The sequence below is a fragment of the Archocentrus centrarchus genome, chromosome 2 (assembly GCF_007364275.1).
Source record: "Archocentrus centrarchus isolate MPI-CPG fArcCen1 chromosome 2, fArcCen1, whole genome shotgun sequence".
Classification (NCBI taxonomy): domain Eukaryota; kingdom Metazoa; phylum Chordata; class Actinopteri; order Cichliformes; family Cichlidae; genus Archocentrus; species Archocentrus centrarchus.
The window spans coordinates 9,634,954-9,755,114 of NC_044347.1; the positions used below are offsets into that span (position 1 = coordinate 9,634,954).

Consider the following 120,161-nt stretch of genomic DNA (forward strand, 5'->3'; position numbering starts at 1 on the left):
CTCTGTGTCGGCTTAAATGTTGAGATTAATCTGTAATTAATCCAATTTCACCATGGAAACAGATCAGACTGATTGACTGACAGGACAGATGATCAGAGGTGCAGAGTTTTTACCATCATCATTACCACCAGGATAGAAGAATGGGTGGAGTTTCTCAGTGAAGGACCAATCAGTAAAGGAGTAGATAAGAGCTGCATCACCTACATCATAAAAGGAGACCAGACCCTCCTCATAATCCACAAACACCCCCACCTTCTCAGATCCAAATGGCTGAGGGAGGAGGACCTGAGGGTCATCAAAAGCTACATGAACATTTTCATATAGTGCTAAAGTGCAGAGTCCATTCTCAGGACTTGGTGTGATGTCGTCCTTCCTGTTGACTGACTCTGCGGCCACTCCTAAAAGCCAGCTGGACTTTTCTTTAACCTGAACCTCAAAGTAAAATCTGCCTGAAGAGAAACTCTGATTTCCTAAAACACCAAGACGTTTAGAAAATCTCTCTGGTTTGTCTGGAAGTTTCTTCAACTCATCACCACAGTGAACTTGTTTTCCATCATCAGACAGGATGAGTTGAGGATTTGCTGTATCAGGATCAAGAGTCACATCCACTGCATACTGCTGGACCCTCTTCAGCTCAGCCTCAAACAGCTTCTTCATGTCTTTCCTGAGTGTCTCCTTCAGCTGATCCACAGCTTTCACCACAGTCCCCTCATATGATGGTGGGTGGATGCTGACCTCTGTCCAGTCCTTGGTGGGTGGAGCATCTTTCAGGGATGAGAAGCTCTGGAGGAGGTGGAGGTGGTCTTTAGAACGTGAGAGCTGCTCCACCTCAGAGCTTCTCTTCATCAGCTCAGAGATTTCCTGTTCCAGATCTTTGATGAAACCTTCAGCCTGTTTCTCTGTTGTTTCCTGTTTGTCTTCAATCTGCTTTATGAGCTCGTTCAGGCCTCTGTCAACAGACTTCTTCAGAGCAGTGAAGACCTGAACACCTTCTGCTTTCTCTTTGTCTGCAGCATCTTTACTCATCTTCACCGACTCTTTGATCTCCTCAAGCTTCAGTCGTCTCTTCTGGATCATCTGTTGAATTTCAGCCTCAGTCTTCCCCAGTTCTGCCTTCTTTCCTTCATATTCTTCTCTCAGAGGAACAAACTCATGAGTCTTGTGGTCTTTAACAGAGCAGAGCATGCAGATAAATGTCTGGTCGGTCTTACAGAACAGCTCTAGATGTTTATCGTGCTTCATACACGTCCTGCCTTCCAGGTTCTCCTCAGGATCAATCAGCTGATGTCTTTTCAGACGTGAAGCTGACAGATGAGGCTCCAGGTGAGTGTGACAGTAGGAGGTCAGACACACCAGGCAGGACTTCAGGGCCTTCAGTTTGGTTCCAGTGCAGACGTCACAGGGAACTTCTCCTAGTTTGGCAGCTTGTTGCTCTGAGCTGCTGCTGCTGGCTTTCTGCTGAGCGTCACGTCTGAACTGAGCAACCATCTCAGAGATGAAAGTGTTGATGTGCAGCTCAGGTCTGGTCTCAAACAGCTTCTTACACAGAGGACACTGGTATGGGAAATTATCCTCCCAGTACTGAGTGATGCATGTTTTGCAGAAGTTGTGTCCACATGGTATGGTGACTGGATCAGTGAACACATCCAGACAGATGGAGCACAGAAACTGATCTTCAGATAGAAGACAGCTGGCAGCAGACATGTCTGCACTCTGAGTGAGAAAGAAAAGAAACTGATTTGAGTTCAGATTCAGTTTGAATTCTATTTAAAGTGGACCTATTCTGCTTTCCCTTCTTTCCTGTCACATATCTCCTGTTCCAGTGGTGGATGTTCATGTTAAACATGACCAAAAGCTCAAACTGCTCTAAACACTCAGTTTCACTGATATAGGCACGGAGATAAAGAAAGCAGTACTGAGAGGTTAGGAATTCAACAGAGAGGTGGGATAGGCAAAGGAAAAGGCTTATAGTGAGTTGTATGTGAGGCTGGACAGTAAGGAAGGAGAAAAGGAATTGCTTTTATTGTCTAGGCAGGAAGATAGAAGTAGAAAGGATTTGCATCAGCTTAGGGTGGTTCAATTCAATTCAATTCAATTCAATTTTATTTATATAGCGCCAAATCACAACAAACAGTCGCCTCAAGGCGCTTTGTATTGTGGGTAAAAACCCTACAATAATACAGAGAAAACCCAACAGTCAAAACGACCCCCTATGAGCAGCACTTGGTGACAGTGGAAAGGAAAAACTCCCTTTTAACAGGAAGAAACCTCCAACAGAGCCAGGCTCAGGGAGGGGCAGTCATCTGCTGTGACCTGTTGGCCTGAGGGGAGAGAAAAAAAGACATGCTGTGGAAGAGAGCCAGAGATTAATAAAAACTAATGATTAAATGCAGAGTGGAGTATAAACAAAGTAAGTAAGGTGAATGAAAAGAAACAGTCTATTGTGGGAACCCCCCAGCAGCCTAACTAAGGGCTGGTTCAGGGTCACCTGATCCAACCCTAACTATAAGCTTGATCAAAAAGTAAAGTTTAAAGCCTAATCTTAAAAATAGAGAGGGTGTCTGTCTCCCGAATCCAAGCTGGAAGCTGGTTCCACAGAAGAGGGGCCTGAAAGCTGAAGACTCTGCCTCCCATTCTACTCTTAAGTATCCTAGGAACCACAAGTAAGCCAGCAGTCTGAGAGCGAAGTGCTCTGTTGGGGTGATATGGGACTATGAGGTCTTTGAGATAAGATGGGGCCTGATTATTCAAGACCTTGTAGGTGAGGAGAAGGATTTTAAATTCTATTCTAGATTTAACAGGGAGCCAATGAAGAGAAGCCAGTATGGGAGAAATCTGCTCTCTCTTTCTAGTCCCTGTCAGTACTCTAGCTGCAGCATTTTGGATCAGCTGAAGGCTTTTCAGGGAGCTTTTAGGACAGCCTGATAATAATGAATTACAATAGTCCAGCCTAGAAGTAATAAATGCATGAATTAGCTTTTCAGCATCACTCTGAGAAAGGATGTTTCTAATTTTAGAAATATTGCACAAATGCAATATGCCATATATGGTTAAGGATAGAGACTGAAATGTACTAACTTTTGAAGAGAATATACTAAGAAGATGAAAGGAGTAATTTGAGGAGCTCATGAATGAGGAAAATGAGAGAGAAAGGAGAACATAGGAAGGTTACTGAATCCGGAATTGCAGCAGTTTAGTAAGTGGAGGAAGTGAGGGAAAGAGGATGAAGAAGAAGGATCTCTGTGATGATAGAGAGAGGGCATATACCTAATATGGCCATCTCTCTCACAAAAGCCCCACCCTCTGTTTGAGTTGAGTCTTGAAGGTGGAGGAGCTCAAACAGCTTGTTTCAGACAGACGATGAACTGAGCAGCTGCACCAAGGCCGAATATCAAATAAAGAAGGATCATTTTAAACTGTGACTCATGCAAAGCCACTCTAGGAGAGGCCACTAATAAAAATATTGAGCTGGCAATGAGAAGAAAAGGTCAACCTTAAAAAGAAAAAACCTTGCTTTTAATCTCCTCTGAACTGTGACTATCAGTCACTTTGAATCCTACATGCTCTCCTTACTGTATGATACAGAGAGACCTGAAGATTTGTGTTGAAACAGTGAATGTGATCAGCTGCACTCACCTCTGTTTGTAGAGACTCGGCTGTGCTGTTGAGGAAAACCTGATGGACTCAGCTGAATTCCTGCCTCTCCCAGCAGGTGTGTCACTCACCAAGTCGTGAGCTTTTCAGGTCCTGAGATTAAAGATTTGACTGTAAACTTCTTTGTCTCTGGAGGAGGATCCACATGTGTGCTCACCAGTGCTGGACAGAAGCTCTGCTGTGTCTTTGTGAAAGGCTCGATGAAACCACTTTCATGTTCCTTTGAAAAGAAACTGATTCCTCAAAAGTAAAAATCGGCTCTGTCACAAAGAGTTACTCTCATTTTATAAATGTTGGAATGTTGTCCGTCCAGATTTTTGTGCCGCCTCTTCCTGCACCCTGGTGTTCCGGTTCAGTTTCTCCTTAGACACAGTTGCAGTGCTCAAGTCAGTGTATTTAAATGAGAATCAGACACTCAGTTCAACATTTTGCATGTAGACTGGACAAAAAGGGCCTGTATCCGGAAAGATCCGGAACACTCCAGAATGATCCGTAGCACATCCAACTTGATGGATCTGCCATGTGTCCGTAATGTTTCCGGAGAGAATGTGGGAAGATCTGATCTGTCACATATGTTCAGAGGTGGGAAGTAACAAAGTACGAATACTTCATTACTGTACTTAAGTAGATTTTTCAGGTATCTATACATTACTTGAGTATTTATTTTTCTGCTTACTTTTTACTTTTTCTCCCTACATTTTTACACAAATATCTGTACTTTCTACTTCTTACATTTTTAAAACAAGCTCGTTACTTTAGGCTTGACTGAGAAACATTTTCATTTCCGGTCAGTACAGGAGCCGACTCCTGATTGTGAGCATTTTTTTGTTGGAAGCCGTACCAACAGGGCGGGGACGCACCACACGGTAGACGGAGAGGCTCCTGCAAATTCAAAATTTCAACCTTAGAGTGTTATTGGAGGACATAAGACTTAATTACTGTCATTATGTAGCTGGGAGAGCTGGACCCAAAACGCAGGACTCCAGACAGAAATTAATGAGCTTCAGCTTTATTGCTGGAATATAAAAAAGCAGAGCTGGATGAGGCCAGCAGCACAAAACAGAAAAACTTACTGTGACTGACTGACTGACTGACTGACAGCTGGAGGAAAGCCAACAAGGCAACAAAGGGCAAGGGAAAACACAGACATTATATACACAAACGTGAGGTAATGAGATGAGACAAGGGGAAGTAATACTAAACACAGCACACACAGAACAGGGGACTGGCAAAATAAAACAGGAAGTGACACAACAACACAAAACACCTGACAAAGGAGGCTGACACACAGAGGGAATCTAAATATGTGACTAAACTGGGATGACAGACACCAGAAACACAAACACCGAAGACGAGGCACAGAAGGGATAACACAGACACGGAACACAAGAACAAAGGCATCAGGAACCAAACACCAATAACTAATAACTGCAACCAAAAACAGAAAACAAAACTACAACAAACTGAGAAGTTAAACTGGAAGAAAAACCAATTAACACAACCAGAGATGTAACAGAACACAGAACGTCACCAAAAGAACTCAAAACACTCGGCCACAGGCCCAGGACCATGACAATTACTTACAACCCCAGACCACAAGAGCATCCACCCAGGCTGCTAAGCAGTAACTAACTGATTAACTGATCGGGTCAGACAGCATGATATAAAAGTATTGAATTCAATTAAATTCAATTTTATTTATATAGCACCAAATCACAACAAACAGTCACCTCAAGGCACTTTATATTGCAAGGTACAGTTTCTGTGGGAGAAAATGAGTGTGAGCTCCACAGCGGCCTCACAAACACACAAACACTGATTTGATTTAAAGAGTAAGAAAAGAGGAGCAGAGAAAATAAGGACAAAATAAAGCCAACATGTGCTGAAAGTGAAGCTGGAATAAAGAGAAACTCTCAGAGTGACACACTGAAGCAGCTCTGATGAGTTCAATAATCATTAATCAAAAACACACACACGCCAGATTAGATGGTTTCAATAAAGCACAGCAGCAGAGGCTGAGCTGGCCTGGCTCAGAGCGCCCTCTGCTGGATGTTCACTCAAAGTGCTGCATTTACATTTCCAGCTGTCATCTTAATGCAGGCTGAACATCAGAGAGGAAACATAATGATAATAAATAAACAAATTATACTCTTGAAACCACAGAATTCTGGCCCCCGTAGGGGTGGCCATACAATAGTAGTTGAGTCATACTACTGAATATAGCATAACTGAAATTAAAACATTGAAATCAATTGCTTTCTGCCTGGGAGTTCTTTGACCTTTGACCCTCTAATGTGCTCTGGTTCTTCACTGAGACCCTGTGACTGAGCGTGCATAAGGCCTAACGCTCCTCACGTCAAAGAGATCTCCTGTTGATGACCCCCCTCCTGGGCTCAGCCTTGTGCACAAAGGTCATCGGTCAAGAACTCTCAGGTCAGCTGTTTGTGAGATGGTTGGGCTCCTCCTTCTTGAGCACCAGGAGCTTTTTTTATATGATTTTATGGAGCTGTCGGTCTGTTCAGGAGATCTTAGGATGAGCTTGAACACCTCGATCTGCACCAGTTTCTTTACTGGTAGCTGATCCAGTCTCCTGCAGCGCCGGTGTTGTTATTCAGGTTCCTGTTAGAATAAAACTGAGAGATTTTCATTAGTTAAATCTTTACTCTTCTCCCTCCTTTGAGACATAAACTCTATTTTTTTGTCTCAATAATTTACCTTAATTTAGGTTATTTATCTAAAGGGCATACTGATGTTTGTATTATTAGCTTCTGAGATTTTTCCTTTAATGCTTGATTTAATATCAAATTGTTCAGACATTCAAAATTCAAATGTTCTCTGCTTTTCTCCTATAATCTTAGCTTTAAACAAGTCTACCAAATAATGAAATATGAATGCACAAAAGAATAAATCGGTAACTTGTATTTTATCCTACGTGGGCAAACAAATAAGTTTTTAGTTCTCTATGTTTTGCTTTGTAACAGAGCAGCAGCTCAAAGTTTGGCTCTTTGTTTTGGGTCTCAGATTCGGCTGTTTCACAAAGTGTTTGCATGAACTGTTTTTTTTTTTTTCTAACCTTTCTTTTGAGGTTTTACTAAAACTGAGTTTCTCATGTAGATTTTTCTTAAAGTTTAACAACAATCTTCTGGAAAAATGACCTCTAACAATTTGCAAAAAATACTTCAACCTGAGATTTTCAAGGCATCTATTTTAGTGGCTTTTTTTTCTTCATTATTTATTTTTAAAGCAATAAACTCCTGACTCCTTTTTTTTTTTGTCTTTTTATCCATCTGTGGTTGGCTTATCTCTCATATGTATCAGAAGCAAAACCTTCCTTCCGAGAATTTTTGACCAGCATACGCTTATACAACCATATCAGTCCAAATTAAAGAAAAGAAAAGAAGAGAAAAAACTTAGAGCTACAACTCTCATCCACACGCACGACGTCCTTGAGATAGAAATGCACACACACACACACACACACACACACACACACACACACACACACACACACACACACACACACAGCAATGCTAAAACCTTGGCACCGTTCTCTTTTCCTTTTTTCCCTTTTCTTTCCTACACACACAGCTATGACAAAACAGCTAATATTGACCAGTGGAAAATTGTCCCATTCCTCTCAACTCGATTCCTTTTTAAACAACAAATAACACCCTACTTTGCAAAGAAATTCACCTCAAAATATTTTGTCCTTATTTCCTATTTCTCTCTGAAACACACATGACAATACAAATACACAGCAGCACTCAGTCACACACATGGAGGCCTCCTCACACACACACAGACACACATTCAAGCATCCATCAGTTTTTTTCAATATTCATTATTGTTAGACTTTTCTTTCCCAAGTGACCTAATTTTGGGATTGCTTAGTGAATTTGCTGACCTTCTGTTGTCAGGTGGGTGAGTCAAAGTTTCTGACCCAAAGATCAACTTTTACCTGATTAAGATGGAGAGATTTCTCCTTTAAACTTAGCTTTCAGCTTAATATCTGTGGTTGGAAGTTTACTCTAAAATAATTTTACATTACCGGTTATTTTGAAGTTTCACCTTCTTTTTAATCGGAGCCCCTTTTCTGCACCCAGTGTCGTCAGTCAGTCAGTCAACAACAAAAACAATGTTAACAAGGTACCATTTATATTTTTTCTTTTTTTAGGGTTTTTATTTTTTATTACAAAAACTCTTTTTTCTCTTTATTCTTTTTTTCTTCATTTCTCTGTATTCTTTTACTTTTCTTTATTCTCTTTATTCTTTTTTTTTTTTTTTTTTTTTTTTTTTTTTTTTTTAAGCCTGTCATGTCTGGTAGATCTTGCAAGCAGAACTGTGATCTGAATGCGTTGTTGTGCCAAACATATTTGCTATTTCAAGATGAGCTCTATAGGTTCTCAATAGGCTCTTCTTGTTGATGTTTTAACCCTTTATTTTATTTATCTGAGTTATTTTTCCACATACTATGTAACAGCCAGAGCTGACAGGCTGAAGAAGAGGAAAATAAAGAGAAGAAAAAGGGAGAGAGAAAGGGAGCAAAAAAAAAAAAAAGGGGGAAAGAGCACAAGTCTATTAATCAGATACTTCATCACTTTAACATATAAAAAAATACTATCAATACTTGCAAAAATAAATTTGTGTGTGAAAAACAAAACTAACAAAGCATGTTACGCACACCAACAATTTTGTTGAGTTGTGATTGAGTGGGCGTTTGTGTCTGTGTCATGTTTGTGTCTGTGTCATGGAACGTACTTACCAATGAGGGCAAAACGCTGCAGCTCCACCCATCAGAAGCCAGAGGCAGGTACGGAAAGCCCCCGGAACCCCCGGCCACCAGCAGCCCACTAAGAGCCAGGAAGACCCCCGGCCACTCAGTCCAAAGACAACCGCACACCTACCCCAGCAGACGGGAGAGGGTGGTCTCAGACGGCGCCCCCCCAGTCGAGGAGCGAGGGCTCCAGGGAACCCAAGGCGATGAGAAGCCAGCCCCCCCCCAGCGGCCAGCCCCCTGCACTGGCCGGCGGCAGGGCTCCCGGGCCCACGGCACCCAAGGACCGCCCGACCCTCCACAGAGCCCCCCCCCACGCCGAAGAAGCCAACGCAGCCCCGCACCGCCCCCCTTGGGGGGGCAGGCCAGCACCCACGCCAGAACACCCAGCCCCACCCAGGAACCCCGAGGCACCCCCATCCCAGGGGGGTAGGGGGGAGGAGGCAACCAGCAAGGAGCGGCCAGGAGGCAAGGCACAAGGCCCAGACCCAGGTCCAGCCATACATACAAACACACCCAGACACCCGTGTACACATTTATACACAGATACTCATACATGCCCATACATACTTACCCACACACAGATATGCCATACATACACATTCACTCACCCACCCATACTCACGGAGACGGTGACAAATACACAAAGACACACATTCATCCATAGCTACCCACCCTCTGAAGGCGGGGCAAGTGGAAACCACCCCAGGGCCAACAGCGACCCCAGGACGCCACCAGCCCGGTCCCCAAGGAACCACCCGACCCCTACCCCGGGCGAGACGCAAGAAATCGGGGTGTAAGATGACCCATCCACCCCTCCTCCTCCCCAACTTGTAGGTCTATGTGTTAATGTTTGTGAGTGAATGAGGTGTATAGGGTGCAGTTAAAATTGAGGGGACAGTTATGCCACAAGCGCCAACTGTTGGTCGTCAGCACTTGCCCACACTGCCCCCCCAAAACCCTCCATGTCTAAAGTGCAAATAAAATTTGGAGACAGACAGTGACGAGGATCCGAGTGGGGCCACCTCAGCGGCCCATCTCATCAACCTCTGAGTAACATGCCTGCCCCAAAGGTCCTATGTGTATCAGGTTGTAAGTGTGTATGTGTTGTGAGTTATAATGACTAAAGTGCAATTAAAACGGAGAGGCAAGTGGTGGTGCAGCTCTCCACGTGGCCTCTCCATCCTACATCTGTGAGTGATGTGTATTCTGTGTGTGTGTGTGTTTGTGTATGGGGAGGGGGAGGGGGGGGGGGGGGGGGGGGGCATATGACCAGGAAGAATCCTGGAAGAAGAGAGCCAGCTGTCCGCTGGCTCAATAGGCACCCCGACCTCCCACACCCCAGCACAGGGCAGGGGGAGGTGAGCCCGGGGCCGCGGTGACAGCATCCCGGAGCACTGCAGCACCCGAGGTTGGCGCCCTCGCCCCCACTGCAGAGGGCGGCCCGCTCCTCCTAGATGCCCATTCACTCAACAATAGACACAAACAGGCGACAGGACATACTGGCCTGGGCATGGAAATGCAGTGCCCAGTCCCCCCCAACCACCCCACCGCGGCCCCATCCCCCACCCCACCCCCCTGCAATGCAGGCACCCCAGGGCCCCAAAAGCGTAGACCGGACATCCCGACGTCAGGCCAACCCACCCCACCCGGCGGCGCGGCCGGGACAGCAGAGGCCCCCCCCGCGCCAGGGGGGGCCCACCGGGAGCCGGCGCGGCCCCAGTGCCGGGGCCCCAGACCCCAGCCCCCAAGCCATACAGGGAAGACCAGCCAACCGACCGAGGGCCGGCACCACCCCCCCAAGCACCCCGCCCACACCCCAGGACCGAAGGCAGCACCATCCAAGCCCCCACCACCATCAACCAGGACAGGCACACAGACATCACCAGAAGGTCGCCCCAGGACCCCAGCCTCAGGAGGCTACCAGCTACCCAGGCCCCCGGAGTCCCCCCCCACCCCCCCACAAAGCACATCAGGAGCAGAGCCCGCAGCCCACCACCCCCACTAAGTAATGGAACTGAGCAGTGGGAACCAAAGAGAGTCAAATTCCTCCAATTTGTTTTTAGAAGAAGCAGACATTCTCTCTAAACTAACATGATCTACTAATAAATTTCTGTACTGAGTAATACATAGTTTATTTTTTGTCTTCCAGTTCATGAGGATCATCTTCTTAGCGATGCACAAGGCAGTAAGAACTATGTGTGATATATTTAACTCCATAATTAATTCACTGACATCACCTAAGATGCATAGTCTGGGGGAAGTTGGGATATGACAGCTAAACCATGTGGATAGATCTTCACAAATCCTCTGCCAAAATCTCTGAACTGGTACACAAGACCACAGAGCGTGTAGATGATTATCCTCTGAATTGCTTGTACAGTGGGTGCATATGTTTGAGTGTGTAAGGCCCATTTGGAACATCCTTTGTCCAGTGTAGTATGTTCTATGGAGAATCTTATATTGTACAAGTTGTATTTGGGGTCTTTTAGTCATTTTGAAGATATTTAAACATATTTCTGTCCATAAATTTTGATCCAGGTTGACAGAAAGATCACGCTCCCATTTTGTAATTGGGAGGGAAACTGAATCATCAGTTTTTATTAATAATTTATATAATTTTGATAACAATTTTGGGGTACAGAGGTTAAGAAATTCTGTTACCCAAGTAGGCATTTCTAGATTCAATTGATTAAGGTTAAATCTTCCCTGTAGGACGGACTTAACTTGTTGATATTCCAGAAATCTACCGTTGCCAATTCTATATTTTGATATAAGTTCTTGGAACGTGATAAAATTTCCATCTTGGATAATATGTTCTAAGTTATTTATACCCTTATCACGCCATAACGGAAAATTCAGCATTTTCTTTTTCTGACAAATATCTGGATTGTTCCAAATGGGTGTTAGTTTACAGGGGATGAGTGAAGACTTAGTTATTTTTAAAAATTCCCACCAGGCTGTCAGAGAGGTATTTATACTAAGGACTTTATAGCAGTTATGATGTTTAATACTGGAACTAATGAAAGGTAAATCTGAGATTTTTATTTTTCCACAAAACGCCTGTTCTAGATCCAGCCATGGGTTGTCTAATGAATTGGATTTGATCCACTTTGAAATATACTGCAATCTACTGCTTAAGAAATAGTAATAAAAGTTTGGTAATTCTAGACCTCCACTGTGTTTTGGCTTTTGTAAAGTTTTTAAGCTTATTCTTGACGGTTTGTTTTTCCATAAAAACTTTGAGATGTTTGAATCTAGTGACTTAAACCAAGGAATTCTTTATCTCTATCTTTTGAAGCTTTTAAAGGGTTTTAGTTGCTTTTATGGATTTCTGAAGTGAAGATTCTTTTCAAAGAACCATATAACCATAAGCTGTTACTCTCGTCAACTTCTACCAGGAGTGCTATGTCTTTACGCGCTAGACCAACCTCTCTATACCGGGAGGACATTGGTAAAAAGCAGATGGCCAGTTCGCTTCAGAAAAACCAAAGGCCCTCTAAACCTAAAAACCCCCTGAAAAGGGTATTAATTGGGACCACTGATCAGACGCTCCTTGGACTCATCACCATCACTATTTGTTTTGCCTATATTTTCTTTACTCTTTTAAATCTTTTATTCCTTTCAACTCTTTTTCCTTAACTCTTTTAAACACTTTTTTTTCTTAAACTTTTTCACCTGTGTGAAATGGCTCGAATTACACCTTCCTCCTGTCTTACCACAAGTGACCATTATAATTTGATACAATTCAATATGCAGATATTTAGAAAAGGTCTCTGCCAACCTTTAGGTGGAGATCTCCTGGTCACTGATAGAGTCTGGAAGTCAGTACTGTCACGTGGAACCTCGAAGAGGCGATTATCGGTGGCCAAATTCACTCCTTATTCCCAAGAAACTCAAAAAACTAATACAAACATCTAAAAATGAAAAACATTCCTGTTTAATCACGTCGGGGTTCACCATCTGAAGGAACCTGAAAAACCAGCCTATCCCCCAGGTTCCTGCATGTTCGTTTATTAAACAGGAATTGACACCAAACAACAGAATAAGGAGTCCAATTATTACATTTAATAAAGCCATTTCAAACAGTTCAGATATCTGGGTCAGAACTGCATGCCATGAGATGGCATGAAGTACTGGCACTTTCTAATTCAACTTACAGTTTCATATAGTCACAGCTTATCAGTCGTGATTACATCATTTACAAAACAGAGAAATTCAGCAACAGGGTGACCTCGAAGTCTCCATTTCTATCATTGTTTAGTCTTCATCAGTGTACAGTCAGAATACAAAGTTCATGATGACATGAAACATTATAAGTTTCTGTATTTTTAATCAGTTCTGTTATTTTCCAGACAAATTTCTCAGGGAAGTGAATGTATGTAAGATATATAGGTGGCATATATCATGAATATTTCTTCAAAAGGCAGAGTTACAAAGGAAACCTGGACTAAATCCATATGCTGACCAGTTTGAAGCATCTCAAAGCTGATCTAAACCTCCACCAGACTGTCAAGCTGTCACCGTCGAGCCAAAACGCCCTGAAATGTCACAACTACCAGTTACAGATGCTCTGCAAGGCCAACAACAACAACACAAACAGCATATTTATTTTTGCACAAATCCGGCCAATTCTTCCAAATCTGTGTGGTTTTTCCTTCTGACCAGACGCAGCTTTCTGCACCATCTCTTCAGCGTCCTTATACCTATCACTGCATCGTGTTTATGTGCTAAAAGAGAAATAATTTCCTTTTTACTAAAACCAATTATGAAGTATAGTTTCACCAACTCATCTACACAAGACATGAAACGCCTTTAATCTTGCATATTTCAACTTTATTCTCAAAGTAGTATTTTTTACTTTATTCTGGAAATTTTGACTTTATTCTCAAAATGCACAATTTATTTTTTGTCTCAATGTGGCCCTAATATTCTGTCATGTTAATCCCATGTAAAGTAGGATGAAGTTTTAATGATCATACAATCAACCTGCCACAGACTGCAGATAAAATTTAGCCTATAACACTAAATCTGGAACATTTGACTAATAAATGAAAATGTTAATCAGTTTTCTGAAAAGTAAATTGCATAAAGTAGAAAAGCAGCAAAGATCCTGTCAATGTGATTCTTTCTGAAAGTCTTTTTACTCAAAGTTTTACTCAAATGAAATAATTTATCTGAAAATGTAAAGAATAATGAATAAATCATTTTTGTGGGCTCGTGTGTGTTCAAAAAAATAATCAAGAGAAAATGAAGTGCAGCAGGATAAAACAATGAGAGCCGAGAGACACTCGGAAACATTGATACGTCAACATTTAACAACTGTCCAAAAATCTGCTTCTGGAAGGGCTTTATTATTTATTTATTTAACTGATCCCTCCAAAACACCAAAAGATGAATATGTAGCTCTACAAGCCAGAGGAAAAATATGATATTTGATTGTGAAGTGTTTCCTTAAGAGGTGGATGGAAGTACAGAGACAGAGAGTCTCTGGGGATTGAAAAAAGGCAACTGGACTTCTTTAAGTGTCATGAAGACTTTTTGAGAACTGAAGAAGCCTTTGGGGTGAGAGGTGAAACATCTTCAAGAACCTTAAAGAAATCCAGTCGCTTTTCTTTGAGCTCCTGAAACTATACAGACCCGATAACAGAGAACCTACAAACACAGAGACAGAGAGCCTTTTGGAAGGAGCTCAGCAAGAAAAATGATCTCTGACTCTTTTCATTGAGTCCTTTCACCAACATGAAGCAGCTCCATTTTTATCTCTTATCTGAAGCTTGTGAATGATGACTAAGGACATTTTCCTAGAAATAGATCAAACACAGTCTTTACTCTTTGTTTGTTTGCCTGATGAAATGTATTTCTCAAATGAGAGAGACAAGATTCCTTTACATGGTTTATTGCTCGTACGAGGAGAAGTCACAGGCGCACACAAAGGAATGTAAGTGCGTTCTGAATCTTACACAGAAACACGGTGTACTTAAAACACACACACCCCTGTTCTCCCCCTCATTAACCCAACCATAAAGAAGAGGAGATCCTCTCCCAGTCACATGTTCCTGCATAATGGGAAGATTCCACTAAACCTAAAGAATGGGACCCCATTAACGCAGAGGGTCCTAAGAGAGGACGGGTGTGTGTAAGTTACAGATAAGGGAATGGTCAGCTGGAGAGTTTTTACAACCTCCAGGTCACTTCATGGTCACACACTCCATAGTTGAACAACACAGAAGAGGTTAGAGTAAAATTTTCCATCACACTGACATAAATAACTTAGTGCCAAATCTCCTGACAAAAAGATATTTGTAAAAAAGAAAAGAAACTATTGCAGCATGTGCACTGAATTCAACTTACAAATCTATCTCACAAAGGAAACTCTGACAGTTACTGTGAAACTGCCTAAATAAGGAGGAGGTGGAGGAAGAAGGGTTACCTTCATGAGTCAGCTCACAGCAGTGCCTGGAGGGAGGAGTGGGCAGTGGGTGGAGGAAGAGGGGAGGAGAAGGTTGGAGGAGAGAACTTGGACAGGTCGTCTGCACTACAACCCCAAGACTTCTGCACAGAACTGTACTGTTGGTCACTGTGGCCCAAATTCAACTTGACTTGATTCCAAAATCAAACTGTCTGATTCAGTCAGTCGAGTTGTTCACTATAGCAGGTGGTGGAAAGATCAGTGCTGGCAGTATCAAAAAATACTTGTGTGATAGGCTGATTATTAATATTATTGATGGAAATTTCCCTCATCTGACACCTCAGAGGTACAAAGACTGAAGTTCACCAGCTGATGATCATCAAAGAGAAACCATCAGAGGAGACAATAAAAGTTCATATTTTTATTCATGTCATTGTGAGCAAGCGTGTTGTACATGTTAAAACAGCAGAACAGTTTCTCCATCCTGTTTCTGATCTTTAACACCAGCTGAATGAAAAGAATCAAATATTAACAGTACATTTGTACTCATATCCGTATACAGTATCTGCTTTAATGTCTGTGCCTTTAAACACTGAAAGAAAAGAAAAGGAGAGTTTCTACTTTCTCACACTGGACTTCCTCAAATGGATCATTTTCTTCAACTTGAAAACACTTTAACAAAACATCAACTAAAGCTCAGCTTACTGGCTTGTTCTGCAGCTTCTGACCGTATCTCATGGTCTTCATCAGCAGCTGCAGTTTGCTCGCTTCTGTTTTTAGGACTTCTTCTCTGTGTCGGCTTAAATGTTGAGATTAATCTGTAATTAATCCAATTTCACCATGGAAACACATCAGACTGATTGATTGACAGGACAGATGATCAGAGGAGCAGAGTTTTTACCACCATCATTACTACAGGGACAGAAGAATGGGTGGAGTTTCTCAGTGAAGGAGCAGCCAGTAAAGGAGTAGATAAGAGCTGCATCACCTACATCATAAAAGGAGACCAGACCCTCCTCATAATCCACAAACACCCCCACCTTCTCAGGACGAGACTTAAGAAAGACACGGATTGGAGGATCATCAGAAACTAAACAAATATTTTTGTTTAGTAATAGAGTCCAGTAACCATTCTGATGACTTCGTGTGATGTATTTCTTCCTGTTGACTGACTCTCTGACCACTCCTAAAAACCATTTAGTCTTTTCTTTAACCTGAACCTCAAAGTAAAATCTGCCTGAAGAGAAACTCTGATTTCCTAAAACACAAACACCTTTAGAAAATCTCTCTGGTTTGTCTGGAAGTTTCTTCAACTCAGCACCAAAGTGAACTTGTTTTCCATCATCAGACAGGATGAGTTGAGGATTTGCTGTATCAGGATCAAGAGTCACATCCACTGCATACTGCTGGACCTTCTTCAGCTCAGCCTCAAACAGCTTCTTCATGTTTTTCTTGAGTGTCTTCTTCAGCTGATCCACAGCTTTCACCACAGTCCCCTCATATGATGGTGGGTGGATTCTGACCTTTGTCCAGTCCTTGGTGGGTGGAGCATCTTTCAGGGATGAGAAGCTCTGGAGGAGGTGGAGGTGGTCTTTAGAGCGTGAGAGCTGCTCCACCTCAGAGCTTCTCTTCATCAGCTCAGAGATTTCCTGTTCCAGATCTTTGATGAAACCTTCAGCCTGTTTCTTTGTTGTTTCCTGTTTGTCTTCAATCTGCTTTATGAGCTCGTTCAGGCCTCTGTCAACAGACTTCTTCAGAGCAGTGAAGACCTGAACACCTTCTGCTTTCTCTCTGTCTGCAGCATCTTTACTCATCTTCACTGACTCTTTGATCTCCTCAAGCTTCAGTCGTCTCTTCTGGATCATCTGTTGAATTTCAGCCTCAGTCTTCCCCAGTTCTGCCTTCTTTCCTTCATATTCTTCTGTCAGAGGAACAAACTCATGAGTCTTGTGGTCTACAACAGAGCAGAGCATGCAGACACATGTCTGGTCGGTCTTACAGAACAGCTCCAGAGGTTTATCGTGCTTCATGCACATCCTGCATTCCAGGTTCTCCTCAGGATCAATCAGCTGATGTCTTTTCAGACCTTTCATTGTCAGATGAGGCTCCAGATGAGTGTGACAGTAGGAGGTCAGACACACCAGGCAGGACTTCAGGGCCTTCAGTTTGGTTCCAGTGCAGACGTCACAGGGAACTTCTCCTGGTTTGGCAGCTTGTTGCTCTGAGCTGCTGCTGCTGGCTTTCTGCTGAGCTTCACGTCTGAACTGAGCAACCATCTCAGAGATGAAAGTGTTGATGTGCAGCTCAGGTCTGGTCTCAAACAGCTTCCTACACGCAGGACACTGATACCTCTCATTAACCTCCCAGTACTGAGTGATGCATGCTTTGCAGACGTTGTGTGCACATGGTGTGGTGACTGGAGCAGTGAACACATCCAGACAGATGGAGCACAGAAACTGATCTTCAGATAGAAGACAGCTGGCAGCAGACATGTCTGCACTCTGAGTGAGAAAGAAAAGAAACTGATTTGAGTTCAGATTCAGTTTGAATTCTATTTAAAGTGGACCTATTCTGCTTTCCCTTCTTTCCTGTCACATATCTCCTGTTCCAGTGGTGGATGTTCATGTTAAACATGACCAAAGCTCAGACTGCTCTAAACACTCAGTGTCACACTGAATATGACTCTTTCTCTCAGTGACATCATTGTGAGCAGGATTGTCAGTCTCATGTTTTCCTCCTCAGACTCAGGGATCCAATCAAACTAACAATGAAAACCATTTGCCAGAATTAAATCCTCCTTCCTCTCTCAGCTGTTTGGTCAGCTGTGCCATTAACTTCAATATTTAATGTGGTCGCCCACTTTGACCCACATGGAGCAGGATCTGGATCATTAGGTCACAGATCAGGACTGCTAGAAGTTAAAGTTCCTGATTTTAATGTTTGTGCAGCGCTAAAAATCAGAGGGAGGATGGATGTTATATTTTTATAAAACATTTAGCAGAAGTGCAGACCAGAGGTGGGGAAATCTCTGGGTCATTCTCTGAATTCGGTGCACTTTGGGTTCTCAGGTTACTGAAAAATAAACCTCAAAATATAGTGTTTCTGAACATTGCAACTACTGAAGAACTATTTGAACCTCTGAGAAAAAATGTTTTCCCACCTTACAAATGAAATCCCAAAAATTATTAGTTAGTTATTTGTTGCTTAGGTTGTTTTAAATTCCACCCCATAACGGGGCAGATTCATTCTTGTGTGAGTATGACTCTATAACATAATCAAACTAATTCTTACAGTTCCTTTGTCGTCAACTGTCCCTTGTGTAAACTAACTTATTGTAAGTATATTTTATTTGATTCTAAATAATAATAATAATTTGACTGTCAAGCAGAATATGGCAACTTAATGTACAAGCAGTCTTCATAAATCATGAAAATACACTTTAGCATAAACATTAGATCAGACTTTTTTACGTTTTCTACTTGTCCTCTAAACTTTGCATACAGTTAAACAAACATTAGTCTAATATTTGTTATTACTATCAAAAAATGTATAACAACATATCAAGTAACGGGGTTGAACACACTGTAACGGGGTTGAATAAATGACATTTAATCAAGTTGAAATTGACTTTAATTCATTAAAACAAACAAGAGGAAAGAAACATAACAGTAGATATATAATATTTATCATTCTTTTAAAATAACATCACATTTAGATTGAAGAGATCTGTCTTGTGAGAAGGAAAAAATGAAGGACAGCAAAGACTGAATGCTGTATGCACTCTTAACTATCAATGTTAATATTAAAATAATTTTATATGTGCTTGAATCTACCATCTGTGCTATCTGCAGTAAAAAAAAAAAGTGCATTGTTGTCAGCTCTTAAAAATGGCAATTGAGCATTAACTAAACTCTGAACTGAAAATTGGTACTTGGATACATTTTGAAAGTTGTCAGTTTGATTTAAATTCTAAGCTAAATTGACAGAACTGTTCACACAGATTACAGAACAGTTTAGTTTTTGAAAACTGGACCAGGGGTTCACATTCTAAAGGGATTTGAATACAGCAAATTTGGGGGCAAGTCGTTAATTCATTTTAATGGTAAAACAATGAAAAAACTGATTTTATTCTGTGACTTTGAATTAAAATGTAGTACATCTTCAAATAGGCTTTCAGCACTTAATGTTGTCCTTTAACCTTCGAGGTCACGCGGTCATGATTTAGATCAAAATTTAGTCATGTCTGAAACATAGCAAGTAGTATATCAAAATGAAGGGAATTTGACAAAGATTATGAATCTGCAAAGGAAAAAGGCTGATGGGGCCATATTAGCCAGCAATTACTTGTAAAACCTCCTCCTAGTACAAGTCAAAACTTGATTACCATAATTATCAATAAGAACATGAAAATCCACCTTTCTCTCTGCATTTGATTTAGCCATCTGATAGTCACAATCTGAAAATAATAATCATGAAATAACATTTAGAGAAAAGGGGCTGCCTGACTTAAGGACAGTCCAACCCTCAACCCCGTAACAATGATTCAACCCCGTAACAGTGGGGTTTGTTATGGGGTTGAATGTTACAGGGTTGAAGATTTTAGCTAAAAGTAGCCATAAATCCACATTAGATAGGGTATGAAGCAGCATATGGCATGAGGAAAACAAGAAATTAATATATTTTCCCAAAAAATAGTAAATATCATTTATGCATGTAACAGTGTTGAAAGGTTGAGTTTGACAATGTTAGTCTGTGGATAAAAACAATGAAATATAGGTAAGAAAGTATGCTAACACTTACCAGTCTTTACAGTGTGAGCGGGAAAATACTTGAGTGATGTCACTTCCTGGGTGCTGAGGAAGTTGAGCTGAACCATTTTTTTTAAAAAGGGGGGAAATGGTATGCTGTTACAGGGTTGAAAAAAACTGGGGGACATGATTAAAAAGTACTATTTTATGAATAAGTCATATATTTTTCTCATTTTTCTTTTTTTTAGGTTAAAGAATACTGGCAAATTTTTATATTAGTAGAAATAATTTGTGGTTAGTGGCTATTTTTATTTGTTTTATATTCAGTGAAAGAATAATGTTGATCAGTGGGGACATGCTCATTTGGCTGACCTTAATATCTCGGCAATCCATAAAAAATTTTAAAACACAATTTTTAAAAAAAATATTTGTGTGTTATATTGTAAAGACACATGGATATTTCCATTTCTTGTTTTTAAAGAAATGTTGTTGTTTACTTTATATGAAAATCTTTGAGGTAAACCTGGGAGACACAAAGTGCACCGAATTCAGAGAATGACCCTTCTACCACCCCCACCCACAGTGAATCCCAGCGTGTTTACAGCTTATAAAGAGAGGAGGATCTGGGGCCTATTCCAGGAAGCAGGTTTAGCTACAACTCTGACGTTTATGTTTCTACCAGCACTGAAATCCCAGTTATACGTTAGTTGGTTATTTTTGTCTATAACATGAAGCTTTTACAGTCGTTCGCTCGTCAACAGGCTGTAAGGACGGAGACGGCGATGGTGTCACGGATTTATAATGAGGCAGCTGCAGCTGTCAGACTGTCAGTCAGTTCCTCTGAAACATTTACTGTAGTTACTGTAGCATCACTGTTACATCACACTGATCTGGATGAAGCTGCTGACACAGAACACACTGTGGATGGAAAAATGTCCGGATCCTGGAGATGATGTGAATGTTTGAGTGAAGATGTCTGTAATTCAGAGTATGAATCTCCACATATATGTTCCATTGAAAATCACCTAAATCTGTGATGCTCTGTAACGGACCCGCAAACCGTGTCCGAGTCCACCTGAATTCTGCATTAAAAGAATGAATAAAGTGAGGGTGCTATTCCATCATTCCATTTTTACTGTATGATTATTTAAACAATTAAATGGTCATAAACTGAGCTGCCATAAACTGCAGCAAAAATAGTTTTATTAAATAAAAACTGACTGGAGGTCAGCTCTGCCCCGGGGTCTGCTGCTGTCTCAGTCTCTAACACACAGATCGGTCAGTAAACTCAGTCTGTTTCTCCACAGTTTTATCTTCTTTCTGTCGCCTGCAGTTTGTCCGTCAGGCTGCAGCTGAATAATTAGATTTCATAAATCAAATCAAATTCATCTGATGGAGACTAAAGTTGTGTGAATAATGACAGCAGACATTATAAAAGAAATGATATATTTTATTACAAACTTTTATTCTGTCTATGATGATGTCAGAGTGGGTCAGACGAGAACCGTTCACTGCTGAGCCACCGGCTCTCAGAGGCGGAGCAACACCTGAAATACGAGTTTCAGCGTCAGAGTCCAGAAGTGAAACTTCAAGTGAGAGCTGCAAACTGTGTTTGACTTCAAAGGAGCATCAAACTGAGCTCATCCAGCCTTTCTCAACAGCACAGCAGAGCTTCTGTCCAACACTGGTGAGTACAGATGATCACGATCAGCTGTTTTAGAGTCCAGATGTGGATCCTCCTCTTTATAAGCTGTAAACAGGCTCACTGAGAGAGGAAGGAGGATTTAATCCTGGCACGTTAAACGTTTTAGAGTCCAGGGGCCTACTCCAGGAAGCATGTTCAACAATTCTGAGTCTAAAAACCCACTCAAAGTTGATCAACTCAGAGATCGGCAACTCTGAGTTTCCAGAACAGCTGATAGTTCAATCAACTCTGAGTATGATCACCCTGATTTAGCGCGTGCGTGAGTAAGGAAAGCAAGCCATCACCAATGGAGCGCTTATCTCGCTCTCTAACCTTTATTTAACCAGATAATTCTGAAACCAATTGACAGCCTTAGGACCAAATCGAGTGTTAATAAGTTTTTTCAGCAGCAAGTTATGGTCCACTGAGTCAAATGCATTAGACAGATCCACAAATAAAGCAATGCAATGCTGTTTACTGTCTAGGACACATATCAAATCATTTATCATAGCTGTAGCAATAGTAATGGTACTGTGCCCAGTTCTAAACCCAGGCTTAGACCAGAAAGTCACTTAGAATATTCTTATCAGATAAAAACTGCTTGAACTGCAAATTTACCTGAGATTCAAGGATTGTTGCCAGCACTGAAAGTTTAGAGATTGGACGATAATTGTTCAACACAGATGGATCTCCATCTTTAAGTAGTGGGAGAACATAGGTAGCTTTCCAAATTTTAGGCATGAAGATGGACTGAAGACTCAGGTTTAAAAGGTAAGTGGCCGGTTCTGCAATAATATCTGTCATTAAGTTTTTGAGGTGACTTGAGGATAAAAATGTAAAATACCACAAAAATAATTGACACCTGTTTTTTTTTTATTCCTGATTTGAAGTGTTTATGTGTTATTATGCAAATATGTTGAAATATAGTGTGTTCACAATCATTTTTACACACAAACAGTAGTAGAAACATGCTGCGGCTGTTATGGGGTACACTCTAAATGTATTAATCCCTCTTGGATGACTAAAATGTGTTTGTCTTACAGCGGCCATGGTAGCTATGATTATGCACTTGACTTGGGTGGGGTAAGAGAATAGAATTCAGTTGACGCCAATCTGCTGACATCTAGTGGTGAGATTTACACACTGTACCTTTGAGTAGTTTGAGTAATACAAAAAGCTTCTTTAAAGCCCACCTGGTCAGAATATGGCCTGAAAAACATCTCAGTCCAACTAACTAGAGTTCTAAAATTGGCATAGGACCAACACAGCTTCCAGATTTGCTGCATCCTCTGTTGCTGCATGACTGGCTCACAGTTCAGTCATACAGTGTCCTATAAGTTCTGCAGGTCTGACGAAATTAAAGGGCTTAATGAAAAAGTTTGACCTGTTAAAACTGATCTGTTCAGCTGTTTGTGGAACAACTGACTTGCAAAAGCTTCACTGCCTGAAGCTGAAACCGATTTACTCAAATACTCTGAATTAGAACTGTTTTACCGTACTTCAGAATCAGAATTACACAGTTGTACTACAGTAGCAGTACAGTTATAGAAAACTGGACCTGGATTAAAAATACAAATTATTGCTGAATAAAGACAAGAGAGAGAAGAAGTTTGATAGTTTATTTCAAGTTCTGCGAAGTCTATCACAGGTGAAAGAGAACCAAACATGTAAATATATACAGTCATACACAGGGAAATAAAACTGAATATAAATATTGTGTAGCATGAAAGGAAACTAACCAACTAAAACCAATCTGGAGCCATGCACTGTAAGTGGTTTGAATGGAAAAAAAGCTTGAAGCGTATGTACAGCATCATTAAAAGGTTTTGTTCTCGCCTCAGAAGCAGTGAATCGTAGTGTTAGTAAAGGTTAGTACTGGACAGGACAACCAGGTGTATTGTCACGAATCTTCCCTCAAAGGCACACAATCAGGAAATCAGAAGGATCTTCTCACATCTTAATTTGGAGTCGACTACATTTGATGATTCCTGTGATGCACACGTGCAGACGCAGTTTCAAGTCATGCTGTACATGAAGAAGGTAAAGGGAAATGAGTCTTAGTTGCCTAACCTGCAGCAGGCTAACACTGGATCACCGCCACCGGACTCGACGCACCGTGGAGGACGTCGACATTCAGTCCAGAGAGAAGTGCCGATCAGATTCTCACAGCTGAGAAGAGTGGCAACGGCCACCGGTACAGTACATTTAACAGTCTGAGTAATGCGTGGGAAGAGATTAGTAAGGCCTGGAAACATCCTTCATTTTTAAAGACATTCTGGGAAATCTTTGCTTTTTTGCTGACAGTCAGATGTCTGTGCAGAAATATAAGAAGCAAGAAGGCTGCAAAAATAAGAAAAGCTGAGACCCTGAAGGCAGGGTGGGGACAAAAGTGAGTCAGTCCCCATAACTTTACAGCAGAAACAAACAAGTTTACATCCTGATACAGAAATAGTTTTGGTCTCAAAAGCTAATTTTCCCCTTCAAACAATAACACAGGAGGTGAATCTTTTTACAACTCACATATTTGGATTTTATTAAGGTTTAAAGTTACAGTTGTGACCACCTTTCCTGGCATTTTGTTTAAAAAAAATCTTTAAATTAACAAATAACGTGATCAGTATCATTTAATTTAGGCTGAGACTGGCCTCTCTGACAGGTGGATAGCAACACAGGCAGCTTTAGTTGCTAGCTGTTACCTAGGCTTTACCACAGCAATTGGGAGTCCTTGAACTGGACCTCTGGCTTGTGGTGATTTGTGTAATTTGCTAATAAACAGAATTAGATCATCTGCATATAGTGATAGTTTATGCTCAGTTTGTCCCATTTTAATGCAATTATCTGACACATAATGTGTTGCCGTGTAGTTAACTGTACTAACGAATATCCAATAATTTTTAGCTTAGATGAGTGAAATTCTAGGATTTTATTTGGATGGTATTTAGCACCGTTCTATATTGGATGTTAGATAGTAGGACTTCCATGTTATTTTTCAAGAGCAGTTGTTATGAATCTTGAATTAAAGCAGACTTGAGAATTATCTCTCAATGGGTGCCTTCAATTTATTTTGCATTTTAAGCAAAGCCAAATGATTCAACACATCAGATAAAGACATTAAGTCCTCGTAAATATTTAAAATTGTAAATATGAAGCCTTTTTCCTTGGGTGGAAATTACTGGGGTGGGGACCCTGATATCAGTTCGCACCCTTTCAGCTGTTAGCCTAACAAATCTATCATTATGAGTTTAGAGTGGAATCAGTCTTGCTCATAGGGGGTCGTTTTGACTGTTGGTTTTCTCTGTATTATTGTAGGGTCTTTACCTACAATACAAAGCGCTTTGAGGCGACTGTTGTGATTTGGTGCTATACAAATAAAATTGAATTGAATTGAATCTCATCTGACTCTCAGCAAGAAAAAAAACGTACATTGCCTGAAATGTTGGACTATTCCTTGTTTTTTGCCCCCTCTGGAGCATTTGGACTCGCTTAGTGGACCTGATGGGCAGAGTTTAGCACCAGGAAAGTTCAATCAGCCAGAGGGTTTCAAAAATTTCAGTCATTGAGTTTTTCCATCGTCATAGCTGCACCTACACTTCCTGCTGAGATACAGTACATAAACCGGTGTGGTTAGGCGTGTTTGTTAGAAATATAATAAGCAGCAGTAAAGTTTATTATAGGTGCACTTATTAGAAAATTACACTTCTGTACACTGACCGGCAAGAGCATCTCAAAGGAGGAGCTAAATGGGAATCTACAGTGTTTCCAAGAGGAAATCCGAGCTGGATTTCTTGGAGTTTATTGCTAATGTCCACTCGGTTTCTTTTTTTACCACTGGCACTTCACCATTCAGCAGTTCAGCGTCGTCATTCTGTTGTAGTAGTATCAAATGATTTAGATCGTCACTATTTCCCACAGGTTTGTCGTTCACATTTTAAAGGTTGAAAAAGTGACTTACATTCGATTTGGGAGCTGCTGATGGTCAGAGGTTACATCAGCATGGCTGTTAATACTATTTCTGACACATTTAGGCATCCAGCTTGACCTTCAGATTTGAGCTTTTTATATATAAAGTACAGTATTTTGGAATGACACTCCCCTAATCACAGTAGTTTTAACTCGACAGCAGACATCAAAACTAATAAACTCCCAGTTTAAACTGAGCTGAGCCTTCAGCTTCAAAGGAAAGAGCATCACCACTGTCATTATAGTGGTTTTATTTATGAGCTGAGTGACCTTTTAGTTTTTGACAGCCATTAAAAAAAACCCACCATAGATGAAAAATTAAACCCAAGTGACATTCATCAGTTTGAGTTTCCATTTAAAACTCAGTAAAAGACCATTTAAAATATCTTTTTTGCTCTTTATATCAGTGTCATATTTACATATGGGAGCTCTCGTTTCTTTCCTACCTTTGGCCTGAAAAATTCTCATAAAATCTGTTTTCTTCTGCTCCCAGAGCCAAAATGTGCAAACTGCAGTCCTAATGAATGTTAAAATGATTGAAGTTCAAAGAGAGGGCTGAGTGACCTAATCAATAAAAATATTTATAGTTTTGACTTTTTGTTATTGGGGTCCTCTTCAGTCTGTCAAACTGACAGTTGTTTTATAGCTAAACCCTTGTTTTAAAGAAGTTACATTAGTGTAATACTTGAAATTAGTGGTAATATTTCAATATTTGTGTGTAATTGAAAGTAGTGCTATTAAAAGCACATACTGCATAGAGTGTACTGAGTCTTATATATGGTTTTCTAAGAGTATAAATTTAAAGTAGACCTAATCTTTTGATTTGCGGGTCCAAATTTTTACTCTTGAACTCCAGTGGAGTAGCATTGGATCATTCACAGTTCAAAATAATCCTTCTTTACTCCAGAGTGGGCCTTGGTGAGCCCCTCAGTTCATCCTCTCTCTTAAATATATAGTTTTAGCTCCACCCCTTTGAGGCAGCCCTTTTCTGATTGGCTGCCCCTCATAAACACAAAATTTGAGTTTATTCATCACGGGTTTACTCTACTGATGTTTAAGCATTTTTTGTGAAAGGCAAGTAAACGAAAAAAAAGCCCCTTTCACACGTGTGTGGAACAAATCTGGTTTCCAATAAATGTTAAATCTGTGCAGAGTGGGCTGTCTGTTTTCATGAAACCATCAGAAGAGTGTTAATAGCTTAGCTTCTGGTTTAATAACTGGTTTCCAAGCCTCCACCTGACCTCCGACAGCTTGTTAAGACAGCTAAATAAACCAGTCCTGTGATTTCAAAATCACTCTGACTCATGTCTAACTCATGGTTTTTATAGCTATGAAGCAATCTCTGTGGAAAAACCAACACAGCTACTTCAATTTGATATTTTCCCAAATCAGGTAGAAAACTGTGATAAATGGGTGATTTAGTGTTGATCATTAAATGGAAATATAACTGATGAGTGTCACACAGACAGAAATAATTTGCTCCTTCTTTTTCACACTTTAAAAAATTATTTTAAAATACAAACACTGCTGTTTTCTGCTGGTTCTCGGGTCCAAAACAATAAAATTTTGTGGATTTGTAGTGCTTAAAATCATTGGCCAGCCAAATGATCAACCACTGTAAACGGAGATGAGCTTCACATCATTTGAAATGTTTTATTCCATGACTGAGTGCAGTGGCAGAGCAGAAAGGACCCTGTGGATTCTTCCGTCGCACTCACAGAGGCATCGGCCCGTTTTCAAAATAAAAGCTCACACTGATCTTCGGACAATCTCTGGGATTCAGCCTTTTAGAGGCTGTAGTGCCACTTTCTTTAACAGCTCATTTAAATTTAAAAGCTGGAGAATGTTCCACCACTGAGGCAGTAGTTCAGGAAGGAGACTCGTGCTCACTCAAAGCTTTTTACATTCAATATAAGGTTTGATGTGTCAAAGCAAAAGTGTCCAGGAAGTGGATTAAAGGTACTAAAAAGGAATAAAAACACTGACGGAAAAGAGGAAGCTACACTGCAAAAACCCTCCTCTTCAGGTCCTTCATGGTTCCAGGATCTCCTCGGCTCCAAGCTGCACCTCACATCCAGCAGATTAAAGATGATGATGATGAGATGAGGACAGAGGAGGAAGAAGAGGAGATCTTGGTTTCAGGCACATGGCCTCTAAAAATGGATCAGCATTTCCATCCTGGATGATGGAAGATGAAGGCTGAAGGCTAATGACTCTAGCGGTGGATCTTTATGAAACGTCTCAGCTGCCAGGGTCACCTTACCTCCAAATAATACACGCTAATCTTTCATGATGATGGGAAGATGGTCATGAAACTGGAGCTATGACAGCATGAGCTCCTCAGAAAGACTTCAGCTCCATCAGCAGCTGAAGGAATGAGATAGAAGATGGTCTGGAAAAAAAAAAGCTGGTCAAGTAGATGAGGTGTTGGGCACCTGGTCCTACAGAGAAAACTGATGATGATGATCCCACTGGTGGTGACGTCTCCCTTTAGATCTATCACCGGCTGATGGAATGAAACAGTTTATAAATGTGGCAAAGCTGGGCGCTGCAGGAGTTAGTACGAGGAGATGTCGGAGGAGCTGCTGCTATTGCTGGTGGAGGTCTGCGCCCTCTTGATGTACAGGTTGAGCAGCTTCATCTGCAGGAAGGAAACAGCAGCGAGGTTAGAGGACTCCACCTGTGAGGCTACGAAGAGATCTGCAGCTTATCTGAAGCTCTTTAAACTCTGCACACTACATTTATCGTGACAGGAAAACTTTATTTATAAAGCAGCTTAAGTTACCTCACAGTTAAAGTGCAACTGGGAAGTTTACGTAAAACAAAAAAAAAGCAAATTTACAATAAAAAATATTGGCAAATTTAGGAGAAAATTTTTTTGCAAATATACGTGGAAAAACGGGTAAACTGGAAACTACTGAGAACATAAACAGGTAAATGTACTCACAAAAATTGCACATATAAAAGGAAAAAATGGGGCAAATGTGAGAAAAACAGCTTTCACTGTACTTTAAATGACTTTTCTTAATTCTGCAGTTTATCATCTCTACATGTAGGATGCTGTCTCAGGTGTGGCCTCTCTGAAATACCTTGCTGCCCGTCAGCTGAGCCAGGTAAGGCTTCAGCTCCTCCCCAATCACAGAGTAGATGGCCACCAGGCAGAAGACGCTGGCCTTCCTCACGCTGCTCTCAGTGTTGTCGTAGCCCTGAAACAGCAGACGAGGAAGAGCCTGACATCAACAAACACGGCTGAAGTAAGAAGAGTTTATCTCACCAAGCAGCAGATGATTGTGGATGACTTCGGGGGCTGAAGCTGGTCGGCCAGTCTAGCAGTTTAAACAGTCTCATTGTTGAGATTCGAATAAAATATCTGTAACTATTTTTAAGTGCGGTGTGATTTTCTCAAGCATAAAATACATGTCAGTTTTTAAAATGGATGAGTGGGCTGAATATAAATCAATCGTGCCCCAAAGGCCCATTTACTGTAAATCCAGGAGAACCCTGTTTTGTGCACACATCCTGAATAGTGCGTCCTGAATAGTGGACGCAAGTCAGTAAAATGAAACTATTTTAGTGTTTTTGAGAAGTAAAAGTAACTATAACTTAAAAAAAATCTCACCTGCAGGAGTCCAGGTATGATGTCAGGCAGCAGCTGGTGCAGCGGCTCTCTGCCGATGCGTTCGATGGCCCTCGTCTGCATCTTGATGGCGGCCAGGTGTATGGGGTAGTCGGCCGTTTGCACGATGGGGCAGAGGACCTTGATGCACTGCTCTGGGTGGATGGAGGCCGCCAGCGTGGAGGCCGCCTCCTCGGCCGCCCGCACCACCTTCAACAGCCAAAGAAGAGAGCGCCATGAAGGGCCAGAATCAAAGGAAGCCATGAGAAGCGGCTTCTATTTTTTTTTTCATCCTCACCTCCTTGTGCGAGTCTTTATGGGCCTCCAGCATCTTCATGATGGTGAGCTCAGCGTAGTTCTTGAAGCGGGCCGGCTGGTTCCTCAGGATCTCCTTCAGGACTCGTAGGGCGAGCGCCCGGATCGTGTGCTGGGTGAGAGAGAGGGGAAACGGTTCACTCACAGGACATTTACAACAGTTAAAAAAAAAAATCGTAAGCAGTGGGAACCTCGGATCCTCACATCTTTGTCTCCCAGTGTCTCGAGCAGAAGCAGCAGCATGGTCTTAAAGTGCTCCTCCCACACCACCACACTGTCCTCCCGAGCCACCTTCAGCAGCTCCAGCAGGGTCCCCCGGCGCTCCTCTGGGCCTCGCTCCCCAGCCTGGCCCTGGGACAGCTCCTTCAGCAGCTCCCCGACCACCTCCAGCTGCTCAGCAGGCCCCACTGTACATGGTGAGGAAAGGTTGCACTTTTTTTAAACGTGAGGCCAAAGATTAAATGATTTGCTCCTCTGAGTTTTTCTGGAGAGTTTACCTGGGAAACTTTTGGGGTTCATCATCTTGTTTTCGACACATTCCTGCCGGCGACCTGCAGAGAATGACGGGAAATGTGGAAATTTTTCATCTTTACAGACGCAGCATGACCACACAAACCTGCACAGCCTTCATCCCGATGTCTCACCTTCTCGCAGCTGCTCCACGGCGTCCTCGTAGAGCGCCTCCTTCAGGGCAGCTTTATCCAGCGTGCTGATGCCATCCGTGTAGTTGTACGGGTTGTACTCTCTGAAGCGCGGCCCGGCGAAGGATCGAGGAGAAGGAGTGTTCAGCAGAGAAGTCTTGTTGTCCAGAGCAGTGCGCCCGCCCTCCACCACGTCACCGCCAGGACGAGGCTCAGAGTCCGAGGACGCCCCGACTCCAGGCTGAGATTCAACCATCATGGCAGCAGATCAGTTAGTGTGACCAAAGTTTATTTTAAAAGAAGTAAATTCTTGTCTTTACTCCAAAATAAAATGTGTATTTGAACATTTTAAGTTACTTCAGCTCTCTGCCACCTCTTTTCTTGCTCTAACTCCTCACCGTAACACCGTCCCTCTTGCCGTCCCGTCTCAGCGGCTCCACCAGGTCCTCCTGGCTGCGGAAGCTGAAGTTCTGGATGGCCTCGGTGACGCCGCGCAGCGAGCTGTAGATCTCCTCTGAGTTCAGGTTCTCGCTGTCATACTCCAGCATGCTGCAGCAGAGACAAGTACAATGGGCTTGTTAAAGTGAAAATAGCTCCCGCATTTAAGTAGGATCATCATTTATCATCCCTAAATCAGATTCACACATTTCCTCTGGCCTTTAAAGCTGTTCATTCATATATAGTTGGTGATATCGGCTGTAGAGACGTCTTCCAAAGTACCAAAAATACTTTTTTTTTTTTTTGCATTTTTTGGCCACAGCAGCTTTTGTTAGCAGTGGAGAGAGACAGGAAATGGGGGAAAGATAGAGGGGATGCACTGTGTGCGTTTTCCCCACACTAGAACTGGAATTTAATGTTATACTTACTTGTTTTCCCTTTTATTTTGGTGGGTCAGTTAGAGACTCAAGATGAAATGACTGAATGAAGCTGTTGTTTGGATCAATCTATGCTGTGTTAGTTTTGTTGGTTTTGTGTTACATTTCTTGAGAAAAAGCTGCTTCATGTAGGACCTATTTCCTTTCTAGGAAGTGTGCAGCTAGTGAACCTCACAGCCCAGCTGAGGGAGGACCACATTAATGTTTAGATCTTGTCATGCGGTCACAAACACAAACTCTCACTTCCTTCATGCAGTGATACGGCTCGCGGGTGTAGTTCAATAGAAAACAATTCCCTTGTGTGCACTGTGAGTTTTTAAAGATGTGCTGCACACAAACAGTGCTGATAAAAACCTGGAGAGGCCGAGAATGCCGACTGGAAAGTTTTTGAGGGTTTGTTTCTGTTCAAAAGAGATGAGAACTCTGTCCATCATCACTTACCAAGAGCTTAACTGCTTCTAGAAGGTCTTTATTTTGTTAACCAATATCTCCACAACAGTGTAGATGGATGAAGAGCACTGCAGACCAGAGGAAAAATGTGTATATTTGATTGTGGGGTGGAAGGTCCCTTTATGAGACAGGTGGAAGCACGGAGGCTCTTCTTTTTTTTTTTTGGAAGGATTTCAACATGTAAAAATAACCTATGATCCTTTTAATTTGACCCATAAGCAGCTCCACTTTTATCTGTTATTTGAAGCTTGTGAGTGACCACTGAGGACACGGACCAAACACAATCATCTCATGAGTTTTCACAGAAAAGAGGGGACTATTGTAAACCCACAGTGTGATCCATGGTCAGGAAGCAGCACCACAGCGTGTGACAGTCCGGTGCACGTGCAGAGCCGTGCGTGTTGATGTGCTCACACAGACAGGTGAGAGACAGACAGGTGAGTTGAACACCGACACACAGATCAGCCCTCGCCTTTCAGTCGAGTGACGACAAAAAAATAAACAGACAAACGGAGCAGATGGAGGCACCGAGGCAGCAGAAGTGACGACAGACTGACGGACGCTCGGGGTTTCACAGGAAACTCCAAAATATTAAATACAAAATCAGCTTCCAAATTTATTTATCATTATTGAGCCAGATCTGACTGTAAACTGTGAATCCCCATACAAAGAAGGGAGGAGGAGGAGGGGGAGGAGGGGGAGGAAGAAGGGTTACCTGGGTGAGTAAGCTCGCCGCAGGGCCTTGAGGGAGGAGTGGGCAGTGGGTGGAGGAAGAGGGGAGGGGAAGGGTGGAGGAGAGAACTTGGAGAGGCCGTCTGCGCTCCAACCCCACAGCCGACTGCAACCAGCCGGGGAGGAAGAGGAGGAGCCCGGGGAGAGAAGATAGAGATGTGAGAAAAGTGGAAGATAAAGAGAAGCACTGCTCTCAGTCAGTTAGTACAGGCGGAGGGATCATTAGTATCATGACAGCTGTGAGAAAACAGGCGGAGCTGCTTTCTGAGGTGGAAGATGTGATGATGGCTGAGTGGAGAAAAACTCTAAGGCTACATGAAGCTTCAGGAAGAGACGCATGAAGACAAATCTGGGCCAGAAGTTTAAAACAAAGAATGAAATTAAAAAATATAAAATTTGAAACAGAAAGTTCCGCCTTTGATCTTTAATGTTAATCTTCTTGCTGCTCCCTTTAGAGGTCTCCACACTGCATCACCTGCCTCGCTGATACTCTTACTTTAAATTTTGATATTTCAGGTCTTAATTTTTCCATGGCTCCATAGTGTAGTGTTTAACACGCAAAAGAGCCACAGGTCAGGACCGGAAGGACACACAAATGCCTGGGAGGACTGCATCAGGAATGGCAGCTGTTATTAAAATCTGTGGTGACCCCTCAGGATACGCGGGAGCAGCTCAGCATGCCGTTCCACTCTATTCCTGTGATTCTTTCCACATTCAGATCCTCAGTTAATGAGCGAACAATGAGAAGACACATTAAGGTCAAATATTGCATCTGGGTAGCTGCTGTGTTACAACCTGAGCTTCTACACAGAGAAATAAGCTTCTCTTTCCTGCGGAGCTTCAAAATAAAAGTCTGGATGATTGTGGAAATGAAGGGTGAACTGCTAAAGCCAAAGTTTTATCAGTGTGGATAAAATCAATCACAGAAAACGTGGCGTAAATGTTCAGTGTCGTATCCGGGATGTTTCTGCACCTGGGGGAAAGGCCGCCGTGGGAGCAGTTGGTGGGGGAGGTCAGCGGGCTGCTGCGGCTGCTGGGCTGTCGCGGAGGCGTCCGACCCGCCGAGTTACTGGGGGATGCCTACAGATAAATGCAAAACAAGGCTGCATTTAATATGGAAACATCTGGAAAACCCACAGCTGTATGTTGTAATGTATGACGTAATGATCAGAGGAACCAGCACCCATAAAGATAACCTTCAATGGCAGAAAAAAAAAAAACGCATCAAAAGGTCCCAAAACTCATCTTCAAATCATTTAAAGCACATTTACAGCCATGTGACACATTTATATATTTATTTAGTTTGTGACACAGCTTCATCTTTGCTGGTTTTGAGTTTTTAAAGTTGGATATAGAAATGAAAAATGTGTTTTAAAAATATTATTTAAATTACTGTCTGCATCTTCTATAGTTTATGTTTATGGAAAGTGAACAAGTGTGCAATGATACTGATTAAGCTGATGAATGGATACACTACTGTACGTATCAGTAAATAACATAAATAAACAGAATTTCTGGAAACATATCTGACAGAAACATCCTGAAATGATGGTTTTTAATCAGTTTGACACTGCAGACATGTTTGTGTTTGAGCTGAGCCTGTGTGAGTGTGTGTGTGTGTGTGTGTGTGTGTGTGTGTGTGTGTGTGTGTGTGTGTGTGTGTGTGTGTGTGTGTGTGTGTGTTACCATGCTGATGCCACTGTTGGCGCTGGCGTTCCTCAGGTGGTTGTGCAGCAGCTTGGTGGTCCCATCCTGGAAGGTTTTGGGCAGAGCGCCCAGCAGCATCGTGAACTCTGGTGTGTTCAGCTCAAACAGGGCGATCAGGACCACCTGGGCCGCCTGCAGGAATGCGCGCACACACACACACAGACACACACATATTACACATCACTTTACTGGCATTAATATCAGATCTGCATGTAGAAAATCTCTGGACTCTGCTGCTGCCATCAACATTTCTTTCTGTTACAAAAAAAATCCACCTGTTTGAAATGTAAACACAATTGTGCTTTCTAGGATTCTAGCCTCCAGCTACCTCCTGGATGATATCAAGATGCTTAAACGCTGTGGGACTTTTAAAGTAAAAGCTTCTAGTTAATTTTAGAAAATAGACAGGATGCTCAGAAAAATATCAGCATGCTTTAATACACAATTTTCAAAATATAATCCTCCTATTTCGTTTCCTCAAGTCTTTTTATCCGACCTATTTACCTCCAACTTTTCAACAGTAATCAACAACGTCCAGCAGCACTTTTTTCTGCTCCTCAATTATGAAACCCTGTCCTTCTAAGCAGAAACTGAGCTACTAGACACTTAAAGGAGCTGCTTTCAATGCTGTCCTGCACGAAGCAATACTCCATCCATAGTCAGCAGTCACACTTCAAAATAATCCTTATTCTAGCTCTAAGCCAGCTTTCTTCTGACTGGCTGCCCCTCGCAAACTCAAGGTTTAAAGGGCAGGTGGGTGGAGCTTCTGTGCCTGATATGACCATATAAGGGATATTCCCTCTTCTGACATCATTCAGATCCAATAACAGGGAAAAAAATGTGATAAACTGAGTGTTTAGAGCAGCCTGAGCTTTTGGCAGCTCACAGGGACTGAGCATATCCGAAACTTTGACCATGTTTAACTGGAACAGGAGATATGACAGGAAATAAGGAAAAACAGAATAAATTCAAATACAAGTGTAACCCAGTGGGTTCATAGTCACTTTTCTCCCGACCTTCATGTATGTCATGTGTTAATTGTGTGTCAATCACTGATACCCCCTCTGTTCAGGCCTTCAGTGGACTGATCTGTAATAATCTGAACCTCATTGGATAAATCAGCTAAGTCCGCTAAGCAGAGAGCAGGAGGGCAGAAGGGCAGGAGCTAACCGACTAGTACGTCTGGTACCAACTAGTAACAACAGCGACGACTAGTCAGCTAGTCGAGTAATTGCACACATCCCTAATTCATACAGATTAGGTTTTTTTAGATACACTTGGTACTTGGATCGGATCCATTGGATTTCCCCCCGATGAAGGGGACCGCGAGCCACCAACTGAGATTCTGGAACTGAGCCGGACCGACCCTTCTGGCCTACAACGAACAGGTTGTTCTTTCACAACATCAGCTCTCAACTGTGTGGTAGGACGATTGCCGTGCTACTGCATACAACATTTTCTCCTGGAACGGAGAAAGTGACTTGACTGACGAAACTGACTGAGTTAACTAATTATTGCTGGCCGAACTGAACTAATTGAGCTCAAAACATTTAAGGCCATTTTATTATTGGGTTGTTGTGTTGTATATATTTCTCTATTGTGTTTTTAATACATTCGATGTGTTTACTATCTGTGGCTCCATTTATTCTTTGCGTGTTACTCATTACCCTAACCCTCCTATGAGCCTAGAACTTGGCCCAAACGTTAGGTTAATTATCCATCGCCTATATATTTTCCTGTACATGCTACACAAGTATAAATACAAGTAAGTCACTTAAAAAAAAAAGCCTGTTAACATGCAGCAAGTCCACTCAAAGCTTTCTTTCAAAGAATTGAAATGTTTCATGTTTTACTGTAAAGGTTAAAGGTCAGATTCATGCCTGATTATAGAGAAACATCACACCAGTCGGCAGAGTTAGTCTCTGTTAAAGCTGCACCCATAAAAACGAGCAGCAGCGCCTCATGCACATCTGCAGGTCCACTGAAATCTTTCCACCTTAACAACAACCGACACCTGATTTTTGACTCACTCGCTGCTGTTTGAGAGCAGTTAGTGCTGAAAAGCATTCACATAACCCGCTCACACTCCCAGGTTAATTTACACGTCCAATGTAAGCGGGACTGAACGAACAGGCCGACAGCTGCTTCCTGCTTCTTTGTGATTGGGTTAGACAAGGTTATTCATGCTGCTCATGCTGCTGGATTAAGGATCTACCTGCTTGCACCTCTCCTCCAGATTGCCCTCCCCGGGCAGAGAGGCCACTGTGCTGGGTCGACCTGAGAAATCCTCCCCCGCCCAGTTATGAAGGGTCTGGGGGTGAGGTGGATGGAGGAAGGGATGATTAAGGGGGAAAAAAATTCAAAACATGAACCAAAAAGCAACTAAAAATACAAAAGAATGAAACACTTAAGGGAAATCTAAAGGGATGAAAAGGAGAGTGTCAGAGGGAAGATGGAGGCCGACACGCCGCGCCGTCTCACCCTCCTACCTTGCGGACGTCTGAGCTCTTGGGCTCGGTGGTCCAGGTGATGATGCGCGAAACAGCGAGGCGCGTCTCGCTGGAGTTGACAAAGTCGGCCGGGTCCATCTGTCGGGCCAGAGCCTCGATGTAGCGCAGGATGGCCACCTTCACCTTCAGGTTGGGCGTCTGCGTCTGATCCACGATGAAACGCATCAGGATGTTGAACTGCTGCTCATACGAGAAGGACTCCCTGCACAAACAGGAAGGGGGAGATAAAACATCACCTTCCGCACTTCAGCCAAACCTTTACTCAAAACTCTGATTCACTCACAAGTCTGAGATCAAGATGATTTACTTTAAATGCAGTTTTATTGATTAGGCTTCCATTTGCTGCAGAACAGAGCATGCAAACAAATTTTTTTATGATAAAAAGATGAGTCCTAACCTCGTGACATCCAGGGCCTTCTGGACTTTGGCCTGGACGGAGCCCAGCAGGTCAGCCCCCATCTTCTTCAGCAGCTGTGTGAGCAGGACAAAGAGCCAGTCCTGCAGGTCGTCCCTGTGCAGCACGATGAAGTCCACTAGAGTCTCCAGGAACATGCTGAAGACCTGGCAGAGAGACAGGGATGATGAAGAGGAGCAGGAGGAGAAGTCACGTCTGAGTGTTTGTCTGCATTTGTTGGTCAGAGACGAGTAAACACACGGCGAAATGTGACACAACAGCAGACTGTTCATGTGAGTGAGGAGTGAGAGTAAACACTTACTCTCTGGTGTTTGTTAGAGTCCGCAGCAGCGAGGAGGCATGCAACAAGAAAACACTCTGTTAGTTTGTCCTGCAGTTAGTTCTGGAAAACTCCACCGTCCTGTGACAGGTGGGGTTTCCCCTCTCAGGATCCTACTACCCCCCCCCCGAAAGTGTAAACTGCTGCTTCCTGACGTCACCTGTCACATGTGAAACATGCCGTGGTCTCACCTTGCTGTGAGGGTCTGCAAACATCCGGGTGAAGATCTCACAAAGCCTCTTCAGCTCCACACGACTGAAACGACAGACACGTTTATTTCATCAACCGAAGGGCGTCGCAAATAAGTCTCTTTACGTCTGAAAGCAAAAGGTCACTGTGCAGAAATACTGAGCAGTGTCTGAACACGTCAACTCCCTCTGCTGGGCAACAATAAATTGGGCGTTTGCTGCGTCAGACAAAAACACGAGGAACAGTTCGTGCACAGTGTCTATGCAGAGATGCAAATCTGCACTAGGTGGAGAAAATATTTCAGCTTGCTTCATGCTGTGCTGTGAAAACCTGTGAGCTCAGACTGTGTCCTCTGAGCTCAGACTGTGTCCTGTGAGCTCAGACTGTGTCCTGTGAGCTCAGACTGTGTCCTGTGAGCTCAGACTGTGTCCTGTGTGCAGCCGGAGAAGTTTTATTCAATGTGCTTTTATGTGGAGACAGCAAAAAAACACATAACAAACAGGAGATGGCTTGAAGTAAAGCGCCAAATCGTAGGGTTTAAGATAAGTTCTGAGACGATGAGGTACGATCACTGTACTTTGGAAGGAAGTGAATATTCAGGTCATGATTTGGTCCAAAAACCTTTCACTGACTGCACAGTGTGAGGTGATACTTGCACCATAAAGGGTTTGTTTTCATCACTGCTTAGTTATTTATTTATTCATGGGTGAATTTATTCTTCTCATCCTTCCTACAGGTGCACAGGTTTACTGGCAGCTATGCAGATCCCTCCATCAGTTCATGTTCTCATGTTTTCCTATCACTGAATATTGGTTCTGTTGTTATGTTCTCTGAAGTCATTCTGTCCGACACTACTACATAAAACTTAAGCACAGTACATGATGTACCAGGCTACACACTGTACGCAAAGGTGTCTGAGTCAGTGAGGCCTCCTTTGTGTAAACTCTACATCATGTCAATGTTTTGAAACCAGAGGACACCTCACAGCGTCAATCCTGTCAAAGAAGTGGACCCGCTCTGAATCCTCCCTGCTTTACTCTTCTTTGTGACGCTAATCAGATCATCAATTCCAAAACGAACATCATGTTTTGTTCAGTAAGACTTGAAAAGAGCGACTGAAACCATAAAGTGTTTCCTGAGGTCAGTAGGTGAGAAGCAGGCTCATTTTTATCACCTTTTTATAATTAGAGGAGTCGCCCCCTGCTGGTCATTAGGAAGAGTTAAGTTCCAAGATACTTCAGTGTGGGCTTCAGTTTACAGACCCAGAAGCTACGTCCATCTTTATATACAGTTTATAACTAGACTGGCAGGAGATTAAACTCAGTATGGGAAGAAACCTTTAAAAAACAGCAAAAAGACAGATACAAACATAAACCAGCACCCTCTAAACAGACAAAAGCCCTGCCAGTGTCTGAACCTGGGACCTTTCTCCTGTGAGGCTGCAGAACCACTGAACCCTGCATCTTTACTTTGACCAATCAGTGACTTTCAGGTGCATACGCTCCACCCCAAAAGTTCTCAAACCTTCACAAAGTGCGACGTCCAGAGGAGGACGTTCATCACACCCACCTGAGCATCCTCTGGCTCTTGAGCAGGTTCTGCAGTCCCAGCAGTCCCTCCTTCCTCTCAGACCAGTTGGCGCTGGCGCAGTGGTTCAGCACCTCCGCCACGTCCTCCGTCTGTCGCAAGTAATGCGGCGCCATGCCGCCGTTACGTGAGCTGTATGACCGCTCGGAGCAGGCGCTGGAGGCGTCGCTGTTGGCGTCGTCATCAGAGTACATCCCCGGCGACTCGAAACGCCGCCTCACCGGCCTCCGCTGAGTCAGAGAGGAGAAGAAAGAGGTTTGAGGTAAAGACTCGTGACTTCAGGAGTTAAATCTAGAGCTGTGAGGGGATCGAGCATGCAGCTACAGAGGCAGAGTCATGCATGTTTCTGATGACATCGCATGAGATGGCTGAAGTTATATTGGTTGTTTTGTTTTTTTTCTCCCCCCTCACTGTTCACTTCACGTCAACATGTTGCTTTTACTGGAGCAATAAGCAACTTCTACCAAGCTAACAGCAGCCAGAGCACCAGAATGATGAAGCTGTGGCTCTTTTCACCACTTTGGTCTCCAGAGATGACGTTAAATAAGCTGAAATAATGCTGAACAGTGCTTTGACTCCTGCAACAGCTCAGATCAGCTTCTCAAATCACTGCAATGTTTAAGATGTAAAAGTCAGTGTGCACAGCTCATGCTCTGCATGCAGGTGACAGGTGAGATCTATCTGTACCTTACTCCTTGAATCTCCTAAGAGCTGAAATTTACAAAGTCCAGAGAGAAAGAGCAGAGAGCACATTACTGCAGGGCTGAACGAGCTCCGACAGTATTAATACTTTTTCCCCACATTTTTATTAACAGGTAAACCCGGTGCTTTCTGTTCTTACCAGAGCATCAGCGACCGCAGCCTCGACTTCTGTGCCCGTGTTGAGGATCCTCATGGCGTTGACGGAGGCTGAGATCCGAGCCTGCTGGGACAGCCGGTCTGAGCAGGAGGAGGTCAGAGCAGGAGAAGTGTGACAGGAGGAAGCAGTTTGGTAACAGACGCTTTAAATGGAATAAAACAGTAACCATAATAAAGAGGATCCACAGGCACACCTCACTATTAAACACAAACATCTTCATGTAGAAGGAACCTCCATTTAGCAGTGAAGTGAGTCTTGGTCCCGTTTTTGTGAATTTAGACAGTTCAATGAGCTCAAATTACAGGAGATGAATTTTCTTATTTACCTGCACAGGTTAAGTGATTTTTGGATCAGCACAGGGCAGAGAGAGCAAAAGAACTGCTTTAAACCAGACCAAACCCAGTAATGAGCAGAGGCCTGTTTGGCATCAAATTGTTTGTGTAATATAATTTAACAGATGTCCAAATCTGGGCAGTGAGCAGCCAGCGCATAATTCAACCAACTGAAATACAAATAAATGGAAAACACAAGCACAGGCCCAGAAGTAAATCAGCAGCACTCGATAGAAAAAAAAAAGAACAAGCTGTATAAAATATAAGTGAGAAATAAACTCCATGATGCTGTGTTCTGCAAACAAAAAAAAAAGACAAACTGAAGGAGAAACAAAACTATCTGCACAGTTTCTAAGCATGAACTTTAACGCCTGCAGCTGTCGATCACAGCAGCAAGTAGGGGTGTAACGATTCACCAGATCTACAGTAGGGTTCATTTTAATGGTAAAAACACAGGAATGTGGTAGTTTTACCACAGACACGACCAGCTGATAATGAACTCGAACTAAACTCCATTATTCTGCAGTATTTCTAGTTCCCTCTTTACCTGACTCAGACTAACACACTTAAATCAGGCATTAACAGCCCAACAAGCCTCACAATCATTAATTAAACCCACTGAAGTCAGTAAACAAAAACCTGGACTTTTGTTACAAACTTTTGACTTCTTTTGTCACTACCGTGTACTCTGCCACGAAATCATCCACCCAAATGCTGAATCGACTTTTATTTATTTTATAGTTTTACTATAACAAAGTGTGGATGGAGATTGTGGACGTTTAGATCCAGATTCAGAACCGTTACACCCCTGATAGCAATAAAAACAATAACTGTAGCTTTGATTGTGAAGACCAGGCCAGACTGGGTTTAGTAGCTCCCCCTGCAGGTGAATGTGATGTGCACCAGAGTGGGAAAACTTCACTAAGCACCAGTAAGGTTTATCTGTGGCTGAAGGTTCTGTCTAATTGACTTGTTCCTTTCCCCAAATTACTGGTTACTGATTACCAGTCGTATAATAATCTGACTGGTAACCCATGTATATCAGTATGCTGACAGAAATGGGTTTATTGGCTCATTATTTCCCACTCTGACCACAGCAGGCTGAGCCGACTTTGGCCATGCACTGAGCAGGAGAATGGAGGCAAGAAGCTGGTTTGTTGTTTTTAATCTGCTTCGCTGGTCACCTGAGTAGCACTCTGCAGAGGACAGGGCGCTGGTTGAACGGGAGTGACGGCGAGTCGCTGAGGGAGGACGCAAAGTTGGGAGAGATCGGGAGTAAGGATTTTAGTGAGGAAAGCCAGAGAGTCAAAGACAACAAATAACTCCACTTTTAAGGATTACTGGAGACACAATCTGGACATTTATGCAGAGAGCATGCAGACAGAAAGCAGAAAAATAGGGATTTAAGGAGACAGATGTGCGAGAGAATAAGGGAAGTTTTTGAGTCTCTCAAGGTTTTAAAAGCTTTCTACACTTTACAGGATCTAAATGATTAAAATAACAAATCTACACGATCGTCTCGGTCTTCAGTACCATACTCACCCAGGGGGGAGAAACCCCGCGCCGGGCTGGTGTCGCGGCTGCTCTCGCGACTGGTTTCACGGCTGCAGCCCTGACTCATGCTCGGTCGAGGGATTCGACTCCGGGCTGGTGAGGTGGACAGACAGACAGACAGAGAGCAGCGCAGGGGGCAGAGTTTAGCTTGCAGCACATGGAGCCAGACAAACCTGAAGCTCTGCAGAGATGGTTAGTCAGTCAGGCAGGAGACAGAGAGAGCGGGGACAGTTAGACTGTGGGAGGCAGCAGGTGTTAGCACGCGGACGAGGATCCACAAAGATTTGTCGTGTCGGGCGGTGCATGCAAGTCGTCCTCAGGTAGAAGCAACAGTGATTCGCATGTGAGGAGCCTGATCCACACACTTTTGACCCCCTTTACTGGTTCTGACAGCTCGAGGAAAATCTGCACACCTGCTGCCACTTTTAGAAGGTTTTAAGAAACTTGAACATGTCTGTGCTAAAAGCCCGAAGCTCAAGATTATTCACCAACTGCTGAAGTTGCACAAATAAGAGAAACAGACTGAACTGGCTCGATTTAGCTTTCCTCATGCTAATAACCCTGAGACCAACTCTGTAAAATCTTCACCCCTTCATTTTAACATTCTGTAAGCTGCATTTTTAGTTGAGTATTTTTTTCTTGAGAAAACACTTTAACTCCATCCTCTGCTCGCTGTACAGTTAGACAGAAATTTGGGTCTTTAAAACCTTTAAATGGCATTTCAAAACCCCTGGATTTTAACTTTCAGTAATTCTGTTCCCACTAACTCCTTCACAAACATTTCAAAACTTCAGAGAAGCCATTTCCACTTTTAGAGGCCAGTGATTTCTTTTTAAAAGCTTTTATTCTGAAATTCATTAGTCTTCCTTTTCATACCCGTGCCCGATCTAGTGGGGCTGGTCTCTCGGCTGCAGCCCTGGCTGCGGTGACCTCGAGGTCGACTCTTGTCGGTCATACTGGCGGAGGGGCTGCCGGTGCCAGTGGCAGCAGCGGCGGTGCCCATGGTCGGCCTGGGGATCCGGCCGTAGGTGGAGCTCAGCAGCCGCCCGGGTGAGCCCGACCGACTCCCGGCTGAAACACGGGAGGAAATATTTGAAATAAATGGGTTCATTTTAAGTTCACTGACACACCTTTGTAAAAGTTTCTAAATGTGTGATAACAGAAAAGTAAAGAAACAAAACAACTTATAAATCATTTTTTACTACCAGAAATGTTATTTGAGAATCAGAAACTTTCAGCTTATCTATAAATATTTGATCAGACTCATGTCGTTCCTGATGTCTGCCAACTCTACACTTGGTTATGTTTAAACATGAGATATTTTTCCACAATACTGTCGCTGTTTTGGTGCATAAAAAAGAAAAGATTTGTAAAAAGAAAGCATTTATAAGAAAGTGCTGTTATCAACTGAAAAACTGAGGCTCTTAGAAACTTCTAATCTTAGATGCTTTGTATTTTTGTATCACTATATCAATAAAAAAACATAAAGTGCAGCACGTTATCATCTTTATTCAATAGACATCAGTCTAATTTTTGCATGTCTGGGCAAGTAGTAACCGGGCCAGGCTGCGTTCAGACCAAAACATTTGAGGACGATTTCTGGAAGATTTCTGAAGTCATCGTCATCATGGACAGAGAGTAGAGTCACTCACGCTGCGACTGAGAGACGACTTTCCCTCGGCTCCGACCCCGGCTGTCTGTCACCGATGGACCGTTTCCTGAACTCGTCTTCCTCGTTCGCACTCGACCTGCAGAGACAGGAGGTGAGAAGCAGAGACAGAAGAAGAGAAAAGCTCAAACACACCGAATCTAAAGAGCGCTGCGGTACTTTCTACACGCGTGCAGAAACAGAGAGACTGAGACCAAAGGGAGGAAAGCCTGACAGATAAACCTAAACACCAGAGAAAGGCTTACAAAGAGTTGATGACCCACAAACAGGAGCTTTAAGTCCATAAAGAAAGGGGATGGTTACATTAAAGGGTTTTTTGTGGATAGAGGAGAGTCACATAGCAAGCATTTATCAGTCACTGAGAACAAATTGTGTCTTAATGTGACACAATTTATGTCTCAGCTGACGGGTTCAAACGTGTAGACAGAAACAGATGGACGAGTGACGTGCAGTCGCACTCGACATTTACAGACTCAGAGAGAAATCTCAGCATCATGCAGATGTGCTCAGCAGACTCAACACTTCACCAACAACATTTCACTCCAGGTTAACAGGCTTTAATGTGAGTGAGCCTGTGGATGTACTCGGGAACAATGACATTATAAAACAACTTCACAGTGTTATATTAAGGAGGGATGCTGAGGGTCAAGCCTGGTGCTGGTTGAGAATCCTATCTTGCTCAATCAGGTCACACGTTCATGTGGACACCCTGCTATACAGGTTACAGGTTCAGTGTGGCCGCCACACGCATCTGTCTCTCTCCTTAAGAGCTCTGTCTCTAGGCTGCCTGTCTTATTCATCTGTCTGATCAATAATGTGCAGAGCCACATGATTGATTGCAGTCCTTTTGCTTTTTCTATATGGCTGTAGACACGACTGCATCCTCTGCTTCCAGGAATCAGAAGAAGATCTGAGCAGCTGCTTCATGCACTGCAAAGAAAACCTTTTTCTAATCTATGGATACACCAATAAGCACAAACATCCTGAACTCTGACAGAGCAACAAAGATAATAAGATAAAAGCTGCACAAGTCAAGGTCTGGACTGTAATAGAAAGTAAAACAATCATCCATCCATCCATCATCGCAGGGGGGCTGGAGCATATCCTAGCTGCCACAGGGTAGGAGGCAAGGTACACCCTGGACAGGTTGCCAGTCTGTAGCAGGGCTAACCCAGACACGGACAACCATTCACACTCACATTCACACCTATGGGGAATTTAGAATCACCACTTAGCCTAACCTCATTAACTGCACGTCTTAGGACTGTGAGGGGAAACCGGAGTACTCGAAGAAAACCCACGGGGACACAGAGAGAACATGCAAACTCCATACAGAAAGGTCCCAGCTACATGGTGGATTCCAAGTCAGGACCTTCTTGCTGTGAGTGCTAACCACCCCACCACCATTGTTTTTCATGGTCTGCATGCTAGATGCTGGTCAGGTGTTACAGCCAGCCTCTGTGACAGAGCCGGGCATGTGAGGTGTCTCAGGAAGCAGTGCTGAAAGCTTCAGGTGTTGCAGGATCAGGAGGTCAGCGCTGTTTGTAGCCACAATAAGGATCAGAATAATTTTTTTGTGTGTTCTTTTCTGTTGTCTTTTCATGTATACATCAATCACAGCTTCTACCCACATATCCTGCAGTCACATGTCAACATTTCCACACACATTGCATAGTCACTGATGAACTCCTGGAGCCCCTAGAGCCAGATTTAAGGTCTTCTGTTAGCTTTCTGGTAACACAAAGAGAAGAACTGTGGCAATTTAAGCACAGCCAAGGCTAAAGAGACGCACACTTGTGCAGTCTTCCAAAAAGACAGCACGAAATTATCTGTAGGTCAGTTAGTGACAGGCTGAACGGTTAGCCTGAATAGTTATGGGAACCACAGCTGCATATACACCTCAAACGATGGCTACAGTGGGCGGTTTTTGTTGATTTTCAAACTAACCCAAAGAAGTGACTTCTGTTTTCTCTGCGGGAGGAGGCTAAACTAAAGGGGCAACAACAGCACAAACACAAACAACAGTAGCCGACAATACAGGGTGGTCCACTGATTTTTGACAGCTCTACAGCAGACACCACCATGCAGGGATGTTCATGTGCATGGGCACTAGCAGAGCTGTCAGTTAAAGGGTTAACCACTCAGAGGAAGGTATTTTGTTTACTGACCGATGGTCAGCAGTTCAAGCCTCCACCTACTGACAGCTGCAGCAGGAATCGGAGTGAGTGATGTTTGAGCTGTCTGCAGGCTGACTAATAGAGGAACTATGCAGATTTTTTTAGAACACACAGTACATTGGGATATCAATGTTTTAGTCTTGATAGGGCAACTTTACATTATCTGTAAGTCCTAACTGAACACCAGAGATGAAGCCCAGAATCAGTTATGCATACAGTCAGCTGACTGTGTTCTCAAGCATTCTTCAAGGAGGAAAAAGCTCCATTTAGCACAACAGCTGCACAACTGTGAGGGCAAATTGCACAACTTCAGACTCAATGTATGAGATACAACGAGGTTTCTCATAACTTTCTCATAATAACATAACCATACAGTTTGGTAGTTTTCCAGTTGAGTGTGCAATAAGTTGGAGTAAACCATGCACAGACAGTCCATGCACTGACATTTCCATCACAGATGACCACCATTACAGGACTGATGGAGGTAAAACACACACACAGCGAGGAGACACAGAGGAGCATCGCTCCTCCGTCCACACTCACAGCTTACCGTCTGCGTTAACAGACCACGAGCCATCTGACAGGTGAGCGAGACCAGGAGAGACACAACAGGGTTCAGGGTCAACAGGTTAGGCTTTTGAGAGGGCGGTGAGTGGAGGGGTTGTGTTAGGGTTTGTACACAGGTAATCTGATTTGGATGGTGAGCTGACTATCAGATCTGATACAAATCAATAAACGGGCCACACCAATTAATTAAGTAATCGCATTATGTGCCAAAAACAAAACAAAAAACAGCAACTTGTCTGTGAACTCGATCATAAGACTTTCTGCTTAAAAGACATGAAATAATTTCAAGGAACTTCTGCAGCAGAATCTGAAGATGAACAAATACAATTACTCAAAATATTTGTGCATTTTTTTTAGCACAAAGCACAAGATGGTGATATTCTTCACTACAAATATTTTTTTCTGTTGCATGAATTTTTCAAACTTTTGATGCACCTTTTTGTTTAGAAAGTCTGCAGAAACATACTGATTCTCTGATTTTGCAGAAATCAGCCTCGTACTGTGCTTCAAGTTTTTAGGTTAAATTTCCCTGCTGTAAGTGGAGCTGTTGATCCAGTTTACAGCTAGAAGCAAATTGTAGATTATAAGCAAATTAGTTTCTTCATGTCAACACCAAGCGTTGAGCGTGAGCAGATGTCTCACCCAGTGATGCGTAGGATCCGGGAGGAAGAGCTGAGGCCGAGCTGAAGGGCGAAGCTGGCGACTGCACAGCGGAGGGTACGGCGGGCATCCTCGTGCGGGCGGTGGCGCTGGCTGCTGCGTTAACATCCACGTCACTGCGAGAACGCTGGAGTGAGCCGGGAGAAGAGGCGGCGGCCGTTGTCCTTGAGGTGGAGCCAGGTTTGGCTGGAGAACGATAGATAAGCTCAGGCTGTTTAATGATAGGTCAGCTTACCCTTCAGAGCAGGTTATAAGGCATTTGAAAAGATTAGATCACCTTCTGGCTTTAACAAATAAAGTTTTCTTGCATTTCTCTACATAAAGCTTTGATTCTTGAGGGACATGCGTTAGATGAACGTGTGCTCCTCTTAAAGCTCAAAGAAAACATGACAGGAGGCAGGTTTCTGTAAATGAACCTAACAGTTGTACAGTCCTTACATCTGGCTGAGTTGCTCCCAACGGTGCTTTTTGCAGACAGAGGTCGACTGTGGGGGAAAGAAATAAAAGAGAGAAGCTTGTTTAGAACAACTAATAAATCATAATCGTGATCTGAAATATCAACTGTTACAAAATAATTCACAAGTTTCCCCAAAAATCTGGCCTATCTAACCTTCATGGTCATCTCCTTGTGCACCTCTGCACCACTCCCAGTGCTGCTGCCATTCTTAGATCTCCCCATTTGCACCAAAATATCATCCCTTTGACTTGAGACTGAAACTGATAATGATCTGCAGGTAGTGCTGTGACAAGATCATCCAGATCAAAGAAATTTTAATACTAGACAAAGATAAACCAAGTAAAATTTTAAATGATAATTTCATTTATTAAGAGAAAAAGCTATATAAACCTAAAAAGTAATCACCTCCTAAACCTAATAAGCTTGCCAGCAAAAACTGCAATCAAGCATTTGTGATAACTGGCAGTGAGTCTTTCACATCACTGTGGAGGAAATTTGGTCCACTCTTTGCTGAACTGTTTTAATTCAGCCACATTGGAGGGTTTTTTAGCATCAGTGGCCTGTTTAAGATCAGAGCATCTCAAACTGATTTAAGTCCCTATTTTGACTTCAGGGGACGAACTGATGGCCGGACATTTTCCTTCAGTATTTTGCAGTAGAGAGCAGGAAAGTGAACAAATTCAGAGGGAGGCAAATCTGCTGAGCAGGACGGGTGGTGAGCTGAGCCTAAACGTGTGCAGCCAGAAAAACTTCTCAGGTTATTTCAGCTGAATGTTCCTCACAGTCAGACAGCCTGATCCCAGGGATGAAATTCAGTTGTAAAAATAACAGCTGCCCTCCTGACCTGATGCACCGTCTTTGTGCTTGGTCACTCTTCGACCCAGATTCGGGTCACTTTGATGCAGAAGGGGACGTCTGGTGTCTGTGCACGTTTGAAATAAGTGGTGAATAATCATAACTCAGATTATTGAATAATCAATAATCTCAGCTAGACTACTAGGTAGCAACTAAACAACAGCAGCTGTGCTCTAAGCTGTCCAGAGGTGCACAAGGAGATGATCTTGAAGGTGGAATCAGCTGTTATCAGAAGTAGTTTCTGATTTTTATGAGAACATTCCCAGAACATCACAATCCCGCCTCATCAATAAGAAATGACTCCACTTTAATTGCACCCTCCGCTGCTGTAAATCACATCCTTTAACTACCATCTGAGACAAACAGCTCGTCCATTAGCTCCTCCACATGGCACGTGTGACGGGTGTGTTTAAAAAGATAAGATTTATTTGTATTTCACCAAAAATCCATCCTCTGTTATTTGTTTTTTTTTTATTATTTTTCATACATATGTATTTGTTTTCTATATTTTTATTTTGGGAGCTTTTATTTTTTTGTGTGACCTTTGACTTCCTGTACATGTCACTTTATTATGACATGCTAATGTGCTGACCTTAAGCTAGGCTGCAGGAGCATGCAGGCAGTTTCTCATGCAGTTTGCTGGTCTTCTCTCTTAAAGGTCTGCATGTGGAAGCTCAATGTCAAGCACTTTCTGTACTGTTTTTTTTTTTTTTGTTAGTTTATTCAAGTATGTGAGCTACCTTTTTCATCTGACATGTATATTTATTTTGTTAATTTTCAGATTTTTTTTGCACTTAATATGTAATTATTAATGTTCATATTCACTGTTTATTCAGAAAAGTTCAAAAAAAGTATTTATAAAATTGCCACTGGTGGGTTAAAGATTAGTTATCCCTGAGTAGAATTGTTTTATTGAGCAACTGTTATATGATCATGATGCCATGCATTCTTTTGTTTATCTATGTTTCTATGCATTTCTAAATATTCTATGTTTTGTAACATGTGCTGTGATGGCGCACACCTAACCAGCTGGAAGCGCTGCTGAGGTAAGGTGTTCATGAGGAGGCCTGATGTCAAAGTTGCTGTACTGTTTTTTTTGATTATTCAAACAGCCAACTCTGGGAGAATAAACCTGTATCAGCTGGCTAAGAGACACTCGACTCCTTCAGTTCTTTTACACAACACAACGCAGAGAGGTCGCCGCAGCCTAAAGCTCAGAGGCAGAGCGGGACTGGTTACACACACACACACGTAAATGGCACAAAGATCAATGAAGCCCTGAATATGTTAACAAGGTAGGAGTCAAGTGACACAGAGGAAAGAGAAGAGAGCAAGAAAAAGATCTACAAAGGCAGAAATTAATTTTAGGTAAATGAATGGACTGCTGTGGCAGCAGCATTCCTGTAATATTATTTGTATATGATTACAGACATCCACAAAGTTTAGGGCAGCAGGACAGGTGTTGTGTCCATTTAAATAGCCTAATGCAGTCATTGCTATTCAGCCTGTGATGGCAAACAGGTCAATAATCAGTCCTAGAGCATCAGACTAAACACAGATTAGATTATTTCTACATTAAGATGTGATATTTGGTGAAAACTACTCCTCCATCCTCAGGCCTTCCTCTTTGTGACATCATAAAGAGATGTGTGTGCGAGTCAGGCAAACAGAAGGGCCGCAAAGACCAAAATCTTTTCTTTCTTTATGATATTAATCAATAAATTGATCAATAAGGGAGGAGAAGACGTCTCACTTGAGGCTCTCCTGAGACGAGGAGGAGGAGCGATCAGACGCAGGCAACGACATCAGGCTGTCTCCGCTCCTCAGGTGAGCCTGCAGAGCTTTCTGATAGGAGGACTCCAGGCCCTGGAACAGCTGCTCCGCCTCCCTGCTGAAGTGACCTTGGAAACTCCAGTAACACCTGCGACAGGAAACCAGAGGGGTAAAAACCTCCATCAGGATATAATCTGATGAATATTCTGCTTTTATGAAGCGTCCCTTGTTTCTTTAGATTTGATGTAAGGAGTTCAGTGACTTACTTTCTGGCCACAGAGCGAGCCTCGGCGTCTGCATCATGGATCCCTTTCTTTTTAGTCTCCATTAAAACTGTTCCGTGTCTGCGGGGGGGGGGGGGGGGGGGGGTAGACAAGGAGAGGTTTGAATGTGTGACCTACAGGTGCTTCAGGTGCTGCTCTGGAGCTTCACCCTAACCAGAACCAGCAGCCAGGGAGAACTGTTGATGCAGAACTCCCCGAGGCTGCAGAGCACAAAGACTCCCAGCTGCTGTCCAAGACCCTGGAGTCACTGCTCTGTTATTTTCTTGTAATGGGCGTGCCTCCATTCAAATGGACCTTCATTCTGAGGGAAACACTGAACACTGTGTGGGGTTAGCAGTGTGCTCCTTTGTCTCAGTATTCTTTATTGTTGAGATGGGTTTTGTACAACTCGAGTTTATATACTGAGATATCTAAATACAGCCTTGAGAAATTAATCTGATTTTTCACTTCAAATCTGTCAGGAACTAATGTGTGCAGCAGGTGAGGTCTGTCTATTCCCATGGACACAAATATAAGCAGCGGTGTTGGTAGAAAAGAAGTCAGAGATTCACAAACAAAACCTATCAGGAATCCTGACAAAAACAATGCCCCATTGAAATAAATATTAAAACTGAAAAATATATAGGTTCAAGCACAACTGGTTTCTGCTCTGCAGAATCTTGCAAAATCTTAATTAAATGAATAATTTTCATTAAATTTGTACTTGTATGTTGTAAATTGAACTTTAAAAGGGTTTTATGGCCACCATAAAACCCTTTTAAAGTTCAATTTAGGGCATTTCAGTAGCGCTGGTTCAGCCTTTCTGCCACGTTTGCATCACACTGACTTTACTGTGACTCAAAGGTTTAAGTTGTGTTAATACTAAATACATCTGGGGAAGAAAAACAGCCCAAACAACGCTGTCATTCAGTGTAGTTAAACCCAAACATCATGCATGGAGCACAAGACTATTTGACACTTTCCCCCTGTCTCACAGCTGTAATGACAGGAACAGTCTCAGACTGCACATGTCCCAGCATCAGCTACAGTAATGACCTTTAAACTGCCATCTGCTCTGCGGTCCAGACTCCATCAGGTCTGCTCACACTTTGGCCTTTTACAGCTCTGTTAATCAATATTTGGGGATGTTGCTCAGTTTCTGTTTGGAGAGCTTTACTAAATAAAAGTCTGGATTTAAATTCTAATGGAAAAATGTAAACATTTATAACTTGAGAATTTTGTGTCAACACATTTCTATAGAACGGTTCTGAGGTTCAAATCAAAGATCTGATTTTCTTAAATTAAAATAAAAACTCATGTTTTTGTTCTTTTAGTAAACGTGAATCTGATTTGTACCCCAGTGATACGAACACACACACATACACACACACATACACACACACAGACACACGCACACAGACACTGTGTGAGTGATCGATGAGAACCAGAGAGCCCCCCTGATGCTGAGGGGTCAGCTCGGGTTTCTCCCTGGCGGCGGCGGCTGCAGGAAGCGGCCGGGTGGAAACAGAAAGAGCTTTTTGGAGGCAGATAGAGATCCCCTGGCATCGCCATGGAAACTGCTGAGCCAGACCTCGACCCGGCCGGTGTCACGTTTCCTCACAAGGTAGCATGTAGTTCTCTGAGCCTCCCACAAATCACTGTCACTGCTATTGTTCTATTTACTGCTCGACTCTCTGCTTATCCCAGAGTTTACATACTGTGAGCACTGAAAACACACATCACACACTGCTGATTCAGCCACGTAAATATGCTTAACACTCCCATCAGCGAACCCGGCTTCATCTTTTCTCACCTCTCCAGGCAGCTCGTCTGCCACTCCTGCAGCAGCAGGTCCAAAAACTCAAAGCAGCGCCTGCAAGCAGAAGAAACCAGTGGTGCTCAATTGCACAAAAGATATGAAAAATATAATATAAACACACATATATAAATTAAATTAAATATATAAAAGAAAACAAAATAATAAAAAAATAAATTAATAATAAATAATTTGTGTGTGTGGGTTTGATAAATAAAAAATTATATTAATTAATATAAACATGTATAAAATAACTGATGAATATAAATATTAAATATTATAAAAACAAATAAAACAGAATTAAAAGGAAAAGATTAAAAAATTAAAAATAGCAACAAATATAAAATACAAATTCTGATAAATATTATTAAAATAAAATATATGAACATATAAAATAAATTGCCAAAATAATATTAATAATGGAAATGAACTTTACAAATTTGATAAACAATAAAATAAGAATAAATATCAAAATAAAAATAATGATAAACTGAACTAAAAGTAAAAATGGAAAAAAAAGAGCAAAAATTAAGTTCACTGTAAAAAAGGAATAAATGAATAAATTAAAACAATCATAAACAATGTGACACAAAGTGTGCGTGTGTCTCACCTTCTGACAGCCACGGATTTGGAGGTGCAGTTGCTGGTGATGATGGGGATGAGGCGTGGGTAGTGTGTGTGCTGTGGAGAAACAGGGAGAAGGAACTCCGTTAATCTGCTTCAGATAGAAAAGCTCCTGCAGCTCCACGTTTGAATTCATTTCAAAGGAAATTTCTTCCATCTGACAACAGTTGAGTCTTTTCTTCTGGACATGAAATGTGATTTGCGGGATCAAATTTTCTGTGAAATCCATCCTGTTATAACATCAGGCTAACACTGTTATGTCTGGAGAGCATGTTCAGATCAGATAAAGCGGCTAAGTCAGACCACGTGAAAGAAGATTGAACAGATTTAACGTTAAACTTTCTTCCTTCCTTAAATGTCAGAGTCAATGAACGGCATCATCACCACACACACAGGAAGTACGAGTCTGTCTGCTTTATCACACATACTCGGAGGATGAGGCGGATGGCGGCCACGCCGGACGTGGCCATGACTTTGGCACTGTTGGGGACCAGGTTGAGGAGGGTCGGCATGATGGCCTCTGCTGCGTGGTCGAACCGATTGCCGAGCACCGACGACAGGTGGCTGATGAAGACAGACAGCTTTTATTTAGCTGCACAGTAATAAAGAGCAGCCTGATTTGATGCTCCAAAATGTCTGATTTCTTCCTTAAAATCATGGTTTCATTTTCCATAACTTCCACAGTTTCACATTTGCTCATTTTTCTTCGTTAACTCTAAAGAAGAGGTCCAAATTAGGAACAAATGGAGCTGAAGCACTGCTGTGACCTCCACATCTTACCCCAGTGTGATGCAGGCCTCCCTCACCACCTGAGACCGGAGGTCCTTGGCGGAGAGTTTGAATGCCGCCTCGATGAGCCGCAGCTGCTGCAGAAATCCATCGAACTCTGCGGCGCCGGCCAGGAGCAGCGACCGCACCTTCTTGAGCTGATGGAGCACGAAAAGAGAGTTCAACACACACCTACACTCCTATTCGAAACTGAGGTGAGGGCAAAGGTCAGGCCTTCTTCTTACAGCTGCCACTCTGAGCTCCCAGTCCCGCTTGTCGTCTGCCAGCACATCTCGAATCTTTGTCATGGCCTCCTCCACCTCTCTGTTAGAGTAGATCTGATGGAGAAGCAGAGAGAGGAGAAGGGATGCAAATCTGAGAAATTCACACAAGATCAAACTTCTACCTGCAGCGTATGGAGGCTTTCAGCAGTATAAAGTACATGTTACATCTGACAAACAGCTGTCCTACCTGCACTGTGGGAACATCCTCAAATGCCTGGATGAAGTCCTCCTCATCCACAGCTCCAGCACTGGACCCATCCCTCCCTGCAGAAAACACCCCCAGAATTTACAGAAAATGCATCTGAATTTGACCTCCATTTTTTTTTTTAATATAAGAAACACTATCATCTCCCGATGTTAATAGGATTTTATTTAACTTCCTGATGAGAAAATCTTTGAGAGCCTTCCTGATATTCAGATGGAGGTGTGGTGGTTCTGACCTGCAGACTTGCTGCTGGAGGCGGAGGCGGGGCGTCGAAATGAACCCATGCTCACCGCCTTCCTCCCAGAGAGCGAGGCTCCTTTGGACGAGGACGAGGAGCGGCCGCCGTCCACCGAGTCATCGTCCTCAAAGTTTTTGTCTGGGGGAGGAAGAGGAGGGGACACTCAGGTCACATGACTGAACAACAAGTCCTCGCAAAGAAAAAAACAACACCGTCGAGCATCTGAGCGATGCAGAGCAGGAAGGCGGACTCTGACATTTCTGCATTTTGACTTTAGCTGATGCTGATGGCATAACTCACATTCCTACATCACCAACATAACGAGCTGATGATGGCGAGGAGCGCAGAGGTCAGAGACACAATGCTCCGACAATAAAGACAACAATTAGCCCTGTGTTCCCAGTGAGAGCGACCACAGGAGGACTGATTCATATTCTCAGGCAGCAATCTGAAAACTGGCTTTGTTTATCCTCCATACTCTGAGTCCACACTGCTTCATCAGAAAGTCTCACTGATGGATTCACAAATTTCTCCTGCTTGATTCTGACACGATATCTCACATAAATGGCTATTAATGAAGCAATCTGCTGATGTCAGACTCACCGGTGTGAATATTTGTTGCTTTTATATATATCATTATAGATGGAATAATTGGACACAGGACACAGCTGAGACTTAGCCAGTTAGCTAATAATTATTATTATCATTATTTTTATTCTTAAGACATCTTCTAATGTCTAGTTTTAGTACAGCTGAATGTTCACTTTATGCTCACAGGTCTCTTAATTTAGATTAAAAACATTTAGATTAAAAAAGTCTCAATCTAATGAAAAAGAAACCATTGTCATTTGTTATTTTCTGTTCTTACTTCTTGTCATATACATACTGCTATAATGCCAAACATGGCCATAAATTTAAATAATGAGGTCACTGCATATACAAGTAATCCCTGTGAGCATAAATCTCAGGCTTCAGACTGCTCTAAGTGCTCTTTTTTGGTCAGTTTTTTCTACTCCTGGATCTGTATGATGTCACTGAGAGCAGATACCCCTAATACGGTCATCTCCAGAAGCCCCGCCCAACTACTAAGCCAGCTGTTTACAAGGGGAAGCCTTGAAAGTCAGCTTAAAGGAGGAAAAGTTAAACAGCTGCACCAAGGCCCAGTATAAGACAAGTAAGGATTATTTTTGAGCTGTGAATCATGCAAAGCTACTCTAGTGGAGTCCAAGAATAAAGACTATGATCTGGGAATGAGAAGATCCCATGGTGCTGTCTTTGTCCTCTTTCCTGTCATGTAAAACAAACAAGCAACAAATCCTCACAATCAGAAAGATAGATCTAAAGAATATCCGGATAATTGTCTTTTTGGACTCAGATTTTATAAATATAATTGATTACCTTTTAATTGTTCAGTAATTAAATCCAATACAGCAACAAAGAGCAGTTGAAAGAGGCCCTGCCCTGTGCAAATGTCTCCTGTGGTGGACGACAGAGCGCCACGTGAGCCCTCTCAACACAGGAATCTGCCCAGCTAGCAATCAATCCTTTTTCATTATTCAAAGTTTCAACACAGACACACACACACACACAACACACACACACACACACACACACACACACACACACACACACACACACACACACACACACACACACACACACACAACACACACACACACACACACACACAGAGCATCAAGGCGCCTAGCCAACACATCAGTCATGTGCCATCAGAGTGGAGGTTTTCCTCCATGCAACACCTCTCAGAATAACAATAACACACTGTGAGTGTGCATGAGGAAGAAATACAACCTCACCTGTCACCTCGAGTTCAACGCGTTAACATAAACACAATGCGACAGGAGGAGAGGACCAGCATGGTGACAAACACATTAGCTGCATGGAAGTGCCTTTAAAAATCCAGCCCTCGCAGCGCTGAAACTAAAGCCAATAACAACATGGTAGACAAAGATGTTTGGCACAGTGTGTTGCATTTTCCTTAATCTCATCACGGCTTTGCTGAGACAAGTTTCATCATCACAAATGTACTGTTTTACTGCTAAGAAGCCACATAAAAGCCTCGTGTAATGTTTCATAAGGAAATAAGAGAAAAGTCTTTGTCAGCTAAACAAATTTCTGATCAATAATCGGTGCATATGCTCATTTATATCCAGTTTAAACTCTGTTTATTGGATTATTTAGTCAGAATATTAAGGGTTATGGTTTTGCTTGAATTAGCTGCACTGTAAAGCTGACATTTCTGCACCACTCTGCCCAAACAGTTTTCTAGAGCTAGCCAACTACTGATGTATTTGACTGCTAAGCAAAATGAATGTTTGAGGTTTCACCAGCATTCATTTTACTGGCATTAAGTCACTGCTGTAAGCCAAAGAGGAGCCAAAGAGGAGCAGACCAGACATTAGCTGGTCTGTAACCTGCCGCCTCCACAGTTCAAAGTCTGCCTTTGACTTTGTACAGGGCAGCTGTGGCTCAGGTGCTAGAGTGGCTCATCTGCTAATCGAAAGTATCTTCATATCGAAGACCCTGAACCCTGAGTTGACCCTCGATGCATCCATCAGGTTAAAAGTGCTTAAAATGCTAGGCATAGAAAAAAAAAAACACTTATGAATGTTGGGGTGTGTCCCTAACAGGTAATGAAGCCTGTTGTAGGAAAGTGCTTCAAGGGCTCAAATTGAGAAGAAAGGGGACTATGTAAGTACTGGTCCATTTATCGTGTACCTTCTGAGTATTTCCAGCAGTAAGAACATGTCTGAAGATTTCCTGCTGTGTGCTACATGTGTGGAAAACATCTCAACCTGATTCTCCAGAAAACAGCTAAAAAGACATAAAACGTTGACTGATGAGCTTCAGAGGTTTTTCACTGAACTTTGAGTGAGACAGCAAAGAAAAGGGTTTCCCCCAAATGTTTAGAAAAGACAACAACATCAATGTCCCCTTCTCTGCATCTGTCTTGGGAATAAACACCTGGGTACCATGGTGAGAAATTCTCCAAGTTAACCTCTAAACATCCACCAGGTTCCCAGCAAACCACATAGATGCAGGATTAAGGTTAGGCTGCATTTTAGCCACCTTACAGTTCTTATGTTATAAGCTCTCCCCTCGGGTATGCCAAATAAGCAAAGCAGTAGATGTGAGCCTAAACCTAACTGTAAACAGGTCCTCAGTGGATATTAAGAGGTTAATGATCTTTAGTTCTGTGAGGATGCTTAAAAATGTCAGACACAAAGAAAAAGAGGTGATAACAGCCTTCAACATGCACCACAGACATCATTTAAAGGGATCATCAGAGGCAGAACAGGCCACAAAATGAAGCCTTTCAGATCCAATTTAACCTTGACCGGCCGAGTTTTATCAACTCATCCCTCCACTCGACAACAGGTCTGAACACAAACCAGCAGATTAAAAGTTTTCGGTGTTTACTCATCGCACTGCCAGCAGACAGACTCGCTCCTGTTTCTGCAGCTTCCTGACCTGAACCCTGACAGACACCACTTCCCGTGCATTGTCCACACAACAATCCAGCACAGAGAGCAGGCCAGGAAAAGCCATCCTGCTGTGTTTACGTTCGAGACAACGCGCACACGTTCCTCCTGGATTTACAGCCGTACTCGCACCAGCCGCACCTTCCTCCCTCCTTCATTATTGATTGCAGCCTCAAATATTTCTCTATGATATAGTCCAGAGGAAGAGGAGCTTACAGGAGCAGATCCTCCTGCACACCAGTTTCCTCAGCATGCCGGCAGACAGACAGGCAGTCAGTCAGGTGGTCCTCTGGTCCTCTGTGCTCCTCACATCTTTTCCTCCAGCTGTGGAGAGAAAAGAGGGGAGGAAGAAGCTGAACCTCCCCGCTCTCTCCTGTCAGGGAACATGTGCTTCCAAACGCTCTTCCTCTCTGTCTTCGTCCTCTAATTCAAACACGCTCGCAGTGAGGGCAGAGGATGGAGGAAGAGGAAAACAGGGGACAGAGAGGAGTGATGAAGGAAGAGGTGGGGGGGAGGAGAGTGGACCAATGGGAGGAGAAGGGAGGGGAGCGGAGGCGGAGCTCGCGGGTGGAGTCAGAGATAAGGGGCAGTTACAGAGCCGTGATGACTCAGGAAAGAAGGAGGAGAGAGGGAGAGAGGAAAAAGGGAGGGACGGGTCTCCAGAGGAAGCCGGTCCCCTGTCAGTGTTAACGTCAGCCGTAGAGCCTCCACCAAGGTTCATCCGTCAGCCTGCAGCAGCGGTTTTATCTCAGCAAGGTCACTGCAGCGCAACACGTCTGACAAACTTCATTGTTTCCACCGTTCTGTGGTGGAGGTGGAGGAGGCTGACTGACTTCACTGACTCTGTAAAACAACATTTTGGGTCGTATTTATTTCAATGGGAGTCTAAACTTAGTTTGATGTTTTTAGATTAAATAGATTAGGTTTAATTCCGGTTTTATTATTTTAATAATCATTTCCTGACAGGACCACTTAGGGCTGGTATCATTACTCCACCTTGATACCACACTTGAAGAAATAATACTCTCTAAATCCTCCTTGTGGATGAATGACGAGGGCTGCGGCATCAAATCAAACATGAGGATCAGAATAATTTGAGGTGAAGATCATTTATGTGAATATAACTGTTTAATTTACAGTGTTACAGGCACATTGTGGTCATGTGGGCACAGAAGCTGCATCAACATCCTTTAACTCTGGATTCTGATGAAGATGGACCCAAAACAAACTGAACATAAATCAGAAAATCAGTATAAACCATAAGGTTATTTTTAGCTAATTAACAATTTTCTTGTTGAAAGGTCCATTTTGTGTGCCGTCACATTCATTTTTTAGGTTTTCGAACAGGAAGTCATGATGTGCTATTCTGTTCTAGCAGAATCGTCAGAAAGGGAAAAATCTGCACTACATTCCTGCTCTGCTGATTCTGCCCACTCAAGACGACGCTGGTGATTCCACAGCTCTCCGTTCAGACTCTGTTTGGACTATTGTTTTCACAGAAGCTGCCTCAAGCTGCACAGAGCGGGAGGGCAGGAAGTCAGACAGAGGAACAGTACAGAGGGTCGGGTAATTTTTCAAAATAAAAGACCCCATGAAGAATAAAAACTGTGTGATCTGAAGCTGTGAGAAGGACCCAGTTAACCCAGCACATTCACAATGATGTAAGAGTTGTCACAGCTGAGCCTGGCTTAAGCAGCACTCACAGCTTATGTCTCTGAGCTCATGTGTCATACAAAAGCTGGTAGTGACTGACCTGCCTGCCTGTGGTTGGGCTGCGTGCAACGGTTCACACCCATCAGTCCATCAGGAGGTGCACGAGAGGCCTAAACAACACCCAAGCCCACCACCTGGCTCACATCACCATGTGCAAAGATGACAGAGGTGAGCATAAACTGCCTGTTAAAGTTCCGACACAGAACTGCGTGCAAAGCTGAGACTGGATTATTGGCGATCAATAAATAAACACAGACCTGTTGCTGATCAATGATTCAGAGATTTGGAACGGATGACACTTCTGTTTAATGCATGCAAGAACAGAAAGCGTGTCTCACAGCAACTGGGCTTCATTTGACTTTTAAATGCACCTTCATGACCAGCAGCAGCAGCTCTGAATGCAAGCGGAGAATCGCTACCTTTGACCCCGCAAGCGGAAACACGCAAACACCCCACCTGCTGTAACGAGGCCGTGTCATTGCTGGCTTCATTTATATGCATTAGCACCTTCAAGGTCACACAACAGAAATATCACCGTCTGATTTAAACAGTTTTCAGTCCAAGGAGAGACTCGTGCACGTTACTGCTTCCACAAGATGGCAGAGTTAGCACAGAGTTTAGGTGCTGATCCTGATACAGCCGTAACACACAGTTCATTTTACATCCACATTTGTCTAGTACACAGGCAGGAGAAACAGGAAGCTGGCCGGTGCATGACCTTCTGGTCGTGAACTGGAATAAAAATAAAACATTTGCTCATATCAGCGCTGATAAAATACGGTTCTTCAAATATTTAGAACAGTTTAAATAATCATTTCCTGCTGTGTCACTACATGGATACCTGCTGTGCTTTCATGCTCTCTTCTTCTTCTACTGTTCTGCCTTGTTTTCCCTCCTTCTGAATATTTAACAGCCTCAGAGGCCTTTAAACAAATGAAGTGACTCAACAGGTTTTCATTCATGTAAATTTGTCCTTCAATGTTATTTTAATAACTTCTTCAATAAAACTTAAAACAAGATGCCCTCAGTGTCAAGATATGCACGTCTTAGATCCACATTTATGAGTGTTTTAAAGAAACTGCATCTAAACTCAAAAAAAAAAAACATACTCTTCGAGGACATGAATGAAAAACCGTGCAGTTCTTTATGAACAATTCAGAGTACTGTCCAGCGTATAATCAATCAATCAGAGGCCAATTACTCCCAAAGGTGTTGATGTAAACTGCTCCACTGAGAAGAGCCAGAAAGTTTTGATGGATGACCTCTGGTGTCACAGAGGGGGTCAAAGTGTCGTCTTTCTAAACATCTGTCTTCATTGTGTGATGTATTATGAACTGTACAGCTGTATCTGCATTTTTCCCAGCAAAATAAGCTTTAAATGAAATCATGATCATAAAAACAAAAATGCCTGAAGTGGAGAGCACTTAAGCCAAGACTGCAACTTTCTTTGCAACTGTTTAGCATATAAATGTTCAAATATCCGACTTCACAGCACAGTCTCTATAGCTAAATCAACCATACAGGAGATTAATCTATTTATAGCTCACCTGTTTAAAGGTGTATTAAGACTTAAAGTTAGTGAGGTGACATCTTTAACGAACACAGTTGGCTGACAGTCCCTGAACTGGACATCTGCCTTCTGGAGCATTTTTAATACAATTATCTGACTAATAATGTGGCTGTTGTGCGGTTAAGTGCACTAACAGACCATCCAAGAGGTCTGTGCTCCAGATTTGGTGAGAGAAAGGCTATTTGATTTTATTTGGCTGTTAATTAGCACTAATAGGTGTCTGTGTCCGTGTGACACGTCTGTCTATGGAAGCAGCTTGATCACCTGGCCCTCCATCCTCTGGTCCAAACGTTACGGTCATCTCTGGCTCTAAATGCCGCAGCCACAGCGTTTAACTTGAGCTGTTCAAATCTCAGTCTAACAGTACAAACCAGTGGATGGCTTCACATCGGCTGTGTCCGTCTTTTATATAAAGTTGGTTTTAGTTTTTGGGCTTTAGCGCTATTTTGAGTGAAGTGATCACCTTGAGGTTTAAAATGTTCACTGGTTTCACTGGAATAAATGTGCAGCTTTTTAGCTTCCTGTGTGTTAACAAGCAAAGATCTGTAGCTTGGATATTTTAGCAGGCAAACCTCACATTTTAATGACATCACTGTTAAATATTAATCTGCAGTGGCCATGTTTCTTGAGTTTTATATTAATAGTTTAATATCCAGAGAGTTTTAGGAGATATAATTATTTAAAAAAAAAATCTGTGATGATTTCAGAGATGTAAGCTGAATAAATTATGTTTGTCATGTGAAATTGGAGAAGTTCACCGTTATTTTCACAGCTTTATGATAGAGAGATGAAAACTGCTCATATCTGACAGATTCACAGTGACTCGTAATCTCCAAATCTAACAAAGTGACTGTGACTAATTGTGCACCTCCTCTCCGTGCCAGGTCACAAGTTTTCCTCCTGGCAGCGTCTCAAAGTCTTCGGGAGCCTGATGGACTCTGACAGCTGATCGGCCTGATGCAAATTTACAAAATGACCGAGGAAGAGGTGAGGCATTTACAAGAGCAGGTATTACGTCACAGACCTGGGAAGAAACGGCAGAGCGTGGGAGAGCAGCTCGGAGGACAAACTCACAGCGGGTTAGCACTTCCTGCACGGATCAAATCAGCCTTTTATTCACCTCCTGCTCATGTTTGGAGACTACAGCATTAAAAATAACAATTAAATGATCATGCAGCCAGGTAGACTTCAACCGGTGACGGTGACGTGGGAAACACCCCCCTGCCATTCACCTGCACACCTCAAGCAGCTGAAACAAGAGTGGGAGGAACGTTCCCACAGAAATACCACAGGCTTCGTTCAAGCTCGCTCACCAGATCACAGCCAAGAACAGACTCCGAGTCACAGCAGGTCAGGGTTATGAGCAAAGGTCTGAAAACTGTTTCATTCTGCACAGAAGCACCTCAGAAAATTCAGATTAAAATGATATGAAACAAAGAAAAGAAGCAAATCTATACATTTGAGAGTTGGAAAGAGGAGAGAGATGGAAAGGCTCAAACTCAGCTCTACTGGAGGAAGCTCAGAAAGCCTCTGGCATCTTTATTTGAACTCTCTGAAACTGAGCTAAGAAGTGCTACTTATAGTCGCAGGAAACTAAGCTGTGAACAGTTTTTTATATTTCTGCATAATTATGACCTGAAACATCATCAGATTCTCAAAGTCCTCCTTAAAGGAGACCTGGATGATGCAGTATGTCAGCCTTCAGTCGCCTGAAGTGTTCAGTCTAAGAAGTTTTAACAGGTCTGGAATCCAGTTTGGTTTACACTGTGTTTTCTTGTGTAAATAGATTAATTCGGGTTTACTGAAGCAGAAGTGCTGAACTGTCTTTTTCTTTATTTTCAGGTTTGGTCCTTCTGTGGTTTGTCTTTACTCTTCTGTGTGGGATTAAACTGCTTTGAGTTATTTCACCTTCCTTTTTACACATCATTAATAAACCCACGGTTAGACTCTGGTTTTAGGATCAGGGCAGGAGCTCCCTTTATATTCTAAGGCAAGTATGCAACAAACAGACTAATTAAACAAAAGAAATTTAAATGTTACATTTAGACATCAATTTATTAAGAGATAAAACAGAGAGCGTCGAATTAATTTAAAGATCTGTACACGTGCAGCTCTACAGATGTTTGTGTTTACGTGTCGGGTTTTTAGGGTCAGCCGGTCTGGATTCCTGTTGGGAGTAAACATTTCCTGCCCGGTGTCCTCCTGTCTCCGTGGAGAGGACGGTTCCTGTTGTGTCGTGGGTCAGTGTTGGGGGAAGGTTTGGACAAACCCTCAGTCAGACATTATTAAAGTCTGAAAAACTGCACCCCTCTGAATGCTAGTGTCAAAGGTCAAGGGCTAACTCTTTATAAACTAAGACAGGATCACAGAAGTGAAGTCATATCGCATTTTTAATAAATAATATATGACATATGTAATTCTGAACCATCAGTATTACATAGTCAGCAGTGAGTTAGAGGCCGGTGAGCCCTCTGTCTTTGCTCTTTTATTATTGTGTTTTCTAAACAGCTGGGGGAGTCTCTGCGCTGCACTGTGTCCTCTCTGTCTCTGCACAGCCTTCATTATTCACGAGCTTTCCAACTGTGCAACCTAAGTCCTGCTGGCAGCCTCTACCTGGCCTCGTCTGTCAGCACCTCCCACCTGCAGGACCTCCTGAGGCAGTGTGCGTCACAGAGAGGGGCCAGAGAGCCGATTCAGTCGACCCCGACGCATAAAAATATGAAACCAACAGATCCTGGGCAGGAAAATGAAAACTTTCTTGTCCTTGAGCAGAGACGCAACCACAGAGACGAGATTCTGAGCTGCAGAAGGTTATTTATGCTCTGGAATAAAACAACACTGCGTTGTGCAAGCTGCGAAGCTTCGGTGCAACTATGAGACAAGATGACCAAGATCAATGTTAGCATCCCTTCACTGCTTTTTAATGACTGCTTTGAGAATACAGCAATAAATCAACCATAAGTGTACTGGCTCCGAGCTCTGTCTCTGACTTAAAACAGCCCTTACGTATAGGAGAGCAGTTAGCTCTGTTTAAATGTCAGCAAAAACTATACCACTAACACTTTATCTCATTCCATTTTTCTGTTTTAACTGTTCATCTGATCTTATGACTTATTTTAGCCTCCTTTAAGAAACAGAACTCACTTCAAATCAGGTTTAAACCTGAGTTAACAGGTAATCTTCCTCTACAGAACTGCAGACAGGTAAAGCAGCAACAGTGTAGCAGCAGCAGTTTACCTCAAATTAAAACAATCACTTCTACCAGAATACCTGGAATGACTGAAATGTTTCAGCTGTAGCAGGCAGCAGGATTACACGCATCACTGAGCTTCGGCTTGTGGTGGCATTCAGGTCCTAATTATCATGCAATTATGAAGGATTACAGACACAAAGTCTTTTAATTAATCTGCTCTCGCATGAAGACAAACAAACAGCTTAATGTTCTCCCTGAGCTCTGCACACTGTTACAGGTCTGTACTGTCCAAAGGAAAATGCTCAGACTCTGGTTTACCTGCAGAGACCCGCTGCCTGCAGAGACGACACCTTCCCCTTTGGATCCGCTGGAGGAGAAATGCTGGCGTCCTGTCACCGACTCAGAGCTAATGCACTGCTGCCTGCCTCCTCCCTTCCCCTCCAACCCGGTCTTGTGACTGTAGGGACGACAGCTGACACTGCTCCTACAAAATAAGAGCCCTGGGCTCCCGAAGTAAAGGCACTTCTTCTACCCTTTGACTTCTTCTCTCCGATTGAATCCTAGTTTGTTGCACTATTCCTTTCTTTTCTTGCCTGTCATCTGGGCCCACTTCTCTCCTCTCTTTGAATCGCGTCCCTGTTTTCCAGGTCAATGCAAAGCTTCCTGCTCCTCTGCTATGCAGCTAAAATGCACTAAAGCCTCGTGATGAACACACAAACGTTGCCAATTAGCTTTTTTAAGTGACACCTTTCCCTAAAATAGATATTAATAGGCTGGCTGCTCTGTAATCTTCACCAATCCTCATCAACAATCAGGCCACACGTCTGAGGAAATGAAACAAGTCCTCAATCATTTCAGCTCAAAGAGGGTGCACACCGTTACATACATGAATGAGTCTTTATAAATGTTTATGACTCATTTAGTCATTAGATCATCTTCAGCTTTTATAGTTGACATTATTACCTCTGCCCAGCAGGTTATGTCATTAGTCCAGCCTGTTTGTTTGCCAGCAGGATTACTCAGTAATCGGGGCAGGTTTGCATTAAAATTTGGCCAGAGCTCGGCCCACTTAAAAGTGCAACTTTTGGAAGGATTCATCTCAACTGTGAGGTTGGACATTTTACTACATTTTACTACATTTTACTACATAATTTCTGATTTCAAATTGAAATCAGAAAAACTGGGCAACACTGTGATGAAGTTCTCAGGAAAGCATCACAATCTAACCCAGATCCAGGTTTCCTTCTGGGTCCAGGGAGTCAGTCCATGCACAGCATGGAGGCGATTCTCCAGCCTTGGTGAGGTACGCGGCCTCAGACTGATCCTGTTTGTCTTCATTATGACAGTCTGGCATTAATCCAGGCTTGAAGTTAGGATTATACGACAAGATTAATCTGCACCACTGTAGCTGAGATCAAGAAAAACACTCACATCATATTCATAAAGGTCTCTTTACAGCCAATCAACCATCGCGTCAGTTTAACATGCTGTAATGTTCTTTCAGCTTGATAACAGTGCGCCATGTTTATGGCAGACTGTTATTGTTTTTTGTTGGCATCTCAAACAATAAAATCTCCTTCATCTCTTATACAGGTGACAGCTGAAGTACAGGTAAAGTGTTACCACTGAGCTCACTAAACTATTAAACAAGTCCTCCAACTGCTGTTTCACATTCAAAACTACATCTGTGATCTACTCCAACCCTTTAATTGGAAAACTGTGACAGGCTTTTATGATCAATGATTTTTTTTTTTGCCTGTTTTTGTTCATTAACACAGACTCGTTACAGGTGCTGTGCATGGATACATCACCTCCTAAATGAGCCGGGGCACACCTTTTACAGGTAGAGACTTCAATGTATTTCAAGTATTTATGTATTAAATCTGAGGCAAAGAGCACAGATTTAGTGAAGATGAAGAAAAGTCAGAGTTTCATCTGTTGAGGTTTTGTTGTTGTTACCTGATATTAAACTGATTTATTTTGGCTTCAGTTTGTTTTATTAACTTTAAATTAAGGTGCGGTGTAACGTTTGGTGAGTGTGACAGCAGGAAAAGCACGGAACATTTTAAAGTTTCTCCAAGTTTAAAGTTCAGGTCTAAAACCATGACGTATGGAGACGGCACGCCTGTTCTCTTCTCAAAGCTGAGTCATGTGACCACAAAGATGAGGCTCGTCAGCTCAGGCAGGTAACGAGTTCACAAGACTATCAAACCAGTTTATTGTCACTCGCTCTGGTCTGTTAATAACTGAGGGTATTCTGTGCGCAGCTGATCAGAACTAATCTGTTCAAAAACAGTATTTATCTAGTTTCTTGAGTACGGTCCCACACAGCTTTGTGACACTCTGCAGCAGGGCGCTGAGCCTTACTATCTTCTAATCGCCGCATAACATTAAACGTAAGTGGCTGCTTCTCACTGTGTGTGAACGTTCCCACCTGTGTTCTGCCGGGTCACTTTTCCTGCACTGAAGCGACTAAAATCTCTTCGGTTTCAGCCGAGAGAAACAAAGCAGGCGGCTCAGGTTTCCTTCTCGCTGAAAGACAGCGCACACGCCTCTTTGCCAAGCCTGGAAACCAAGGAGGAGGCTTCCCAGCAGAAACACTGACACTCATTCATGAATATAATTTGTACTTTCTCTCATTTTAGATTCACAGCCTCCATCTAACTCTCACAGGACCCACGGGGATAAAGAGAGACATAAATTCAATTACCAAATTCAATTTTTTTATCAGGTCACAGAATCAATAGGAGGGGATTTCATTTTTGCATGCACTTCACAAAGAGGAGTTTTTTTTTTTTGCATTAAATGACCAAGATATAATCAAAAACTGCAAATTACATTAACCAAATATGCGTAGGTGCCAGGACAACCATGCATATGATCACAAAACACGTGTCAGTGACTTCTGTGTACTCCCTTAACAAGTTAAAACCATCTGGCGTTGCTTCTTTGCCACAGTATCTCCCTAAGAAGCCGCAGTATAAACTGCTAAAAGAGCTTAGGTGAAGAGCCTGCGTGAACATAAACCCAGCTATGAGATAAAGCCTCGCTTTATGGTTTATGACACATTACTTGGTCTGTGTGTGCTGCAGACTGCTGAGCCTCATCTCTTCTTAATCTGAACGATTTCTCAAATATCTTCAGGCCTTTATGATAGAAAACAGACAGATGGTCTCATCTGCAGAACCAAATATGTGACTGATATTTGTCTGTTTGAGAGGCACCCCCCCTTTCAAATCAGGCTGTTTGATTATGACACAAATCAAACACAGTTATCTTAGTTATTAACTGTAATCTTGATTATTTGACATGACTACTTATTAACTTATTAAACGGCCTGTGCTTATTGAGCTTGTGTGGAAATTTGTCTTTTTACATGAGATTTTTACGTGAACGTCAAAAGAAAAACAAATAAATGAAAAAAGAGGTCACAGACACACAGAATCATCTGTGATGAGTAGGCGCCCGGGGTAGCCCACTTCAGAAGGGCGACCAGCGTTCCCCTCAGACTCCTCTGACAGACGGCCAATCGTCGTCATGATTTGTTCCTTTTATAAAACGTGTATTTGTTCATACTCTTCTGCTTCTTCTTCATGGATTGTATTTGACTCCACAGGTGTTCCTGCTTTAAAGGCCACAGCTGGTATTTATTTCAGACTGTTGGTGTATTTATTAGACCCCGATGAAGACTTAAGAGCCGATAAATGTTGGTCCATTTTTTTTGTCCAATGTGCTCAAAGAACAAATATCAATATGATTTTACCTGAAGACAGAGTACTGCAGTTTTCTGCTTATATAAACAAGATTTCCTGTTTTTTGAGCTGTGACTGAGTGAAGCACACTGTAAAGAAGGCAAAAGTAAGAAGAGAAATCCCCGTTATCCTGTCTTCATAATCACTGAAAGTCATAACAAATAATTAAGATTAACATCTGATTAACGGTCCAGCCTGAGATTCAGAGACTGTTTTTCTCTGAATGTGGAAATATAAACTGTCTGTGTTTGTGTGGATAACCTCCTGCTCACATAAATAAGAAATACAAGCAAAACCACAACACAGAGATTATCTTTGACTTATTAGCATGAGTCCCTGCAGCCCTCCAGCACCGACCAAAGCTTTCAGGATTCCCTGTTACTCAAAAACAGCGTTCAGGACACCCCAAATATGCAGCAGAGACCCACAGATGAAGTCACACCAGGGCCGAGGGGTCCCATAAACTGTGCTTTGGCTCAATGAGCACAAAGCACAGCACACTGGCAGGGTTTGTGCTCAGCAACTGAACCGCAAGCGGGTACGAGTCAGATGGTAAACAGCAGGAGTAACTCAGTCCTACTGGGTTTATTTATGGTGCTTATCATGGAGACTAGTAGGTGTGCAGATAAACAGAAAAATTTGGTGCAGTTTGGGAGGGTCACATGTTGGTGTCTCGAGGCTGCTTTCAACAATCAACAATACAAAATGTGAAATAAACAAAACAAACCTGCCATGACAACACAAACATCAGGAGCATAAAACTGCCCGGGCGCCGCAAACCCAAACCGAAGCGAGCTCATAAAGCTGCAGGAGATCCAGGCAGAGCTTACCTGACACAGGTGACAGGACCATGTTCCCCGACCTCTGAACTTCATCGAATTTACTGAAGATGACGTTCAGCCTGCACACAGAGAGGGGATGGACAGTCAGCACCGGTTGGTGTTGTGACGTGAGGAAAAGCACCAAAATTAAAACCCTGCTGGCTTCAGGCCTGCAGACCGGCCTCTGAAAAACAGAAAACTGGCTCATTTCAGACTCCCCGGAGAGCGCTTAAATAGGCCAAAGTAACAGCACGCCGCCCTGAGTCTCAGCATCCAAAAATACACATGTGATGGCAGATATTATTAGAACAAACATGAACAATGACAATGTCACTGTCACATCTGCTGACCCCGATGGACACCGTGGGGAGAAAACATCCATCGTTTAAAGGATCTGTTTTATTCTTAATAATCAGTCATTGTGTGTGAGATTCACATGAAAATATGTGGGCAAAGAATCCATTTCCTGAGAAGGATGTGATGAGCATAACAGCATGCAGCTGTTTGTACTTCTCTGGCCTGTAGAGATGAAATCATCTGCCAGTTAATCAGACACTGATCATCAAGATTAAAGTTGAAACTAACAGTCAGTTAATTAATAAGATCAGTCACTGACAATCTATGACGGCCCACCCCAAACTGAGAACCACACGCGCCTGAGATGAAGCGTTTCCTTCTCTTTGTTTTCACTGATAGTTTATTTGTTGAGGTTCTCCATTAGCAGCTTTAACATCCAGCATCAGACAGCCACTCTTATTTTAAAGTTCTTTCCAATTACTGACAGGCCATAAAACACAATGAAGTCACAAAATAAAGACTAACGAGTCATTTTTGGCTTTCTTCCATTAGTGTCTTCTTTCCTGCAGTACCCTCAAAGGCCCACCAGGGGGCTCTAGCCTAAACTGTGGGGATCACTAAAAAACCCAAAATGAAGCAATAATGAACATTTCACAGCAGCAGTGAACACAGACCTGCTTTGAACATTTGCACAATTCTTGTTTTGCACAATCTTAACTGCACAGCACTTCAACGCTCTGCTGACCTCATTGCTGTTCTTACTATATTCATATTTTAATTAGCTTGTTTTTAACTTCATTTGCACTTATTTTGGACTGCTTCACTCCAGACAAAACATCATTTTGTTTCTTTTGTATCTCGCAACTGCAGAAACAACTATAAAGAATCATCTTCCTCTTTAAATGTGAGAACCTGCTGCTTTTCTTCTCTTATCATCATCTGCTGCACATTTCTGGGGTTTTGAAGATTAAATGCCTCATTTAAAGACAACAGTCATGAATTCAGCAGTTAACACCTGCTGCTCCACATCACTGCAACCTGAATATCTTTGAGTTTTAAACATAACAGGACACTGTGAGGCATCGCTCGGACTATTTTCTGATATTTACCAGATTAAATAATCAATCAATTGAAAAACTAACTAGACAGGATGTTTTCTTTTTGCACGCTGCTGTTTTAAAGCCTCATTTCTACAGGCTGAAGGGCGGCGGTCACAGCTGTCAGTGGCTGTAGTTGTTGCTGCTCCCTGTGAGGAAACTCCTTGAAATCTATTTAGGTTTTTCACACCATTTTTTACCCACCACACCCCTGTGTCTGTGAATGCTTTTCTGACCCATATGAAACATACAATACATAAAACATCATTATTTTTCTACATACTACACAGTAAAGTGAGCGTGCACCACCAGCGATAGCACAGAGCCCTCCACGTGCCGAGATTTACAGGGAGCGTGTGAACGCACCGTGACTGAGGCAGGCCCTTCTTTCCCAGGTCGATCCGCACTCGCTCTCCAACGTGGCGATAGATCTCCACCAGGCAGTTCATGGCCCCGTCGCGCACCTGCAGGCCGACAGGTAAACACCACACATGAGCACAGACTGTCCATCAGGCAGCGCACTCAGCTGCTCTGTCTCTGAGTACACGTCCTGCTCTCTTGTTTGTGCTTCGGTGCACCATTTAAAGCAGCACTCTTTGTGTTTATTATGAATCCTCAGAGCATTTTAAATAATCATGAACATGTTTTAGATCATTTAACAACAATTAAATCATGCTGTAATCCCCCCATGATGCTATTTTGTTGCTCTCACAGCAGAGAAACACTTTACTCTGCTGCTATATGTATGACAGCATTTATAAAATCATGTTAACACATTTATTTTTTCACTCTTATTTTGAAAGAAGTTCCACGTTACACCGGTTTAACTCGTGCTCACTGCAGATGCAGATTAGAAGCAATAAATAAACACTGACTTTAAACTGAACCTCTGAACTGTGTTTCTTATGTTTGTTGCTAAAATCAGCTCGTCCTTTCAAACAAAGAACGCAAACTTTAAATCTGATAACGGTTCAGAAGATGAGGGCCTCGCTGAGCATGTGTGAGTGTGTTTGGCTTTGGGAAGGGAAGGGAAGTTCATGGGCACGGCTTCCTGTCGTCGGGAGGAAGTGTGATTCCGGTGATGACGAACTAACCGGGAACAACAAACAGAGAGGGCAGCAGGCAGACGGGGGGGATCCAACAGCTAAAGAGGAGACCCCAGAGCTGCGGGATCACAGACTTCATCCCTGCAAAGCATCAAGTCTGTAACAGCAGCTGAGCTGGCCTGCTGGGCTGCAATGTTTGTACTCCATCAGCAGGGGGCAGTCAAAGACCAAGAATACAGTTGATGCTGTCATTCAGCACCACAAAGAAACTGACTGGGTACTGATTGCAGAGTCATTCACTTGTTTCTGAAGCCCTCCATGGTCTAATTCCAGTACACACGCCTCAGACATGAACCAGTGCAGCTCCTCAGGTCTTCAGTTTGCTGGATGTTCCCCAGATTAAGCATCAAGTGACTGTTGAGGCAGCTTTGAGCTTTTATAGAACAGCTGGAAGTGTTGAAATCCTTCAGCCTTTAAACCTCTTCAGTCTTTACTTCACACAATTTACTCTCTTAAGTAGCAGTTTAATTCTACGTTAATGGCTTTCTACATTTTGTAAAACACATCTTTGCATTATTTTATGATTCACTGATCAATTATTGTAAATCTGAATATATTTTCTGCCTTTTTAATGTCATTTTAATGTCATTTAATCCAGCTCTGCCTGATTTGATGTGATTTGATGTCTGAAGCAGAAGATTTCCAGCTTCCTGTGGGAAATATCTCAACTCAATCCTCCAGAAACGATCTACTGTGCAGGTGTGAAAGCAGAGGGGTGGGTGTGTGTGTGTGTGTGTGTGTGTGTGTGTGTGTGTGTGTGTATCGCACCTGGCTGGTGGGATCTCCCAGGAGGCTGCAGATGTGAGGAACGATTTTACTGAGCGTCAGACTCTGAGAGCCAAACCTGAAACAGCCAAACACAAACGTGTGGACTCTGACTAAACTCAAGTAAAGCCAGTTATGGATACATCAGATCATCATTACTGTTCTTTTACTTTGAACAAAACTTCCAGTTTGTGGTGTTTTAGCTTTTATTGATTTCTTTAAGCCACAAACAACAGAACTGTCTGCAGCTTCTTCCACGTGAGGATCTGTGGCTGTTCACTGTTGCCATGAACATCTGTTTAGGTTTGAACTTTTAGAAATAAAATCAATTAAAAGAGGTCACATAGTTTGATATCTGGAGCTGTGATCTTCAAATATTTTCTGAAACTTCAGAACAAACCCAGAGACAAATAATAATCAGCAGCAGGGTCCCAAACAAGCCTTATGTCTGCAGTTACATCAGAAATCAGTTCCTCCTTTCAATAACCCACTAAATGTTTAGTCTGAACACAAACAAACCAGAAACTCAGATTACTTTCACATATCGCATGATCATAATCTGAGATGATTAACAAACTCATGATTTAATTAATGATAAACTTGATTTCTACTCAGACGGAGCCACGGCTGCAGCAGACAGACTGGTAACTGTTTATCTTCTCTTATAATCCTAAAACCTGCTCATCTCAGACTTGTGTTTAATAAAACCACTGCAGTCATTCACTCCCACACGTCTGTTCCACTGAAGTAATGCTTAATGAGCACTTACACGTTTAAAGTTGAGATGAGACAGAGGCAGAGTCCCTCTCTGGTCCTGTTGTTCTTGTGCTTGAAGCCTCCCATCATTCGCTCCCACACATACTGAACAGGCAGGAGAACACACACACAAGGAGAAGAGATGTTTGAACTTTTCTGATATTTCCCTAATGACACAGTGGGTGTTTGTGGCGTCTCTGTGTGGGTGTCATTCCTATAACGTTACACTGACACTGCTCAGATGTTGGTGCTGATTAAACATGTTCCTGTTTAGGCGACACTCCAGTGATCACAGGGATCAAACTGGAGATGATGAGAACACATTTGCTCTCCAAATATTGTCAGGTCTAAGCTCCCAGGTGCTGCAGCGTACCTGCGGGTTGGCAGCCTGGTCCATGATCTTCAGCAGAAGCGCCTGGTCCTGCTCTCGGACTTGGTCCTTGGCGTCTCCCAGTCGATCGATGAGGCTCGGCAGGACTGAGCGGAGGACAGAAACAGGAAGAGATGGGACAGGTTGGCGTTCACAGGAAACAGCGATCTCATAAAGAAGGCCTAAAACTTGCTCTGAGTAAACACCTTCATGCTTGGTTATCTAAAGCAGTGGTTCTCAAACTGGGAAACTGGGAAGTGCTAAATCACACTGAACTAAACCTCCTGTCAGTTTAAAGCTGATAATGTCATCTGATTGCAGAAACGCCTTCAATTACTTCCTTATCTGCACAGAGGGAGAAATTCCTATAAACCCAGCAGGGTTCTAGTTTGATTATATTTTGTAATTGTTTGCAGTGTTTTCCCTTTTATTTCTTGTTTAATATGAGCAACAGGGTCTCTGCTTGTTTGTTTGGTTTAAATTAAAAATGAGGAGAAAGAGCATCTTTGGTTTTGTTAACCTTCTCTTTCTCTCTTCACAGAGAGATATGAAGGTCTGTCACAGATCATCATATAATAATGGAATTATTGTTCTGTTTGGCATTTTAGTTTATCAACCCAAGTCTATTTATTCCCATAAAAACAATAAAATAACCTTAAATACTATGTAAATTATATGAATATACAAATTTGAAATTAACGTATTATATAAAAGATGCTCAAGATGCATTAAAATTTAAATTAAACTATTTTTAAGTTGATAAAAGTGAAAGCAAAATTACAAAAACGTGTATTTTAAATTTATTTTGTAACACTGTTAAATACTGGACAGGATTAGAGACTACATCTAAAGCTAACGCAAACAGGTCAAAGTAATGTTTAAACCTGAGTGATAAAGCCTGTGTTTAAACTGTGATTATCTGTACAGTATAATGAGGAGCAGCTCACCAGTTCCAACCTGTGTCCTGAACCTCTCCTGCAGCCGGCTGACCAGAGCCGACAGAATATCCATCCCCAGCAACACCACCTGAAAACACACACAAAAAACGTCACACATGGCGGGAGTGGCTCCACCTCCCGCACAGACGAGCTGCCGCAGCTGCACAGCGTCGCGGCAGCACGGTATTTGAATGTGAGCTGCAAAGGATTATGGGTAACAGGGGAAAGCAGCCGTTTCAGCTCCAAAAAAGGTGGAAATGACTAAAGTTAAAGCTGCTCGTGTATCAGAGCTGTGAGGAAACACTGTAAGCTGCCCTCCTGCGCACAGAAACGCAGACCTCACACGGAACCGTGAGTGAAGACACTGTTTGGATGTTACTACCGGGACTTCCGGATAACGAGAACGTTAACTTTCCTTGTCATGGGGTGGTTTGGGAAACTCAATGAACGCGTAGTGAGAGCTTCCCTGCTGACACCATATCAACACATGCGCACCACCTGAACCCCGAGTTCAGGCCCGGTGCAATTTTTGGAAACTCTCTACGACTCTGAGAGAAACCACGATACAACAGATTAAAGGCACCGCCTCTTCTATGGCTCCATCTGCTGGATGGAGAGCAGTACTACACACAGCCCCGCATACAACTAGAGCTGTTGTAATGTAACCATGTTTCTACGTCATACCACCATAAATTTACTTGTTACAATTTTACTTAAAAGCTTTACTTGCTATAAAATATTTTACTTATTATTATTAGCATTTTATTATTTTTAACGTCACCTTTTATATGTCATTGTGTATATACTTTATCACAAACTGTAAACTGTATTATTTACATGTGTTAGATATTTACCTGTAAGCATTTTATTGCATATTTGTTATACTGATGGAGCTTTTTTTAATTTTATAATTTTGCACCTACTTATCACATATATTGTATTTATTTGGTACTTTTACTTTTTTAAAACCTGAGCTCTTTGTTGTATTTACATTTTTATGCACTGAGCTCTTTGATTTTATCTGATTTTTTTCTGTTTTCTATTGTTTCTGTCAGTGAAAAAGAAAAAAAAATTGCCATTCGTAAGTCAAAAGTTTCAAGTTTCAACCTTTGGAGAAAATAATTCATCATCGAGTTAATAAACCATCAATCTCTATAACTCCTCCCTTAGTAAGTGACACTGTGGATCATCTGTGCAATTTATTATGTGTGCATTTATACAGGATCTTCCAGATTTACATTTATTATCACAGCCACTCCCTGTACTCATAAGAATTTCCCTGCACACACTTCAAATTTATCTTTGGTTTTTAAATTATTAGAGTGTTTATTCTTTCTAGATGATAAATGGTTACAGCTGTAACAACTGCAATGTCCCTCTGGGATCAAATTTTTTCTGATTCTGAAAATATGAACTCAGGATTTTTTTTTTTTTCGGGGCTGGAAAAAAGCTTTAACAGATTGCGATTTAATTTTCCTCCGTGAATTTTCTGAGCTACTTTGTTTTCTCTTATCGTGTTATATATTTGTTAGAGCTTTACTATTATTATTATAATTTTATTATTTTTTACTTTTAATTATTTAGTGCCTTATATTGTTAGATTTCATTCAGTGAGCTGCTTTATTTGGGGTATTTTTACCTTAGTGAGCTACTTTTTGTTTTTTTTATTTATTCACCTATTCCACTTGATTTTAGTCCTCTGTGTTACAGGCTGTGTCCTGATCAACCAGAAACAAATGTGTGTAAAAAACAAGGATATAAAAAATGACCTGAAACTAAAAAAACCCTCCATCAGTAGTTCATTAGTTTCAATCTTTGTTTGTTGTTGAGTTTCTATTTTCAGTTGTTTCAGTTTTTCCTGTGTGGCAGGTATTTGAGAGGTTCACAGGTGAATGAACATCTGCAGCCTTTTTTTCATTAACACATTTAAAGCTGCAGACATTCCCTGTATGTATTTAGTTTAGTTCTCTAAGCACACAAAATCATGTCAGAAGTCTAGTTTATATTTCAGTTAACAGAAACATGTTTCTTCACGTCTACTTTTGATTTTCTTTTTAATTCACCTTAATAACTCTGTCGTGGACTCCTAATTTTAGTCCTAACTCTTAAACCCACTCAAGCTCCTGCTGCTACTGAGGAATACTAAAAAATATTATTTATCTTTTCAAGAGGATATTCTGCCAGTATTCAGGAGTTCAAACAATAATCGTTTACCACCTAATTATTTGTCTCTAAAACAGGAAAAGATGGTTGTTAAAATTCTTGAAAAAAAAAAACTACAAAATATTTTGATGATTATGACAAAGAAAAGCATTAAATGATCAGGAATTTTCTTTCAAAATAACGGATTAATGATTAACTGATGACTGGGTTTATTTTTTGATGTTCCCACAAAGAGAAATCTCTCTACGAAAAAAAACAAAAACATTTTAACCACACTTCAGTAAGTTTCACTTACATTAAAAATACACTTTATTTTGTGAAAATGCTTCCACTGATGCTCAGTAATGTAAGAGAGACCCACTCCTAACTGCATGCAGACTAATGGAGCTTTTGTGGTTCATCTGAGCAGGAAAAAACCTGGATTATCCAAAACACCTGCAGGTTAACAGGAACCTGTTTGCTCTTCATTAGTTCCTGTGATGAGCTTCATATTAAACATGGCCAACACTTCCCTGTGAACCTACAGCTCTGAGTTATCACAGTCTTTTCTACTCCTGCATCTGTATCCTATCACAGAGAGCAGAGATGTAGACCCAAGTATGACCTTTAACTTTTAAGTCACCCAAAATCATCTGGACAGAAGCATTCGAAGTGGGATTTTGGATTTTGTGAAGACATCTGAACACCCGTGACTACTACAAACATTACAAATATCACATTTTATCCACCACGCAGATCAAGAAATCAATGTGGAGATGAATCTAAACCTCTCTCCGTTATTTATATTATAATAAAATCACTTTAAACACTCACTTCTGCCATAAGAGCCAGCCCATAAGCTGCCTGTATTTATCACTGCTGGACAGCCTTTTAATTTACATCAGAGGCCTGTGATCGATTAACAAGAGCCATTACCCTAACAGCTCGTGAAGGAGCCTTCCTCCATCCTTCACACGCAGCTAAAAGCTTTTTCTCCCCTCAGCCACTCTCTGCTAACAGCGGAGGCCGGCTGGAAGCTGAATCTCTGTCAGCCCTGCTGGCTCACTCACACAGAGGAGGAAACTGGGCTAATGGGTGCTGGTAAATTAAGCTCACAGCCACCGCCGCCGCCTCTGGCACGCTCGCCTGGGAGCCTCGCCGTCCTCATTTCGGCCCCGCAGATATCACCCGAGCAGACGGACGAGGCTGCGTTTCGGAATGCAGAGATATGATTGGTGCGTATGTGTCAGCTGCTGTATGTACTGAGTAAAGATATGCCACACCAGAGAAAAAGCCGGCATTTTAACACTGAAAGTTCAGCAGTTCATCACAAGCCGGTCAGGAGCTTCAAATCACAGCGCGTGCTGTTCTTTAGCAGACAGCTGCAAACATCTGCTTCATTCTCAGCTGCTGAGGAAGAGGTGCGATTTCCAAACAGACACTAAATGAAGCTTGCAGTAATTCACAAGAGCCAACACAGTCCAATTTATACTGATTGATACATATAAGGGGCTATAACCCACTCTAATGCAGGGCTTTCCTGCTTATAGAAACTCTTCTCATCAGTGGGGTTTCATCCATTCAAGCTTAAAACTAATTTGGGGGCAAAAACTTCTATTAAATCAGATTTCACTGACTCTTTGGAGACCTATCATGCTTGCATGCTTCATCAAACTCCACTGGCCTATTTTGAGCCTCACAATGTCCTAACCTAAACATCTTTTTTCCTTTTAAAATAAAATGCCATCCTAAAACAACCGCCTCACTGTCTGCCCCCGACTATCAGAAACAAATCCATTAATCCAACAATAATAGAGCCATGAGAGGAAGCACTGCTCACTCGTATTAAACTAAAAATATATGAAAGAAAACTGAGAGACGTTAACCAGACGTCAGATATGTTGGACGGTTCGTTCCCACAGTCTGTTTTAAGCCACTTTAACTGTAATGAGGGTGTTATTACAAAAGAACTGGGCAGTTATAAGAAGTTATAGCAAGAAGCAGAGCTGCAGGAAAAAATGTTAAAATTATCAACTAAATCGGGGGTCAGGAGCTCCAAAACTGGCCTTTGGTGTTATGTGATTATTTGATTATTTTATCAATTTTGTCCTTTTATTTTGGCATGTTTTCAAAATCCATCAATCCCGCCTGTTTAGCTCAATCTGCCACATTTACATCCAGTATAAAGAACAGTTTTTTTTCATCTGACCCACGTGAACCACCAGCTGAAACACAAGGGTGAAATACTGAAGTTTTTCTCTGTATTCTGTGCGGGCTGGAAGCAGGAAAAGTTTTGCCAGAAACTTGTTCTCTGTTTCTACGCTTACACTAGCGATTCATTTCTCTTCTCCTCGTTTTAACATGAAACAAACATAAACAGCAAATGGTTGCTGTTTTGCATATTTGTGAAGTCAGCAGGACTCTGACTCGCCCTCCTCAGCACCGCTGCATTAAAAGGTGACATCATCAGCTTAAAGCACTACTCCCGTCTCTAAGTATTGATTAACCAGCAGCAGCAGTAAGCGTTCATGTACAGCATGCTAATCACGCACCGCGGGAAGCGGACTGCCTGCAGCTGAAGGTAAACAGGCAGATGTGGGTTATTCCATCAGCGGTGGGAAATCGAGCTCTCTCTCTGAGAGAGCAGCGCTCCCTGAGGACGATTTATCCCAGAGACCTGCGAGAATCAGCATCGAGCGGTTTCAGGCTCAAACACGCTCACATGAGGTGGGATATAAGGGGTAATTTATCTTCTAGAAGCAAAAAGACTCAACCTGCCACCTTATAAAACAATAATAAGATAAATCATGTTTCTCAGGTCTATTTGCTTCTATTAAACAGAAAGTATGGATAAATCTGTCCCAAATGGCACCTTAAACAAAACAATTTGAATCCAGGAAGTGCTCAAAACTGCTCATGAGGCATTCATGATCACTTTCTAGAGTGTTTCCATGAAAGAAGTAAATCATTTGGTACTGATCAGTAACACAGCACAGACACTGCTCTGTTAGACCTTACTGCAAAAGTACATCTCTTATTAACAGCTGGTTCTTGCCCTAAAATAACCACACATTCAACCCTTAATTTCAGCCACTGCTCAGGAGATCAGCTGACATTACAAAGACGTGTCATTTGTCAACAGGAAGCCAAAAATTACAACACATATGGAGGGCAAAGATAACAGAATAAACGCTGTGCTCGTATTAAGTGGGGGTTTGTTTGGTCAAATTCGATTTTATTGAGCTGTTTAAGCTGTGTTATTGTAGGTTGGCTTGAATATTTTGGGCTACTGTAATGCAGGAATTCCCCAGCTTTTTAGGGGAAAACTGAGCAGTTGCTTCCTAAAACAATCAGCCACACAGTGTGTTAGATGGTTCAATCGCATGTAAAATATCGGTGCTGCAGTAATATACACACAGCCGAATCAAAACAAAGAGGGGCATAAAGAGAATACTCATGTGAATGAACTCAATCTGTAGTTGCAACTATTTTTAGGGCATTTCTAGAGCACAACTAAATAAAAGCACCACACCCTCAGTAATGCAACAGCTGAAGCTGAAGTGCCTTATTCAAGAGCATGCTGACAGATGTCCACCCCCACCCTGCTGCAGTGGTCTACCTGCTCCCCTCACCTTGAAGTTGCTGGAGTTGACCCAGGAGCTGGCCACGCAGTCCACCATCCTGTCCAGCATGCTCTGATCCTGCTCCAGCTCGGGCGACCTCTCCTCATCCAGGATCAGATCCATGACCTCCTGGCCCACCTGGAGCCTCTTTCCCAGGTCCTTCTGCGTTACCTGCTCCAGCATGTACTCCGTGCTCACTGCCTCCACCTCCTCCTCCATGGCTGCAGGAGGGAGATTTCCCCAGGTGGTCTTTTATTTTCCCCACCCTCCTCCTCCTCCTCACCTGTGATCCACCAGAGGTGTTACAGTTGGCAGGACCTGCTGCAGGATTGTGCGCGCGGCTCTTGCTCTGTTTAGGAGGCAGTTAATGTCGGAGAAGGAGTGAACTCCAGGTGATCCTGGGCGTTGCGCTTCATTCTCCTGCGCGGCTTTGCTGTGATTTAAAAGGGGGGAACAGCGAGAATTAGACCCAAGTTTCCACAACTAGCACATTCAAATTAGAGACTTCACCGTTACACCGCAGCCTGCTGACTTTCAGGTCCTAATGTGGAGCAGCACTGCCTCTCTGAGTCCAGCTAAGGCCCCGTTAAGTGACGCTAACACAGGTGACCGTTAAGTTAGGTGTCAGGACAGTTTATGGAGCTGTTAGCTTCGGCTGTTAGCTTGCTGCTAGCCTGCTTTTATCCAAAATACAGCCGAGCTGGTGTTAGCTGTGCGGGCTAATTCAGCTCTGTTCTCCACGCAGGAGAGCCGTGAACGACCCTGACGTGTCTCACCCGCTCCTGACGGGTTAATTAACTAGTTATTAATTCAGTGACCGGCTGTAAATTCACTCACCGGATGGACTGACTCGTTCCCAGGGAAAAAAGTCAGAAGTGGCGATGCTGCCTTCGGCTACAAACTACCGTTACTTTTCCTCCGTGGGCTCAGGGATTATTTCCTCGCTTGTGAAAGCTAAAGCTACTCGGAGCTCACGCCATCTCGGCGCCTCTGACCCTCACCTCTCTAACTGACGGGATGTCCGCTGTTAATGAAAAGGGGAAGATAATTATTTGCCGTGGCTAAACCAAATCATGACCCATGCCAGACGCCGTAGAACATTGCAGAAATATAAGTTGAAATATAAGCAGAACGGCGACATCTGCCGGCAGAAGCGCGCAATTACACACGGAGCCCTGCAGGTGGGTGCAGGACAGGCGGTAGGTAGGTGGGTGGGCTCTCTGTCAGCTGCAGGTGACCCCTTTAACACATTCAAAGGTGTGCCAGAGTCAGAGTCATTTCCATTTCTGGAGCAGGCCGGGCCCCACGTGGCTCCGAGATGACAGCAAAAATAATTTATTTTACGGTGAACGGGAAGCTGGAGCGAGCGGAGTTTGGAGCCCACTGCTCTGCTGCAGATGTCAAAGGTAAGAGACAGGGCCTGCTGTTTGAATAGTTATCTTAAAGCTTCAGCTTCGCTGCTGTGTTAGACATTTCAGATCATCAAACAAATTTTAAGATTAGACAAAGAGAATCCGAGTAAATACAAAATACAGTTGTTAAATGATTTCATTTATTACGGTTAAAAAAGCTGGCCCACTAAGCTAAGTTTCTCCTAACTAGAATGTGTCTGACAAAGTGAAGTGGGTTCAAAGATCTAAAAAAGCAACACATCACACCAAGATCTAAAGAAAGAGCTGAGAAACAAAGTCATTGACATCTATCAGTCTGGCAAGGGGACTCATCCAGGAGGTCACAGAAGAACCCAGAACAACATCTAAAGAACTGGAGGCCTCACTTGCCTCAGTTAAAGTCAGAGTTCATGATTCAACAATGAGAAAGAGGGAGAGCTCCAATGAGAAAAACACCACTGACCACAAAGAACACAAAGGCTCGTTTCACATCTGCCAAAAACATCTTGATGATCTCCAAGAAAATATTCTGTGGACTGATGAGAGAAAAGCGGAACTTTTTGGAAAGTTTGAGTCCTGTTACATCTGCATAAACTAACACAGCGTTTCTTAAAAGAACATCACACCAACAGTCAAGCATGGTGGGGGTGGTGTGATGGTCTGGGGCTGCGTTGCAGCTTAAGGACGACTTGCTCTAACTGATGGAACCATGAATTATGCTCTCTACCAGAAAACCCTGAAGGAGGAAGTCCGACCATCAGTTCATGCTGTGAAGCTCAAGAGCACTTGGGACAGTGATCTGAAACACATTAGCAAGTCCACCTCTGAATCCCTCAGAAAAACAAAAGTTGAAGGTGAAGGTTGTGGAGTGTCTGGATTTAAATCAGATTGAGGTGCTTTGACTTTAAACAGGCCGTTCATGCTGGAAAACCCTCCAATGTGGCTGAATTAAAACAATCCTGTAAAGAAGAGTGGACCAAAATTCCCCCACAGAGATGTGAGAGACTCACTGCCAGTTATCACCAACACTTGTTTGCAGTTCTTGCTGCAAAGGGTGACACAACCAGTTTTTATGTTTAGAGGTCATTTACAGGTAAGCTTTAGATAGGTTTTTTTTTTTTTTCCACTAATAAATGAAGTCCTTATTTAAAAACTGCATTTTGTATTCAGGTTATCTTTGTCTAATATTACAATTTGCTATATGTTTAAAAAAAAAAAATCAGGAAAAAAGTACATTTTCACAGCGCTGTAAGTTTCCATATTTCATGAATGTTCCTGCAGCTTCTGGGTGATGGTCTGACCTCCATGTGGCTTTGACAGGCCCTCAGCTTAAAGAGTCCATCTCGAGAGAATCATCAAAACACCATGTGACAGCAGGGGCCTTGACCTATTATGTAATTCTATCCACAGTAGGGAAAGATAAAGGAAAGCTCTTCTGCTCGTGAGCCTGAATAATACCAGCACTAACATGAATCTAAAATACTGGAACAACGGTGAAGGAACTCTTCAGTACCGTTTAAATACTTTAAATGGCTGTCTCTGTGTGAATAATTTCCCCACAGATAATAATACATCTCTATGGAAACCTGTTTCTTAATAATGCAAATAAGATAAATAATAAAAAAAATAATTTAATGCAGTCAGATCTCCGCCTGACAGATCTGTTCCATGCGGCGGCGGAGGCGGGTCCGCGCCACATCCTGAAGATGTACGACATGAGCGGCAGCGTGCTGAACATCTCCCCTCAGCTGGAGGCCAACAGCGAGGACTCGCACTACAGGCTGGAGGTGGTGGCGTCAGACCTGCAGAGTGAGCAGCTTCATCAGGGCTGTCCACGGGACAAACCTTCAAATGTTTCCAAACGTTCCTCCATCTGAGTTTAATCCTCTGCAGACTGCACTCATATACAGAAAATGCAACAATAAAGGGAGAAACATAATGTGATTATAATTGTTTTCATTTTTGTGCTTCCTTGCAGGTGTAGCAGTGCTGCCGGAGCTGGACGGCATGGAGCACAGGTGAGAGTGTCATGAAGCGAAGGTGCTTTATTGTGAAACAGACTCACTGCTGTTTCCTGTTTTCTTGGTCTTCAGGCTGCATCGCCTGGAGAGCAAGGTCACTGAAGATGTGGCAAAGACCCCGGAGATCATCTGTAAGCTGAAGAGCCAAGTGGAGACTTTTAAGAGGAAGCTGGAGGTTTGTCACACAAATAGAGTTTAATCTCATAAACACACAGTTATTGTTATAATAACACACAGAAGATACACAATCAGAGCTCAGTCTGTGAGAAAATAAGGAGTTGGTAAACCTGCACTGGCAGCAACTCCGTTATTTACAAAAAAGGAAAAAAAATATTCAATTTCCCCTCAAAACACATCAAATTAAATCCAGTGGTGAGTTAGATAAAGGCAGCAGTGCAGCAAGGACACATGCATATATACAAAAATGCTTCATAGTAAAAGCCTATGTGCAAAAGTCTTGAGCCACTCCTAATTCCTTTATATTTTGTTTTCAAGCAGTCAGATTTTCTTGTAATCTTTTTAAGTGGTCTTGAACACCATCAGTCATGGATCGGCCTCCCCAGAGCCCGGACCTCAACATTACTGAAGCAGTGTGGGATCATCCTGACAGAGAACAGAACAAAAGGCAGAAACATCCAAAGAAGAGCTTTGAATGTCCTTCAAGAAGCCTGGAGAACTATTCCTGAAGACTACTTAAAAAAATGAGAAGAAAGCTGCCTCAGAGAGTTCAGACTGTGCTGAAGAATAAAGCTTGTTAGAACTGTACATGCAGTATTTGCATGTATGTTTGCACATGTTTCAATAAGCTACTGCATCTATTTAACCTATTTCAAGAAATGAGGCTTGGTTCAAGACTTTTGCACACTACTGTATCTGTGTACAGTTCAGCTAAATAAACCTTGATGTAAAAATCAAACCCAACACATTTATCAATTTCAAGCTGCTTATTCATTTTAAATCATGTTTAATCATTATTTATAATATAATATCATATCTCAGAATTATTGTTACATTTAGTTGGGAAGCTGAAATGTACAAATAGTTATGGATTTGTTAAATATTTTTTTCATACTTTGGTCTGTGTGACAGATTTCACATTTCACACCATGCAGGATTAGAAAGGCCATTGAAAGTCTGAAGCTTTAATGAATTTACTTTGTAGAAAATCAGAGACACGCCTCTATGGAGCACGCCTGAAAACTACATTTCAACTATTTTTCAGACTAAACATTAAACCCCTTCATCAGTATCAGAGGACCATAACAGACATGTATGGCTTCACTTTGGTCTATTAGTCTGGCCCACTTTGTGAACTTTAAAGTGAAAATGAAAAGTAATAATAAAGTTTCCTTCTCTCTCAGAGTGTGGCGCACCTGAGCTGGATGGGTCTGTTTAAAGACGACCAGCATATCTCCACGTTCTCCTCGAACACGCCTCGGCTCAGCGTGCAGGAGGAACGCCAGCAAGTCCACAACAAGTTCCTCAACTTGAGGTGAGCCCATAAGATGATGGTAGATGATGGAATCTACCAAAACAAACAAAAAATGGCCTCCCACCCTCAGCTTCCTTGTTCATTTTTAATACCCTTTATCCAGCTTTGATTGTGGGGGGAGGCTAGAGCCGATCTGAGCTGAGACTGGGGAAGAAACACCCTGGCCAGGTCACCAGTCCCACATTTAAATAGTTCGAGAACATTCCCTCTATTTTGGTTTGTATTTAGTGTAATCTGGGATCATGTGGCTTTAAAAGTAGAGTTAGAGAAAACCAGAGAGCAACGATGAACAATCGGGTTCATCCATCTCCTCAGCTGATGAGTTATGACTTAAAGACTCCTACAAGTTACTGCAAATTTAAAGAGCTTTTCTCACAGAAATTACCCTGTTTTAAACAGTTAAGCAAATTTCTAAGTCAGATCGAGGTTATAAGTTTTTCCTGAACATGTAGTTTCTTTATTTTGCACCGAGTCTGTGTTGCTGTAGCTCTCTGCAGGTGACAGAGGAAGTGCGAGAACATCTAAAAACTCCCATCTTTGACAACTGGTGAGTACAGACCCACATAAAACACACTCTCAGACTCACACACACACACACACACACACACACACACACACACACACACACACACACACACACACACACACACACACACACACACACTCACAGTCCTGTGTATATGTGTGTGTGTGTGGTGCTGCTGACAGGCAGTGGGAGGAGGCAGAGATGCTGGTTCTGCTCCAGGTCATGTACACTGACCTGGACTTCCTGACGGCGTTCCACATCCAGCTGGACAACCTGCAGAACTTCCTGTTTGAGGTGTACTGTCACTACAACACCATCCCCTTCCACAACTTCCAGCACTGCTTCTGCGTCACCCAGATGGTACGAACAGGAGGAGGGAAACACCTTTACCTCAGACTCAGAGGCAAAGACAGCCGGAAACAGAAACATCAAAGAAATTGAAGAGAAACTGGCGTATTTATAAAAAATCTGCTGCTGGTGGGTCTGTGGACTCTATAGAAGACAGAACAAAGCCTGAAATAAAAATCATATTGCAGTTATGTAGCTTTTAAAGTGTACTAAGTTTTGTGTAGGTCTACAAAACATTTGGTGATGTCCATACAGTAAAGTCAAAAGTGTTTGGCTTCATATTCTGAGCCTCCTGTATTTGCACTTTCTAAAGGAAGTTTATCAGGTCAGGAGCTCTTTTGCTCCTGTGAGTGCAGAGTGATACTGTGCAAAGATTTCCTGATGTAGCTGTTGTCCTCTGCGGTTTCTCATTGTGCAGATGTATGGACTGATGTGGCTCACAGACCTCAGGAGCAAGTTAGAGTCAATCGACCTGCTGATCATGCTGACCTCGGCTCTGTGCCATGACCTCGACCACCCCGGCTACAACAACGTCTACCAGGTCAGGTTTATAACATTGTGGTCTTAACATCAAGATGTTTCCCTGTTCTTAATGTGGGTTTATTTAAACTGCAGATTAATGCACAGACCGACTTGGCTCTTCGTTACAATGACATGTCACCCCTGGAGAACCACCACTGTGCCGTTGCCTTTGGCATCCTGTCCAAGGTACAAAAACACTGTGCATTAACGAATCAAAAAGACATGATGAAGATGTTCAGAAAACCTCCAAGTATGACTGGAAATATTCAAATTACAGAGAAGCTAAGCTGATTTTTTTAAGATGACTGTGACAGACTGTGTTTCGCTTCTATAATTACACATTTCTACTGTGTGATACATTTTGACTAATGACAACATTGTCCATGTGCAACACATGTACATGTACAGTAGTTTAGCTTTAAAAGTCACCATACACACACTAAAGGGGTCCAAGTACGGATCCCTGTGGGACGCCACCATAACTCTTTCATCTTTTATCTCAATCGGGTTTATAATTTGAGATTACAAACACCCCAAAATACACTTACATTAGCACAAATAAGCCTCCAGGAGTCTCTTTTAGTCAGTTCCAGTCACTCCCCTGTTTGAGTGCTTTAGCTGCTGGAGACTCATTTGAAAGCTGTAAATTAACTTTCCCTTTGCAGCCAGAGTGCAACATCTTTAAAAACCTGACCAGCGAGCAGTACAAACACGTCCGGGGAGGAATGATCAAGTAAGACCTCAGCGCTCAGCTCTGCCTCTTCATGCTGATGCGACAGACTTATTTCTGTTTCTGACAGTTTGTCACATTTTCAGATGTATTCTGGCCACTGACATGGCGAGACACAACGAAATCCTCAACAAGTTCAAAGTGATGCAGCCGCTGTTTGACTTCAGCAACACGGACCACAAGGAAGTGGTGAAGAGTTAAACTGGAAACCTTCTTTTCTGTTTGCATGATTTTTGTTGCCTTGTTTATTTTACAAGAGACTTTCTCCTCCTGTTTGGATTTCACAAATAAGAGAAATACAAATTTTTTTCTTTACTTTTCATTCAGTCTAATTTTTGGCATCACTGCTGTTGCAGTTCAGTTTCAATATATCTACAATATCTGGTTAATAGGTTTAATTATGAAATATCCAGTGGTCACCCTATATTAAAATAATGGTCTAAATATATTAGAATTAAAAACAGTGCTCTTATTTTGAAAGGAACATCATGCCAACAGTTCTCACCTCTGGCTCTGCCTCCTTGTTTGCAGCTGATGAAGATCATGGTGAAGGTGAGTGACATCTCCAATGAGGCGAGGCCGATGGCGGTGGCCGAGCCCTGGCTGGACTGTCTGCTGCAGGAGTTCTTCAACCAGGTTTTTACCATCAGTTTACTGATCAGTACGCAGGAAGTGGGTGGAAACAGCTGCCTATGAGGCATATCGAGTTATTAACCTCGCTTATGAATTTTAGAGGAGAGAAGGTCATGTCACTGATACAAAGAGAAGAGGTTTAATATGCGACACACAACTTAAGAGCCTGTCAGCTTAAAAAAAATACCCAACACTTAAGACTGACCTTTAATGCTTAGATGCGGGCAAAGAAATGCAAATATTATAAGACTTTATATAATAGTTTTGTTTTTTGGAGTCTGTTTCATGTAAAAAGATGGAACTTCAAATTTTCTGCTATTTGGAGAAAGATTGAGTATTTTAAGGAAAGAACATGGACTAAAGTTTAGTGTATGACTCAGCTGTGTTGCTCGTTAATGAACAATATGCTGAATATTTTAAACCACATCTTTGTATTTTTTTTCCCTACAAAATGTAAATCAAGCAGCAAAACTCTGGATTAAAAGCTCATCTCTTAAATAAATTCTTCAGCTTAACTTTGCTTTCTTTGTTTTAGTAGGAACATATTTAATACCCATCTTCATCCTGCTTTGGTTTTGCTGCAGAGCGACACAGAGAAGCTCAAAGGGCTTCCGGTGACTCCGTTCATGGACAGAGACAAAGTGTCCAAACCGTCCTCTCAGACCAGCTTCATCCGATTCGTTCTCCTGCCGCTCTTCACCGAGCTCACCAAGCTCTTCCCCTGCCTGGAGGTAACACTGTTTTTATTTTTAATCTGATCCTGTACGCAGTCCTGCTCTCTGAATCACAGCAGGGAAGCAGCAGAGGCTTTAATGGAGAGCTCTGAAAAACATTAACTACTACACAAAAGACCAGAGCTGAAATTATTTATGTGGTTTATCAATAAATTAGCAAAAATGTGACCTGCAACTAATTTGAGCTTTGGCATCACTGCCAAAAATGCATGGCAAGTTCAGCTGTTTATTCCTCTGATGTTACATAGAAAACTATAAATAGTAATCTCTGATTTTTTTATTAGACTTTTAAATGATTATTACACAGTATTAAAAAGCTGAAACATGTTAATCTTACTGTTTCCAGACTGTATGTTATTGTGGAAGCAGTTTTGTGCAGCTCAGAAGGGTCAGTATTGAAATATTGAATGAACTGGTTAATATGCGAGGATATTAATATTTTAGTCTTCTGTTAATATCTTTAGACATTTCTGTTTTGAGGTGTGGAAAGTATAAAAAGAGGAGAGAAATGTACTGTATGCAAATGTTCAGTTACGCAGAGATAATAAAAGAGAAAAAGCAGAAAGCAGGAAAAAGATGATGAACATCGTGACAGTGTGTGAATTCACTCTGACACACTGTGCAGAGGAAGAGTTTTTATTACAGCCTTTATTTTGTGCTGTTGTGCAGGAACATATTCTGGAGCCGGTGCAAAGAGCGCTGCAGTATTACTCTGAGATGGAGAGAGCCACCAAAGAGGAGCAGGAGGAGGGAGGGACCAACAAACCATGAAGAGGAGCAGGTGGAAGCGCCCCCTCTACAGACTGAAGTTAGAACTACAACTAAGGAAGATTTTAACATCTGCAACAAACAAACAAAAAAAATCTTTATTAGAAGTGTATTGTGTATATTGGGAACATTTAAAATAAACACACATGTGGTGTTAATGTTTTTATGGTGCAGTTTGGATTAAAGCTGCCTTTAACGTTTGTTGATATAAAAAAAAAACAAGTGAATGAACATGATGGTGAATTTCAATAGGAATGAATCATCTATCCGTGCATTTTGTAACTGCTCACCTGACATGAGGACACAGGGGGCTGGAGCCTATCTCAGGGCGAGAGGTGGGGTACACCTGAGCAGGTTGCTACTCCACAGGGTGAACACAGAAGGACAACCACACCTAAAGAACATGAACACGAGTGTCTTTGGAAATCCACACAGAAAGACCCGAGCTGATCACTTTAATTCAGTTTCATTTATTTAGCGCCAAAGCACAACAACAGTCACTTCAAGGCCCTCAGGAGGTCTGAACACACAACCTTCTTCTAGAAGACCAAAATGATCAGCGTGCAACAGCACCATCTGGTGGACCATGTCAGTGTGTACAGTTTCCATTTAAACAGATTCTGCAAAGGAAGTTAGAGCTGCTGCAGAAATAATAAAAATTGTTTAATCTACAATAAAAACAACATTGTTCAAAGTAAAAATATCACAGACCCGCAGCGAAGGCCTCATAATATGAGATGGAAAAAGTTTATAAAAACAGAAGTGATAATTATAAAGAAAATAACAAATGGAGTTAAACAAAAATAAGAATGAGAGAGAGCGCAATTTGGAATGAGTAATATGTACACAATGAATCTAAGAAACAGCAGCAAGAAGAGATAACACATAAATGTGTTTGTGTGAATCTTACATCTTGACAGGTGTGTTCACCTGTACAGTTTTATAGAGAGCAGAGGTGATGATTTCCTGAAGGCAGGAGATTATTACTGACTGGTTCAGTCCAGGAGGAGACTCAAACTCTTCGGGGCTGTCACGAAGGCACAGAAGCTTATTTTTGCCACTGGGGGCGGGGTGTTGTAGGTCAAAGGTTTAAGTTAGTGTCTCGACATTTTGAGTTATTCAGAAGTAACTAAGAAAGACTTGGAGACCGGCATATACAAGCGTCCACATATGGTGCCAACAGCTGTGGCGCCCCCTTGTGTAAATAAGGGATCAGCCGGGAGAAGCTTTGATGATGTTGATGTTATTACACTAAAGTTAAATTAGTAGTGGTGAAATATTTTAGGTTAACTAAAATAAAAACAGGACTTCTGAAAAACTGAAATATTGTGTACTTGCAAAAATAAAAATGTCAGTCTTTACCAGCTTGGTCAAATTTGCCTGAGGAGTTGTTCACAGTAAAACACTAAAGAGAACCCACTCTGAAAGCAACTAAACTGGATGCAAAAGAGACAAAAATGAATGCATGTTTTTATTTGACTCACTCATAAAAACATCCTGCTGCCACAAATATGGATCACACTTACAAATGTGGATCAATCCGCCGCTGAAAGTAGTCCTCAGTGAGCTCTCAGTAAGAACTGCAGAGATAGTCTTTAAAGAGGACGAGCTTACAGAATATTTAATATGAAATTACTCAACATACTTTTGATCAGTAATTTTTTCTACTCATTTTTAGTTCTTGCTGTTTAGGAATGATAATCATTGTTTAATAAAGAGTTTCATTTACTTTAGAAGAAAATTCATGAAATCTTCAAACTGAACCAGCTGTGATTTGTGATGTTGACTCTTAAAACTGTGACGCTTTTAATTAGCAGTCAAAGTGAAATTTTACACATTAAAAAAAAGAGACTCAGAGTCGTCTTTATTCTGAGGGTAACTCAAAGGTTTTATTGATTCTTCAGTCCCTTTTTCCGAAGCCCACAAATAAAAGTGCAGATGTTTGATTTCTACCGATGCATCTCATAAACACTTAGCGTCCAAATAAAACATTTAATCAGTGCGTTTCAGACAGAATAAAGTTAATTTAAAAAGAAATGATTACAATAAATGTCCAGTATTTACACCACAGAGAGGGTTTCAGTGAGCAGCATCCGTTTTTTTTTACACCATCACAGGAACCGAGCACGCTCAGTGACCTTTCTGGAGATGATATTATCTCTGTGAATCTTCCTGTTAGTGTCACACACAGTGACAGTATTATTAACATCAGCTTATAGGACCTCAGCTCCAAAGCACTAAAGCAGCGTCAGACTCGTGAATATGAAATCGCTGCTTTAAAGGCTCCCACACACGGGTTCTGTGCTGCACCGGGGACACGATCCTCACATTTAGCTCCTTTAAATTCAGCTTTTCCTTTGACTTGAGGAACACGAGAGCGACAAGCAAAGAGATGTTTATTTGGCTTTTAATTTTTAGGCAGCTACTGCTTGGACAGCAAGCGTGACATGGCAACATTTCCCTTTACTTTGTCTCTATGTGCAGTTCGCGATAGAAAAAAGAAGAGAAGTTAGCTTTTTTTAAAATGGATCAGACTAAAACTGAGCTCTGTGTGTGTGTGTGTGTGTGTGTGTGTGTGTGTGTGTGTGTGTGTGTGTGTGTGTGTGTGTGTGTGTGTGTGTGTGAGCCTTTAGATCAACTCAAGCAGGTTTCATTATCTGAAATATGAACTTATGAGGTGGGTACAAAGCTCTGCGACTCCACCCGAAAGAATTCAGATACATTCCTGTTTTAAATTTGACCGATCTCCCCTTCAGTGTCGGCTCCTCGTGCAGCCGTGGATCGCGTCCAGCATTTAGATATACAACTGCCTCAACGTCCTTTTCTGACCATCTGTGGCTCTGAGACGAGCCCCGGGTCTCTCCCAGCGAGTCAAAACAGACACCTTCAAACCTGAACTTGTTTTTGGCCAGTAAGAGTTCTTCATCAAACCACCTCATCAGCAAGCTTAAAGCTGCAGAAAAGACTCTCCTCAGCTGTGGAAATGACCGCTGACTCGATACAAACTAAAGGTATCTGCACACATTTAGATCATTAATGTGAAATACAACTCTACAACCAATGAAATTATATGGGTTAAGAGACCCAGCAGCACATAAAGTTATAAAAATGAGCTTCTATACCCTCCCTGCAGGCCAGGAAAAATACTCTGGGATCTCTTGGCTTAGGGGGCTGTTGTGTTGGACACCGTTATATTTTTATTTTTCTGGTTTGGTGTTAAAGTCACAGAGCAACTTAAAATGACTGGAAACGATCCAGAGATGCACGCAGATCCTCTTTGAAAAAAAAAAAAAAAAAAAAACAACCCCAAAAAACAACAACAACAACAACAAAAAAAAAACAGGTTTGTGTTTTGATTTTTACAGGTGGAGTTGGAGCGCTTTGTGATGTCACCTCTCACGTCCCCTCTGTGCAAAAAATCTGACTGGCCGATAACGAGAGGAACATCGAGCGCTACATTAAAAACAAACAAAAACGAGGTTTAGTGTTTCAGGGCTCCTCCAGGTCAGATTAACAGATGCCAGTCAAATGCCACATGATTCAGAACAACACGCAGACACAGGCAGCAGTAATATAAATATGGCAGCAACACATACAATAAAAACAATACAAAGTGCAACAAAGTCGTCAACTTTAAATACAGTCAGCTGCAGACAGCTGGTCCCAGATTACCTCCGAGCACGAATCTGCTGTGATCATCTCCACAGAGGATCACGAGCATTATCTCATTCAAAAAGACATTAAAGTACACTTCATATCTGCCATGTTAGCTTCATATCCAGTTTTAGTACATTTTATTGAGGTGTTGTGTTCAATTTGAACTCAAATAAGAGCTCCAGGTAAAATCTGAACCCAAACTTTTGAAATGTGTCGTTTCCAGCCTCAAGATTAGCTCAAAATTTTTGGCGCCAATTTGTTGACAAGCCCTCCACCAGATCTTCTCTGTGCCTGCGTATTTTTAAGTTTTCTGCCTGTGAACTGATCACAGGGTTACACCTGACTGAAGAAAGGAACCTGCAGGGAAATGAGAGCCTATTTGAGCTTCATTGCTTTGCTTTTACCTCCATAAAAATAGAAGAAAAGCGGAAAGTTTGGGCAGAGCAAACCTTTCTGAATGAGATAACACCTGCTACATGCCTGTTAAAATCTACACTGTGGGCCAAAAAAAGCATGGCAGCAAAGAGCCTCAGTGGTCCAAATTTCATTTAAATATGAACAGAGACGATTGTGATTCACTCCTCAGACACAGTCGACCACATGCCGCCCTTCATGCGAATGTTTAAAGTGAATGAGCAGCAATAAATAACCGACCGCTGAGGTCGATTCACTACGTTTGACAGCTTTCCTGCAGCGGGGGGTGGGGCTTGCCTGTCAGGAGGTGGGCGGGGGTTTTTCACAGGTTGGAGAGCAGCGTGGCGTCGCTCCAGTTTCACCTATTTACACCATCAAAACAAGAAACCCGCCCCTCACGCTAGTTGAACATGATGGACTCTGGATCCTGGTTCATCATCTGGGCCATGTGACGCAGAACGTCCTTCTTGGTGATGATGCCGAGGAGACGTCTGCAGGGAGGGACGCAAACAAAGGTCAAAGGTCGCCACTCATGTAATGATGAATTAAAGAAAAAAAAAAGTGCAGATTAGAGGAGATAAACAGTCTTAGAGCCACAGGTCTAAGGTCAAAGCCTCTAAACATCTGTGAGCGTCAGGATCATGCCACAGTTTGAACTTCTGCACCAGTTTAATGGCAACAAGCATTTATACCCTGAATGTCTGACCCACGTTCTGATAAGTCTGGGGAAAATTTCAGCATGCAGGACAGCTGCCTGAAAGCTCTCCTTTCCTCTGCATTTTGATACCAGTCTTATCTTCGAGCTGTGATTCCTTCTGGGTCAAAATAATTTTGTTGACCTCCACACAATACCCATAGTTTACTTTACCAATACTTTCCTCATACCAAGTTTCAGAAGAAACTGCCAATAAATAAGGAATGAGTAGTGATTGATGCTAAACATCAATGTGCAGTATTTCTATATATGCAGCATTTATTCTGAACTACAAACTGTCCTGATTCACATATTTCAGGCTGTAACTGGGTGAAAGCTGAATCGAGGTGAAAACAGATGGAGGCTGCCGTGCTCTTACCCGCTCCTGGTGACCAGACACTGGCGGAGGCCCAGCTTGCGGAAGATGTCCACCACCGTCTCCATGGGCGTGTGGTCGGTGACGGTGAAGGGGCTGAGGTTGAGGATGCGTCGCAGCTTCAGAGGCTGCGGGTTGCTCGCTGGCAGCTGCGGCGCGTCCTCTGTGAAGTACACCACTGAGCTGCTCACCACGCCGTCCGGCTTCTGACGGGCGTTTTCTGTGGACAGATGGGGGGAGGAGCCAGTGAAGATTCGCTAACGAGTTCTATGTGTGGGTAGGATGTGTTTATATAACCAACATACTGATGGCGAGCGTGAGGTCCCGGCGCTGGACGAAGCCGATGAGCCTCTCCGACTCTCTGGACACGACCACGGGGAAGCCGTTGTAGTCTGTGTCTTTGATCAGCGTCTCCACGTCCTCCACTGTCGTGGAGTCCTGCGTGAGGACCGCCAGAGGCGGGTCGTTCCTGCGGGGCCCCATCACATCGGTGGCCAGGGTGCGGTGGGTGAACTCATCCCTGACGTCCAGGTATGGGTACCCGTTGAGCAGGATGTGCGACTCGTAGATGCCCTCCTTACCGAAGGCGTCTGCCACCCACTTGCTGGTGACGGCAGCCGCCATCAGGGGGACGATGTACTCTAGGCCGCCCGTGAGCTCGAACATGATGACCACCAGGGAGACGGTCATCCTGGTCACGCCGCCTGAAGGGACAAAGGAAACTGCTTTATTACAGGACAAGAAGAGATTAGTTTCAACCAATCACAACATGAGGAATTTTTGATTTTTAACATTGAAGGGACTGAAGGTTTTTCAGTTATGGGAAGCTGATCGACACCTGAAGAGATCACAGTGATGTTGCAGATCAGACACGTGTGCATGCTTGCATCAAATCCAGAGCAAGTCATATTAAATGTCTTATACATATACACCAGTCAGGCACTGATGTGACCTGCGTTCACTGACCCAGGCAGGCAGCGGCTCCCACCATGGCGTACAATCCCGGTGTGACGCAGTCGGCGCCAGGCCGGCACCAGTTTTTGAAGATGATCCAGTCGTGGTGGTGGTATGCCATCTGCTCCACTGCGATCCCGACGATCCGCCCGGCAATCGCTCCAACCGCCATGCTGGGGATAAAGAGACCTGAGGGGATCTGAGGAGGAAAGAGATCTGCTCAGGGAAACAGGAAAATGAAAAACACAGATTCACAGCTCGTCATCTTCCTCAGACTGACCTTCATGCCAAAAGTGAAGATGGTGATGACGATCTTGAAGATGAGCGCGAGGGCGAGCTGCCACAGGGCGCTGTAGACGCCAGGACCTGCCGGGCGGTCCGGGATGTCGTCCACTGGCCGGCTCATGTTGGGGTTGTTGATGTAATCGCAGAGCTGAGATGACTCCAGTGCGCCGCAGTCGTTAAAGAGCTCCGAGATGAGCTCGCTGGTGCTGCGGCGAGTGTATGGGTTGGGGTACGCCAGAACAGCGGTGATCCCCGTCACAGCAATCACCTCCAGGACTGGGTACTTTCCCAGCTGGGTCGTCTTCCTCCGGCGGCACCAGGCAATGTTGGCCCGGATGAAGAGGGTCCCCCAGAGGCCGCCGAAGACACCGAGCAGGATGAAGGGCACCAGCTCGGCCATGTACCATGGGGTGTGGTACTCCACATAGAAGAGCACCAGGCGGCTGTTTCCAAAAGGGTTGATGGAACGTAGCGTGAAGGCGGCAACCAGAGCGGCAAAGAAGGAGCGCCACAGAGTCTTCAGAGGGAAGTAATAGCTGACCTGCAGGAGAGGAAAGGACGCATCATCATTAGGAGAGAGATGGAGGGAACCAGACTTGGTCTATAGAGAGACAAGGGGGAGGAGGATCTACAAATACTTTGAAGATATAACCAGAGAACGAGATAGGGAAAGGAGAAGGAGAAACATGACATAAATGCAGCTTGTGTCTGGGTGTCGGGTCCAATAATTGACCTCTTCCAGGCTGAATAGGACTCCTCCAATGGGTGCGCCGAAGGCCACCGACACTCCAGCTGCTGCTGCCGCCGACAACACCTGCAGGACGCAGAAACACAAACATCAAAATACTTTGTCCTTCCCTTTATTGAGGGAAGAGAGTTAATATTGTGATCAAGTTGTTTTTAAAGACTTATTTAAGTCTTGCTGTCATTAAACGGTGAGAAATTAACAGTGTTTTTAACGCAGCGTACCTCTCGCCTCTTGCCCTCGTTCTTGCTATACTTGGAGAAAAGGCTGCAGAAGAGGTTTCCGCAGCAGCAGGCCACATGCACCAGAGGACCCTCCTTCCCCAGACTGAGGCCTGATGACACCGCCAGCACCAGGGTGACCGTCTTGATCAGCAGGGTCCACTTCCCGAGGTAGCCCCGGATGATGAAGCCGCTGAGGATCGTCTTGATCTTCACAAAACACGCAAAATGTGTGAGCGAACTGATGACTGTGGCACTCCAGTTTTATCTTTCACAGAGGGTTTATCAGAGTCCAAGATGATGGGCTAACCTCTTGGCTTAAACTAGGGACATTTTTCTTAAAGATATCACTGTAACCTGAGGTTCACTCTCCTGAAGAAAGAAGGAGATGCATTTCTGATCCAACAATCAATCAAAGCTCCAAATCTGAAGGCTGACTTAATGTTAAAATTGCACATGTGACAAAAGAAGACAGAAGTTTGTTAATCTGTGAAAATGTTGTGTTAAAAAAAGAAATGACTAGTTTTATATAAGATTTATAAATTTGATTTTTAGTCCATTTTGTTTAAACTTAATGTGTGCGTTACCTCTGGGATTCCTGACCCGCAGGCGTACGGAGCGAACACTCGCACCAGCGACACCGCCAGGAAGGAGAAGAGCAGAGCCCACAGGACGTACAGGAAGTAATTCAACACGTACGCGCCGGCTCCCTGAGAGAACGAAGAGTCAGTACATCACACTCTTCACTTATTTAAGAACACACGTGATCATTAAAGCGGACATCCAAACCTCGGCGTGTCCCGTCATAAGCTCCGCCCACTTCTGCCACTGCGGGCACTTGTCCCGGTCGTCGAAAGTGGTCTCGTTGGATGTCCAGCAGCACTGCTCGTGGCTGTACCAGAAGGCTGAGAGGCACACGCCCTCCTTCAGGTCCGTCATCCAGTCCACGGCGAGGTCGATCACGCCAGCCAGTGTCCCTGAGGAGAGCAGGAAGAGTCAGTCCGGCTCAGACACACATTCATCTTGCTCAGGCCTCTCCTCTCTCTCTCTTCCAGCTTCACTTCATTTGCTGTCAGAGCGTGGTGAGGTCAACAATAAAACCCTCTGACAGACCGAGAGACATCTGGAAGTTTAATGTAAAGCAGGAAAAGCAGGTGCTAGATGGTAGAGACTGACCGGAGAGGGTCCTGATTATAGATCTGAACCTTTAATTTACCCTCAAGCAACCAAGTTATTTGAACAACAAATTCAGGGAAGGAAAGAGGTTTATAAAGGTGCAATGAAAGATAAAGATACAGCTGAAGGTGAAGAAAGCCAGAGTCCTGCTATGTGACAGCTACAATTATTAGTCTATTAATCTCAAAGACAGAGCCAGGGAACTTTAAGCCAATCAGCACGAGGAGAAGGAGGACATATGGTAAGCCTTGTATCCGTTGTCCTCTGACTGACCTGAGAGGAGGCCGATGAGCAGCATCACCACCCATCCAGACCAGGCATCTAGCAGGCTCTTAATCAGCTCCCAGAGGGACTCTTTGCTCTTACTGGTGATCTGCAGACACACAGGATCAGCTCATGATTTGTGTGGATTTCAAAATAAAAGCTCCCATCTGTAATGAGACAGAGAGGAAAAGCACAGTGCTCTCACCTTGCGGTGGCGGTCCGTGTCCCTGGATTTCTCCCTTAGCCAGTCGATGGTGTGGAAGTCTTCGTACGTGCTCACGTCGGGGAAAGGCTCGTCCAGGAAGTCCATCAGGTTCCCGGCACCGTTCATCTCCTCTGTGGGCGTGGCAGCGCTCACACCTGGACAGGGGAGGACGTCATAAGTGTTAACTTGGTTACATCCAGGCAGGAAACATCTAAATACACACTGAAGGGTTTATTTAACTGAACTCTGCCTGATGGATGTTTATGCTTGTCAGTTTAATGAGATCACCTCCTCAACATAGTCAAATCTGTAAATATAAATTTAAATTAAAACTCCCTGATGAGATGAATAACCAGGATTTTTGTTTTCCCTGATGAGGATCAGCAGGCTGCTGTCAGCCTTCATTTGTGCAGAAAGTCTGTTTTTAGGTGATCAGCAGATTGAATTAATTAAATCACAAAACTAAAGATGCCGAGGAGCTAAAAACAGGAGGAGCTAAAGCATTACACCTGCCAAATATCACAGAATGAGTGCAGATCTCCTCACATTTACCTGCCAAGTAATAAAAAAATATTTCCTCTGGCATGAATACAAACATCACCGAGTGTGTCCACTGTGTTTGTTCTCTAGTTAGACTTCAAACCTGAAATAATCTAGCAGCACAAACAGCACAGCTGCGCCTTTATTTACGTTAGCGCCTGAAGCTAACCAGGCTAACTCAGCATCATTTTACTCCCTTTTTTTTTACCTTCAGCGGCCTCCATGTTGATAAGTCCTGACCGCTGCTGCTGGAAAACACTTCTCTTCAAATTTTAACTGTTAGGCGATCAGATAATAGGGACATTTTATTTATATTCACAGAGGACAAAAATAAATAAAAACCGACCGGAGAGGAGCGTCGCAGATTGCTCCGTGCAACCTGTCAATATCGCGATACTTCGGAGACCTCGCGTTGCTTCGACTCAACTCAAAGCTCGTCTACACCTGAGTTGTCACTCCCGGTGAAAACCTTAATATCTTCACCTCTGGTACTCCTGACCTCAATCATGCTGCACCCTAGGCCTGCCCAAGCCTTGAAGGGGCCCAAGGCAAAATTAGATTTGGTGGTCCCCCTCATACTACTCCAGCCTAACCGTTATTAATGCTGGAGGATTGAGTTGAATATAATTTTTTTTGGCGGGGTCTCTTTCTTTTTCAGCCCCATGTACATAAATCCATTGAAAAATGTATTTCAGTATGATACATATTGTAAAACTATAATATGTCTATGACACTGAGTCGAGTGGGACAAGTATCAATGCATACCAAATTCAATCTAGAGGGCATAGGCTTTTTAGAAAATATCTGATTTAGGTGTTTGACCTACTTTTGCACCTAATTACATAAGTCATTTGTAATAATAATTACTGAGCATACAGAATTGCTCAGCATCAGTGGAAAAATATCAAATACAAGTGGTCAGCGCCCAGTGCTACAAGAGTACTGTAAATATGTTGTAACACTGTTATACCACAAAATGGTGTGGCAGTACCTCAAGACCACAAATGAGGCATGAAAGCAATGTCTACTAATCTACCCATGCAACCTGACCTAAGTGTGAAAACAATGAAACACTGTCACCACAGGAACAGTGAGTAAACCAGTCGGATTAAACCACCACAGCTTACAAATGCACAGTTATGTCTGAACATGCATGCATGAATAAAGCCAAGATATGCCCAGCTAGCATGTCCCGGCCATTGAACCATGCAAATATTCAACAGTACTGACATGTAAGTGTTATGATTCTGCAGTGTAGCAGGCAGGATAAGGACCAAAACACAGGACTGAGGGAAAGCGTGACTCAGAAATACACAACTTTATTGCTGGTTGCACATCACGTACAAAGAAACTAGGAAAGTTCAACTGAATGTGTGTGTGTGTGTGTGTGTGTGTGTGTGTGTGTGTGTGTGTGTGTGTGTGTGTGTGTGTGTGTACACACTGTAAAATATAAGTGCGTGGACGCGTAAGTGATTGTATATGAAAATCACATTTCTATTCTGGATTTCTTTTCTGCCCTCTTGTGGCCACTGGTGGGAATTACAACCAAATTCTACATGGTTTCTTAGAATTCGGTGATTTAGCATCTATCCATTCTTTCCGAGATCAAGAAACCTTTAACCTGTAACCTGATATAACCTTTATTTCGTCACCTTCCTAAAATAATGGCCTATTATTTTTTTGACAATAATGCCTTTTTTTGTGCGCCATGATTGTTCCATTATTTAAAGAGGGTGTCTATTTATAACTATAGACTGAAATATTTACATGAGAGGCCATTTTATGTTAGTTTGTTTTGTTTTGTTTTTTTTATTTTGTTTTTATTAGTTTTGTTGTCAGTTTAAGTCTTTTTAGGTATTTTGTAGAGGGCATAAATGGTAGATGCAGAATGTAGGAAAATCAGTACGATAATAAAAAAACAAACAAAAAAGAACTTTTCGAACGCAGTTGGCTCATGATGTTGTAGTCTCAAAAAACATGTCCATCAAACCCTCATCAGGCAGATTATGATCATTTTTACCAAACTAACAAATACCAAAAGCTACTCTATATTTGATAACCACGAGTTTTAAAATGAGTGTGTGGGACCAACAGCAACCTCTGACTTGATGATCTAAGGTTTCCGCAGGTCAGAGATATACTGGGGAGCGTGACTATGCAAGGCCCTAAAAGTTTTTTAAATGAAAATCTAAAATTTACTGGTAACCAATGAAGATTGCGCCTTTCCCTTCCTGTGGGTGGAGTCCTCCTGATTTCCGAGCTTCCAGCTGTTCAATTCTCACAGTACTTTAGGACCAGGTTGAGCCTCTTCTCTCTGCCACAACCCTGGTGGTGGTAATTTGGCTCGCTGAAGTTCCTCTCATTGGGCTCATTAATGCAGTCCTTAATCTTGTTTCCTCCTCTGCTCTTTAGTGAAAGTCTTTGCTTAAGAGACGGCTGCAACACCCACAGCATAAAGGACCTCTTTCACAAGGAACCACTCACCTGCACTCTCAAGCTGGTTGTTACCTGGAAGGGAAAACTCAACTCCACCTGGACACACTTACCTGTCTTCCTCTGCTAACCACCTGCTGCATTTCTCCATTCCTGAGCTTCAGCTCTGTTAAACTGCTGCAGAATGCTAAACATCTGTATGATTTCTCCATGATATCATGTAAATCACCAGTGCCATGATCCAGATCCATGATCTCAAACCAGCACTCAGCCAGGACCCCTTCAGTCACATAAAATTTTTCTAGTCTTCAGTATGGCAGTATGGTCTGTTCTGGGCCCTTCTTTAAACTTTTGTGTGCGTACATGAGAAGTCCAAGGTGGGGTTAAGCAGCAATGTTTGCCCCTGTGGAGCAGCAGAGACAGACACAGTGGGGGGAATAAAGGAACTGGGTTGAAGTCCACTTGCAGAGAAAGTAGCTGAAGCGCTTAAATAATGCATCCTGTATAAGATTAGACAACTGGCTTGGCACTGAGTTTTAGCCGTTGGCTTGTTAGCATGCTTCAAATTGTGGGCGCCTGCCAACCTAAATCTTTTAGAGAGAGCGGTTTCTCGGTCAGTAGGGCACAGTCCTCTTGTAGTCAGGCCAAAAGTCTGACGTTCACAGCTCAAGGCTGTATCCAAACTGAGGAAAATGCCATCGCCTTGACCTCTCTGGGGTCTTGTACATGTGTACCTGCATGCAAAAATCATTGACTCCTATATACTGACTGTAGGCATGACTGAATGACGGGCATAGTACATCTGTTTGCAAAGGCCTCTTTACTCCACTGCTCTACAGTCAAACAGAGGTTTGACCAACCTGACAAAAAACAGAGAGAATCAAACCTGTCCAAACAGTAAATGGCTGCTTAAAGTGGGAGTTGTCTCCTTTGGAGGTGGTCATTGACCCACTAATGATCAGTGAGCGATGAAGCTACATGGCTGTAATTCCTCATGAACTTCTGAAACTGGCCCAGGAGTCAGAGCAGCTGTTTCCATGAAGTAGGTGTTGGATAGTCGTCAACTGCTCAGATCTTCTGAGGGTCTGTCTTCAGTTGCCCCCCTCTCAGTGATATACCCAACAAAGGTAGTGGATTGTATGTGAAACTCACATTTCTTTGTTATTCACATTATTGTAAAAGCAATTTTCACAGAGCCAAAGCTCAGTGACAGGAGAAAGCAACAGGTAAGTGGAATTGAAGCCGGTATTCTGCTGAATAGGAGAACACAGATTGGTGAGCAGCAGGGGGTATTATAGTCAGACGATATTTTGCAGAGTGTGGAATTTGAGTTCTCTCTTGGATTTTCCTTCAAAGCTGGCAGGCTGAGGGATTCCAGAGGAAGAGCAGGTGACAGAGAGCGGAAGAGAGTGGGCAGGAATTCTTACTTTTCAATAATAGTGTAGACTTGGGAATTGAGGGAAGTAGTTGCAGGTGTAGAAGTATCATTTTCCTTTGCAGGAGAAGGTTTGAGAGTCAGCTGAGCGGTTACATTTGTTCCTCGATTGTTGTCTGCCAGAGTCAAGGATCAGGCAGCACTGAAACCCAGGCCTGCCCCAAATAGTGACATAATCTGCATGATAAACTTTCTATTAAGCAATTTAGTGTCTTTAATTATGGAAATGTCTGATCAACAAAGTGTGACAGTTGTCATGAGTTACTGTGGATTTGTATAATCAACATACACTAATACTGTAATACCTGCTTAGTGTGATAATATTATAGAGTTGAATAAAACTTTAGGCATCTTCACGGCTCATCATCTGCCTCCATCTCACCTTGTCCCTAGCATCCTCCTCTGTCACACCGACCCTCTGCATCTCCTTCTTACATCCACAAATCTTCTGTGGTCTTCCTCTTTTCCTCCTGTCTGGCAGCTCCAACTACCACATCCTTTTTCCAGTATATCCACCATCCCTCCTCTGCACATGTCCAAAGCAGCCTTGCCTCTCTAACTTTGTCCCCAAACTGCTCAACCTGAGCTGTCAATGAAAATCTGAGATCCATTTTTTTGTTTTGTTTTGTTTGTTTGTTTTTTGTGTCAGTGCCACCGACCATCACCCTGACACTCACCTCCATGCACTCCACCGTGCCTTCACTCTTCTTCACGTCTTTTGTGCACTGTCCTTTGATTTGGATCAGGGATGTCAAATTCATTTTACTTTGATCCTAAGTGTATCAGACTGGTGAAACTCCTCTCTGTCCATGTAAATACTTTTAACTACATACGTAATTCCTGAGATGACTGAATCATAAAAAAGAAATGCACATGTCAGTTTTTTCTACATGATAAAGAAATGCTGCTGTAGTAAATGGAAGAAAGCTGTCAGCACTACTCTTTGTTTATCTCTTAATTAATTTGGTGTATCAATGGCAGTAGGGGAGGTCTTTATCAGTAGGAAAAGCTGTAAAATTTACAGTTGAAAAATAATGTTAAAAATCCAAAATCTATGCCTGCCTTCACATTTTCCCAGTCCATCCAGTGGACCAGTTTGCAGTCTTTGCTGGGCCAATTCTGGTCCCAGGGCCTTATGCTTGACAGCTCTGTTTTAGATGATTGACCCCAGGTATTTAAATCCATTTATCCATTCACTGTTACACTTGTCTCCCTCTCATTCACACGTATGTTTTCTATCTTGCTTCAACTGGCTTTCATTTCTCTCCTCTCTGGTTTGTACCTCCACCTCTCCAGACTCTCTTCCACCTGCTCCCCTTGCAAACAAGGAGGGGCTCAGAGTCAGTCCTAATTCCACCCCCACCTTAATCCCATCTGTAATTTTGAAAATATTTTTTTTTCTGATTTAACAGTGTTAGATGAAATAACATTGTAGCACAAGCCAGCTGGGCTCAGTCAGCAGAGCAGAGTTTTAGGAGTCTTTGATGCGACTCTGTCTGTTGTTACACTGAGGTCACACTTTAATCAGAGCTCTTAAAGCAAAAATTTCACAAAAAAGGTTTGAATAGCTACATATCTACATATTCGTTCAGTAAGTTGCTGTGCTGAAAATGAAGAGAGATGATGGCAGTAAACAGTGATACTGTGAACACTGATGTGGAGTCCTATAACCAAAACTGGAAGTTCTCCATTTCAAACTCTTACAGTTATTTATTTACATCAAATAACATCAAACAAAAAAATGATTAAAAATTTGTCAACTTCAAGACAGTCACATCCAGGAGCTGGAGACTGAGGAGGAGGCAGAGGAGATGAGTCAGGAGATCCTTCATCTGCAGCATCAGGTGAAGGAAATCCAGGAATGTGCTGCCAGAATGAGTCTGGAGTTTGTGTGAAACAAGGTCTTAATTTTAAAAATGTGCAGGTTACAGGGATACGCACGGATCTCTGTGATCAGGTACAGCAGCATAAAGAAGATTTGCTTCAAATCAAAGAAAAAGAGTTCTCCCAGTTTCAGACTACAGCAGGAGGCAGAGAAGGCCATCGCTCCTCTGCGGAGTCAGGAGAAGGACATTCAGGAAAACGCTGTCTCCAGAATAAGTCTGCGGTGTGCTACAAATTAGGCTCTCACTTCTAAGCAGGAAGAGACCCCAAGCAAACAGCAGCAGCGTCTCAGTCAGGATTATCACCGTCTGTCAGAAGACCTGCCACAGATGTGACACGCTGCCAGTAACAAACTGGGTTCTTTGCTGTGTTGTCAGTTATGTATTTTTGTTTGTTGTTGTTTTTTGTTTGTTTATAACAACAACAAAACTCTGAAAATGGTCATGCGCAAAGACACTGAGTGAAAAAGCAGAAGACGTCCAAAGAAAAACTTTGAGAGACCTTCTGAAAGCCCGGAGAGCTACTGCTCAAAACCAGCTTTACAAAATCCTTGGAAACAAAATCTAAAGATATGAGAGGTGACTCACAACTTTTGCACATTTATTAGCGTTTTCATTCTTGCACTGACAGCATGTGTCTTCAAAGAAACACTTTACAAACTTGATCAAACAGTGTTTAATCATTTGAATTAGTATTTATTATTTTTTTATACACACTGTTTCATGAATTTATTTCAAATGCACAAAGATGTGCAGACATTTACCTTTTTCCACAATCAATTTGTTTCTGATCTTAAGCAACAAAATCACAACAATGTGCTGGTCCCATGAATATGTTTCAGCCTTTTTCCTATTAAATTAATAAAGAAAGCTGTAATTGATGCCTCCAAAATTAAATGTGATAATTTTGCTGGATGACTGAATAAATAAACTTTACCTGAATTTAGCTTTGAAATGGACAAAACACAACAAAACATAGAAATTTGTTTTGTATTGTTTTATTTAGATAATTTTTTTATTATTGTTTTTATCCTAATCCCACTTAACCCTGAATTAATGTAAGACTGCTGCAGCATGACCCCTGAAAAATCCCACTGACGGCCACATTAAAGGTGCAGCTCTTCTTCTGCCATCATTATCAAATAACCTTTCACATCCTAACACATATAACCATTGTCATGCCCCAGCTACAGCTAATTCACCATCAACTAATGTTCTACTGATACCAACATTTCACCTGTGATTATAAGGCACAATAATCTAATTCAAGGCTTAATAATCTGATTCCTGTTCCCTGTAAATCGCAGCTCTCTAAGACTGCCAGTGCAGCAGTTATAGCTCTTTTTAACTTTAGTTGATAACTACATGTCCTCATTTGCTGACCTAACAACATCAAGCAGCACCTGTGGCAGCAGATGTTAGGACAGCTTCTGGCTCTGTGCATGAAGTTCATCCTGACTGTCCGTTCCATCTGCAGGCTACCGGCTAGTCCAGCTTCCGATGTGGATTTGTGTTGGAGGAAGCGTGCCTCAGATGGTGTTAAAGCGGCTTACTCCAGCTAAGACGGTTCCTGTTGTTTTAATCTGCAGGACAAGTGTGCCAGTTTGAAAGGCTAAGAAGAAAATCTCAGTTTACAAACTTAATTTAAACCAGAGACAAAATGCATTAAAGTCTTAACGTTACAAAGTAATGAAGGATTAATTATATGTTTAGAGGATCTTCTGTCTTTTCATTACAACATCTTTTTATTTAGTGTAGAGCCAAACTGAGCAATTAGAATCAACCATTGGCCTTTTTTTTTTAGCACAGGTTTACAGTTTGCTTACTGCCTTTCTTTTAGTTCATCTAAAGGTTATTCCTAAATTTGGAGTTATTTTGTATGTTGCAGTGGGAGAGCACACTTGAATCGTGTCTCATCCTATTCTGTTCTGAGTTTTATCCGATTTCTATGACACAGCTCCCAGTCATAATTTCTCACATGCTCACTACTTCTTAAAGAGGTTCCAGCTGCCATGTTACTGTAAAATCACACAATTTTACTCTTTTATTTTTAAACTGTAAGCACACTAAACTACATCTCATCCTCATCTCAGGAAAAAAGAGAGAAAAGAAGAATCACAATTAGTGATGAACATCTGTTGTCACGATATGCTTTATAGTGCTAAATGTGTCTCTTAACCTGTATCTTCTACAGTAACAGTTATCTTATCATTAGCTCAGCTAAAGTCAAATATTCACTGGAGGATGGCAGTAGATGTAAAAACAGACGGTCACTAAGTTTAAGCAAGTCATCCTGAGGGGAACATGAAGATCTTGACCACACTCATCATCAATAATAAGCCAATAGTTCAATTTACTATCCTCTTCTAATGTGTGCTGTATTATTTTTAATTGCTTCATTTTGTGCACATAGGCTGTTTAATATTGCAATAATAGTCTTCCACATGTTGCGCACTAGAGAGCAGGTAGTCGAGTGGTTTGGGGGAGTTGTGTGTAATGTGTGTGTGTAATGTGCGTGTGTGGTGGTGGTGGTGGTGGGGTGGGGGGACCGGAGCTCCAGCTGGTGTTTGGCTAATGACGCGGAATCAGGTGGACGGAAAGCTCCTTATGGAGGGGAGGGGGACACAAACACTCTGAGATGGTGCTGAAAGGCGCACTCGCTCCGCGGACAGCACATCAGCAGCAGCAGCTGTAAGGACAGCCCTCGACTCTCGTACTGAGTTCCCGACTGTCCTCTCCATCTGGGGGCGACCGGCCGGTCCTGTTCCCGGTGTGGGTTTGTGTTTGAGGAGGCCTACCACAGGAGGCGTTAAAGCGGCTTACTTCAGGTAAGACGGATTCCCGCTTATTAATCTGCAGGTGAGGTGTGCCAGTTTGTAAGGTTAACAAGAAGATCTCAATTTACAAACTTAATTTAAACCAGAGACAAAATGCCTTAAAGTCTTAACATGAACTAATGAAGGCTCAATTACCCGTTTAGAGCATCATGTCTCTGTTTACTTCTTATTTTGCATAGAGCTGCACCGAGCAGTTAGACTGAGGCCTGATTATGGCTCCTCCTGCAGTCAAGAATCAGTCAGTTCAAATTGTCTTTCTTTTTGCTCATGTGCGAAGACAAGTGTCATTTTGGTGAAGTATTTGATTCCTCTCTGGTCTTAAATTGATCTCACGTCCCTGTTTCTTCTTGTTGAAGTTGGCTCAGAATCTACAGAGCGTCCCTTTAAAAGCCCGCTGATCTGCGGATCTGACTGTGGAGTCTTTAAAATAACTGTTAAAATCTTTTGTTGAATCAGGCCCTCTGCTGACATTCTTTATTCATGTTTTATTTCTTCTTTAAATTCAGTTTAACATGGTTCTCTTTTGACATTAATTGTGTTTGAATTTTTGTTCATGTCTTTGTGACTGTGAAAAATGCTACATGGGCATTTTTTTAGCACATTTTCACAGTTTATTTTCCCTTTTCAGGGGGAAAAATTTTTCCTCCTTAAAAATCACAGCGGTCATCAGCTACTCCCATGATTTCATCTCGTGTTGCAGTCTTTGTCCCGTCTTAAGAATAATAAATGGATTAGTACATGTAGTTATTTTCCCTCCTTACAAGCACATGCTTTTGTTTTTTTTAACTACAGGCCTCCTTCACGGCACAATGCCATTTTAAGGGCTTTATTTTTCATGCAGAGTGACTATCTCGCCTTACATCTCCACTAATTGGCATTACTTAACTCATCTTGTCAACCGTGTTGGTGCTGTTAGTGCCTTTTAGAGGATTTTAATGCAATTATCGGTCAATTAAGACTTTCCCCACCAATTAGGCTGTCAGCTAGGGTGGCACAAGTTTCCTTCTGTTGCTCTTTAGAGCACCAGCATCTCAAACCAAAACAAACAGATATGTCAGACTCGTGTCAGCTCAGTTTTTCATTGAAAGGATTCTGCACAGGAGCTACAAGATAACACTTTATTTATAGTTAATTATATGTTGCTGCTGTATAAATATCCATAAACTGTGCATGAACTGTGCTCTGACGCTTTAAAACAAGCTGTAAGTGTTTGGCTTTTGTAGGTCAGATGTTTGGTGAGGGATGCCAAGGGATTAGAAGTTTGCGTGCTTGCTGACATGGGTCAGTTTGAAGGACGTGACAGTTTTTTTGTGCTTTTTGAGGCGGAAGCGTTGTGCCGTGTGGTGTGTCAGGGTGAGTCGGGGCTCCCAGATAAAACCCAACAAGGCCTCGCTGTAATCCTGTGAGATCAAGGCGGGGATTATTCACTGGGATTGTTGTCTTAGCGCTCGAGGATGGAGCTGAGCTAGGCAGGTGAATAAGGAAGGGAGGAGGACCTTCTTCAACCTTCCAATTAGTAGATGACCTGCTCTGCCCCCTGAGCCACAGCCACCTCCAAATAGCAAAAAGGATTGAAAAGAAGAAATGAGGAGAGCGGATGAGAAGTAATGAAGTCAAAATGCATAAGGGCAAAGAGAAGAAGAGCAGAGTGAAAGTAAGTGTCCATGACTTCTGGCACATGCTCAGTAGGCTCTGAGGAAGCGGTTCAGTGGGATAAGCTGATTAGAGTAATGAGCTTTCAGCAGACCCTCTAATATCTGATATCTTTGATGTTATTTAGCACAGAAACCTAAAGGTCGGCGTCACAGCAGCAGTATTTTCTCATAGAAATCACATTTGTGAGTCGTTTTGGAACAGAGGTCAGGTCTAAATACCGCAGTCTAAATACTTTATTTCCAGAAACCTCAAAGTCCCTCGAAGATTCTTTTAATCTTTCTATCCAGATGGTTCGACTGGTCTTTGTGGATTCTGGTGACAGTAAGTCCTGTTAAACCAGCTTGTGGGTCATTCAAACACTGCAGGGTAATTCACTTTTAGAAAGATAAATACGTTCTGATTGTAAGCTGAAGCTAATGAGCATTAGCTGTCGTTAGGGCTACAGATGAGAACAAAAAGACAACAGCTTGGAAATCATCCAGGATTTGAAAGTAAATTTACACTGTTTTTTTTTTTTTTTTACCTACACAACATGTTTTTTAATGCAGCTTTCACTATTTGGGCTGATGATCATACCTGAGTTAAGAAGTCCTCCAACTGTAAGTCATGTAATATTGGCTGTGGGAAAGTGAAACCTTCTGACTGAGACTTTATAGAAGCTGCTGATATCTTTCCTGAGAGATGGGGGAAAAAAATCCCTCAAATTACGGAACATGATGCCAAAATTGTTTACTAAATATCCAAAAAATGTCTGCTGTCGGTTCTGTTGGTAGTCCAGCTTTCAAATGCTAATTTGAACCAAACTATTTTGGATTTCACAAACTAAGCTCTAACGCTCTGACCTTGACAAAGTCTTTGATGAACTTATTTTCTCTTGGCACAACTCCAGCAACTCTCTCCTTTGGCTTATTCAAAAGGTCACTCAGTCACCATCAGCTGGTTCAGTGGACCTAGGTGTTCACAGGACTCTGCAGAACTTGTTTATTCATAAAAGCTCCAGACTCCAGCTTTAAATGGAAACTTGGCACACATCCTGTTTGTCTGCTAATAGTTTTAAACTTCTATTATAGGTTCAGTTTGTTTAAATCAGTTATTATTTTTTGTTTTAATTTTGGTGTGTGTGTGAGAGCTACATGCACTAAGTTTTTTTTGTGATGCTGCTGCAACATGTAAGGATGCAAACAGATCAATCTAAATTGTTTTTTCTGTTATGTTTGTTATTTTTTTGGTAATTGTTTGGGATGCATGAACTGTTGGGACAGTGTTGTTCAAGACTGATTTGATGGGAGAAAGGAGGAAGTGAGGGGAGTTCATCCCTTGTGATGTGTCTCATGACTGGAGGAGGCAAAGCTGCTGTGTTTGGACTTGAGGAGCTGCAGGGTGAACCCACTGATGCCCCTTAAAACTGAACATGTGACTCAGAGACAAGTGGACACTTAGATAGACTTCACTGTTATCAGATGGAAACTAAACTTTCCCACAGTAAGTGGAGCGCTGTGGGAGCATTAGGTGTTCCAGCTCATGTTTGTCTGTTTATTTGTTTGTGTTGACAGATTAATAGACGGCTGTGAGATGTTGTGTCTGCTGCTCTGTCTGCTTCCTCCAGTGAGCTACGGCAGTATTGTTGCCCAGCCTGCCGCTCACACAGAAAAACACAACCACGGTGAGTTCAGGAGCAAACACTTAAGTCTGGCTGTTTTTGCTGCAGTACCCTTTATGAGACTCATATTCACCCAGCAACAGCAACCTCCAACAACCACTTAGAGAACTGCTTAGAGAACAGACATTTTCCTCTAGCAGCCAGCGGGTGATTAAATCAAAAGGCTTAAACATGTAAGAACAGTGGTGCAGTCCTTTGGTGTATTATCATCCTTTATTAAACTAGATTGCTATAAGAGTCACCATCTTTCTTGTTTCTTTATGTTAGCACAATTAAAGTTGGATCTCTGTAAAAAACAAAAGCAAAAAAAACCCCGAAATTACAAACACTGCTGTGCATCTGCAGGTAGAAATGTCTGCAGCATCATTGGTGTGAGGCGTGCGTTCCTTTCCTGATTTATTTCTGAGAAGTGCAGCTTTTTCAGTAGAAAGTTCCTGCAGTGCAGCTCACTGAGCTTCTTAGAACAAACACAAGGCCTTTGTTTCCCTGCTGCTCGCAGACTGAAGCTCCGCACATTCTCTGACGGATTACTGCTCGCCTCCCACAGCGGTCATCTCAGAGAGCACACAATGTTTCACTGCATTAATCACTGCATCAAGGTCTCTGTTTTTACTTCATAACAAGGTCACCAGGTGGCACAGAAACTTCATCATAAATACAAAAAAAAATACTGGATTTTTGTGTGTGTTTGCAATGACAGAAGAAGGTTACTTTTTATTGAGATGCAGTTCACGACCTCCTGATTTACAGGTTAAGAAGAGCATGCTGACTCTTTTACACAGCATCTATCTGGATACAGGTGAAGCTTAAAAGTTAGAGGTGTGGTCGCTGTGTTTACAGGTGGATGCTTGCAGGTGGGTGTAACTCCTGCACACCTTAAGCTAGAGTCATAAAACTTGGTGACTTTTCTTAAAATTTATCTGGCAACAATTTTATCATAACGAGTCAAGTTCAACACTATGTTTCCATGGTAACGGCTTTTTGAGAGGCATGTTTTACACAATCAATGTGGTTGCCAGGTTTTCTTGTTTAATTGTGCTTTTTTAGAACTGATAAAAAGTTATGTATACCTTTGATTGTTAAGGGAATATTCTATTATATCATAATGATGTCAGTTTTCATCATACCACCATCAACATAATTGTAGTGATTTATTACTGTGTACACATTGTTGCCTGAAAATTTGGTGGTGACATCTTAAATCATTTCAGAGTTGTGATGCGTGTCTCCACAGAGGCGGCCGGTGGCACCACGGCGAGGCCTCACATCTACTTCTGCCGCTCGCCCAACATGGAGGACTTCACCTGCTGGTGGCATCCGCTCAGAAACCTGACAGACAGAGAGGTGGTCAACTACATCCTCACCTACTCCACAGAGTATGAACACCGCACATCACAGTTAACTGGAACAATATTTTAAAACTAAAAGCAGGCTTGTCCATATTGTAACAATGCACAGCTTGGGTCAAAGAAATAACTTATTTTGGGCTATAATTTCGGGTGTTTCAATCAAATTTCACCTGTTTTATGCATGAAGTCGTGTCAAGTTGGCAAGGTTAGGACTCTGGATTCAGACTCAAACACCATAATGCAGTTTAAAGAGCTTATTGAAGAATCATGCACTGAAAGCTGGAGCTGGGTTTAAGCAGGGAGCTCTCTGAAGGGAAGGACAGGAGAAGATTAGCTGAGGTGGAGGTGAGCTTTGTAGACGTGATAATGGAGTGAATAATCAGAACAGTCTTATTTGTGAATGGAGAGGTTTGTTTCCAGGAGGGTTTTTTTTCCAAAGGCAGGTGGAATCGGTGGGTTTGTGAGTGGTAGCGGTGGAGAGTGTACAGGTGAGTACTTCCAATACAGGTTACAGGTGTGACCGAGCAGTAACGAGAGGGTTGAAGTCCACAGTGTGGGAGACGAGGAACCAAGGAGTAAGGATTCAGACAAGGAGTGATGTGGCTATATTAGCAATATTAGTTTAGTGAAGGCAGGGTACTAATTTTTAACATGAAGAGCCTGATTACCACCACTGAGATGAAGATGACATGGCAGAGATCTGCAGCCCCTCCAGACCTCAAATACTGCTGGGTTGACTGGGTAAAAGCAGGTGTGGGAAGGACTGACTGCATACCAATACTCCACCCAAAGGTGGAGCCATACCACCTGAAACTTAAAGGCATGTTAAGAAGGAAAAAATTCACAGACAAAAATAAGCCAGCCCACCCCCAGCCATGGCAAGTATTTATATCCTGGTGCCCTTTGAGATCAAAGTTAACTTTATAATAATTTAAAATTATGTCCCATATTAGGAGGCCTTTCAGCGTGGCAAGATTTCACATCTGAAATGAATCTGGCATAAAAATATCATCATTAATACTCATTATTACATACTTTTTATTATTTAGATTCCACATGCTAATAGTGTACATTTATTTGACAGCATCTGAAAGCATTTTGCATGCTGAACATATTCTGTCATAAAAACAGTCGATATAACAAACACTAACAGACTGCAGTGAAACTGTAGAGCAGGGGTATTCAACTCCAGAGGGCTGGTGTCCTGCAGGTTTTAGATGTGTCCCTGATCCAGGACACCTGAATCAAATGGTTGAATTACCTCCTCAGAATGCAGTCAAGTTCTCCAGAGTCCTGCTAATGACTTCTATATTTGACTCAGGTGTGTTGAAGCAGAGACACAGCTAAAACCTGCAGGACACTGGGCCACGAGGCCTGGAGTTGAAGATCCCTGCTGTAGAAAAACTCCCAGATCAGGAGCACACTGAAGCTGTTCTGAAATCACTTGGCCTCAGACAGATGCCGGCTGGCCCAGATGGCAGACAGTGAAGAGAACGCTGCCCCTAATCAGGAGAAATTGGATTGTGCTTTTGACCTCCACATGGCTCCACTGTTGTTTCATCTCCTGCTGCACTTTGTATGTTTGTTTGTTTGGGGACACAAATGCAGATCTGGGATTATCCGATTAAAAACAACAACATCAACAAACAGCAAAGCAGCTACAAATAAAGTAACACCTCAGAGAGTGTCTCTCCCTGTGATCTCAGACTGACTCCATGTTTTCACCTCAGATCCTCTGGGGGCGAGACCATCTGTTGTGGAACTCTTTGTCTTTCTTTTGGCTGAAAACAGTTCTTCAGGACTCTGGCTTGATGTTTGAACTGCAGAATTAAGTTACAATGGTGGCTCCATGATGGCTAATTATCAGAACAGATAAGACTACTAAATTGTGACCAATTATCATTGCTTAAAATCATTAGCTGTCCAGTGTAAATGTGATGATTTTTACAGAGCCTGTGCTGCTGGAGGCAGATAATAAACCCTTTCATATGTCATTGCTCATCTAAACATGTTTTCTTTGATTTTCTGAAGGAAGGAGACCAAACATGAATGTCCAGACTACATGACTGGCGGCCCAAACAGCTGCCACTTCGACAGCAGCCACACGTCTATATGGACGGTGTACTGTATGACTGTGACTGCCGTCACCGCCCACAGAAACTACACCTCCAAGCAGCACTGCCTGGATGTGGCAGAGATAGGTAAGGATGCAGATCACAGCTGGGCTTAAAATGTTGATTCAAACTGATTGTATCACATCAGTGCACAAAGTTCAGTTTGTTTGTTTGCTTTTTAGTTCGGGCTTGTCATTCATCCAAAAACAAACTGTTTTGTTCAGTGGAGTTTGACTCAGAATTGGACCAAAGATCAGATACTGCTGCAGATTTCTGATTGTGATTGCTTATTTACTGAGTTACTTTAACAACTCAAAAAATACAAAAAATGGATGAAAAGAAGAATGAGGTTCAAGTCTGGAAAATAAGTTTCTGAATATTGATACCTCTCCTTCATGTAGAACTTCTGAAATGAACTGTCTCACGTCTCCATAATAGCAGTGAAGTTTCAACATACGCATCATATTTGTGGTCTTATCATAGACACACTGCTAGTATTTCATAGCATATTCTGTGTGTGTTGAGCAGTTCAGACTGAAACACCAGTCAACCTGACCTACAACCTGACGGATGCCGACAGCAATGAAATGGGCCAAACCGCGCTGATCTCCTGGACCTATCCGGAGCCCGCTCACGTGCAGTATGGTTGGATCACGCTGGTCTATGAGCTGCAGTACAGACGTGTCACTGAGCCCGACAACTGGAAGGTATGGAGAAAAAGAAGGATGAATTTACAATGAGTTTTATGCCAGCAAAAAGAAGAAGTCCATATACTTGGGCAGAAGGGCTTCTGTTTCCTGTTCTGGGGATGTTCATTAGAAGAAAAGAAGAAGAAAAAAATGTTAACATCACTGAGATGTGTTATTGAGTTAGATTTGGCTGCTAATTTACCATTTATCATGATTTACAGCACACATACTTATATTTATCGTGGTACTAAATGTAACTAAATATACTGCACAAAAAAAGTCCAGTATTAACATGGCTTGAGGGTACATTATCTAGGTTGAGAAGGGGAACCCAAATAGGTCAAAGTAGGTGTTTTTTAGGTGTTTTTATACCCCTTAAAAACACCTACTTTGATAGGTCAAAGTAGGTGTTTTTAAGGGGTATAAATGTAAATTTATAGAACTAGGACCTTAAAATGAGCCTGACTTGTCAATTAAGGAGATGTTGTTACTTTTTTCACACAAAACATTATTAGTATGATTTTGATTTAACACCTTAAAATATACAACATTTTAGCTGCTCCTGTATTTTTATCTGGTAACATTTGTGCTCATCTTCTTTAATTTAGCTTTTTTAACTGAATGCAGAAAATTTATTAAAATGTGAGGTTAAAATCATTTCATTGACTAACTCTGGTTTGTGATAAATAGGAACTTCGCTTCGCTGAAATCAGTTTGTGGGTGTGAGCAAGGTGTTGGGTATGAAACTGTATCATCGGCATAGAAGATGATGAATACAATTAAACAGCGCTCTTAAAAGTGTGATTGGTGATGTCAAAAATGTGAGAAGTGAGGACCCAAATGCAGACACAGAGGCAGATTCAGGAGTCAAATCTTTGTCATTTGTACTCGCACACAAAGTTTGGGTATATAGGAATTCTTGTGCAGAGCTCTCAAGTTACAGGCTGAGGTGAACTAAAAATGAGCCATTTATTTTGGCTGAAGACCAGGGTTCAAACAGGCAAAACATAAAATACAGAAAACTTCAAATTACTGAAACCTAAAACTAAAAACACACTAGGGCTAGGGAGCACTGACGACACAAGAGGTAATTAGTGAGTGGAGACAGCTGGGGAGAACGAAACAAGGTTGAACAGAATCACAGCAGACGAGACAAAGGAAGCAAAACTGAAGGCAAAGCACGAAGAACAACAAACTCACAAAATAAAGCAGGATGTGAGAACTGAGCAGGTCAAAACACATTCATACAAATGAAATAAATATAAGGGATGTGACACAGGAGGGACGAACATTGGAAGAAGAATTAGACTATAGTAACAAAGAACTGAAAACTAAGTATACTAAGGAATACATGAAGTAAATACAAACATTACACAAACATTGACTCAGGACTGTGACATCAACAGGTGGAAATAAAAAGAAAAACAAAGCAGTTACCAAAATAAGTGAAGACAAAGATCCAAACATGAAAGATACAAAAAGACCAAAGAGGCTATAAGAATAAAGATGAATCAAGACAGAAACTAAAACACAGTGATATCGCAAAACTGAAAATCACAAACACAATACCTAAAAACACAAGAATTCAAAAACTAAAAAGAAACTTGAAACACTAGAAGAGCAGTGAAATCCAAACAGAAACCAGCAGCAATTACATAAAACAAAAATCCAAAAGTCAAAAACTCCACAAAGCCCTGGGACTGTGACAGACAGCTGAACTCGTTCCTCTTCCAGACGAACAGATTTCAGATATTTTAACCACGTTTTAAGAATGAAGTAGCTTGTTATAGGCCACATATCATAGAACATGTTGTTTGTTTGCAGGTGAAGCATCCTCTGTGTGAGCCTCAGGTGGAGCTGCTCGGACTTCCTGTCGACGACTACGTGGTCCGAGTTCGCTGCCGCGCGCGGCACTCCAAGCTGTGGAGCGACTGGAGCTCCGCACTGTCGATGAGCGTCCCCCCGAGGCCGTCTGCAGGGCCATCAGCAGGCAGATGGGATGTTGGTGCTGATTTACAGGCTTTTTGTTTTGATTAGTCACCTGGTTTATTTGTTCGTTATTTTAGTTTTAGTTGTAGTGAATACAGCAACTAGTTTCATCATTTTTTATTTATGGGTTCCTGAAATTCATTTTTCTCATTAGGTCTTGTGTTGGATTTAGTTACACATACATAAAGCCCTTATATTTACCCCTTAGCTGAACTTTATAATGCAGACATAAAAGACATTAATAACTTTGAAAAATCCAGTTAAAAGCTCTGAATACAAAATCAGTGAGGAGGAAAGAATGCATGTGTCAAACATCTACAGCTCAACATTAGACATTAATCCCACACAGGAATGCTGAGTCTGAGTCTTTCCAGGCCATAATTAGAGCTAAGCTCTGTAAGTGCATTAAGCATACTTGTCTTATATGCATTACAGGTGTTAAAATAATAATAAGAAGAAAAAAACTGACAGCTTCTCAAACACAGAAAACAGCAGCGTCTCTATGAGAACTTTAACTTTTCCAATTAAATGTGCCACTGAAGGTGTAACGCTGCTGGAGAGCACGAGTGACTGACTGACTGTGTTTTACCTGTGCAGGTAAACTGCTGGTGCTAATTCTGCTGACTGGAGTCGGTGTTGGGGCTCTGCTCATTATCACCTTTAGTCTTGTTCTACAGAGGAAGAGGTGAGAAAACAACATCCCTGTCAAAATAAAACCGTTAATGAGGATATGGAGTTAATTTATAATGATAATGTGTACTTAGACCGCTCAGGACATCTGATAGGTGACTGTGCTTTGAAGCTGATGTGATGAATGAAAATAAATGTTTACTCAGAGCAGCCGTCATCTTGTTTGTGTGCTGCCATTTTCAAACCTCCTCTCTCCTCTATGTTCACCCTCAGACTAAAAGAGTACATCCTGCCACTGCTCCTGAAGGTAACACACACACATGCAGCACTGCTTTAAGCGTTTTAGCCATCAGTCCTGATCTTGTTCTGCACTTTTATTTCCATCCCTCTGTATTTTTCTCTCCTTCCCTTTTATTTATGCCTGATTTGTCTCTGTACAGCTTTCCTCCTCTGTATCTTCCTCTCATTTCCTTTAACATTGTTCTTCCTGATCTTTTTCTGCTTTCTCTCCATCCTCAGAAGGGGAACTTGGATGAAATCAGCCGTTATTTCAGTAAATTCCACAGCTACAAGCCTCACAAGCTTACAAGCTGCTCTGAGGACGTCTGGGACCGCACGAGTGCCACTGACATCTATGTGACCATACCAAAGGACAGCAGTGACACAGAATCAGAGAGGGACACAGTAAATGTGCCCTGTGACCTGGTGCCCACAGAAATGTCTCCCCACCATCAGCTCACAGCGTCAAACCCGACATCATACGTGCAGAGTGTGCCGTCTTACTGCTCCTTGCCCGCTGATGCAGTCGCCCCGTCTCTGAATGTTTCTTCCCCGTGGCCGATGCTGAAGATCGTATCTCTACCTGGGACGGATTACAGCATGTTGGAACATCCCGGCGTTCCCAATGCCGTCCCCACTCCAGACCTCACTTCCAGCACCAGCCACTCACCGCAGGACATCTACACCTGCATCCAGCTCTTGAATGAAAGTGGGGAAGTGCATCTGGCGCCGTGCTGCCGGGAGCTCCCGCCTCTCCCAAAAGCCAACTTAGATCCTGGAGAGAAGGAGGACAAGAAGAAGGAGGCAACCAACCACCAAACATGGAGGAATGATGGCGGCAACTCTGAGAAGAGCGAAGCGGCCGTCATTCAGCCGCTGTTGCTGCTGGCAACAGCGGCTGAGTGACAGGAAGTAGATCCAGAAACTCTGAAAAAAATGAGTCCAGCGTGGAGACTTTTAACAGATGATGAAATCTGCTGTAACCTGCTGGTTTGACTGGAAACTTATCCTGTTCTCTTTTTTTATTTTGAAAAATAAAACAAACTGCAGAATAGGACAAAATAAGAATTCAGGATACTTAAAGAAAAAGGACAAACCAACAAGACAATTAAGTCAGAAACTGCAACCAGAGGGTCGCTCTGCAGGGCTCTGCAAGGTCAGCAGTGATATTATTTTATGGTTAAAAAGCAGGAATTGTTCTCGTTGTGCTGGGGTAAGCATCATTTGGATGCTGAGGCTGCTTTTGTAGATCTCAGGATCAGGTTTAAGTAAAACATTTACCTGATTTATTACTGCAGTCAGAGTTAGCAAGTCTCACCTGCTGTGTGAGAAACAGATGTTTTTTTTTTTCTGAGAGCATGCAGTAGTTTTTAAGAAGAGTGGGTAGTGTAAATGGTTTATAATGATTTATTTTTATTATAGAGTTTAAAAAAATCTTGCAAATGGAAAGCCAACCAAACTGCCAGAAAAGCTTCCAGATCCTCGTACGTACAGTTTGTTCTTTGGCAGTGAAATCCAGCATCATGTGAGACCTCAGGGATGAGAGTTTTATTGGCGTAAGTCTCACTCAGCTGTATGAAGATGACAGGCCTGCTGTAGTTTTGTTTGTTGTGTAGCTCAGCAGCCACTGATTCAGCCACCAAGCCGCTCGAACCCTCGGGCTTCAGATGTGAAGTCGGACACTTTGTCAAATACAGGACAGAGTGGCTTATTCCCGGGAAACACTGACACTGTGTCTTCATCAACAAACGCTGGGAGGTTAAAGGAAAAAAAACATGCAGCCTATAAAATGAAATGTCCTCTGTCCTCACACACATTTTCTGTCCAAAGGAAAAAAAAAAGTGTGTAACTGCTGAGGTCACACGCAGCGACCGACAGTAAGAGTTTGGCGCCCTAGTGCAAATGTTTTACATGTTTTAAGCTTTTTATGTTACTGCAGTAAAATTACCTCCATCCATCACTTACCCCGGCTGACCCAGAGTCAGACTTTATTTAAGGCAAATGTATAAATATGTTACTCTAACTCTACAGCTGACTGCAGCTCAAAAGGATGAGGCTGGCTCAGATGGGTAGAGCAGTGACCATGCCTTAGTGGCCCTTTAAGCTTCCATGATAAACTATCACACCCTCCTTTAGAGAGTCCCTGCAGTCCATTGTTCATCCTTCCAAACAAAGTTTTCCATTGAAATTCATTTAACTGCAGGAATTCGTTCATTCATTCATCAGCAGGTATGATCTGGGACTTACTTTGGTTGTTTTTTTTGTGGTGTTTCATTGCAAAACTTAACTGTTTCAAAGTCTTTAAAAAAAAAAAAAAAATCTCATTAATCTTTTTTAAATATATAAATAAAGTTTCGACCATCTGGGTCGTGTGGGCACTGATTTCTTGTGTGTGTGCATTTTGTTTTGCTTTTTTCATCTTACATTGTTGTAAGGTGGCAGTGTTGAAAGTTTCTGACAGTGTACAGCAGTCATGCAGAGCTACAGAACCACAAACCTGCCTCTTATTAAACATGTTTATCTGTTAATTCAACTCTTGATTAACGAGGAAGGAAACAAACCTGCAGGAGGAAAAGTGCTCAGAGTCACAACACAAAAGGAAGCAGAAAAAAATGAATTATTTAATCATACTCTGGATCTTGTCCTGACATATGGCATAGAAACTGAAGACCTAACAGTATTCCCTGAATACTGATCATTTCTTAGTTACATTTACTTTAATGGATTACACAGCAGTGGGGAATAAGTTTTATTACAGTAGAAGTCTTTCTGAAAGTGCTGTAACTAAGTTTAAGGATCTAATTCCTTCATTATTATGCTCTTCAGTGCCAACACAGTGCAGAGCAGCTACCTAAACTCCCAGTGAGGTCGATTATCTCGTCAATAGTTTTACATCCTCACTGTGTACGACTTTGGATACTGTGGCTCCTCTGAAAAGGAAAACCATCTCAAAGATTTATCTTCATGTTCGGCTGCTTTCAGCACTGCTGGTATTTGTTTAGACTCTTTTGCTCCAGTTGATCTTTCGGAGTTAACTTCAATAGTTACTTCCTCCAAACCATCAACATGTTCATTCCTACTAGAGTGTTCAAAGAAGTCTTTCCAATTATTGATGCTTCTATCCTAAAAATGATCAATCTGTCTTTATTAGTTGGCTGTGTACCACAGGCCTTCAA

The 120,161-nt window shown here is 42.4% G+C and overlaps 6 protein-coding genes and 1 non-coding gene across 13 annotated transcripts in view; 3 read left to right on the forward strand and 4 right to left on the reverse strand.

Annotated features, from left to right (window-relative positions):
* Window positions 1–1,849, reverse strand: part of LOC115797986 (zinc finger protein RFP-like) — a 2,070-nt gene extending 221 nt beyond the window's left edge. The window contains exon 1 of the mRNA XM_030754617.1: window positions 1–1,849. This exon is cut by the window's left edge and continues 221 nt beyond it. Within this exon, the coding sequence (XP_030610477.1) occupies window positions 64–1,704 (1,641 nt within the window). The 5' untranslated portion in view covers window positions 1,705–1,849 and the 3' untranslated portion in view covers window positions 1–63.
* Window positions 1,850–15,288: 13,439 nt separating this feature from the next.
* Window positions 15,289–17,460, reverse strand: LOC115797984 (E3 ubiquitin-protein ligase TRIM39-like). Its single transcript, XM_030754604.1, has one exon. It carries the CDS (start codon window positions 17,330–17,332, stop codon window positions 15,692–15,694), a length of 1,641 nt encoding a protein of 546 aa, XP_030610464.1. The 5' UTR covers window positions 17,333–17,460; the 3' UTR covers window positions 15,289–15,691.
* Window positions 17,461–22,877: 5,417 nt separating this feature from the next.
* On the reverse strand, window positions 22,878–80,312 carry LOC115797897 (CLIP-associating protein 1-like). 6 transcript variants are annotated; one of them, XM_030754450.1, is made up of 40 exons: window positions 80,173–80,312; window positions 79,345–79,768; window positions 73,580–73,658; window positions 72,636–72,739; window positions 72,276–72,367; window positions 71,510–71,585; window positions 70,002–70,099; window positions 68,251–68,321; window positions 53,687–53,827; window positions 53,434–53,510; window positions 53,208–53,300; window positions 52,975–53,120; window positions 52,623–52,758; window positions 52,181–52,251; window positions 51,568–51,627; window positions 49,758–49,835; window positions 49,472–49,639; window positions 46,845–46,891; window positions 46,389–46,592; window positions 42,986–43,081; window positions 42,210–42,404; window positions 41,322–41,426; window positions 39,430–39,527; window positions 39,276–39,299; window positions 38,571–38,818; window positions 37,004–37,067; window positions 36,795–36,797; window positions 36,476–36,639; window positions 36,058–36,280; window positions 35,784–35,879; window positions 33,548–33,700; window positions 32,835–32,941; window positions 30,203–30,353; window positions 29,808–30,045; window positions 29,661–29,714; window positions 29,368–29,570; window positions 29,147–29,275; window positions 28,852–29,058; window positions 28,322–28,438; window positions 22,878–27,873 (listed from the first exon to the last, which is right to left on the reverse strand). In XM_030754450.1, the coding sequence occupies exons 2-40, from the start codon at window positions 79,552–79,554 to the stop codon at window positions 27,790–27,792; spliced, it is 4,710 nt and encodes a 1,569-aa protein (XP_030610310.1). In that variant the 5' UTR covers window positions 79,555–79,768; window positions 80,173–80,312; the 3' UTR covers window positions 22,878–27,789. The 6 variants fall into 6 exon arrangements, with proteins under 6 accessions (XP_030610310.1, XP_030610324.1, XP_030610315.1 ...); XM_030754464.1 differs by lacking the exon at window positions 41,322–41,426; XM_030754455.1 differs by lacking the exon at window positions 39,276–39,299.
* On the forward strand, window positions 73,980–74,107 carry LOC115799406 (U4atac minor spliceosomal RNA). The gene has a single exon (XR_004021564.1). It is a non-coding gene; the product is annotated as a U4atac minor spliceosomal RNA (small nuclear RNA).
* Window positions 80,313–80,414: 102 nt separating the features above from the next.
* LOC115798002 (high affinity cGMP-specific 3',5'-cyclic phosphodiesterase 9A-like) lies at window positions 80,415–88,619 on the forward strand. 2 transcript variants are annotated; one of them, XM_030754642.1, is made up of 14 exons: window positions 80,415–80,741; window positions 82,386–82,535; window positions 82,705–82,744; window positions 82,820–82,922; window positions 84,109–84,239; window positions 84,727–84,786; window positions 84,948–85,125; window positions 85,532–85,654; window positions 85,729–85,821; window positions 86,301–86,368; window positions 86,452–86,554; window positions 86,897–87,001; window positions 87,583–87,729; window positions 88,402–88,619. In XM_030754642.1, exons 1-14 carry the CDS (start codon window positions 80,654–80,656, stop codon window positions 88,501–88,503), a joined length of 1,491 nt encoding a protein of 496 aa, XP_030610502.1. In that variant the 5' UTR covers window positions 80,415–80,653; the 3' UTR covers window positions 88,504–88,619. The 2 variants fall into 2 exon arrangements, with proteins under 2 accessions (XP_030610502.1, XP_030610510.1); XM_030754650.1 differs by having other exon boundaries at window positions 86,452–86,551.
* A 1,754-nt stretch (window positions 88,620–90,373) lies between these two features.
* On the reverse strand, window positions 90,374–98,405 carry LOC115797938 (H(+)/Cl(-) exchange transporter 4). The gene is made up of 12 exons (XM_030754530.1): window positions 98,240–98,405; window positions 97,492–97,646; window positions 97,296–97,395; window positions 96,636–96,823; window positions 96,434–96,556; window positions 95,850–96,056; window positions 95,614–95,694; window positions 94,876–95,421; window positions 94,608–94,794; window positions 93,947–94,345; window positions 93,645–93,861; window positions 90,374–93,062 (listed from the first exon to the last, which is right to left on the reverse strand). Exons 1-12 carry the CDS (start codon window positions 98,253–98,255, stop codon window positions 92,972–92,974), a joined length of 2,310 nt encoding a protein of 769 aa, XP_030610390.1. The 5' UTR covers window positions 98,256–98,405; the 3' UTR covers window positions 90,374–92,971.
* An 8,041-nt stretch (window positions 98,406–106,446) lies between these two features.
* Window positions 106,447–119,283, forward strand: LOC115797992 (growth hormone receptor-like). Its single transcript, XM_030754629.1, has 9 exons — window positions 106,447–106,610; window positions 109,829–109,938; window positions 111,170–111,311; window positions 113,316–113,485; window positions 113,927–114,105; window positions 115,912–116,092; window positions 116,674–116,761; window positions 116,980–117,013; window positions 117,226–119,283. The coding sequence occupies exons 2-9, from the start codon at window positions 109,848–109,850 to the stop codon at window positions 117,889–117,891; spliced, it is 1,551 nt and encodes a 516-aa protein (XP_030610489.1). The 5' UTR covers window positions 106,447–106,610; window positions 109,829–109,847; the 3' UTR covers window positions 117,892–119,283.
* The last annotated feature ends 878 nt before the right edge of the window (window positions 119,284–120,161 follow it).

What these genes read in the sequence shown, in the direction of transcription:
- LOC115797984 (XM_030754604.1), bottom strand. Translation starts at nt 17,332, where the DNA reads ATGTCTGCTGCCAGCTGTCTTCTATCTGAAGATCAGTTTCTGTGCTCC.
- LOC115798002 (XM_030754642.1), top strand. Translation starts at nt 80,654, where the DNA reads ATGACAGCAAAAATAATTTATTTTACGGTGAACGGGAAGCTGGAGCGA. An exon ending in ACTCCCATCTTTGACAACTG is followed by an intron (nt 84,787 to 84,947) that starts GTGAGTACAGAC and finishes TGCTGCTGACAG; the next exon opens with GCAGTGGGAGGAGGCAGAGA. An exon ending in GTCCGGGGAGGAATGATCAA is followed by an intron (nt 86,369 to 86,451) that starts GTAAGACCTCAG and finishes TCACATTTTCAG; the next exon opens with ATGTATTCTGGCCACTGACA.
- LOC115797992 (XM_030754629.1), top strand. Translation starts at nt 109,848, where the DNA reads ATGTTGTGTCTGCTGCTCTGTCTGCTTCCTCCAGTGAGCTACGGCAGT. An exon ending in CACAGAAAAACACAACCACG is followed by an intron (nt 109,939 to 111,169) that starts GTGAGTTCAGGA and finishes GTGTCTCCACAG; the next exon opens with AGGCGGCCGGTGGCACCACG. An exon ending in ATCCTCACCTACTCCACAGA is followed by an intron (nt 111,312 to 113,315) that starts GTATGAACACCG and finishes GATTTTCTGAAG; the next exon opens with GAAGGAGACCAAACATGAAT.
- LOC115797938 (XM_030754530.1), bottom strand. An exon ending in TTATGACGGGACACGCCGAG is followed by an intron (nt 96,557 to 96,635) that starts GTTTGGATGTCC and finishes TCGTTCTCTCAG; the next exon opens with GGAGCCGGCGCGTACGTGTT. An exon ending in GGACCTCACGCTCGCCATCA is followed by an intron (nt 93,862 to 93,946) that starts GTATGTTGGTTA and finishes ATCTGTCCACAG; the next exon opens with AAAACGCCCGTCAGAAGCCG.
- LOC115797897 (XM_030754450.1), bottom strand. Translation starts at nt 79,554, where the DNA reads ATGGAGGAGGAGGTGGAGGCAGTGAGCACGGAGTACATGCTGGAGCAG. An exon ending in GAGGCCTGCATCACACTGGG is followed by an intron (nt 52,759 to 52,974) that starts GTAAGATGTGGA and finishes TGTCTTCATCAG; the next exon opens with CCACCTGTCGTCGGTGCTCG. An exon ending in TGGAGGAGAGGTGCAAGCAG is followed by an intron (nt 33,701 to 35,783) that starts GTAGATCCTTAA and finishes GCATTCCTGCAG; the next exon opens with GCGGCCCAGGTGGTCCTGAT.